The 144179-nt window shown below is 40.0% G+C and overlaps 7 protein-coding genes and 1 long non-coding RNA gene across 11 annotated transcripts; 6 read left to right on the forward strand and 2 right to left on the reverse strand.

The window, feature by feature from the left end:
- Positions 1-8330: 8330 nt before the first annotated feature.
- On the reverse strand, positions 8331-10419 carry LOC117423182 (protein FAM43A-like). The gene has a single exon (XM_034038671.3). It carries the CDS (start codon positions 10175-10177, stop codon positions 9137-9139), a length of 1041 nt encoding a protein of 346 aa, XP_033894562.3. The 5' UTR covers positions 10178-10419; the 3' UTR covers positions 8331-9136.
- A 4002-nt stretch (positions 10420-14421) lies between these two features.
- On the forward strand, positions 14422-22312 carry LOC117423012 (large subunit GTPase 1 homolog). Its single transcript, XM_034038343.3, has 14 exons — positions 14422-14981; positions 15322-15448; positions 15784-15904; positions 16272-16358; positions 16792-16878; positions 17084-17144; positions 17320-17496; positions 17864-18280; positions 18556-18657; positions 19266-19409; positions 19895-20018; positions 20538-20617; positions 21162-21329; positions 21711-22312. Exons 1-14 carry the CDS (start codon positions 14877-14879, stop codon positions 21885-21887), a joined length of 1977 nt encoding a protein of 658 aa, XP_033894234.3. The 5' UTR covers positions 14422-14876; the 3' UTR covers positions 21888-22312.
- A 171-nt stretch (positions 22313-22483) lies between these two features.
- Positions 22484-29890, forward strand: LOC131697989 (uncharacterized). The gene is made up of 5 exons (XR_009307598.1): positions 22484-23850; positions 23987-24078; positions 24373-24542; positions 25144-25230; positions 28096-29890. It is a non-coding gene; the product is annotated as an uncharacterized LOC131697989 (long non-coding RNA).
- A 1830-nt stretch (positions 29891-31720) lies between these two features.
- LOC117423401 (polyamine-transporting ATPase 13A3-like) lies at positions 31721-69512 on the forward strand. Of its 3 annotated transcripts, none has more exons than XM_034039097.3 (34): positions 31721-31930; positions 41439-41527; positions 46941-47036; positions 47607-47780; positions 48465-48635; positions 49588-49658; positions 50720-50803; positions 50952-51021; positions 51302-51436; positions 51857-51929; positions 53402-53533; positions 53698-53880; positions 54207-54364; positions 54456-54644; positions 54746-54807; positions 55671-55821; positions 55948-56064; positions 56835-56852; positions 57003-57156; positions 57522-57642; positions 57924-58048; positions 58194-58369; positions 58996-59124; positions 59335-59414; positions 59859-59901; positions 60350-60459; positions 61005-61101; positions 61257-61329; positions 62677-62854; positions 63067-63239; positions 63604-63692; positions 64293-64373; positions 65011-65103; positions 66449-69512. In XM_034039097.3, the coding sequence occupies exons 3-34, from the start codon at positions 46986-46988 to the stop codon at positions 66647-66649; spliced, it is 3762 nt and encodes a 1253-aa protein (XP_033894988.3). In that variant the 5' UTR covers positions 31721-31930; positions 41439-41527; positions 46941-46985; the 3' UTR covers positions 66650-69512. The 3 variants fall into 3 exon arrangements, with proteins under 3 accessions (XP_033894988.3, XP_033894989.3, XP_033894991.3); XM_034039098.3 differs by having other exon boundaries at positions 46944-47036; XM_034039100.3 differs by lacking the exon at positions 56835-56852.
- Positions 69513-74503: 4991 nt separating this feature from the next.
- On the forward strand, positions 74504-81255 carry LOC117423403 (leucine-rich repeat-containing protein 15). 2 transcript variants are annotated; one of them, XM_034039102.3, is made up of 2 exons: positions 74504-74726; positions 78841-81255. In XM_034039102.3, exon 2 carries the CDS (start codon positions 78846-78848, stop codon positions 80592-80594), a length of 1749 nt encoding a protein of 582 aa, XP_033894993.2. In that variant the 5' UTR covers positions 74504-74726; positions 78841-78845; the 3' UTR covers positions 80595-81255. The 2 variants fall into 2 exon arrangements, with proteins under 2 accessions (XP_033894993.2, XP_058846394.1); XM_058990411.1 differs by lacking the exon at positions 74504-74726 and adding an exon at positions 76267-76837.
- Positions 81256-82921: 1666 nt separating this feature from the next.
- Positions 82922-88966, forward strand: LOC117423402 (leucine-rich repeat-containing protein 15-like). The gene is made up of 2 exons (XM_058990410.1): positions 82922-83020; positions 84674-88966. The coding sequence occupies exon 2, from the start codon at positions 84682-84684 to the stop codon at positions 86533-86535; it is 1854 nt and encodes a 617-aa protein (XP_058846393.1). The 5' UTR covers positions 82922-83020; positions 84674-84681; the 3' UTR covers positions 86536-88966.
- A 1369-nt stretch (positions 88967-90335) lies between these two features.
- Positions 90336-94635, forward strand: LOC117423208 (leucine-rich repeat-containing protein 15-like). The gene is made up of 2 exons (XM_058990409.1): positions 90336-90432; positions 92057-94635. Exon 2 carries the CDS (start codon positions 92065-92067, stop codon positions 94519-94521), a length of 2457 nt encoding a protein of 818 aa, XP_058846392.1. The 5' UTR covers positions 90336-90432; positions 92057-92064; the 3' UTR covers positions 94522-94635.
- Positions 94636-134027: 39392 nt separating this feature from the next.
- Positions 134028-136026, reverse strand: LOC131697990 (transcription factor HES-1-like). The gene is made up of 4 exons (XM_058990413.1): positions 135573-136026; positions 135357-135452; positions 135021-135108; positions 134028-134604 (listed from the first exon to the last, which is right to left on the reverse strand). Exons 1-4 carry the CDS (start codon positions 135678-135680, stop codon positions 134099-134101), a joined length of 798 nt encoding a protein of 265 aa, XP_058846396.1. The 5' UTR covers positions 135681-136026; the 3' UTR covers positions 134028-134098.
- Positions 136027-144179: the final 8153 nt, after the last annotated feature.

The following is a 144179-nucleotide window of genomic DNA, read 5'->3' on the forward strand; positions in this document are numbered from 1 at the left end:
CAGCGACAGCTCTTTGAAACAACGCTATATATATATAGCAGAAAGAGCTTGGCTTGAGACAGATAGGGATCACTCATTACCTATTTTAAGTGCCTATATTTAGATATGATGCTGTTACACTCATTTAAACCCTGCAAAGTTGTAAAAACCTAGTTTGTAGAGAATGTTGAAGTAGAGCACTTTGATCGAGACAGAGGTTTGTCTTACTTACAGTCCCTTCTTCTTTGAACCTTGGCACAACTTGTGCAAGAGGTCCTTCCTTTCTCATAATGAATTAGCCCACCTGGTCTGCCTGTCTATGTCTTGCAATTTTACAGCCATTTTCAGAAACAAGCTGTGAGTGCCAGTGCTCCCATAAGTGTGCGTTTTCTATAGGATCTTGGTGCACATGAACTAAGTGAGCACTAACAAGGGCTGTTTCTGAGTATGTCTGTTAGATTGGGCTGTCTGTGAGTGCTCCCTTTGTTGCACACACTGAAATCAATGCAGATTAAAAAAAAATGCTTGCTCCAATGCCAGATTGAACCTGTACACGGTATAACTCTGTTGTCATCATTGCAGAGATACTGTGCATGTATTTCAGATCAGCGATTACATGATAGCTTAAGAATCCAACACAACCTGCTTTGCAACTAATCGTAACATGCATGGAGAATACTTGCAACACCATTCTGTTTATAAATCACTATCTGGAACTGTTTGGAAATCACACTTGAAATAGGATATATCCATCTGATCTTCCGGCCACATTGTCACATGACTTGAACAAAATGAGGAAGTCTGCTCAGTGCCCTGCCTGGCAGTTAGGATTCTTCAAGTAGAGTCACAGGCAGGTAAAAGACAGATACAGGAGCATAGTGGTAATATTCCATCCTGCATATATAGGAGGAGCAGTGCACAGAACCATGCAGTATAACATTATAAAATAGGAAGGGAAAGGTAAAAAAGAAACCCATTTAAATGGCTTTTCAAGCTGTTTTTAACAGGTTCCAGTGCAAGCACGACCATTGCTTCTTTTATAGCAACCCGACAGGGATATGGGTGCACACGCTTTGCTTCTTTAGGTGTACTTCTAGAAAGACATCATTTTCAGCCACTAAGCTATATCTAAACTGAGCCACTTATTCCACCTTTCAAGTTCAATTCCAAGTGGAACATCCACCTGCAATGTATCTCGATTCAGCCAATCAAATGCCGGTGTTTCGGTTAGAAGCTCACTTCTTAATCTAAATTCATTCTGATCAGGGGCGTGGCATTCCTTTTTTATGCATGCACTGCTTTATGTAAACTAATTATTTCACTAAGCCAGTCAGTCAGCTGTCTTCGGTGTTTAAAGCTCACTTTTCTAAATGTAGATTTATCTAAGGCGCTGCGTGCTTTCTCGCTGTGCTACGGGTTCTTTGACGCAATCCAGCTTACAATCATATAATAAGAAGCTAATAGCTCATCCCTGTTTTAAGATTTACGCTCTCTAAACAGCCACAGTTTATATTTAATAATGATTTAACAAGAACAGTATTGAATAGCAAAAGTAATAGTAAATTACTAAGTAAAGTGCTTAGAAACTAGGACAAGGTGTCAGAAGTACACAGCAAACAACCCCAAACATTTGGCAGTTGTATATATATATGGTGGTGCCCAAAATTACTCTCTTTAATGCAAGATGCTCTGGTTCATATTGAGATTCACAACAGCTGAATTTGAAATTAGGAAGCAAAATTTGTGTGAAAATGTTTTTTTTAGAGGGCTTTAGAGTCTAAAAAATAGATTATAACAATTTGTTTTGCCTGTCACTCAGTCAGCTTGTCACTGAGGCACTAATCCTGCCCTTTTAATTCAGGGGACTCCCTCACTCAATCAGCAATCTCTTAATCGAATATCAGACAGGTAATAATCGACAATACTCCATGCATTGAGAATGTGTTATTATTCAAAAGCAAGAAACAAAACCACGTAGACTCTTCACAAAGCTTCAAATATAATTGAAAACATGGTGCACATAGTAGCAGTTATAAAACATATATTTGAGATTCCTAGCCGATTGATAGAGTCACTGTTGCATCTCTGACGCCTTCCTTGCTGTTTTTAATGACACAGGAACCAGTGTCTGTGGCCATTGTTGTTAATTTATAGTGTATTCTGTAGAGGTACAATGCAAAAGTGTGCCAAGCACACGCGGTGCGCAGTTACAGTTCTGTGTCTGTATTAATGAGTCACACTTGTTGCACTGTTTATAAAGAGGACATTTCTGTAAGCTGTTTTTTTGTGTCCATGCTGCCTTATTGTGCCTTTATCTTTTTGTTAGTGTTTATCAGGAGGAGTTTCCAGTTACAGTATTAAAACTTCTGGTTCTGGTTTCTTCGCTTGATTCATTTTACCAGCAGTAATAATGTTATACTCACAAAAACTCTTGCCCATCTCTTTGTTAATTTAACTCCATATGGATTGGGTTCTGCCCTGGAAGGACAGACTCTAATCAAACAGAATTGCCTGACTGTAATTAAACAGGCTTCAGACTCACAATATATCATTATTATTATTATATTAGGACTCCTAATCAAGGCTTTCAAATCAAGTCTCCTGCCTACAGCATTATCACTGCTTCCTCGTTTCTTGTGCTCTAGAGTGTGCCATTCTTTTCCTTACTGATATTCTATCATGCTATAGAAGAAAGGACTGAACTGCAATCAGGTGAAGCTGTGATAATTATTTGTGCAGAGATTAGAACGACACTCTGAAGAGGCTATGGGCCGTATTTACAAAGTGTTTCCTCCATTCTTTAATGAACTCCTGTTTTTTGAAAGGAGAAAAAAAAATCATGTTAGTGTTACAAAATGAGATCCTAAACACTGCGGGAGTCCTTCAGAGGACCCGAAATCTATCACTTAGGGTTTAAGCTCTTTCAAAAAATAGGAATGAATTAATCTGCCCCTTCCCCTTGAGAAATCACAGCCTCTGGAAGTGTAGCAGTGGGAGTAACACACCATGGATGGCTTGTATCATCTCTAGAGGCACCTGCTGCATACTCAACACACTGCCCTACATTTATCATTCATAGCAACCTGCGGCGCAATATACATGCAGCATAGGGTTTGGAGGATGCCATCCCCTTCCACTGCAGGACTGCCACAGGAATGCCTTTAACACATTGGTTTGTTTCTTCATGGAATCCTGGATGTCCGCAGGCTTGAGAACGCCAAAAAAACATTCCGTAATCCCTAGTGACCTCATCGCCAGAAACTGGAATAATATGGAGTAATACACACTGCAAACTGCAATGAGAATACTTTATTTTGTATTTTTAAAGAACTACTTTCCCTAGCAATAGAATACAAAACCTGAACTGCATTACTGGTTAATATTACTGCCAAGGAAACAGCTCGTAGTCACGATGCTGTTCAATTTCCCATGCACTTGGGTAGAATAAGTGCCAAATAATATAACCCAGACCAACAGGATCTACAGATACTGTAGGTATTTAATGATGCCACTGTACTTATCAGTCTGGTGACTTTCCATTAGATTTTTTATTTTTTACATTGGAAACCCAAACCTAGCCACAGACAGGTCCCTCAATTTAATTTCTGCCTTGGGAGAATTCTTTAAGCTGTGCTTGCAGAGTTATGCAACTGTCTCTTCCGTTGAGAAAAACATCGACAGAGAGAGAGAGAAATGCACATTCCATATTTAACAAGGTAAGCATTACAAGGGCCAGTGCTCAGCTTTTGCTGTTACTGTATTCCTGTAGTAAGATGACAAAACGAAAAACCTTTTTAGCTAGTGCATGGAAAAGCACTACCCTGTGAAGCAGCCACGCTCCTGTTGCATAGCCGTTTCACCCATTCCAGGTTTTAATATGAGCTTGATCAGCCACACTGTGTATAGGTAACAAGCTCAGGTGTGTCTTATTAAACACATAGTGAAAGCAGGAATGGATCAAACTGCTATGCAGAGAGGCTGTGTGGTCCAGTGGTTAAAGAAAAGGGCTTGTAACCACGAGGTCCCCGGTTCAAATCCCACCTCAGCCACTCACTCATTGTGTGACCCTGAGCAAGTCACTTAACTTCCTTGTGCTCCGTCTTTCGGGTGAGACGTAGTTGTAAGTGACTCTGCAGCTGATGCATTGTTCACACACCCTAGTCTCTGTAAGTCGCCTTGGATAAAGGCGTCTGCTAAATAAACAAATAATTATAAATTAATTGAGTTCCTCTCAGCTAAAACGTTTCCTGAAGATTACCATGACACCTTACTTTACCGTAAGTGTCCCTTGCACAGAAAATCTTCCATTGACTAAATGTATAACATAGATACAAAGTTTTGCTAAGACTGCAGTCTAGTTGAACCGTTTGAACTGCTGGCCCCACCTGCTTCCATACTACACTATACCATATAGCAGGTGAGGCACAGTGGAAGCTTTGACTTGGGAGTTTAAATATTTCACAGCTAACCCGACCCATAAACTCCCTGAAAGCTGCTTCTAATCCGTTGTGACAGTCACCTGACGGAATCATCCACCGACGGTTCCAATTCTAAAAGATGGAATCTCATTAAAACTACCCTGAACACTAACTATCATATCCAGCTTCAATAACCAGCGCTGCAAATCCAATCGTTTTCAACACACAATTATAAACAAGCCTCCCTCCTCCTTGGTCTTCACCACACTACAGCACAACATGCATCATTTAAAAACACTGGATATCCTTTCCTAAAATAGGACCTTTTCAAATATTCATAAAAAAGTAAACGTGTCCCAGCGTATCAATGTCCTAACGAACGTGGAAACAAACTCCTCCTTTTCAAGATTCACCTGTGTGTCAGGGTTTCTTTTATCAGGGTTAATGATCTGATTGCTTAATAATTTAGCTGAAACTGTCTACCTTTCCACTGCACTGTGTGCACTGTACTGAGCTACATTTCTCCCTTTCGTTTAATTCCTTAAATTGGAATCTGTTATACTTAACACAGAACATAAGAACATAAGAAAGTTTACAAACGAGAGGAGGCCATTCAGCCCATCTTGCTCGTTTGGTTGTTAGTAGCTTATTGATCCCAGAATCTCATCAAACATCTTCTTGGGTGTCCTCGGCTCACCGCGCACCAACGACCCCTGTAGTCTGGCCGGGTGCCTGTGGGCTTGCCTGTAAGCTGCCCGAGAGCTGCGTTGTCCTCCGACTCTGTAGCTCTTGGGTGGCTGCATGGTGAGTCCGCAGTGTGAAAAAAAGCGGTTGGCTAACAGCACATGCTTCGGAGGACGGCGTGTGTACATTAATGTAGATTAGCTGTGGTACTCCACTGGTTACCTCGTTCAATTTTGAGGTTTCTCCTCTAATCAGTACTTTCTGTTTTCTACATGTTAACCAATCCGTAATCCATGTGCATGCATTTCCTTGAATCCCTACTGCGTTCAATTTGAGAATTAATCTTTTATGCGGGACTTTGTCAAAAGCTTTCTGGAAATCTAAATAAACCATGTCATATGCTTTGCTATTATCCATTGTTGATGTTGCATCCTCAAAAAAATCAAGCAGATTAGTTAGACACGATCTCCCTTTCCTAAAACCATGCTGACTGTCTCCTAGGATACTGTTACCATATAGATAATTTTCCATTTTGGATCTTATTGTAGTTTCTGTAAGTTTCCATATAATCGAAGTCAGGCTTATTGGTCTGTAGTTACCTGGTTCGGCTTTGTCTGCCTTTTTGTGGATAGTCTAGATTGCTTTCTTGCTATCAGCTATCCCATATTGAACCCTTTATAAAAGTTCACCATAGTAAGCACAGCAAAGTGCATTAAAGCATGGTAAGGCATAGGTAAGCTTTATAAAGAATAGCGAGTTATGGTAAAGCATATTAATAAACATGGCAATCCAGGGTAAACTATGGTAAATGCTGAGTATAACCAATGGAAAAGCATGAGGAAACTGCAAAATACCATGGTAAACTTTTATAAGGGTACACAATAAATAAATAATTAAATTGGGATGACTGCAGATATATTGAAAAAGACACCTGGCACTAAAGTTCAGTTGTACTCACACTGTAAAGCTACTGCAGCATTAACACTTGAGAATGACAAATTGAATGTTATTAAAAGTGTTTAATATGCAAGAAATGCGTGGCTCTGTCTGCAGCTACAGCGAAATACACTGATTTCTTTCTTTTTAAATTTGATGCATAGCAAAGGAAATCTTTTTCCCCCTCATATGCTTTCACAGTTTGCTTTGCATCTTTCTTGTCGCGGATCATTTTTGAAATGAAGGGTGAAACCAATGCTTTGTTGAAATGCAGGCTCCTTACTGATTGTGAAGACAATGATTCACTGAGTTGACAGCCAATAACTGTCCCTGCAACACAATTTTTTTTTTTACTGCTGTCAAATTATTTCTTTTGACAAATATGGAACAGTAACAGATTGCAATAGAAAATTCTACAAAACAAATGTATTGACATGTTTAAAATGGACATTTATGGAAAAAGGGCTTCAGTCATAAGAAAAAGATTTGCAGTTCTGGGACAGAGTTGTTTTTTTTGTGCTGGATGACTGAACAGAATATAATAATTCCAGGTTATGCTTTCTGCTGTGGTGTGTTATGGAGTTTCCATTAGATAACACTGTGGTCCTCGTTAGGTATCCTAGAGTACAGAACGTCCTTTCTGATTGAGTCGAGTTCTGCAGAAAGTGCTGTGCTGTCTGTATTAGGATGTGGGAGTTTCCACCCTGTGCCGGCCCCACACCACAGTGTTTTATTTAGTATTTAAATGTACTATCGAATTTAAAACTGGAATGTGCCATGATGCAGGACTTTATGAGCTAGCTGTCTGTTTCAATGCAGCATCAAATAAATAAAACACAATGACAATAGGAGGGCCGTCCAAGTGTAAACAGCCATGGGAATCTTCTCATGTGTGTTAATAACACAGCTGTCTTCCTCACTACTGTACAGGCATGCCTTTATTTTCATTCCACGCTTAATTTACAGTCCTGAACACAAACACCAGCAGGGGCTTGAAATGATGCAATTTGGGTTTCACATAAAACTGCACAAACTGGGGTTTCCCATGTAATGTCAGGACAGGGAAAACCATGGAAATGTCACAGCATTCAACGGCATTGCAAACACAGGTCACAGTCCTGGAGGGCGATTCCACTCCAGGTTTAACAGGTAAAATGATATAAGGAACCATTTGAGGTTTAATTGGTTCAATGAAACAATTTCGAACAGGGTTGGAACAAAGAGCAGGAGTGGCATTGCCCCCCAGGCCGTGATTGACCACCCCTGCACTAGACAATGGAGTTAATGTTGTTGGTAACCATGGCAACAGGGCTGTTTGGAACTGGTATGAACAACCGTTACACTATATTCACTTGAGGCTTTTTCAATAGAACCGACAAGTGTTCAATTAAGTAATTTGTTTAATTGAACCTATGCGTGTAATCAATGGTTTAGGGCAGTGCTTCTCAACCCTGGTCCTGGGAACCCACTTTCCTGCTGGTTTTTGCTCCAACTGAGCTCTCAATTACTTAATTGAACCCTTAATTTAACTATAATTTGCCTAATCAGAGATTTTTAATGATTTTAAACAGTTGGAGGTTCCAAGTTAAATATAAAATTATATATGGAACTTGAATTCTCCAACTTTTTGTAAGATAAACAATTAAAAAAAAAAGTCAAATTAAGCTAATTGTTAGTTCAGTTAAGGGTTCAATGAAGTAATTGAGAGCTCGGTTGGAACAAAAACCAGCAGGACAGTGGGTCCCCAGGACCAGGGTTGAGAAGCATTGGTTTAGGGAGCTAGTTGGAACAAGGTCCAGGCACGGGCTGGACTGAAAGAGCCTGGTATAATACAGGCATGCAGGACCAACCTATTTGTTTTGCTATTGCCAGTGTAAATGTTCTCAAAGTGTCAATGCAATTAATCATGTAAAAACGGGTTGCCAACTGTGCAATGCAGTGTTCTTCATTACAACTAATCAGTAACACGGTTTCAGGGGCCTGGGTCACTGGCAGTCATTGTTCTTGGAACGCCAAACAGAATATCTAATTTCAATGTTATTTTGAAATTGTCTGCCAAAACGTTTCCCCGCATTCCAGTAAGATGTATCCCTCCTCCGAAGAGAGACGTTTTAGTGACTATAAAGCAAGGCTGTAACACTGCCCAGTTAACTAAAAAATGCAGGTACAATTCACAATGAAACTAAATGCACTTTCCACTTAAAATGCTGCCTGTGAAGCCATCTGAAACTGATAAGTACCCCTGCGTTACACAATGCAATTTCCAGTTTATATACTTATGTATGTCTTACTCTTAATTACAAGCCACAGAAACAGGTTTCATGTATCTTTTATTTATTGGTATTTGTGAGCTCACAGTAAACATCTTTTTTTTTAAAAATAACATTTTTTATACACATTTACTATATACAACTGAATACTTTAAGGTATGTCTTTCCTTTTGCACAGCAAAGATATAACATGTATGCTTACAAGAACATTTATGGCGAGGGGTAATAGGACAATACTATTACCAAATTACAAAAATAAAACATTCAAACAAACTTCACAACAGTTATAATACTACTACTGCCAATAATAATAATAATAATAATAATAATATATAGAAAAACGGAATGTCTTGAATAAAGAAGCTAGTAATCGCGTTTTGTTGTGTGAATCATTTAGAAACATAGAACTGCACGTGACCCCGTCCCAAGGCAGGGTTATTTAAAGAATTTGGCATATCTCTAGGTAAACACTGTACCTTCACAAGTTCAACGCGTCTTTTCGTTCATTAAGAGGAGGATACGTGTGCGTGTGTGCGCGTTAATAAAAGTAGCTCTAAGTACTCCTCCATAAACACTTGCAGTCACCGGAAGGACACGCTTCTGTATTGCAGAAGTGTCGTACACGTCAGTTCTTTATTGTGAATGCTTCACAATATGGATTGCACATTATAAATACGACCCTTTAAAAAAAAAAAACACACAACACGAGGGGATAAAAAGCATGGTTGGAATGGGGCAGTTTTTTGTTAATATCAGCATGAAAAAAAACCACTTAAATGCAAATATTATAATAATAATAATAATAATAATAATAATAATAATAATAATAATAATAATAATAATAAATCATCATGCTATCTCTTGCTCTTTGACTTCCTCGAAGCCGTTGCAAAGTGAATTCGGATCCTGGTTACTGTCTATTGAAGATTCGCTCCCCGTGCTTTCCCCGGACAGTAACCGGGTGACTCTCAGGTCCGATTTCAGAGTCTGGACGTCATTACCAATGCACATTTCTCCCAGATCGCTGATTATCTGAGAAAGTTCTTGTTTACCATTGCCCAAGCAGTCGTCATCTGTGTCCAGAATGTCCTCGCACTCGAAATGTTTCGCTTTTTCCTCTTCCTCCTCCCCGAGAAGATCCTCGGTGATGGAGCCCAGTTTCGGTGCGCTCCGGCTCCGCTCCACTGGAGGTTTGTAATAACACTGTCCGTTTAAGAGCTTCCTGAGGGGGACCAGGGGGATTGTCTGCTCCCCTATCAGCTGCTGTTGCTGGTGCCGGGCATCGTCCCTGCGCTTAACCCTCTTAAACTCCGCCAGGGCTGTAGCCGAAGTCTGGTACAACAAAAGCGCCATGGCTTTAGCTTTCTCTGGTTTGGAGACGAGCACGGCGTGGCACCGCAGCATGACGGCTTTGTGCTTCATCTCGTGCCTGTAAATCCAGACGAAAATCCTGGGTAGCCTAGGGTCCGCAACGCAGTACGTTATCCGGTGCAACAGGTACAAGTGACCCGGTCTGCGCGCTTTGTCATCCACATGAACCATGCGGATCCCCTGGGAGCTGATGGTAAGTTTCATCTTGGTTCCGTTTTTGCCCATTTCGCTCTTGTTCCAGATCTTGCTCACTGCCACGTCCGTGCAGCCGTCTCCCTTGGACTGGATAGTGGTTGCGTTGCCCAGGTACAGCACCGTGTAAGTGGGGTCCTCGTTGGTGATACTCACTTTTTTCCTCTTGGATTTGAACATGCTTCCGACCCTGCTGAGAGCGCTCTCTGGGCAGGACTTTGCAAAGGACGTGAGTGCAGAGTAGTTGAGACTCGCCGCATAGCCCTTCGGCTTTGACTGCTTGTCGTCTTCGATTAGATCGAATTTATTTTTCTTCCACGGCAGCATTATACGTTGCTTGCAAATAAAGTGCTCTTGAAACCAACGCTACCACTACAATGTATTTGCGCCGGAAACTTAAAAGCATTCTCGCATTGACTCATTTATTTAGTTTTGCTGCTGCTGCTTTGATGAAATAATATTTTGCCACACAGTCGACAGCGATATTACTTCTTCTTTTTCTGGTTCAGGTCCGACCGACCTGCTCTGTGTAAATTGATGTTTGTGGTTGGCAAGATCAGCTGTAAATATACACTGGGTTGAACCATTAGCCTGATAAGGCAGGGGAGGCGGAGAAAACAGAGTGAAGCAGGAGAGTAAATGGCAAATTAAGCGCTCGACTCTTAAAGTGACAGTGTGCATACAGTTCCCTCCCGAATTGGTAATGGTATTAAATATCACCTCGGTATGTTTTCTAATGCAGAACAAAAAGTTATTTAATGTCGTTTAATTATATTATTTATTTATTTATTTATTTATTTTTGCAAATTAAAACGTTACATCTTTAGTATGCTTTTGTAAGTTGTTAAGCTAGCCTATTCAAGGGTTGAATGTTGTTTTATTTCGTTCAAAACAGCAATAGCTCAAAGAGAAATAGTGCAGCCCATTTAAAAACAGCCTAAAGAAGTGGCGTGTTTGATATTTAAATAAGACATTGCTTGTGTAAACATCAAATGCAGTGTTGTATTTATTTGATGCAATAATTAGTCAATTGGTGTAATAAACAGCAAGTCAGTCAGTCCATTAAAACGCGTTGTTTTCTTGTATGGGAGATAGTATGTCTGCACGTCTGCTTCTGCAACGTGTGCTTGTAATAATGACCAACATAAACTACAAAGATACAATTTGCAATGACACTGCCCCCACCCACACAAACAAAGTATATCATTTGAATTCGTCACAAGAAATTTAGTTATTTTTATTTATTCGAAAATGACGAAACAAAGATAGATCATTCCTGACGATACAGGACGCAGTAAATATGACGCAGTAAATAAAATCATTGCAAAGTAGCTCTTTGTAAAACAGTGTTACAATAAGATGCGCAAAATATGATCATTTTGACGCTATAGAGTCCGTTATTTTGTGTCCACTGCAGTATTAGTGTGTCCCGTCAAAAAAAAAAGTTAAAGTGTAATTAATTACTGCTGAAACGACACACATTGATTTGAACACGAGTATTCTTAAATCAAATGTAAATATGCAGCAGGATTTGGTTAGTGGATTTTACTTTTACATTTTGTTAAACACTGCCATCTGCAGGAGAGCTGGTGCAAAAGCAACTAGATTAAGGAGTTGCACTGTTCCTCTGTTCCTCCTCTCGTTCATAAATGTTCTTCTGTTCTAATGTCCGCTGTCAGATTTTATGATCCTTTGTTCCTAACAACCCCCGGTAGTTGTAGTGTAATTTCGAGCTACAGCAGGAGCTGGAAATGGACGAGACTGGTGGAGCACATCTTAATGCACACGTTTGCTTTCGTCTAGCATCTTAAAGGCGCTGTACATAGCAGTGATAAAACAGAGCATGTTACTGGCATCTGCATAACAGACCTACAGCAGCACCCCAACCAAATACCTACATGATAGATCTGATACCAGGTTACAGTATAGAGAAATGCTATCGAAGGGTTTAATTGGCTTCCCTTCATGTTGCGAAGCAGGGGAGTGCAAAGCTGGCCAGATCTTTGTGCCAACCGTGCTCTAAGTAGTTTAATTAAACCAATCAAACCTCCACCCAGGCCGATTTATACATTCCATTTGACCTGTTAAACCGGGGAGTGGAATGGGCCTCCAGGATCAGAATTGGACCCGCCTGTTCCAGGGCTCTGACGGAGCATGACAAGCTGAGAGATTGGCCGGCCATTTAAGGGGAATGGACCCCATGTCACGCTGAGCTTTGTAAGTCAACAATAAAATTGAAAAATAAAAATGTGAATAATTGAATAGCTCAGCCCCTTGAAGCCTGATAGGGGAGTTCTGCTGACACACTTGAAGCCACGCTGAAAGAAGAAAGATACAGTATTTCAGAAGGATCTCTTTCTTTTCTTATATCCTTGCGAAGGGCCACTGGGGGTCCCCTGGGGGTCCCCTGGAGCTGCAGTAGGGTAAGGTGCAGCTGACAGCTCTGACAGACAGCAGCGTGGAGTGTGAGAGCAGACAGACAGAGGTGGAGCTGCTTGGGGAGAGTGCTGTTAGGCTCGCTTATCAATACACAGCCAGGCAGGGCGCAGTAAACACTGCTGATGGGCTTCCCTGAGCTGGCTTGACAGACTATTTAACTGCTAATGATTTGAGCATTTCCATGATGTTCCCATTGGAAAGCACCAATTACAGGGCTGAGTGTACTGTAACAGAACCAGATTCTTGTTATAGACTGAGGTGTTTCGATGAATTATTATGCATCAGTCCATATCCGTGTGTCAGAATCCTGCAAGACTGGGGCAGCTGTTTCCTCAGCTCGCCCGGTACTGAGAGCTCTAGGTCGATTCGTACAGCTATGGCCAAAAGATTTGCATCACCCTATTGAATTAACAAATGCTGCTCACTGGAACAGCTGCAGATCGTGCTGATCGTGCTGAGCAGAGGTGTCTGCTGCACTGGTGTCACTGCTTGAAACACGAGGCAGGCCGGGGATATTGCATGCAAAAACACAACACAGAAGGATAAGACAATAGACCCGTGCTGGCAGTCTGCCCACAGTCAATTTATTCTATTATAATATTACATCTGTATTCTGCTTCAGCAATCCATGGCATAAAAATGAACACACACACACACAGTGCCCACGGTGCTAAATCATATTTGGGATTTCATCATGATGTGAACTGGGGGGTGAAACAGAGACCCAGCTGGAAACCCGAGGTGAAAGGCTGGTGTAGTCATCCATAGAAAAATAATATATATTTTTTAACAGAAACAGGGCGGTGTTCGACACATACCTCAGTGTGACACATAGCACCCCTAAAGGCAGGACCATGAACTGAAGTCATTGTATTTTATCTTGCTCTTAATTGTATTAATACTAGTACTGTGATTCTTGAAATATATTTTTTGTTTACGACTGTAAGTCGCCCTGGATAAGGGCATCTGCTAATAATAAATAAATAAATAAATAAATAAATAAATAAATAATAACTAGATGGTAACTTTACAAGTAAAGTTGTGGGGCTCGCTTTATCTGGGAAAGTGGTCAAAGGGGCTGATTTGTGTCAAAAGTCACATTGTTTACTAATTGTCTCATGCTTAGAATGTGCTAGAATTTGAAATGTCTCAAAGTTCTATGACAGTTAATTCAACAGTGGGAAGTAGCCTACTGAAAGAAGTTGATGCGGTTACTAAAACAGCTGGACCTCTTGATTGGTAGACGCTATTCCAGTTTTGATTTCACATTTGAATAGCTGAGAAGGAGAGGAAGATTTCATTGTTGGGGAAGTGGTCAAAACGGCAGTTATTTCTAAAAGTTCACAGAAAACGTAGTTGATGCGGTTACTGAAACAGGTGTACCTCTTGATTGGTAAAAGTTATTTCTGTTTTGATTTCAGATTTGAATAGCACTGAAGTAGAGGAAGATTCCATACAAACATGGCTCAAAGGGTGACTGCAAGAAATACTCGCCGCGGTGTAAAGACTTTAAGTATATTTACTGACGTGCACAGATGTGAGGAAAAGACTTCAAACGTGAAGTTACATTTTGCAAGGGACTGCAGCAGTGATAGGTTATAATAATAATAATAATAATAATAATAATAATAATAATAATAATAATAATAATCGTCTCTTACTTGCGCCACTGTCACCCAAAGGGGCGACACAAAATAATGTTGTATAAATTGTTTCTTTTGTTCAAGTTATTACCGTCATTATTATTAGCACAATAATATACAGACGACTGTCGCACAACCTTCCCTAACCCCTGGGCAAAATATAGAGCTTTGACATTTAGAGTTGAACAGCTATTGTCGGTTATTATTATTATTATTATTATTATTATTATTATTATTATTATTAATACATAGAAAACTGCTGTGTGCTTAGGACAATGTATACAGATATTTATGTATCTCACTTGTGATATTTTACCCATTAAACGCGTAAATAACCTATGCCTCTTTAACCATTTGTGTGATATCAGCTGTCACTAGTAGGCCTATTAGGGTAGAGCATTTTAATTATTCAAACTCGGAGATTATTTAACAGACTGTGAATTCGTTAGCAAGCAAGACAGTCATGCGTTTGAAATTACTTCTGATATTGTAAAGTTAACTATGTGTTTTCTACATTTCAATGGGAACTAATTTCCTTCACTACCGCTGCTCAGCACGGTACTCTAAATACAGAACACGATGTATACTATTACTCACGCAAGAGGAGGGGGCAGTTTATATGGAATCTCCAATTTAATGGTCATTGTAATGTGTTTTTTTATTGTGTTCCACGTAGCCATAATAAACAGAGTAATATAACACTGTTTAAACTGCACGTTTATTTGTGGTGGACATTTTGCTTTATAATTAAGTAGCTTAAATTCGTGTTTACCTTTGGTCTGATATTGGTATGTTCCATGTCTCTTCCTTCCTGTTTGTGGTCAACAGCACTGGCATGCTTTCCTGTGTTGTGGCTGGATATAGTTGAAGCGAGTTGCACTTTCTTTGTTAAAGTTTCTGGGGTTATGGGACCGGTGTTGAATTTTAAAATAAAGTAAACAAATATGGGAAAGAAGAAAAGCGGCGCCGGTGGAAGTACGGGCTTAGGCAGGGCCTTGATCAAAGAGAGACAGCTTGCAGGTCGGAGCCACAAGAAAACGGGGTCCTGGGTAGGTGGTTTCATAATATATATATATATATATATATATATATATATATATATATATATATATATATTCTTTTTTTAAATTTTTTATCATGACCGCTCTCTCATGGAAGCAGCAAGGTATGCTTGATACTGTAAAGCTACTAAATGATGCTACTGTATTACTGTGAATTCAACAAGTCTGCGGATGCGTCAGCTCTCGTTACATTCTAACATACTGACAGTGCCATTGATAACAGCCCGTAACACATATTTGTATCCCTTCAGTTTATTTAAGAATTGGGAAGACGTGTGCACTTTTATTTTGTGTTAACAATACAGCACCCCTGTGTTTCTCCTCACAGCTCCACACGTGTGAGCTGAACGACGGGTATGACTGGGGTCGGCTTAACCTGCAGTCTGTAACGGAACAGAATTCTCTGGATGAATTCCTGGCCACAGCTGAACTTGCAGGAACCGAGTTTGTTGCTGGTAAGAAACTTTGTGTATGTGTGTGCGTGCAGTCTAGGGTAAGGTTTCAGAGAAGCAGTGAGCACACATCTAAAGAGCTGTTTGTTTGTGGGGGAAACAATGTGAAATCTAAAAGGTGAAAACTGTAACTGCCTTGAATCTTGTCCAGATTGTTATCATTGACTCTGAACTTCCTAAAGACCTTTCAAAATTGCATTTGCACATTATCCAATAATAATAGTAAAAGAATTGTATACACGTTCTACAAATATTTACGATATGCAATTATGAGGGTTTACTGTTTGTGTAAAATTAATTGCGGTGGGAAACTCACTTAGTCCCGCTTTTGTATTTAGAGAAGCTCAATATCAAGTTTGTTCCTGCGGAGGCCAGAAGCGGCCTGCTGACAGCAGAGGAGAGCCAAAGAATCAAAGAGCTTCACGAGGAGAACAAGCATTTCCTCAGAATACCCCGCAGGTAACACATGACAAACAGGGGTGGCAGCAATTCCTTTTAATCCATTCCGTTTCCTTTTTAAAATCAATTAAAAACAAATTCCCAATCCCCATTCCCTTTAAATCAACTCCTAAGAAAGCGCTTTGCAGGAATTGGAATTTTAAAAAAGAAATTGACCCCAGTCCTGACTGGGTTGCATTAGATTGTGCCTCCCAGGGTTTGCTTTGCTCAAAGGGGATGGGGGGGATGGGATGGGATGGGGGGGGGGGGGGGGATGGGATGGGATGGGGGGGGGGGGGGGATGGGATGGGATGGGATGGGGGGGGGGGGGGGGAGGGGGAGGGGGAGCAGCTGTAATAATGTTTCTTTCTTTCTTTCTTCTCTTCAGACCGTATTGGGATGAGAACACAAGCGCTGAGGTGCTCCAGCACGCAGAGAGAGACAGCTTTCTGTTGTGGAGGCGACAGCTTGTACTGTGAGTACCTACACTGTATACGACCAGAGCCTGGGAATAGGTGAAAACAGGTACTCTTATTCTTCAGTTTGGAGTATGCAGATATTAAAAGCTGCTGCTGCTTCCTGGTACTTGATCACTCCAAAGGTCTAGCTACTGTGCAATCAGACCATATAGCCTACAGCAACAGGCATGGAAATACAACTCATATTGCATATTAGTTTCACCCGTTCAATCAGGAATGGATCAAGCTACTATGCAGTGGGAGTCTTATTTCCATACCTGAACAAAGGCACCAGTGCAGAACATTTTATTCAGTTGTATTTGAAATGTTTGCATGTCCTGGATTAAAAAAACAAGTGAAGATCCAGACAGTTCGACCCTGAATGCTTGAATGTAATTAAGCACTGCAGACGTAGACCACGTTACCTGATGATGTGTTTTCTTTGTTTAGACTGGAGGAGCAGCAGACACTGATTCTAACCCCTTTTGAAAGGAATCTGGATTTCTGGAGGCAGCTCTGGAGAGTAATTGAGAGAAGGTGAGGACGGCACAAGAAAGCTTTTCTCCTTGCGTTCTTCTCCACTATCTAGTAGTGAAAGGGCAGGAATGGGTGAAACTGCTGTGCAACAGGAGTCTTATTTCCATCCCTGATGTTATAGCAAGAAAAATGTCCCTGTGAATATCACAATATATGCTTATTTATTCCATTGAATTGTGAGCTTAATTTTCTTATTGTTTTACAGCGACGTAGTAGTTCAAATTCTCGATGCCCGAAACCCCCTGCTGTTCAGAAGTCTTGATTTGGTAAGTTGGCCAGACTGATTTGAGATTGTTCACAGTAATACAAGGCACCTCTGTATAGAATGGCAAAGGTTACTTAAGGAAGAAACAAAAGTTTTGTTTCATGCCTTTTGATGATAACACTTTAGAGTACCTAGGGTATCATTGAATTGAATTGTGATCCTTTGGCGCCTTCCAGGAATGTTACGTCAAAGAGGTGTCTGAAGAGAAGGAGAACATGCTGCTGCTTAACAAAGCGGACCTGCTGACCCGGGAGCAGCGGCGGGTGTGGGCGAGGCACTTCGAGAAGGAGGGAGTCCGCGCCGTCTTCTGGTCAGCGCTGGCTGAGGGCATAAGGCTGGATGCTGAAGAAAAGGTATGCTGCATTGCTGTTTAAATGAAACAACCCACTAAGGACTATTTATTTAACATACATTCATGAACACACACAGACATACAACTATTAGAGCCACCTGCTACCAGAGTTGTGTTTTTTGGTGGTGTTGCCACAGGAACTGATTTCATAAACAAACATCCTTTTTAATCTTTCTGTAATTGTACTTTTCCAGCCAGCGTTAATTAAACTATACTTTGTGACTGCTTATTAAAACTTCGATTTGGCTATACTAGGAGCATGAATCGACTCGTGAGGATCTTTTTTTTTTTTTTTTTTTTTAGCATATGAACGTAAATAGGAAATAGTCTTGAGGATTTTATTGCACTCTTACTTGTGATCTATTCAGGGAGAGGAGCTTGAAGGGATCACGGAAGAACAGAGTGATCGTGAAGGGGAAGAAGACGAAGATGGGGATTTTGAAAATCAAAGCAAGAGGAGCCGAGCGCGACTCAAGAAGGCTGAGCAGTCAGGGAGTGTGGCGGCAGGTCTGGAGGGTAGCCCAGCAGCCCCTGAGGAGGACGAGGACAGTGAAGCCTTTGAGGACTGTGTGGAGGAAGGGGACTGGCAAACCTGTTCTGAAGACCAGGACTCTGAGGACTCTGAGAGCACAGAGAACATGGAGGAGGCCTCCAGCACTGCCAGGCCCTATAAGAAAGCACTGCGAAACTCCAGCCGCCTGCTACAGAAAGAAGAGTTACTGGAGATCTTTAAAGCAGTACACACAGGGACCAGGGTCAAAGAGGGCCAGATTACTGTGGGCTTGGTGAGTGTTTACTGAAATGATCAAATATTTAGGGCTTGTGTTGAATTAGTTCTCTCCTGGCTGTCAATGGTGGCCCAACACCATTAAATCAGAGCTTTCCTCCAGCTCTGACTTTACGGCCCACTGGCATATGAAGAAATCATATTAAATATAAAAAAAAGTACTGGAAACAATAGCAGTGTATTCCCAATTACCTACTGCTACACTGTTGGACAACCATCTGAAACATGATGTGATCTGATTTTTACCATTTTTTATTCTGTTATTTTGTAAAGGTGGGGTATCCTAATGTAGGGAAGAGTTCCACAATCAACACTATTCTAAGGAACAAGAAGGTTTCAGTGTCTGCAACTCCAGGGCACACAAAGCACTTTCAGGTAATATCGTTTCTTGTGAAACCTTTCTAACAGTTTACACACTGTGCTTGCAGATAGAGTGAAAGAGTTACTTATGCTTTCTGTGATCTAGATTATCATCTTTTTGCAGAAGCAGCCCAATGACGCACCAGCTGTGTGAACTTTATTTAATAGTGCGTATTATGCATTTTTTGATTAACAAAAAAAAATACTGTGATGCCTCTAGCAGGTGTACCAAGGGAGTAAAAATATATTGAATAAATAATTCACAAGTTTGTGCAGCTTGTGTATTCTCCTCTTCCCACAAAGTAATCTGTGCTGGACTTGTGTAAATCCACAGATTCAGTATAGATTCAGCTATCAAATGGGAGCTAATTGCAGGCATCTTGGAACCAACTAGCAACCCCTAAAGAAGCAGTTATCAGGAGCTAAAGAGTCTGCAAATCACAGTATTCGCTCCTCATTACCCAAAGCGGTGTCTTCCAGTTTAGGGGTTTCTCAACACAGGGAAGCTCCTTGATACATTAGGTTCCTGTGATTGCCGTGCAGCCAGGATGCCAGACACCGTTATCAGAAGAAGCCTCACGAGCGAGTAACAGAACGACGTGGATTGTGTGTTTTGTGCTTAGACCCTGTACGTGGAGCCTGGTCTGTGTCTGTGCGACTGCCCTGGCCTGGTGATGCCCTCCTTTGTATCCACGAAAGCCGAGATGACCTGCTGCGGAATCCTGCCTATAGACCAGATGAGGGACCACGTGCCTCCCATTTCTTTGATATCCTATCCAAAGTTGTTGTTTTGAATTGACCATTCACAGTACAGTACAGTACAGTTTTCGGAGGTGGTTGTTACTTCTGGTTTTCCGATCTTTTGTGAACACAGGTATGCCAATAAGCACCATCCCTATCGCATGTAGACCAGTGACACTTAATTTTAATAAAGGGGTCTATTTAAATTTTGCTTTCCTTTAACTGTTTGTCCTTTTTGTATACAATACAAATACTATGTTTAGTTTCAATAGTGTTATTGCGGCTGTGTTTGGATCCTTGATATATATATTTTTTAATGGATTCAAAATACGGGGAAGAGTTTCAACAGCAGCCTGCTGTGGTGCGCTGTCAATGTTGTAATTGCAATATTACTTACTGGCCTTAATAAATCCCTTTCTCAAAGTTAAAATACCTCTGAGGCACGTTGAGGGTATGCAGAATTATTTTGACAACGTTAACTTTTTCTTCCGATGTTCCTTAACTGTACCACGTGTGCCAGCATATTCCACGACACGTGCTAGAGGCCACTTACGGGATTAACATCATCAGGCCACGAGAAGATGAGGATCCAGACCGCACGCCCACCGCCGAGGAGTTTCTCACAGCGTATGGGTGTACGTTTTTATTGTGCTTCTCGTTAGTTGGAAGGATTGCACGAGAATGCATTATGATATTGTCATATCACTTTTTACAGATTGTGTGAAATCCCCATAATTTGTTGGATTTTATAGAGATGTGAGAAGCTACAATCCCTTCTTATTGCTGGGCGAGGCAAGGAGTGGCTTCTCTGTTTAAAGTTGAACTTCTTAGGAGGTGCCTTGTGATTTGACTGGGCAAGATCACAAAACAGTGTCAGCCTCTTTAAAACTATGAGGAGGTTTTCCACACCAATGATGTCCAAGACGACCCTCGGGCAGAGTAAATCCACTCGGCTAATGTGCCGCTCAAATAAGAGCCAGGCTGGAATCTAACCTCCTTTGTGTGTATTGAGCCACCAGAGTGGCCCCTATGCGACCCACATGATTTGAATGTGTGTAGGATCTAATCGACAGTATTGAGAGAGATGCCAGAGAGAAAGAGAGAGCTCTATCCACAGCATTTACACTCCATTTCATATTGGTTGTTCCTTTTAGATATGAGGGGGTTCATGACTGCTCATGGGCAGCCTGACCAGCCCAGATCGGCCCGCTACATCCTGAAGGATTATGTTAACGTGAGTTACTTTAGTCTGTTTCGATGTTTTCTAGAATATCGTATCGGGTGCTGCTCAATACAAGCCAATATCCACCCTACCTTTTAAATATACAGAATAATATACAGAAATGACACATAGGCAGGGATAGAAATAAGGCTTGCATTGCATAGCGGCATGATTCATTCCTGGTTTCACTATGAATTGAACCAGACAGACCTGAGCTTGTTACCTGTACGCCGGGGCTGATAAAGCTTGTGATAAAATCTGGAATAGGTGAAACTGCTGTGCCATAGGAGTGTTCTTTCCATCCCAAGTATGGCTATATTTGGTACAAGCCATTTGATACAAACTATCTGGTGCAAATAAGTTTCTTATCAATTCAATATCGGAGGGTACTATATATCATACTTATGTTTTCGATAGAGAATGGGATAAGATGATCTTGAACAAGCCCCTCATGAAACAATGTTTTGACAATGCACATAAAACCTATCCATATCTATCTATTCAAAACATAATAAGTCTTTGTTATTGTTTTTTTTTTTTTTTCCCCAATTATTAGGGGAAGCTTTTATACTGTCATCCTCCACCCCACATAAAAGCCAGTGATTTTCAGCCCCAGCACGACAAGAAAATAAACGATGAAGAGGAGCAAGGTGCCACGAGGACTGGCAAGCCCCTGAAAGTGAAGAGAATCGAGAACACTGTGGATAAGAATTTCTTCCACCAGGCAAGTTTTTCTAACAATGTGGTGTTTTACTGCCAGATCTGCAGTGGTTTTCACAGTCTGTGTGCGTGCAGTAAATATCAAAATAACAATAAAAATGAAAATATGGGTAGATACTCCTCTGCCCTGTACTTTAGTGTTTTTTTTATTTATTTATATTTTATCACGAATTAACTATTAATGACAGGTGAAAATGAAGCTCTTCTCTTTATCCTGGTAAGCAAAACAGACAGTGATGATGAGAGAGTTTCCTGGTTATACTCTGCAATCTGCAATACAAACGTGTGTGTGTGTGTGTGTTGCTGCTTCTCTTGCATGCAGTGTTTGCAGCTGTCGAATCGTGGTCTGTAAAGGGATGCTAACCCCCTGCATTGCCTCTCGCAGGAGAATGTCCGTGCGCTGACCAAGGGCGTTCAGTCAGTCATGGGCTACAAACCGGGAAATATGCCAGCGGCACCTGGAGCCAGCGTGGAAAGCATGGCAGGAAAGCCTTGGAAAAAACACGGCAACAGGAACAAAAAAGAGAAAGTGCGCAGGCTCAACAAACACCTGGATGCCTGACCTTTCACAGCACCTGCGATGAGACTGCATCAGAAAGACAGCACGGGGAAGCGGTGCTCCAGTCTACTAATGACAGTGTTCATGACCTGCGCAATAACATGCGTTATTGAAGCAAATTATTCAGCCTGCAGCTGGTTATTTTAAAACTTGCTACTTTCAATTTGAAGTTAAAAAAACAAACACACATGAATCTATTTTCTATTTTTAAATCGTGGTGTTTTTACAGTGTGATGAATTTATTCTAGTGTTTGAACTTGCTGGTTCCTATACAATAACATTTGTGTGTCCTGTTGACATTACAGGTTAACTGTTAAATATGTGTAGGTCTTAACAGATTTAAAGAAAACAAAAAAAACAGTGAACATTCTGTATTAAGACAGGAAATAAACCAAAACTATTGAAATTGAACTTAACCATCAAAAGAAGTCTGGTGTCGACTGCTTGTGGCTTTTGACACATATTGTGTATTCCTGCTATACTCGCAGCACACACCCATAAGCAAATACTGTACAGCAATGCCCGGTGGCTGTTATTGAGTCACAATTACATTTTGAGATGTCACATTCTGTTTTCACAAGCGGAGGTGGGGTGGGGTGGGGTGGGGTGGGGTTTGCTAATGATTACAAATGTCTTGAGCCATTTCTCAGCATATTCAGATGACATCCATCATGAAAATATGTTACTTTAAAATAGAATTAATCTTTATCTAAATATATAAAGAGGGCGATGAATGAAACCTCTCGTGATTGTGAATTGTACCAACAACAACACTGGCACTGGCAAAGTATTTCACAGTGATACACACTTAATGATAACAATAATACTAATCATCATAATCATAATTCTGATCATAATAAAAAAGCTCTCTGTCAGTTGGTGGTTGTCACTCCCTTGCTCTGAAGAAAAGTTTGGTTTGCAACAATAAATGACAAGTGATGTCAGAGCCATGGGCAATGAGGCAGTAGCTGAAATACCTCCTCAAAAGAGCCTGATAAAAGCAATCAGAATGTCCTCATAACCAGGCCATGGTGCTATTACTGCTGGCCTCGATGTAAGAGTATGTCTCAGAATAGCATTTAGTTGTTTACCTATTTCCAATGTAGGACTGATTATTAGGCCTTGACACAATTTTTAAAAACCTACAGCGAATCTTCATGGCCAGTTTCTGCTGACATACATTTTGAACAAAGCATTGCTGCCCTTGCAAAGCTATTGTTCCAACTTGGAACTGGATGTGTCACCGAACATTCTGTATGTCAAAGAAATCTGAAGGAGTGGGATCACTGATGAGGGTCATTCTACTATACAGGGGGTCCTCCCATGCACAAAGCATTTCCGCAGATTGCGTTTGCCTGCCTTGTTTTTTGGTTTTATGAATGAAAGGCAATTTAATGAATTAGAAAACAGGTGTATATTTTCAATACAAACAATGAATTCACTCAAACTTACTAAGCAGCTTAGATAGTAACTTTTAAAAGTTTACTATTGTAAAAGCAAAGCAAAGTGTACTGTAATAAAGCATAGTGAAAGCATAGCAAAACATAGGTATGCATTGTAAAGAATAGTGAGGTATGGTAAAGCATATTAAAAAACACGGCAAACCAGGCTATACTAAGGTAAATGCATAGTATAGCCATGGGAAAAGCGTGAGAAAACTGCAAAAATTCTGTGCAAAAACACCTTGGTAAAATTTTATAAGGGGTAAGCTTGCATAAATCCTATCAGTATACACAGCATACAATTGAAACATTACAACTGAAGCACTCAAGAAGGAGTTTGCAGATTCATTTTGCAGAGCAGATTATTGGAATGAAGGCTGTTGCTTTGTTTCAGGCTGATATGTCTGCAGTGCCAGAAGAAGCCAGTCCACTCTAGCAGCTCTGCGTTCATCACCATCTACAGCTTTCTGGGGAACATGTGCAACACCCTGGGAGCCCTCTTAGCAAAACAGCTCACTGTACAGGTACAGTACCTGAGAAAGCTCTCATTCACTGTTCTATTATTTAATAAGTGGATCTCTACATGACCAGGGCTCGTGGTTTCTAGCCCTAACCTCCTCCATTATCCACTGATGTCTTTCCTCTTTGTTTCAATTCTAGGTCTACCAGAGCCTACTTGACCGCTGTAGACATTCTTTACTTCATCCTCATTTTCTTCCCTGTCTGTAAATGAGAGACTTCAACCAGTGGAGGTACAGTATGTGTGAATGGAAATAAACAATCAGCTACAGGGGCTAATTCAGGTGATCCAGGGTGAAATGGGAGCAGTGCCTTGATTTCCACTGGCAGTAGTCCCAGGTTCAAAGCACTTTCAGTTGGGACTAGGAGAGGAAGGAACAGGGGCTGGCTTGCTGTATGAATATGTTCCATCAACACAGAGTTGTGTATGTGATGCGATTCAAGTGCTCTGTATGGTCTCTGAGGTATAGGGGACAACCCTGAAAATGAATCTTACTGTGATTTGAATCGTTTCGTTTCACGTTCAGGAAGCAGGAAGAAACTCAAGAAGAGGAGGAGGAAGAGGAATGTGTTTGCCGTCACACTGCCCCTTGCTGTGGGATCAGGGTACTACATCTCAAAGAACACATTTCAAAGCAAGCCCTTTGAGAACGATTTTCACAGGACCGGGAGACGCCTGCTAACCACATTTCTGCAGGTAACTGAGTCACACTTCTTAGTATTATGACTTGTATTACTAATATTTAGTTTTCCAATTTTAAATACATAATAATCACTTCTCCGGTGTCAGATAAGAGCTAGGAACAAAAAATAAATTCAATAAACCTGCTTAACAGTGCCGAGCCTTGTGGACACAATTGCAGGTAAGAGCAGGATCTGACAGGCACATGGTTATTACAGTTCCACTAGGAAAGGAATCACAGTGGATGGCAGTGCCTCCTAATGGTCATTATGTAGAATTGCAGATGGCAATAGGAGGTTCAGAGACTCGCATACATTTGTTTCATTTTATAAACCTTCCTGCAGATTTGTATTGTCACAAACACCAAACACTGAATCTGAAGGAGCTAGGTTAAGCAGACAAGATTTCTCACTAATGCCTTCAAGGAACATGACTTTATTCCAAGGGTCTTAACAAACAACACGACACGACTGAGGCATTTGCTGCAGTGTTTTATCTGCTTCACTACAGTTCTTATCAGTTTTAACTTTGATATTTGTCTCTGCACAACATGATATCCCATTGCTTTATCAGACCTGTACTAGTTTAGGATCTCGTGTGTGGTTTCTCTTCTCAGGATAACACAGAAATCCTGGGCTATGCACTGGGCTTGGTGGGGTTCATCATCTGCTGGACGGCTAAGTTTTCTCACATCTCCAGAGCAGTGAGTAGCATCTGACTTGTATATGCTGTTGTTTGTTCTGCATGTGTGAAAACAACTTCTGATTGTTCTGTTTATTGCATATCCACACCTCTATGGGCAAAGCAATCTGTATGCAGATCAAATAATAGAAACCTATTATTGAATTTTTTTTTTTTTTAAATCATAGTTTACACTTACTCGGCCCATCTTAAAAGGGTTTTCTGTTGCTTTAACTTAAAATCCCGACTGCATTGACATTATATATATATAATGACTAGCGCCTAAATGTAAGGGGCTTTACAGTAGTTAAAAATGACATTTAAAATAATAATTGTGTTTTACAATTTAATACTAAATTAAAAATGTGGGCAAGATGTACTTCTTTTATAGTCCCACAGGTGGCAGTATTGTATAATACACAAACAGATAGATACAAATTACAGCTGAATTGGACCTTTTGCTGTATATCATGTTTACTGCTTTATGGGAATGTTTTTGGATTATAACTTAATAACTATTAACATGTTAACAAATGTGTTTCATTATTTGTTGACAGTTACTATAGTTGTTATTAAATGAGTCGATCATATCGGTGAAAAGGGTTTCAATTTGTTCAGGCATTTTAAAAGACAACAGCATATAGGAACCTAGTAATTATAAACAACCATCATCAAAATAAAATAAAAAAGAATATTTGGGCGTTTGTAAATCAGCTAAAGTAAAATAAAGCATGACCCAAAACCTTTTAATAATTGAATAATTTTATATTAGCAGAAGAGAATCCTAGCTTTTCTAGAACTGCCTCCCTCGTGAGATGGCATTCCTGTTTTAGACTTGTCCCTGTCCAGACAGGCCGAGTCACACTTTCTTGACACGTTGCCTTCTATCTCATAGTAGGACTAGTGCATGTAAAAGAAGAGCAGCACCCCTGAGCCTAAAGTCTCTCAGACCCTTGTTACAGGGGCCAGACTTGATCAAGTTTAATTCCAAAAAGAAATGCCCTCGTAATAAAATGAGCACTGAAATATTCGCTATCTTGGATCCTCTACTAAGTTTGCATAGCCCTGTCACATGGACCTCTGCCTGCAGTTGAATGAATGGCTTCAGGGTGCGCTGACCAGAGCAGACCCAGTTGTCTCCTGTTTCTCTAAGCTGTGAATGATGATATTCTCTGTTCTTTTCAATCGTGTTAGATCCTCTTTGTTTAGTTCTGTTGATTTGTTTTCTTATTCCACAGCAAAATTATTTGGAAGCCCTAAACAGAGAACACGTATGGAACCTTATAGTTTTACATTGCATGTGTTTTGTCTGGTACTGTAGCATGTAATGGGGTGCAGTGGGGGTGCACTGTATAGCCCCCCAGCTTATGAGTTGCAATTCCTTGGAGAAATGCACTTTGTATTTTATATAGAAACTGGAATGTATTATCAGAGATAGCGGCCAGGGTAAATGTTATATCTAGGATTGTGTGAACAGTGATCAACATCAATTATGCCAGTGGCTCAACATCAATGGTGGAGGAACAATCTGTCTGCAGTATTCAAATATATGCACCAAAAAAAGAAACAAATGCATTTGAAATGTTTGTCATTACCTACCTACCTACCTTCACTCCATCTGCACTCAGTGGTTCTTCACCTGAGCCGCATAGTGTACTGGAAAAGCCCCCTCCCCCCACTTCCGCTTACACAATCCAGTAACCCTGCTAGGTGAGTGCTATGAGATCCACAGTGAGCCATTCCGCTCCAGGCTTTCTGCCTCCTCCTGGTGTTGAACTGTACCCCAGCTAACACTGCTGTGAGTTACCCCTCCCCACCTCACAAGCACAGATTACATCAGTGTACAATGATGTGTCCCCAACTCCCTCTGCGAGCTTCTACTGGGAGCCAGTAGCTGGTGAGGATCTGGGATTACAAAGAAAGGGTTGGGCATGTATTAAATAGGCAGGGTCTGTGGGGGATTGAGCATTCTCTACTTCTATTTTGGGTATTGTGTTTAGAAATGACTAGCTAACGTTGGCATGTCTCACGAGTGGTTACATTAAGAGCTGGCCACACCTCACAGCAACAAAATACAAAAACTCATCCAAAACAAAACACTGCTTAGAAGTACACGTCTAACTCTCTGCTGTGCATTCTAATCTACACGTCTAACCCTCTGCTGTGCATTCTGATCTACACGTCTAACTCTTTGCTGTGCTTTCTGACCTACACGTCTAACTCTGCTGTGCATTCTGATCTACACGTCTAACTTTCTGCTGTGCATTCCATGCAAAGGATTTTGAGTTCTTTAAGTTTTGTGTTAAGTAACAACCATTCTCAATAATAATTTGTTGGAACATGTCAGATACACCAACCCATATGCTCAATATTCAGTTCTACAAATATCAATATATAGTTCAGTTATAGTTATTCAGTTGATCTAAATATTTCTGTATTAAACATTGCCATCTTTTAAATAAAACAGAGCCTTACTCCCCTGACACTTTTCAAGACAAAAAACTATTTTTTAAATAAACTTATTACAAAAGGGCTCTTTTTAAAGGCGCGTTATTAAGACTGTTTGGATCAATTGAATATACCCCCAATCTGAATTAGAATTTATGATGTAATGAGGGGATTTCTGAATGATTTCATTTGAAGAAAATCCTGTCTGATTGAGTCCCAAGGTTAAGTAAAGGTTACATATCTTGCTATAGAAACGAGAAACTTTGAAGACTGTGTGGTTGACTTGGAACACAGCAGGATATTTAACTCGTGGAATTTCAGCTTTCACTATTGTTAAATGAGGATTCCACTATAAAGCACTGTACAAGTTAAGATGTGTGAGTCTGTGATGTCCCGCATTCTAGCGAGCTGGTGTTTTCACCTTGTTTCTTTTTTGCAGTGGGACTTTGAAGACGTGACTGAAGATTGGAGCAAAGATAAGAGGCCACAGAACGTGGGTGTGTCCCAGGAGGTCTTCCCCATCCAGGACTGGACAAGCCTGCCCCTGGACAACTCTGTCATCCAAACAGAATCTGACTTCTGGTTCTGTCATGGAAATGTCGAAATGACGGAGGCGAGAGCTGCTGCCATCTTGGCTGACTATGAGAGGGAGAATCGAAGAAGTGGAAAATGAAGGGGAGGGGTGGAGGGGGGGTTCTAGTTTTATACATAAATAAGACATGCATCCCGAATGTGTCCTTCATGGAGAGAAGAGGACCAAGGTGTACAATTTTAGCTTTCAGCTTGTTAGCCAAATGACTGTGACAAGCCATTTAATAGAAGTGCTGGGACTCCCTAGCTGGCTCACGGATTTAAAGTGCTCTGGAATAGGATTTATTCCGGCAACCTGTTTCATTTAACAGGGACCTATCGTATTGGTGACTGGGAGGAACTGGTTTTGACTTTCAAGGCTTTTTTATTATTTTGTAAAAAAAAAAAAAAGGCTACAGTGGGTTTAAGTGTCAGTTGATGCACTTTAAAAAACATAGTTTTGATGCCTGGATGGTATGCAAAGAGAGACTGTAGGAATGGAATTAAGACTCCTATTGCATAGCAGTTTCACCCATTTCAGGTTTTAATATGTACTTGCTTAGCCGCAGTGTGTAGGTAACAAGCTCAGGTGTGTCTTATTAAACTCATAGTAAAACCAGGAATGGATCAGACTGCTATGCAGTGGGAGTCTTAGTTCCATCCCTGTACTGTAGCACCATATACTATAGCTGTGAAGTCATTTATCTGGGGACTTGTGTAGGATTGAATTACCTAGTATATGGCCTAGGCTTTATATTTCCTGCATCTATGACTGTGTTGTTTTTGGCTTTCCTTTTGTCACAGAAATAAAACCAAAATCTTTCATCTAACTAACGCTGGTGAATGGTCGAGTCCAGTGATTCCTCCTGAAAGACCATCATCAATAATCACAAATCATGTGAAGATGCAAAGGCATGTACCAGGGGGAATTGGAGCTTTCTCATTTGAGCCACAGCAAGCACTTTGATGAGCTGAAACAAACAAGACTTTCTATCTAAGGGTTCAGAGATTAGGGCCCACTTTTTTTTCTTTTCTTTTTTCCTTGCTCCATACTCAGCACTTTGTAAAAACATTGTGTCCTTATTTCCTTTGTTTTTATGCACCATACTAAATAATAAGTTCCCAATAGAACTGTCTTGATTGGGACCGGTTCCCTGACCTACTGTATCAGAGGGTCGTTAGTTTGCTTCCTTTGGACCAGCAGTCTGCTTTGTTATCAGCTCCCCGACAGAGAGCTTTCATCTCGTCATGTCAATCCTGAGTCTGATGAGAGCCGAGCCAGTCCCTCCATTACAGGGGCCCTCGCCCTCATCAATTAGTGCTGTTTAAAATCTCCCTAAAAACATTAAGAATAGAAAAGAAAAGCTATTTAGATCCATGGCTGGCCTTTGATCTCGTGGTGCCAATGAGATGTCGGAGCAATATTGAATATTCTAAGTGATGGGCAGTTAATGAACTTCCTTTCCTGTGATATATGGACAATGTGCAGATTAAAAGTACAATGTAGAGGAAATTCTTTTCCTCAATTGCATTTCCTAGAATGATTAATTTTTTTTTTTACATAAAACTATGGTAAATGCAAATTTTACAGTTTCTGCTGTCTCTCTGAAAAAAAAAGTTAATTCCAGTTACCAGTAAGTGCATAATTATCCTAAGCAAATTTACAAAATGAGGGCTGGCTCTTCTGCTCGTCCCGTTCTTAGTAGCTGGCTGATCTCAAATCTTTGTCAAGTTGTGTCTTAAAGGATCCCAATGATTTAGCATCAACAACATGGCTAGGTAACACATTACATACCCTCACCAGTCACTGGGGAAGGAAGCATCTCCTGCTTTCTGTCATAGGTCTGCCTTCACTTCATTTACAGCTCATTTACAGATGTATAATTGGGAGCAGTGCGTTTCACCTTGGCATTCTGTCGTGGGATTGAATGCAAGCTAGTTTACAAAAATCAAAAAAACTCTCAGAGCTCTCCACAGCTGTTGTGTAACAAGATGAACTACCACAGTGCAGAAACAGTTTTCACTTCTGATTTAACTAGAAATCTGTAGCGAGCCAAACACATACTAAACCATTTGGGCAAAGAGGAAGCTGGTGCCATTAACAATGCAGACGTTAGGTGCATTGTGATTGGCATTCACCGAGGGTTTACTCTCAGGGCGAGGCTTGCTCTGTCATTTTACCATTTGCCATGCTTTGTGTGTTGCAGCTTTCCTGCACGCCTTGTTAAACAGCTGTGCTTTGCTTCAACATATTATGCCATGTTTACACAGAGCGTTTCATGTTTGTGAGGAGCTGGTGAGAGACACTTGCAATGTGGTTTAGAGTGACAGTGTGCCTCTGGAAATGTGACTCATTCCATTTAATAACACAATCTGAAAATCTTACTGCTTTTTCAGCCCTGTGTGGGGATGTAAAAGCAGTTTCACATAAGTCTAATTTATCCCTTTCATTCTTTGAACTTATGCAAGTACACTAGACCATCCCTTTAGAGCAGATCATAAGCATGTAATGACTGAAGACAACAGCCTGTGGCAGTCTATCCCTAATCCTGAATAAATAACTTGTAATTAATAAATAGATTTATGGTCTTCTGAAGTTTCTTTGCAAGCTTGAGACAAAAAAAGTTATTAAACTTAATATGAAGATTGCATAGCATCCTAATTCTGCAGGTGTTACTGTATATATTATTGAAGTAGACGGCGACAGTGCTTTGTGTCACTCACAATGCTATTACTAGTACAGGCAAGGCTGACTGACAGCACCCAGAGACAGGTGCTATTTAAATACAGTACAGATCATTTAACACGGCAAATGGATTCATCCAAGTTGACTTTAAAACAGGTTTCAAGGTAAAATAAAAAATACAGCTACAACTATGAAGCTAGTGTACAAGGAGCATTGAATTGGAGGTACTACAATAATACCATTATTTATATTATAATGTTGTGTAACCATTTCACTGTGTATGGTGGTATGGTAAACTTACTTTATTTGTGTGATATAATATTTCACACAGAGCGCGACCTTATAGAATCAAAATAAAATGGACGACATAGCTTACACAAGGCGCGTTGAGACATGGTAGAAATTAATACAGACGCCATCAATACGTTTCCAGGTCCCTCCTCTCATCTGTGACAATTATACTGTAATTGCGTCACAACACTTTGCCGTTGATATCTTAGGAAGAATTGCATTACTTGTTTTGTCTTTACATAAATACTAACTCTGCCCAGGCACAGAATAATAATAATAATAATCAATATTCAATGACAAACATATGGTATCTCGGGAAATATAATCGCAGCACTAGTTTATTACAAAAAATATATGCATATATATATATATATATATATATATATATATATATATATATATATATATATATATATGCCTTGATTGATCGTATACTTAATTTAAAAAATAATCAACAGGGTTTCTTTACAACGGTAAAATAAATCAAAGCGGAAAAAAATAACCATGAGCACAATTTCTCAGGACTGTAGTTTGACTTCATTTCCTGTTGTACTGCTACTACTTCCTGCTGAGAGCAGCAACAAGGCTGTACAGGCAGCAGAGCCAGCGTTGAGCGACTTGTGTTTTGACACCTCATTCACACATTCCTTAAAGCAGCACGTTTCACACCGAATTACTCCTCAGCATGACTCTCGGGTGATAACTAAAGGGGTCCAGGTGGTTTTGGGTGAGTTGTGTATGTTTTGTTTGTGTGTTTAACGTCGTCTTTTCATGTGATCGGGCGAGTGCTGGTTGTAACAGCACCACAGCGCCTGCTCGTCTGCACTGAGTTGTGTCTCACTATTTGCGGTAGCGGTGTGTCACGTTGTACAAAGATAGGGGACATCAAACAGCGTTGTCTGTTGAGTCCACATTTCAGAAGTGTAAGACAAGGATAAGATTGATGTGTATGTCATTAAAAACCGGTATCTAAACTACCGGTTGTAGTAAATTTCTTATACAAAGGATTTTATGGCTCCCAATGTGAAATGTGTTTCAGTTTTTGTGTGTGGTTGCAAATATAATAATTATCTGTGAGGATCCGAGTAGTACTAGTGTTATTTAAACCATTCACAAATAGTCTGTTCGGATATTATTATTTACGCGCTAACTAAGCACGATGTGGTGGTGTCATGACGTTCGAAACACGGAAACGGCAAAAAAAAGGTATATTTTCAACCAAACAAAACAAAAAATACTGCCTTTCAAAAACCTTTAGATAGCTTTGTTACAAAGACAATATTTGTCTTAAGTGTTTATTTGATAAATCTCTATTTTTTTTTTACTATGTTAATATTCCGTTCGATGACACACACTTTATTGTAAGTGTGTCATGTCTGTCTTGTTCCCGGCAAAATAATTCACCCTGGCGCCATGCTAATAATAGTATTAATATGTAAATGTTATCATTCTGTACCAGTACTGTCTGTGAGAGTCGTGTGTGGTTCTCGTAGTCACTATCAGTAACAGAAACGCATGGTCCTATAGATGAGACACACACAAGGATTGGTTCTGTGTTTGTGATTCAGAATGTTCCTTTGTCTGTGAACAAGTGCAAACCCAATGTAGCTGTCAGTGTTTCAGCTTGTTTGATATTTTCAGAAAGTAGGTCAGTAAGCATTGCACCATGCTAGAGGTGCCAGAGAACACCACTGCCTTTTAATTGAAGCGGTGAGCCTACACTACCTACTGTAGCACTCCAGGTTGAGGTGGTAATTGGTCAAATTTGGAAATAGGTTCATATTTTCCAATCGCACACTGACCCCTGCAGTACATTACAAAGCAATGCCATTCACATTTTATAGACAATAATGCGAACAATTGTACTCCATGTTGAATATTCACTTCACAAAGACTGCATTTAGCAGTTAAGTACACAGAACATGGTCTTGTTTGTGGCTTAGGGGATCATATTCATGTGTGATAACATTTGTATTAAAACGAGGGTCCTGGGGGTCACAGGCTGGCTGCAGGTGTCACCCTGTGGTTTATGCAGTGCTGAAAAGGGTCACATGCAGGTCCCAGCTGCTGTGTTTATAAAGCATGGCATGCCTTGAAGTGCTGTGCTGTGCTGTGGGAGTCCTTGTTTTAATTCCTGTTAACCAATGACAGATTTGAAGCAGGTAGAGAAAATCAATAAAACCAGGTCAATCCGTTTCATTTGTATAATTTTGTATTGTTTATACTTAGATAATAATTATTTGCAATACTTTTGCCAAAGTACAAATTCGAAGGTGGGTCAAAATGTGACATTATCACGCTACTAGTGCAGTAAACACCCAAGTTGTGAACACACATTTTCCAGTTCATGCAGCTGTATAGGGGTGGACTAAAACCACCACAAATACGATATTTCTTTCAATTTCTCATGTATGCCATTTTAATTTTTTTTTTAAGTGAACCAGGAATACATTTTCCTGATGGCGCAAGAATGCGGGTCAATTCCTGTTTTTCAATTACCAATCCCAATTCCTTCTAATTGCTTTCATTTGAAGCCAATTTAATTGACTAAGAGTGACTTCCGTTTCAGTAATGTGTTGCCACTCTGAGAAACGCATTTTAACAGAATAGTGCTGATTGCAGTTTTTGATCAGTGATGTGTTGGAATTGGGAATTCATTTTTAAAAAGAGGTTGAAAGGGTTCTGCAGACTGCATTTGACATCGTACATGTATCTGCGATGCCAACTCTTGTATTCTGTTTTAATAGAAAGCAGTATAAAAATCCATATTGGACTATACGGAGCACAAGGAGGTTAAGTGACTTGCTCAGGGTCACACAATGAGTCAGTGGCTGAGGTGGGATTTGAACCGGGGACTTCCTGGTTACAAGCCCTTTTCTTTAACCACTGGACCACACAGCCTCCTAGCGCAATATTGTTAGTTTCTAACCCTGATTGGTACTGTTTTGTGTTTAAGTTTCTTAAAGGAATCGTGCTTTGTTGTTTAACTGCTCTGGTTAATAGGCAGGATACCAACTATAATCTGCGTTCCTGGGATTCTGCTAACCTGGTCGTTCCAAGGCTTGCCACATGTTTGGGTAAAATATCCTTTGCCTGTCGGCTTCCAAAAACGTGTAACTCTTTTTAACCATGATATAAAGTACATTTGATATTCTTTCTTTTAAAATGTTTTAAAAATGCTCTCTGTAAATTGTTTAGGGTTATGTAAATGTTTTGATCCTGATTAAGGATCTGTACATGTTTGGGTGAATGTCCTTTGCTTATGACTCCTATGTGATTAAGTCAGTACCACACATGATATTGTGTATGTTTGTTGACAGGACCCCCTTGTAAATGAGATCTAGGTCTCAATGGGTTAAATTCCTGTATAAATAAATACATAAAAAAAAAAAAAAATTCCATAGCTGATTCATGACGATCCATCCCATCTTGACCACATCCTGTCGCCTGATGTTGAACAACCAATCTGACTGTGCCTTCATTCTCAAAACTGTCTTAGCCCATTAGTAAACTGTTCACCTCATGATCTTGCCAGTGAGACTGTGTGGTTTATTACTCCCTTACATTCAGTGACAGTTTCCCATGTTCTGTTCATATTGTCCCGTGGTATTTTTTAATGTTTTATTTGATTGGTATTTCCTCAGGTCCTCACTAAAGTAGCACAAATGACTTGTGGTTTACACAATGTCTCTGAAAGACAACGTAACCTTTGAGTTTATTAACACAAGCAAACATTCAAAGATATCTTTATATTACTCTTAGTATTTCATCCTTTTAACCTGCCTTTTTATCAGTATTCTGTAATTATAGCTAAAGAGCTACACAGTAAAAAATAAAATAAAACATGCTTGCTGTATTAAGTACAAAGACGGACATTTCCCAAAAGTGTTTTTGATTTGCTGGCAGTGTAAACTCTCCTTTCGTTTTTACTCATTGTAGAGGACCATTTAATATGAACAATTATATTATTATTATTTATTTCTTAGCAGACGCCCTTATCCAGGGCGACTTACAATTGTTACAAGATATCACATTATACATTATTTCACATACAATTACCCATTTATACAGTTGGGTTTTTACTGGCGCAATCTAGGTAAAGTACCTTGCGCAAGGGTACAACAGCAGTGTCCCCTCACCAGGGATTGAACCCACGACCCGCCGGTCAAGAGTCCAGAGCCCTAACCACTACTCCACACTACTGCTCCACAATAACCCCTACAGTATCAGTCCAGGATATCAGCTTCTGTGTTTGGGTTACAGCAAGCAGGCCACTGAATGAACTCTCTGTCCAGTGAACACCGGGGGCGGGTTAGTCAGACGCACCAGTCAGTCTGGTGATAATCTCCCATCAGGCCTTTGTAATGGCAGATTGGCCTCTTTGTTTCTCTTCCTTTGCTAGGCAGCAGCATATGGTACCTGTCTTTTTGTATTGTCATTCTTGGTCTCATACTGTAGCATGGAGAGGGTAAAAATGGCTTTCACCTCCCTGCAACCCTGCCTTTTTTCACCTCTCACAGAAAAGTACAGTTTATTCTTGGATAGAAGTTTAAACTTCTGTCCAAGAATAAGAATTAAATAAATCATTATTAGGGCTTACCATTTAGTACATCTTGCTCTACCCTTTCATTAAATATTGAAAATTGCTGGACGAAATGTAGTTTTGGACACATAATGTATTTTTCACTGACATTTTTTAAAACATTTTCCGTTATTTTATATGGGGGGAAAAAATTGCATCCTCATATGAGGTCATCATGCATCTGTGTCTTCCATGTGTCCCCATATAAAGACTAGCGAGAGTGGTGGTGTTGTTGTTGTTGTTATTATTTTTTTAATCCGTCAGGTCGCCATGCATGTAAGGGTTGAATGGTAATAACTTGGGAATGCTCTTAAGCGTGGGGATCATAGTTGCTCAGTTTAACAGTGACAAGCAGTCAGATTATCTTACTATCTAAAATAAACATCCATAACGACAAAATGCAAAGCTGCATTCACGTGTCTGAGTTTATACTACTGTATAAGAGAGGTCAATTATTACCTTATTGAATTCCTTCAGGCAAGTACATAGATTGCATTTTTCTTAACCAACAGTGGGGAAATTACATGTTAAAACATAATTGACTAGCATTGTCATAATCTAGGAATGCAAGCCTTCGTTGATATAAATACTGTAATAAATGAACATTTCATGCCTGAAATGCGATAACGATCAAACATTGAGACTGAAGTCTTTTTTTCACATTTCAATACCAATAAAACTTGAGTGATCAGAGTTTCCTTTAGAGATCACGATGCTGGAGATTTCGAACTTGGATAATGTTACTGTAACACGAAAGCTCAAGATTTATTTATTTTTTCTTTCTTCAGTTTGTCAGACTGAGTCTAGCCAGAGCCAGGTGAAAGGAAAACTGCTCTGCTACGTAGGGAAGATACTGCGCTGTAGCTGTTGTGTCCTTGGATTGCTGAGTAGAGACATCTACATTACTTGGGATGACCCTCCCACTTCCCCAGTGCAAATTTCTCCAGTGAGACCCATCAGCAGAGATCAGATAAGCACAGCTCAGAAAGTGCTGACCTGAAGCTGCCCCCAGCGCTCGCACATCCACACCTCTGCAGCAGCTGTGCGTTGAGGCGGAAGTGTGATGCTGAGGGTAAGATGGGTTTAAGAGAGACTTCTAATGCTCAGTCAGGGGTGGACAATCATAGTCCTGGAGGGCTATTCCACTCCTTTGTTCCAACCCTGTTCTTTAATTGAACCAATTAAACCTCTGTCAAGACCCTGAAGTAGTTAATCATCACATTTTACCTGGAGTGGAATAGTCCTCCTGGACTGAATGGACACCCCTGATTGCAAGTGCTGTGAACAGTTGTGTACAGTATTGTACTTGTTGTTTCAGGAGTTCACAAAATGGGTCTGCAGGAATAGGAATAAGACTCCCATTGCATAACAGTTTGATCCATTCCTGGTTTTACTGTGAGTTTAATAAGACACCACTGAGCTTGTTACACTGTTGCTTATCAAGCTCGTAGTAAACCCTGGAATTGGTGAAACTGCTTTGCAATAGGCATCTTATTTCCATCCCTGGGTCTGTATGGTTTGTTTGTTTTTAAAAATACGAAGGTTTAAGATGTTTTTTATGCAGGTATACAGTGGCAGGCTTGGTACTGTGGAAGAATTAGGTTGCCATTTTTGTATGTTTTGAAATCAATACAGTATTTCCAGAATTGCAGATGGCTGCTTCCCCAAGGCAGGGAGGTGCTGTTTTAGTCTTTGTCTTGACATGCATTGATTGATTGCTCAAGAAATACGGAAGTTCACAACCTGATTTATTTATTTGTGTTATTATTATTATTATTATTATTATTATTAAACTTGCACTCCTTACTATAGCTTTTAGGTTATTTTCAGCATGCAAACAATGCAAATTCTTTGTTCCAGAAAGTTCACTGAATCTGTTGTGGAGAGCTGGATCAGGATATCTGAGGGTATCTCCGCTGCGTCTGTGCATGCCCATAACCCCACCCCCCACCCTCGCATGCGCTGGAGTCACGGCACTGTGCAGTAATTGTACACCACAACTTTTCAAAACAAAGCCAGCATGATGGGCTGCCAGCAGCTGTACAATTGGGGTTTTATCTTCTGCTTCGCACTAGTTTTTCCTGCCAAGAGCATTGACTATAAACGCTGTAGCCGTTTCCCATTGTGAGTACCACTGATGTAAATCAGTCGTTATACTGTACTGCTGCTCTCTGTAGAACAAATATTTTAACATCATCAAGAGTTTGAATTGAACCCCTTTCCTACCGGCCCCAAACCACTTGAGCTGTACCTACGGGTTAAAAACACAACTCTCCCTCTCTCTCTTCTTTGAGGCTGTGCCAGTGTTGTTTTGGTGCCTTGCTGTAAAATCTCCCGACACAGTGTGAGCCGTTTAACTGCCGCCAGGTAGTGTTTGCTCGTCAAGCCCCAGCGCCGCTCTGAACTAAGTGAAGCTATTCTGCTTATTTTACACACCTGACCGCTTACTAGGATGGGATCAAAAAAACATCTTTATCCAGTGCTCACAGTATGATGAAGTGCTGTTGAGTAAAAATAGCAACAGCTGTGAAATTCCCTCAGACTGCTTGAAGCAGCAAAACTAGACTGCTGCAGAAAAAAGGAAAGGGAAGAGATATTTGAAAACTGCAGGCATGAACTTGAACTGTAGGACGAGGGAAAGTAGAAATCGATCAAACTTTTTTGTGCTCTGTTTAATTTGCATGAACTTTTAATTTACCTTGGGCCTTCGTACAGATGGAATTCCTGCATAGCTTATCTGCTCTGGGGCAGCAGTGTGGAGTAGTGGTTAGGGCTCTGGACTCTTGACCAGAGGGTCGTGGGTTCAATCTCAGGTGGGGGACACTGCTGCTGTACCCTTGAGCAAGGTACTTTACCTAGATTGCTCCAGTAAAAAAAAAAAAACTGTATAAATGGGTAATTGTTTGTAAAAATAATGTGTAAAAAAATAATGTAATTGTATGTAAAATAATGTGATATCATGTAACAATTGTAAGTCGCCCTGGATAAGGGCGTCTGCTAAGAAATAAATAATAATAATAATAATAATAATAATCTGCTCACTAAGTCTGTTTACATGGTTCTTTCTTTTTACAGCTGTTGAATAAATCCTGGAAGAGATGTAGTAATATCTGAGCTCCTATAACATGGAATCAAGGTTCCTACATTTGTTTTTTGGTTTTTTTTACAGTCGCTTTTATTCCCAGTGCTGCAAAAACAAGCCACTGGGAATCCTTAATAGACACCCCTGAAAACAGAACAAAAGCATAAAATCACGACCTGCTTCCTTGCTCCCTCCGGCTTGTGTAAGACACTGCACAGATTATGCAATAGAAGTTGAGTGGTTGAAGTAATAACGTTTTCCTGCTGCGGATCTTTACAGCATGTCAGGTTGTGTGCTGTATTACTTAACGATGTACTGTTATGTAACGTGTTGATTAACCACACTGCTCTACTAATCCAGAAACGTGATCTGCCTGCAAGTCTCCATTTTCTTTTGTTTTGTTGTTGCTAATTTTACAGCCTTTCCCCTCCTGGGCTCCCACGCTGTTACTGCACTCTGCCATCTCCCAGAAATCATTCCCTTTCCAGGGAATAGCGTGTCGCATTATCAGATCAAGCCTTTTGACTCTTGACCCTTAAGTGAAATTCACATACAGTTACAAAGCTGTCGGTCATGGTGGTCGAGGTTGGAAGAAGTAGTTTGCAGTTCTTTAAGAAGTTTTAGATGGTGTTAGAATAAAGGATTACAGTATGCAGGATTATAACCTTCCTCGAGACAAACTCCCCAATTACTTTACTGGATTAGGCGTAACGCACAACTAAATCTGAAACTAATTCTGGCAGTGTCTGTGTGTATGTGTGAGAACAGAGCTGCTGTTGGCAGCGATACTGTAAGACAACCACTACTAAATTGTCATTACATGGGGTAAACAATAGTTGAAGCTGTTGGTGCTTGTTATTCTGAGTTCTCAGTTTTTCTTGATTTCATGAAAGTGCTTGCACTGTTTTCATTAAAAGAAAAAAAAAAATTTGCGAACTTTCTACAGTAACATCGTACTATAGTGTAAAGTTAGTACAGCAATCTCGCGGAGTTGGTGTGCTTTACTAAATGGGTATGAGCAGCTCTAGCATTTTATAAGCATTTTCTCACCCAATAATAAAAGGTTTCCCCCAGTCAATATACGTCTGTACTGAACTGTACTATACTGTAGGTCAGATCCCAGCCCGACAGAAAAAGCTGTTTGACTGAAAGCTAATTATTGAGTTCACCCGAGTCTCGCACCTGACTTGACTGTAAAATCGGATTGGAATCCTGTTTTGGTAACTGGGTAAAGGCCAAGCAAGTTGGCCTAAACCAGGTATCCGAACGCTGAGTTTTTTTACTTCCGTTTATTCTGCATTGGAATAGGTGTTGCAAGTTATGGATTAAAATTGAACCTCCATGAATTTTTCAATTCTTTTAAGTACTGTTAAACCTGATTTTTAGTTAGTGAGGTCATTATAGACAGTTTGTTATTGAGTATATAAAAAAAAAAGAGAATAATCCAACTGTGGCAGGGCGAAAGCCCTAAATGTAAAGTGGGGGTGTTGGGAATATAGCCAAAAAGCCTAGAGGAAAGCATATTGTGGAGTGGTCTCGTTTTATGCCCAGTACATTTTATAAGACAAGTTTGACCTAAAAGCTTTCAAGAGATCTGCAGGCTGCGGTTATTATATTGTCTGCTGAGTGTGTCGCTTAACAGGGAACAAAAGCCCTTATTATAATAGATTGAGATTAGGAAAGGAAGTGATAAAAAAGCGTATTGATCTTAAAGCATAGTGAGAACAAAATTCCTTTCCTCCTGAAGTTTCCACGAATTCATGCGAGCGCCATGATGTCATTCTCATTGTTAAGGGTTCAGGGCTTCACTTTGCACATGATGCTTTGGGTTCTTCTTTGACTTGACTCCCAATCTTGCAAGTCGCTTGGGTTCAAGTGATGTCCTTTTTTTTTATTTTTCTACATATTACTTATAAACCTAAATAGATCTCTTTATCAGTGTGTTTTAAAACTGCTTTTTGAAGGCCAATTTATGCATGCATGCAGCTTTTTGCATAGAAATGATCTAGCTCGTCGTGTGGCATGAGCACTTTGAGTCCAGAGCATACACGAAGTGCTACAACAAAACTGATTCAAGATCCGCTTCCACTCGTAGTTTGGTTATTTGCACCTTGTGAATTACTTTCTCGTGTGAAATTGCATTCATTAAATCTGTATAGGGTATGGATTAAAAAGGCATGAAACAGATTGCCTTAAATAAGAGTTCAGCCTGGATAGGTTTCACAGCTACATTGGCAATTACCGGCCATCCAAACTGTTTCCTGTAGGAAATAAATAATATTTCTATTCACTTCAGTGATATGATAAGGAAGACAATACACCTCCAAATAGACAACACAATAGAGCAGGGCAGTATATTAAGGCTATCGGAGACTGTAATAGACAGAGTACAAGTTACAATGTCTGGATCATTTGTTTTTCCATGAACATTGAAATGGGTGCAAGCACTAAAGTACATCTCTTTATTCCACAAGGATCCTTATGGCTGCTTAGGGAGACTTGGGGTGACTGGAGCCATAAGTGCAATTACAACTTTCAGAGGTCTCATCAGTTGTGTTTTTTTCTTTACAGGTGCCTCCCAGTTAAGACCAGTAAGCGAGGCAGCACTATTACAGGAGGGAAAAGGATTAACCTCGGGGCTTTAAGCCCTGGGCGTTAAGGTAAGAGCATTGTTTTGGTTGTTTTTGTGGGGAAGTTTCCCCCCACACAGATGAAACATAGACCTCTGCGATCATAATGTTCAGCTGATAGATTTTCTACAACATTATGTGTCTATCAAAACTGCTCATGCGCGTTCTGCATAGGGAATGAAAGTGTACAAAAGATGAGATTCATTGGATTATTTCGTTAGCTAAAACTAGGGCTTGAAGTTTTCAGGTTTATTTTTGATCACATGATGTCCCTTTTAAACGTATTGTGAGCCGATTCTGTTTCCTAATTAAACTCAGAAAAAGCTGTTAATTACATAACAATGCTTGTTTTTACCTTCCTAACTTGACTGAATCTGTTTCGCTTAATTTTTTATTTCAAACAGACGTGACAAATTACGTTAATCGCTGATCCTAATTGCATTTCATTCTTGCAGTCACCTAGTTTATCGCTGTGCTTTTGTTATTTTCACTCGTTTTAACAGAGTTGTCCTGACAGATTTTCTTTTCAGCATAAAATACTCAGTACAGAGTGTACACTGATAGCAAATCTTCTTGTTTTGTAGCAAAGAAAAAACCCAGTTTGTAATTAATAGTTTTCTCTTAGGATGCAGGGCCAGCTTAACCACTACCATTGTATTACTTGCACTAGGAATAATGTTATTTATCTTATCTCATGTCCTTGCAAATGACAATATATGGGTAAAACTAATCATCGTCTTCTGAGACGCAGCAATGTGTTTTCCCCAGTTCTCTCGAAGCAAGACATTTCCAAGTTGCTAGTCGTACAGTCTGGGCCTTGAGTTTTTGTGCTATCGAAAGAATATCACAGGTCCGTAGGGGTGGTAATCTTGAGCAAAGACTTGTACAATGTGAATCTAAATGGATTTTATATCTTAAAACTATGTGGCCTGATGGTTTAAATTAAGAATTCAGGTTGTCTTGTTTCCTGAGAGTACGCTTGCAAGCTGTATTGAGGTAGTATTGGCTGTGATGTATGTGGTTTCCCATTTTCCCTTTTGTTCAGAATTATTTCTAATGCTTCAAATATTGTCACATGTATGAAGTATTTGGTCTGATTTTCAGGTGCTTTTTAGAGTCTGTTTTCACCTGCTTATTATCTTTCTATTGGGACTTGCGTTCCTGTGCTATACGTTTGTTGGCCACATGTCTGTAAGGTGCAGTAACTTGAGGACTATATGCCTACAAAGATGAAACTGACCTTTCTGAGCATGAAGTCAAATCCCGGGGGCGAGGGTTTGCCAGGGTGAGAATAATCCTGTAACACCAGCTCTCTAAACGCACTGTGCACAGCCACTGGACCCTTGAGAGGAATAGGGTGTCCTGTTGAGCGGGCCTGCACAGCACATAACTCGTCTATCATCGCAAATTAAGGCTTATAAATCTTATATTTTCGGGTGGCATAGGGAAGCAAACGTGACATCGCTTTCCTATTTTTATCTTTTAGTTTTATAGGAATGTGAATCCCACCCTTTTTTATGGGACTTTCTGTTCTCTCTCTCTCTCTTTCTCTCTCTTTAATTGTAACAAAACAAAAAAAAATGCCCAGTGATTCGCCTCCTGCTGTAAAATGGTAGGAAGGGTTTGGTCCCAAGCATAATATCCTATAGAGTTTTTACCCTACAGATAAGATCAGGACCAATGGCATTGCACATGGAGCTCCACGGTCGCAGCGTACCCCCATTGAGCTGGGATTAGAATGGGCTGCACTGATACGGGGGGGGGGGGGGGGGCGGTCCAGGGGGCACATCCTCTCCCGCTGCAAGCGTCTAGCCAACGCTGCTCGATTGTTGAGAATCAGCAAGACCTGCCAAAAACAAAACTTCCACCTCATTGTAATCTTTTTTATTTTGTGATAAACCAGCTTTTCATAAAAAGGACCCTCCTTGGAGACCTTTAGCATTTGAGACACAATACATTGAACAGTTTAGACCTCCCATTGGGAGTGCAAGCTGCAGAGCTGTTACGAGTTTACTGTAAGTCTGTGTGGAAGTCTGAGAGCCTTGAGCACGGTAGATATTGATATTATTATTATTATTATTATTATTATTATTATTATTATTATTATTACTATTACTATTCTGTTTTTATCTAACTGCATGCAGATGCATCTCATTGCATCTATCCTTTTCAGGTTTTGTGAGTTTTGAATCTTGAATGGGTGTATGAGTGCAGGTATGTAACTTTCAGGAACAACGATTCGGGTCTGTCCTCTTGTGCATGTTTTTATAAAATGTATGTAATTTATATATCTTTTGCATCTGATAAATGTTTGGCATTTTTAAAGAAGGATACAAAGTACACCCAGTGGTTTCCACTTGAAAGTTATTTTCTGGTATAAGACTTTGTAAGATGAATTAATCACATCTGGCAGAACGGCTATACCAGCAGTGTTATGGGATATTGAAATGGAGATTTTGTTACTGGCCAAACAAAAAAGCTTTGCAATTACAAAATCAATTGTTTAGTTGCAACTATTACTTAGTTTGTGCATAACCTGTTTTTAAATTATTATTATTATTATTATTATTATTAAAATTATTATTATTTTTTTTAATATCTGAAAAAGCAAAAAGTCCTGGTCATGTTGCCATCCCGGTCTGTTGACGCATCAAACAACTTTTCATACTGGAGGTTGTTTATATTGTTAAGCCAAAAGCGGATCTTAAAAATCGGCCAATTATATTCTCACAATGACCTCTCTCTCAGGTGGAAGTTTACCAGCATAGACTCCACCGGAGCTGTTGGTCTTGTTCAAATCAAGATTCAGAAACGGATTTCCAGTTTTGCCTGTGCCAGGCCCCATTACTTGTTTTTGTCCTGCTTAAAGGACTTTGATCTCTCTGAAGTTTTACTTCAGGTCAACTTCATATCAGATCGCTTTGCATTTTTTATTTTTTTATTATTAGAGCTGCTGATAAACCATTTCAGATTGAATTCCAGAGTTTAAAAGCATTTTGTACAGGGCTGTTGAATACAAAGAGACACAGTTAAAGATAGACGTCATCCTGTTTTATTTCTATCAATGTAGATTAGGTATAACTCTGGGGATTTATATTAGAATGGAAAGTTTTGGATTGTGGGGAAAAAAACCCATCCGTTTATCCTGTTTCTGCACTGCGCTTTCGTTGAAGTTCCGCATCCAACTATTCCATGAGCATTTCACTTGAGTTCTGTAACTCTTTTTGCTTTTATAGATGTACTTTTGTAAGACACAAAACACATAGAAAACGCAACATAGAAAAGCTGTCAAAATCGGCACATTTATTTATGCGTTGTGATGCCTATTTTTCATTCCAGAATTTTTCATTGGAGAATGCCCCCTGGCACAGGGGATATAAACAATAATGCTGCTGGAAAAGAACACAGGTTGCAGAGTGTACTAGGAGGCAGGCTGAATGTTTCAGCCCCACGGCTGTGCAGTTCGATAGGACACTGTGTGCCATAGAGTTAGAATTGAGCAAATAAAACAAGCCGGGGCTGATTTTGTTTTTTGTGTGGTTTGTGGGATGTGGTTGTCAGAAAAATGAAGCACTGTTTAGTGGTGCAGTGATAGAAAATCTGAGTGGAACTGGAAAGAGTGTTATGGTGGCTCTGTATGTTTTAAATACTAAAATAAACATAATACATTGAGAAAGGCTGTAGGCACAATTGCCTTGACTTTAAACTATTTTTGATATAAATAGTTGCCCAACATGTGGAAGACAGTCAGAAGGTACAGTAATAGATAGGTCTTTCTTCAAAAGTCAAGTCCTATATAAACTGGTAGTTTGTATCCAGTATTTCGAAATTGGTTGCAGAGTCTAACATGGCTTCATAAGAGAAGTGAGCGCAAAGCTTTATCCCTGTGAACTGCAAGAAGATTTTGGACCCTGCAATAAATGAATGTCAAGAAAGTTCTATGTCAGACTCCTGTGGGAAGGAAAAAGAGACGTCTGCGAGTCAGTTTATCTATGCATCAAAATTAACCATTCCCGGCTCCGATACAAGCTTCTGTTTCAGCTTTAAAACACAGCAGCTTGAGAGACTGTTGTCTGCCTATGTGCGAAGCAATCAAAGAAAGAAGGAATCACATGGGAAGTGTGCGAAAACCCCAACTTGAATTTTGAAGATAAAGGAGCCCCACCTTGGGTTTGAAGATTTTTTGCAACGAAGTGAAAACTGAACTACAACGGAAGTTTTAATTTTGGTCTACGTCAAGGAACTGTTGAGTTATCATTACCTTTCCGTTGTGGAACTAGGGTAATTTAATTGTAATCACAACATATAGAAGTTGATCAAATAGTTATCTTAATTTGTGCTTTTAACGCGCGCATGAAAAACCTCAGAGTATGAACCTTGTTAAAAAGTAACTAAGCTGCTTAACTCATATTGTCATATGAAGTGCTTTTTGAAGGTTGTGTAATTGTTATTAAACAATTGTAGTCCAGCCGTAGCTGTGATTATGTTATTAGAAGAATTGTAATTGAACAAGGTTTTGTTTTGCATGCAAATGGTAAATGCTTGTGTTTAACTGGAGTTATACTGCCTGTGAGTGGTAGACGCAAGGACACTCTATAGTGGAGCTGAGGGAACTGTCTGCAGAGTGACGTCTTTATCTGCTAGCAGAGCCACGCAGCCTGTACTGAGATTGAGACAGAGGAGTTAATGTACTGTGTTAGAATGAAATGTTGAACCTATACTGGATGTTAGGAAAGCAATAGGATTCCACTTGTACTGCAGTTTAAATGCGTTATTGAGAAACGACATATATAGAAGCATATACATTCAAGGAATAGTAACATTAATATTATTATCTAATAAACTGCTATGATACCTTGTTGTGGTTGAGGGTGTTTTGTGTGGTCATTGTAATTCCTCGATCTTATACATGTCATTAAATAAAAGGATTTTGAAAATGAATATTCAGATTATTTAACAGATAACTAATAGATTTGTCATTATTTAGTCGGTGATTTAATATGGTAATGGTCATAAAGTATTCCTTGAGGTTAATTAAAGCACTGAAATCTGAACTATTGCAATTATTCAAATTAATGAGTTGTTTAAATTAATTATTAAACAAACTAACATTATTAGCCCCACAAGGCTTCTAGTTGAAACATTTGTCATTGGATTTCATTTATTTATTTTCCTTTAGTATCTATATTTAGCACTATTGAGTGTTTTACAGCTGTTTGAAATAATTTTAACCATTTGCTGCCCAGTGTCCGATATATCTGACATTGAGAAAATAGACACTAAGTAAGTATGGAGAACATACCCAGGGCACTAAAGGGTTAAAAGACATCCCCCCCCCCAATTGTCCCAAGAAGAAGATACGATACAAAACTTTTCATTTTCCTGTTGTGCAATTGAACTATGTGTTGTGTTTTTTTTTTTTTTTTTTTGCTTCTTGTTGTAGCAGGGCTCAGTTGCATCGAACGCAGTTTCTTGAATCCGCTGTAAAATGGAGAAGGAAGCCCTGAAGGTTGTGAACAGGGGGGAGGAGGATGAGATGGTGAGTCAGGATTTGCATCCTCTCTTCTCTCTTGCGTGTCTGCTCCAGATGTTTGTATTGGGAGGGGGGGGGGATGCAATGTGTCTTCCTCTGATGTGTGCCAGGCCTCCTACGCTGTAGACACTAACAATACTACACTTTCACTGCGCTCATCCCCATTTAAAAAAACATTTACTCCTGTGCGCAGATTACGCTTAAAAAATGATTTCTGATATGTTACAAAATCTTGGAATGTTATTGTATTGAAGAGTCAGTAATATTCTGATGAGGGTAATAGCAATGGGGTGTTTTCTTTTTTTTTAACTTTTAAAATTTGTTTGAGAATAGCATTTGTTTAAAAATGATGAATATTTTGTCTCCTGGCTGAGTTGTGTAAAAACCATGCTGGGTTTGTTATGTTACAGTTGTGCCTCAGTTTAACCCTGATTGCCCTTTGTTATTTTGTTAGCCACTCGGATGCCCAGCAGTCGGAGTCCTAACAGTGGTTGGTGGGATCGAGTGATGAACGTTTCTCTTATCCTGATTAATTCGCGCCTGCTTGTCTCTGTGTGCGTGTGTGTTTTCTTGCAGGACATGTTGGGGTACAGGCTGTGCCACTGGAAGCTGGCGATCGTCTGTGTGGGGGTGGTCCTGACGGGGGGCTTCCTGTTGCTTCTCCTCTACTGGATGCCTGAGTGGTGTGTGAAGGCCACCTGTACCAGAACCCCCATTCGAGAGGCAGAAGTGGTGCTGTTGAGATCTACGGTACGCGCTGTAGTGACTCTGCCCTGGCCATGCACGCTTTGCACAGAACGTCTTGAGTTCGGAAGATAGTTAAGATTCACATATGCAAAAGTTACCCTGTCATTCATTCCAAGATAACCGTTTTTGTTTGGTCTCCGTGGTTGTCATGGAGTTATGAGGTTTGGTATTTGTCACATTTTTCACGTGAGTATCCGATTTAAGGGGAACTGCTGTAGAAAGTGAAAGTGGCGTTTCCTCTCCCAGGTCCCAATGCATGTGTCTCAGTCAAAAACAGGCTTGGAACAGCCTAGGTCAGGTAGTGTCGGGTTTTATATCGTTGAGCACTGGAATGAGATGGGCAGTAAGCACTTCTACAATGGATAATTGGGCATCCCTTGTATTTAGTAGATCATTTGAAATTTAAAGAATGCAGAGCCTTTAATAGGGCATAATGGGCATACATTGTTGTTATGAATAAGAGCTTTATTCCTTGTTTCTATTTTGGCATGAAAAATACAACGTGATACGTCACCACGTGCTGCTGCAGCTGTTTAAATAAAAAAAGTAAATAACCTCTCTCTGTCATATATATTAAAATGTGAAATGCTCATTTATCAAAATGGATTTTGGCAATTTCAACCAGCCTGCTGATAAGTGGACGCGGCACAAACTCTCCATTTGCAAATATTTCTTTATTTTTTTTAGGATGAATTCAAGCGATGGTTTAGAGCAAAGGTTCGTGTTATGCTGGCTCCTGGGAAGAACCCTTTCGACTGTCCGGATTCCAGAATTGTAGCGAATGGCCACACGCCTCACCCCGCTGAGAACCAGACCGAGGACTGCGAGAGAAAGCATTCCGAATACCAGCCCGTGCAGGTAAAACACATCGCAGTTATTTTATATATGTAAGTGTGTGTGTGTGTGTGTGTGTGTGTGTGTGTGTGTGTGTGTGTGTTCTCTCTTGCTTTCTCTCGCGCTCGCTCTCTCTCTCTCTCTTGCTCGCTCTCTCTCTCGTTTGCTCTCTCGCTCTCGCTGTCTCTCTCTCTCAAGTTTAAATTCAAGTTTAAAAATACAAGACAAATCAAAGGTACTTTTTTGTTTATCAAAGGTTAAGGTCACATAATCCTCTCATAACCTTCAGGTGGTGACTTTTATTTTATTTTTATTATTAGTATTGTTTTTTATCTTATATAATCTCTTGAAGGCTTCTTCATGAAAACCTGCAGTTTGGTGTGCTTTGTTTTCTCTGAGCAACCCCCTCATCACAACAGCTTCCAAACGTCCTTATCTGAGAGAGAGAGTCACCCGAGAGCAAGGATTGCTTAACAGAACCGTACACACGCTGGCTCAATAAAACAACAGAGAGACACCATGGAACTGGCAACCAAGAAAATAAATAAAAAATACCTGAGCCGTTAACACAAACTTTAGGGCTGAGCTATTCATTTTGAGGTGGTGATGTCACATTTATATGCAGTCATTTCCATGCACTCCCTCAGGCAACCTTGTTATTTATATTCCAGATATTTAAGAGGTTTCTGATTTTAGGAGGGCGTTTCCTCTGGGTGTGGGGCTGCTAATTGACTGTAGGACAGAGGTTGTGAGTTGCATTCCGATAGATAAGACCTCTCTTGTGTGGTATAAATCAAGCCTTTGTGTGGTACGATACCCTGAACGTGTGTGTGTGTCTTATGTTTTTTATTTGTTTTAATATGCACTACATTGCATCTGAATCGCCCCCTTGTAGTTCTGTGCAAGGTGCTCTGTCATGCCTTTTGTGTTTACGGCAGCTTAACAGCATTTTAATTTGGAATGTTTTCATCCCCAGATCCGCTATTTCACCCTCCACAGCACGAAGTACTACTGGAATGATATGATCCAGAATTTTGAAGTATTAAAGTAAGACCAATTTTGCCTTCATTCCCCAATTGTTTTGTCTCATTTTACCCAAGCAGCCAGAATGTTCTTCACCCTTCTCCCCATCATTGACATTTAGCACCCCCCTGACTGCTTTCTAAAATCTAATCATGTGTATTGCTATACAAGATGTATATTAATTGAAGGCTGGTGCATGGGATTGAAAAGCATTTAGCTCATCTGAATACCCAGCAACCCACAGCGACATTTCTGATTTTTTTTTTTTTTTTTTTTTTAGCCCACACGGTATTTTTACAAATGTTATTCCCCTTATAGACAACAAAAGACTACAGCTCCAACACAGTACATTGTGGGCTAAGCCACAACACATTTATAGCGAGCCTCAGCGATTTTGTGGGACAGCAGCTGCACTTGTGTTTAGCCAGTCTCGATGAGGCTGCTGATAAAGATGCGTGTATGGTTTCCAGTGACTTATGATCTACATTTTCATGTAATCCAGTGTCTTCCCTGTTTAATATTCTGCTACAGCATGTGTCTTCTCTTACCATTCTCTGTTGTTGTTGATCAGTATTTATCAGACGCACTAACTGTTCTGTCAAATCTGTCCCTATTTCTACTAAAAGCTGAATTTCTGAAGTGAGATGGATTGAGAAATGACCACTAGGGGTGCACAGCTATCCCCTTGTATTTGGATTTTCACATTCACTAAAACGCAATGTTGCCCCAGAGGTGAAGAAATTACATTTTGCACTTCTAGAAGCAGAGTTTTTGACGTGTCAGGATAAGGATTTATTGGCTGGAATGGTTAGTAAGCATTTTAAATAAGGATCTTGGCAGTGATATCAATAGAGACCGGTAGAGAACACACACCACAGGATATTAAACAGGTAAGAAATTCAGTATATCTAAATATAGTGTTTTACAAAGACATGTTCAGGTCTCCTTATCTCTCTTCCTTCCTTCCTTCTCTCTCTCTCTCTCTCTCTCTCTCTCTTCCTTCTCTCGCTCTTGCTCGCTCTCTCTTTCGCTGTTCCTTCTCTTGCTCTCTCGCTCTCTTGCCCTCTCTCTCGCTCTCTCTCCAGGGGACTGGAGGATCTGGGAGTCAAGTGTTCTTCTGTTCATGATGATCACAGCAAAGGACTGACAGAAGATGAGCAGGATTACAGGTAGTGCAGTTTGTTAAGATCCTGCATGTTGGATATGAAGTGAGCGTCTATAGGTGCCGCTAAGACATTTTCAGACAAGGTTCTCCCAGGGCCGAACATGCTTTTACTGACTTTAAGCTTAATGAGTGTGTTGTTTTGTCTGTTGCAGGAGATTGTTTTTCGGAGAGAATGAAATTGCTGTGAAAGTGCCTTCGGTTTTTAAACTGCTAATTAAGGAGGTATGAGATGTCTTTCTGTTTTCAAACCAGCACAGTATACAGGATAGTAGTCTGTAAATAGTGTAAGAATGGGATATGCTGTATACAAATATTGTGCTTTTATGGTGCTTTTATAAGTCTTCAAAAAAAACTCCTAGTCCTATGTGTGCAAAGTCAAGTGGTGTGCTTGTTATCTTTGTATACATACAGTCCCTATAGAAAATAATCATAAAGTGAGTGCCATTAGCGCTCAACCACCGTTGTGTTTATTAATCTGCTTGGCTGTTCATCCCCTCTCTAGGTCCTGAACCCTTTCTACATCTTCCAGCTATTCAGTATTATTCTGTGGAGTGCTGATGAATATTACTACTACGCCCTGGCCATTGTCATCATGTCAGTCATATCGATATTCACCTCTTTGTACACCATCAAAAAGGTAAGAGCAGGAGGAGGCGGCCGCTGGCTGGCTGCACTGCAGTAGGAGCTTGTGTAAATCTGACATTAACCATGTCAGCCCTTTTTAATCCTGCCCATTCAAAGAAATATAAGTGTCGAATGATGCATGGTCTGCTGCCCGGGATGGAGACACGTCGGGCCTTCTAATAATCACACACTGTACCGTCGGAGGATCAGTGCGCTCTGTGTGAAACGCACCCCTTCACGGCTGACATCTCTCTGTATATGCATGTCCTTGACGTGTGCTTTGAGGCTGTGTATTCAAAGGAATTGCAACGGCAGTCAGGTTTCTGTTGTTGCTGTAGTTTTATGAAAGTTATACATTGTAGATTCCCAAACTAGACAGGACTCGTTATCTATAGAAAGAGACCTGTGAAATGAACACTTTGACTTTTTTCAGCAATACGTGATGCTGCATGACATGGTGGCGACCCACAGTATTGTCAGAGTCTCCGTGTGCAGAGCCAATGATGGTAGGTAAAAGCCCCGCAGTGTGTGTGAATGTGTGTTAAATAGATACAATAGCATATGAGCAGGCTTTAAGCGCATTACAAATCAGAAACACAAGCTGCATTCTGGAGGAGTGAAATGAAAAGTGTGTTCTGTTTGATAGGTTTTCTTGTTGTACTAATGGGATTAAAAAAAACACGATTGGATGCCGGCGCATTTTTAGCCGAATCATGAAAAGGTGTCTGTACAAAGCAGATTTTTTTGATCAGCTCTTTGAACAGCACTTGCAGTAACTAGGGAGAATGAGTATGCATGTATATTTAGGCTTCCGCATACAGAGTGACAATAAAGATTCAAAGGTGGACAAAAGGTGGCTTTAGCGGTGTCGTTTCATGAGAAAGAAACTATACCCATGGGGAAAAAAAATAATAAAACTTATAAAAAATAATAATAAATACAATAATATTAATACATTAACAACGTATCGTTTCATTTAAAACATTAAAGCAGTTATATGTATTTAATACCTATGAAAGGGGATTATTATTATTATTATTATTATTATTATTATTATTATTATTATTATTGTAATAATAATGTAATGCGTATGAGAATTATGAAACACATAAATACAAACACAGGCGACCTGCTGGTGATCGGTTGTACAGAGTCAAGTCGGATGTCTGTGAAAGCAGCAGTGCAGTATCCAGGACCTCTCTATCCAGGCACACAATTTTAAAACGGGCATTTTGCGTGATGCAGGGGGGACCTTGGCCTGACAGTTTTTCAGGAATTCTGTGCTGCATGAGAGGAATTTCAAAACAACAAACCCATTCCTCGCGGGTCGGCATTACTGTGCAGTTACAGCAGCTGCACCAGAAACTCTGTGCTGTTCTGTCAGGATCCGGATCTCTCTCTCTGTCTGTGTCAGATTCCCAGTAATCTGAATCCTTTCTTTCAGTTTCAGTAGGGCCTATTTGGCGCTCTGATTAGCTCAAATTCATACAGGAAGTCTTTACCAATAGATTCTAGCTCTTCAAAGCCACTTAGTTCCAGTGCTGTTGTGAGATTTGCCATCTTTTAAACCCGCCGGTCAAGCGCTGCAACCAGTGATGTCATGGGAAAACTGTCAGTATGGCAGAACACTTCAACATCTAAGTGCTGGTTGTCATAGAGTCATTTATTGTGTTATACGATAAGTCTTTTATTGTGTTATACGATAAGTACAAGGGTGTTTTGAGTGGGAAATGTTATCCCTTTCCTTCCCCTTTTAACCACAATGCAGATTCTGGTTCTGCATCAGTAATACTACAGCATACAGTTGATTTATATTACCTTGTGAAGCTTCTTTAGATGCACTAGACTCTTCCCTCTCAAGACTATGGATCACAGATATTTTAGGTCCTGGTGGACATAGACCAAATTATAAAACCTTCACGCTATTTTTCATATGCAAATGATATAGTAAACATTTTCTGTTCTTTTGCGTTTTCAGTGATCGAGGAGGCCATCTCCACTGAGCTGGTCCCTGGTGACGTCATGGTGATTCCAGCCAATGGGACCATCATGCCCTGTGACGCGGTTCTGGTGAGCGGCACTTGTATAGTCAACGAGAGCATGCTGACAGGTAAGTGGACCGGCCTCTTCCCACAACCTGTCCTGTGAATGGATTCGTACTTCCTTCCATACATTTGCTAACAAAGAAATATTGGATGTCCATGTGCGTACAGTACTAACATGTTTTGCAGTGTAATGAGAATCCACGTAGTGTAATAGCTGTTTGTTTTTCAGGTGAAAGTGTACCCGTCACAAAGACCAACCTGCCGAATCCCAGCAGAAGTGTGAAGGGAACAGAGGAGGACGAGCTCTACAGTTCAGAGCTGCACAAGCGGCACACGCTGTTCTGCGGGACCAACGTCATCCAGACGCGCTTTTATTCCGGAGAGCTTGTCAAAGCCGTGGTGGTCACAACCGGTAAGAGCTGCAGAAACGTGCACTGGTGGAAGAAGAAACAACGTAAGATCTGGAAACGGACTCTCCTTTCCGGCATTCCCCTGTGTACATAGTTTAACATGCCAGCATATGAAACAAAATGTGTGTTTAACAAAGTGTTAAACAAAATGTGCTTCACTAGGGCAACACCTGACTTTTCAGAGAATGCTTTATTGTTAAATACAGTGGATTTAAAAAACGAAATCATGCCCATTCAGACAATACATCTGTGATGAAACATCTCGTCTTTAAATAAATATATTTTTTAATTATTTGTATCTATTTTAAAATGTTTCTCTATTCTGTAGGCTTTAGCACTTCAAAAGGACGGCTGGTGCGATCCATCCTATACCCGAAACCGACTGATTTTAAACTGTACCGTGATGCGTACCTCTTTATGCTGTGCCTTGTTGCGGTGGCTGGGATTGGCTTTATCTACACGGTTGTCAACAGCATCATGAACAAGGTACGGTACAGTATCTCGGAGCAGTGTGCTGCAGTTCCTGGATATCAGCTACAGATATCAGATTAACTGTAGCCCCCCCTCCACCCCCCAGGTGCCAGTCCCCACCATCATCATCGAGTCCCTGGACATCATCACCATCACTGTGCCCCCCGCGCTGCCTGCTGCCATGACTGCGGGGATCGTCTACGCACAGCGCCGTCTCAAGCGCATCGGGATCTTCTGCATCAGCCCCCAGAGGATCAACATCTGCGGGCAGCTCAATCTTGTCTGCTTCGACAAGGTCAGGGAAAGGAGTGCTGTCTTTGTATCTATATGTCCCTTAATAACAGCAGTACAGTGGGCACCTGTAATCTATATCGTTTGCTTTCCTTGTTCAAACAGACTGGAACGCTTACCGAAGATGGTCTAGACCTGTGGGGCATCCAAAGGGTGGAAAATAGCAGGTAGAGACATTTTAAACAAGCATGGCTGTATTCAGAATTGCCATTTAGCACTGCTTAAAAAAAAAAAAAAAATGGAATGGCAAACCATATAAAAATAGCAACAGCTGTGAAATTCCCTCAGACTGCTTGAAGCAGCAAAACTAGACTGCTACTAAAAAAAAAAGAGGAAAGGGAAGAGATATTTGAAAACAGCGCGCATGAACTTGAACTGTAGGACAAGGAAAAGTAGAAATCGATCAAACTTTTTTGTGCTCTGTTTAATTTGCATGAACTTTTTACCTTGGGCCTTCGTACAGATGGAATTCCTGCATACCTTATCTGCTCTGGGGCAGCAGTGTGGAGTAGTGGTTAGGGCTCTGGACTCTTGACCGGAGGGTCGTGGGTTCAATCCCAGGTGGGGGACACTGCTGCTGTACCCTTGAGCAAGGTACTTTACCAAGGTCCTTTGCTCCAGTAAAAACCCAACTGTATAAATGGGTAAATGGTATGTAAAAATAATGTGATATCTTGTAACAATTGTAAATCGCCCTGGATAAGGGCGTCTGCTCAGAAATAAATAATAATAATAATAATAATAATAATACATATACAACCAGTGTAGCCTGTTGAACATACCTAAGCTAAGAAATATGCTGAACATCTGGCCAGTCCTTCCTTCTGAGTGAGGGGGGTTGGGGTAGGCAACATTTTGGGATTGAAGTTATTTGGAGTTATCTCTTTTACTGTTCATCATGAACTCTAGTGTATAAAGGGACACTCTGGGCTGTCTTGCTCTTTGGCACCGTATCCATTAACTGCTGCTCCACGCTAGCTGTCTGATCTCCTCTGCTGATTTCTAGTTTTGTTTTGTTTTTTTCCCCCAGTTTTCTTCTTTCAGAAACACATGCCTGTAAGGAAGACCTGGTAAAATCTCAGTTTGTGGCCTGCATGGCAACGTGTCACTCTCTCACCAAGATCGAAGGAAAGCTTTCGGGGGATCCGCTTGATCTCAAAATGTTTGAGGCGACTGGTTGGGTGAGCACATCTGCACTGTTTCTTTACACAGTACACCGCTGCTCCAGCCTCCTCTGTACTGCACAACCAATACTGTGAAGACACTGGAAGTGGGACTGAATCTTTTCTACTGTACTTTGTGTTCAGATTCTGGAAGAAGCAACAGAGGAGGAGACGGCCCTGCACAACCGCATAATGCCCACGGTGGTTAAACCACCCAAGCAGCTCCTTCCTGAAGCAGAGGCATCTGCCGATCAGGATATGGTACGTCCAGTACGCACCCGGCACCACTTCACCAGTACAGTACTCAATTGAGTATTTTAAGTATCGGTAGGCTACACTAGGTGATTGCTTGCTGGTTTAATTAACAGCTTCCTTAGTTACTATAGAAGTAACCCACCCCCACCCCTGGGTCCCCGAGTGGCTCATCCACACGCCCTCAGAATGTCTGTGCTGCGTGGGGACTCGCTGCGGTGAGGAGAAAAAAATAATAGAGCCAATAATATAATAATATTTTGACATTCCAAATTGGGGGGAAAATACATAAAAATAATAATTGGTCACTAAAATAAAAAGTAAAATAATAGCCTGACAGGTTTTACTTTTTCTTTTAATTGTAAGTCGTACCCTGCAAACGGCAGTTGTTGATGTCCTTCAGTAAAGTAATCTAGCCGTCCTTTCTTTGATGTTTCCTGGAGCACTGCCATGTCTACAGCCTCTGACGAAAAACTCTGCTGCCCCCCTGTGGTCAGAAGTTAGTCACCAGCTCAGGGAGGCTACATTGATGAATTAAAGGGTTCCAGTTATTACTAGGAGCAGTGGTAGTTGTAGAAGTTGTTTTTTGTATAATAGACGTTTAGTTCACAGGCATATAAAGTAATAAACATTGACTACCTAAATATACATTTCCATATTTTCAGTGTCCAGCATTCCACTATATCTATCTATCTATCTATCTATCTATCTATCTATCTATCTATCTATCTATGTAAAATATTAAATGGTGTTTTTTTTTTTTTTTAATATATATAAAGGAGCTGTGTAAGATTCTGGTGAGTTCAGTTTTTTTATTTGTGTGTGTGTGTACATATATATATATTATATATATATATATATAATATAAACTTTTTTTTTTTTGCTAACATGTCTTTCTATATTTGCTGGTAAGCTGGTGAATGAGATGCCCTTGTGTTCTCCCGCAGCCTTCCTACGAGATGGGGATTGTGCGTCAGTTCCCCTTCTCCTCGGCGCTCCAGAGGATGAGTGTGGTTACGCGGCTTCTCGGGGAGAAGTGCATGGATGCCTACCTGAAGGGGGCGCCAGAGGTAGTTGCTAGCCTTTGTAAACAGGAAACAGGTCAGCGTTTGTTTTTGTTATCTTCATTTACATATGCAACGCATGCTCCTCCCCCTTCTTCCTCAGAGAGATTATATTGTTTAGTTAGCAATACAGTTTTTTTTATTATTTGTAGTAAAGATTCCTGAATGTCAAAGCCTTACTTTTTCACCTGTATATATGTATTGCAAACTGCAATACATTTAAACAAAATGTTTGGGTTTTAACATTCAGTACATCTGCCTTTTAGCATGCATTATTGTTGTCTTGAATTGAAATTAGCAGTAAACAGCTGTTTAAATACAATCATTCGATTTTAGTAGGTGAATGTTAATATCAATAAATAGAGGGTGGTTGTTTTTTTGTTTTTTTTTTTAAACTTGTAGTGCCCCACAATTTCTCTGAGGTTTTGGAAGGGTACACCAAACAGGGATTCCGAGTCATTGCCGTGGCCCATCGGAAACTCGAGTCAAAACTCTCGTGGCACAAAGTGCAGAACGTCAGCAGGTACCCTTCAACACCGCTCCTGTAGGGTGAACGACCTCACTTCTCTAATCTGCAACCTCGAAAACATATTAGATTACAACTGTGTTTAAAAGCCCTAGTTTCTCCAACTCTTAATGGCTGTGTAGAATTCCCTTTGTCTCTTGATTTTCTCTCAAATATAAGCTTAAGACGGTTCCAGTAGTTGTTGGGAATGGGAATGGGGAAAATTCAGGCAGTTCAGACTGATCCCGTTTGCTGAGGTTCGGATTTAAAGAGGGTCCCTTTATTTCCTGCTCTTGCAGAGACACCATCGAGAGTAACATGCAGTTCCTTGGCCTGATCATTATGCAGAACAAACTGAAGGCGGAGACTCCTGGAGTTCTGGCAGACCTGCGAAGGGCCAGCATTCGCACTGTCATGGTCACAGGTGGGGGAGGAGGCATGCTTACCTTTTACACCTGAAGAAATAAAGAGTTTAATTCTGACACCTCACATTGCAGAATGAAGATTTTAGAAAACAAAACTGCAATGAGTTTCATTGTCTTACCCGGATTGCATATTTTGTTTCACAGGGGATAACATGTTGACAGCTATCTCAGTGGCTCGGGATTGTGGAATGATTCCTCCTCAAGACAGAATAATAATAGCAGATGCACTGCCCCCTAAAGACGGACAGACCGCTATGATTAATTGGCACTATGCTGATAACCCCCCCAAGCATGTCAGTGCCACAGGTTCAAACACAGAGGTAGGTGGCGTCTGTTGATGAACACACCAAAATTATTTTGTTTTTACATCCACGTAGGCAATGGTTGTAATTACCAGGAGTGTGTATAAATGCAGATACTGCTGCTTCCTACCTTTGTCTGCAGCTGAGCATCTAAACAAACCAGGCAGTCAACAAAGTGTGCTTTCTGATGAAGTAGAGTGCACAGGTGGTTAAACTATGGAAGAATGTAGTAAGCATATGCCCAGGAATAATACTTTAGTAGAAAGGTTAACATGGTTGTGGGGTCCAGTGGTTAAAGAAAAGGGCTTGTAACCAGGAGGTCCCCGGTTCAAATCCCACCTCAGCCACTGACTCATTGTGTGACCCTGAGCAAGTCACTTAACCTCCTTGTGCTCCGTCTTTCGGGTGAGACGTAGTTGTAAGTGACTTTGCAGCTGATGCATAGTTCACACACCCTAGTCTCTGTAAGTCGCCTTGGATAAAGTATATAATATATACAAGAGCAGCGACGTCCTGGGCTCTGTTGGGTTAAAGTACCACACCTCAACATTTAAACTGTCTCTGGCTGTTGTAACCGCTGCACAAAGGGAACGTGCCATTGCTCTGCTGTGTTGGCTGTAAAGCTCATCTCTGCTTGCTTTCAGGAAGTTCAGATCAGGCTGGAAGAGGAGAGCTCAGGGGCTGCATTGCACAGCATGGAGCACTATCACTTTGCAATGAGCGGGAAGTCCTTTGCTGTCATAGCAGAGCACTTCCAGGACCTGCTCCAGAAGGTGTGTGTGGATAATGGTGGTGGTTCATGTTTTAATGTCCAAATTACCACAACCTTTGTAACGTTTTTGGTGTTGGATAGTTTTAAGGTTGATTACAAAAATGCTATTGACATGGGCATATGTTAATAAACGAAACTAAACACTGCTTGTTTCTGCACATTTTACTGTCAAAAGGATTAATGACTCCTGGTTTTATTTCTCTCCCTATAGCTAGTACTGCATGGCACCGTGTTTGCTAGAATGGCTCCTGATCAGAAGACACAACTGGTGGAAGCATTACAGAGTGTAGAGTGAGTACAAAGACTGCATTAATTAGTTCTTTATGGTTTCCTATCCCTCGGTGAGGCGTGTGTTTGTCACACTGGAGAATTGGACTTGTATCTACAGAACCAGCTCTTATACTGTACATTCTTTAGCATGCTATTGGGGGGAACAGAATCTGGGGGTACAGTATGATGAGGTGCCCTCTCCTGTTTTTACAGACATATGTGTGTCACACATCCATGTTTACCTATATGTAGAGAACCGCTTATTACATTTGTTTGATGAAAGATGCCCCTTTAACAAAGCTTGAATTGGTTTGTACTAAAGAGTACCTTTGTCAGCATTCTGAGACTGTATCATACAAGTCTGGCTATCAAACTTCCACGTAAAAAGAAATGATTCTAGATACAGCTAGCAAATGTTGGCTAATCGGCTTTGCTGCTTTTAATATATTCCTCTTTGTTTTCCAGTTACTATGTTGGCATGTGTGGCGACGGTGCAAATGACTGTGGTGTAAGTAGGTTATTATTTTGTGTAGCATGAACAGTGATTTCCACTTGTGTGGAAGTGGGTGAAGCTAAGGCACTCGGAGGTCAAGTGGTTAAAACAAGCATTGCATTATATTTGCTGTGTCCCTTGTCTGTATCGCAGCGTCGTATTTAAAATAATTACACATCATGGGCATAAATCAACTGGCCAACACATTTCACATTTACCCTGCTAAAAGCAATTCCCTACTTCATTTACCCAAGAGGCCACGTTTCAGTTGTTTCAACTGTTCCCCTACTTGTCCCTCTTAATCTTGCTGATAATTTTCAACACCACAAGGAAGCTAATCTCACTTTCACATGTACACTTCTGACTCCTTGTCAAAGACAACAGCTGTAAAGACAGATGTGATGTGGGGACAGTGCTGTGGTGGGTGGGTGATGTTATTAAAACTGTACCCTTTATTGAACAGGCGTTAAAGAGAGCACACAGCGGCATCTCCCTATCCGAGCTCGAGGCCTCCGTGGCATCCCCGTTCACATCCCGAACTCCCAACATCTCCTGCGTGCCGAGCCTGATCAGGTAGTAAAGAAAACAGGTTCAGTAATGCAGTTCTCACAAGGCAGTCTGATACCGATGAGATACAAATACAGGGCAGCACTGTACACGTGTGCTTGGTCTGTGGTGCTCTTGGAAAGAACTGTTCACAGTTTATTCTTTTCTCCAGGATCCTCTGTTTTACATTTCACGTCAGGCTTCAGCTCTAAATATAATACAGTGCATGAACAAGCAAGTGGGGAAAAAAACGATCCACAAAATTACCAACTCCTTTTCAAAAGAGAATGTGTCTGTTACATTTGGAACTAGCAGCATTTAAACTTCAGTTGAAAAAAAAAAAAAGGTAGACAGTACTACAATGTGTTGACAGTTTTGTGCTGTCGGCAACCAGTAGGTGGCAGTGCTGGCAAACAGTAATGCATTAAAGGAGTGCTAAAATTAAAGTATAAAAAATGATCAAAGAACCAGGAGATGTTCAGCACAAGAAAGGAGTGTGTGTGATAATTGCTTAAATGACCATGTATTGTTAATGGGTTGCCCTTTTTCTTTGTCTGTGAATCCTGTTGCAGGGAAGGCCGTGCAGCATTAATTACCTCCTTCTGCGTGTTCAAGTTTATGGCTCTGTACAGCATCATCCAGTATGTCAGTGTCACCCTTCTTTACTCGGTGAGCACATGCGTTCGGTCTGCTGTTTCACAAAAATCCAAATAATTCTCAGTCAGAGTTTACATAATTATAGAACTGGTAATTATAAGTCAGCTTAGGCTAGCATTTGAATATATTTAAACCTGTTATAAAATGTTTGCTGGCTTTTCTTTTAGATCCTGAGCAATCTTGGGGATTTCCAGTTCCTCTTCATTGATATAGCCATCATCCTAGTCATTGTATTTACAAGTGAGTACAAAAGAAAACCCCTCATTTTTATCACCACATACATATTCATTGGTTCACTGGAATCTCCTTTAACCCTTTGCAGTCCATTTATTAAGTGCGTGTCAGGCACGTCAGGTCCAATTTATTTTCACACGCGCAGTTAATTTTAGACGCGCTGTTTAAAAGTATTTTTTTTCCACAGTCAAACGGGTTTAAAAGGCCCTGCATATCAATAAAGCACTCACTAGGCATCTCCAGCCCCGCCCCACCCTTTCGTTCGCTATCGCTTTCACATTTGCTAAGAAATAAATAATACTAATAATAATAGGTGTACATACCGATCAATCATCTCCTGATCACTCGTTTTATCACCAAACGCCTCAATAATGCGATCCAAGTCATTATTTTATTACTATAACATCTGAAAAAAGCTCTGCAAATGTCCGTGATATTCTCTGAGCACTGATGCAGTCACAGCCAGCTTGTTTCCTTATGGCCTCCATTATCAGATGCCAGGGGCAAGTATGACTAATCATGAGATACGCCCCTTTTATTTTATATATTTTTTTTTTTTCGGCTTGTCTCGGCTCCTGTCGCTCCCATTCAGCCATTGAATGGTTTTCTCGGCTTTTTCCGGAGAAAAAACGACTAGAAACCCGTTTTTTGCGTCTTTTTGGACCGGATAGGAATAATTGCAATGTCGGACCAGGTCCGCAAAGGGTTAATGTACAACAGGTGTTTTCTTCATGTTTTTGGAAATGTAAGACCATTTACTTTTAAAACTGAAAATAAAATCTACCATTGGTACACTGAAAAATCTCTGTGTGATATACTCTGAACATTTCTGGACTGTGGGTGCTAGAAAAAAATAAGTTTTAAAATAATCATTTATTGGTGGTGTTTAAACCAATAATGCAAGTGTTCTTCTATATTTCTTATATATAGCTGTGGCCAAAAGTTTTCCGTCATCTAGACCTTTTCACCAAAACATCATGTAATCAAAAGAACTACAAAATGATATAGCAAAAGTCTACCGGAAGCCATAATAGTAGCCCAGTATTTCATGTTAAATATCAAAATGTCACATTTTTTAATTTGTGTCAATTTTTTGTAAAGTATATGGAAAACTAGAAAGCTGTATGTAATTCAATATGTTAACCTAACATTGTTCAGCAGGTTTCATTCGACTTTATGAAGCAAAATGAGTTCATTCTATAGGGTGATGCAACACTTTAGCCACAGCTGTATTTTGCCTGCTCTCTCTCTTGCTGTTTTTGCTGCAGTCTGTTGAGATGGCTGGTTTCTGATCCCTTTATTTGCCTGCTATTAAACATGAACTGTTCTAACAATGTCTCTGTTTCAACGCAGTGAGTTTAAACCCTGCCTGGAAGGAGCTGGTCTCTGAGAGGCCTCCCTCTGGGCTCATTTCGGGGCCCCTGCTCTTTTCTGTCCTCATGCAAATCCTTGTGTGCCTGGGTTTCCAAACACTGGCCTTCCTGTGGGTCAAGCATCAGCCCTGGTACCACAAGTGGACACCAAGTTCAGAGTAAGTTCAGTTACAAGGTAAACACTTCAATGTTGTAAAATCTTCAGCAGTAGTGGGATTGATTTACACATCTGAAAGAAAGGGTTGTAATTATGTGCAGAGAGTGCTTTGGGGGTAAAGAAGGTAACTCCTAGAGTCTTTCACCGTGGAACAGAAACAACGGCAGACACCTAGCCATACCTTAACCTGGAGCCATTTCTCATCTATTGCAGTGCCTGCAGCCTGTCCAACTACTCACACCATCAGAACGAGACAAATCACGATGAACACAACATCAAGAACTATGAGAACACAACAGTCTTCTTCATCTCCTCATTCCAATACCTCATTGTAGCCATCGTGTTCTCCAAGGGGAAACCGTTCAGGCAGCCTAGCTACAAAAACTGTAAGTGTTTATTCACCATCCGCTGTACAAAGAAAACGCTGAGAGATGTGTGAGAGTGCATTCTTGTTTAGTAAGTTATTTGGATTTAAAATGCATTTAGAGTTCTCGAGTTCACCGCTAACCACAGGAAACTGATGGGGATTTAGCTGAAATATTTGTTTGACCTCATAACTTATGATTTAATGTTAGTGTTTAAAATGGATTAACCCTAGGTCACCATGCCAACTAAATTCTACAATTAGAGTGTGATGATATTAATAATACCATTTGCAGATGTTCTAGTAATGAAGCACTAAAATCAAAACCTTTGCAAAGGGGTAGTTTTCTCTCTTTTTTTAATCTTTTTTTTTTCTTTTCTTTGCAGTGCCATTTTTAATATCTTCATTTGCTCTCTATGCCTTCATTCTCTTCATCATGTTGTATCGTGTAGATGCCATTGATCAGTTTCTGGAGGTGAGTATGGTTGAACACAGAAACCCAGCCTTGGTACATGGTATTACTCATTTCAGCAGGTTCACAAAGAACCTGACCTGGACGGTATCAGAGAATGAAAGGGTATGTAAAGCTATGGTCAAATGTTGTAATCAAATAGAATTTTAGGATTGAGACATAATAAAATACTGTATGAACATAATTTGGTGTGAAAGGCGCTATAATAAATTATTATTATTTTTATTATTATTTATATCTTTTATTTAACATCATGTAGTCAAAGAAACTACAAAATGAAATCGCAAAATTGTACCGGAAGCCATAATAATAGTAGAGTATTTCATGTTGGATTTTGAAATGTCACATTTTTCAACTTTTGTCAATTTGTTTTTAAGTATATGGAAAACTACAAAGCAGTGTAATTCAATATGTTAACGTAACTTTTATTCAGCAGGTTTCATTCAAATTTATGATGCTAAATTAGTTAATTCTACAGGGTGATGCAGAACTTTTGACCATAGCTGTAAGCAAGCATGTAAATGTGCCAATATGACCTTGCCTAAGATGAAGCACTTGCTGTCCTTGTAATAACTGGAGTCCTTTTCTTTCACCCCTTTGTAGATTGTGTGTGTTCCATACCAGTGGAGATACACAATGCTCCTCATCATTGTAGTTAATGGTGTGGTATCTGTCTTGACAGAGGTAAGAAGATCCAACACACACAGGGCTACATACTGGCTGTTACTTTTCAGTAACCTTTCATTCTTTTTTCTGAAGTGGTCTTTTTTTTTTAATGAAGGAAATAATGGTCTGTAGTTGGGTAACTGCAGCAACACAGAAATCATTGTGGATAAAGAATTAATAATTTGAATTAAGGTTAGAAATGTAACATATAATGAAATAAGTCTTGTATTAAAATAGAAGTATAGTTATTTCTAGAACATATATATATGTATGTTCAGTGCCCAGATACTGCCCACAAGTTTAGATGGCCTCTCTTATAAGGCCTGCACGTTTTTTTTTTTTCTCTCTAAATGTTTTGCATTGTTAGTATTCTTTGTTAAATAATTTCACCAGATCAGAATGAAGTGGCTGGTTTCACAGAACCCAATTAGCACTTATATTGGCTACTTACTATTAAGAAAGGCAGTTTATGGTTAATGCTACCAGTAATCCGGATAGATACATATTTTATACATAAATTTGTTATGACCTTTTTAAATATATATTTTTAGAAATGATTTTTTTGGTAAATTCTGTAAGAAACAAAAAAAACCATGTGTTTTTTTTCGAATGGTAGTCCTTTAAATCCTTTCTTGCCCAATGCGATGTTTCATAGAACCTCATCCTTGACATCATCTTGCGGAAGTTTGTGTTCAGCCGAGACAAGCAGGGGAGCTGTGGCATCACCTCTGCCACACAGACACCACAGGTTGGGATCAGAAGCTTTCATTTACTGTCGCTTTGACTTTTCACTGCTTTAACCTTCAATAACAGCACACGTTAATATGTGCATGCAAAATCCTTAATCTACCTGCTTGTTGTGGGATGTCCCTTTTCGATTTGGAGTGTGGGGATTTGGGCACTAACAGTTTCACACTATTGCATGCACCTTAAGTCTTCTGTACAGCTGCATACGTTTTTTAATATCTCTGTGTAACCCTGCATATAAAGGGGTTGGTTATGTATGAGGGTGTAATGGAAAGCTGATTTTGCAACTGCAGTACCTACGAAAAAAAAAAAACTTGCTGCAAGAGTTGTATGTCCTTTTTTTGCCATTTCAGGTACATTCAACAGTAAGTATATGCCAAACTTATTTCTTTTTTTTTTTTTTCAGAAGCAGAAGGTTTGCTATTATATTCTTGGTTAAGAACCGTATTGGATCTAGATTGATACTTTTGAAGTATTTACTAATTGCACAATAAACATGATTACAAGCAATCGGACAGAATCATTTTGTATATTTTCGTTGGCTGGCAGCCCAATAATTGGCCGAGACTATTTCAGCACTCCAAGAGCAAAGCGATTTTAACTGCAGTTAGACAGCCCCGTTTAGGATGTCAGGGCTGGCAGAAAGGGTTCTGTCCAGCTAGCTGTCACAGTGGGAGTTTCCGAATTAGTGTTCAGTGCACAGGATGTGACAGGCAAGTAAGAAAAAAACATGTATGGCTATAGATTAATTACAGGTACAGCTACTGCAGGTAGGCTAATGAATTCATAAATGTCAGTTGTACAAAAACATGCAAACAGTGTAGACATCTTTTACCTTCCTTGGTAAAGATTGCAGTGTAAACTGCAGATTGAACCAGCAGGAGGCAGGCAACCCACTTTGATATTATGACAAGATGAGAGGCTTGCCGGCTGGTTTCATGGTGCGGATGGAAACATGGCATAACATGCACAGAAGTGCGTAATGGATCAAAGAGAAAACTGATCTTATTCATAGGTGGCATGACATAGGAGGCTGTGTGGTCCAGTGGTTAAAGAAAAGGGCTTGTAACCAGGAGGTCCTAGGTTCAAATCCCGACTCACTCACTGTGTGACCCCGAGCAAGTCACTTAACCTCCTGTGCTCTGTCTTTCGGGTGAGACATTGTTGAAAGTGACTCTGCAGCTGATGCGTAGTTCACACACCCTAGTCTCTGTAAGTCACCTTGGATAAATGTGTCTGCTAAATAAACTAATAATAATAATTATGCATTACGATCCATACATTTTAATTTGTGTATAACTGTACAGTCCAGTGCATTTATTAGTGTTTTTTTCTGTCTTCCTCAGGAGGGTGTTGACCGGTGGGGGGAAAGGTTCTTGTCTTTTTTATGCTGCCAAAGGAGAAGGGCACCCAAGGCCAAGTACATGAATCTAGCGCAGGAGCTGCTGGTGGACCCAGACTGGCCACCTAAACCCAAAACAACGACTGAAGCAAGGAAAGCCCCTAGCCCCGAAAACGTCTCTTACCAAATCATCTCTGCAACATAGCACCGGCCTGCTGCTCAGAAAGAGAAGTGACCAAAGACCTGTTGGTCAGAATTCAAAGTGGGAGTTGACCAGGACATTCCCACCCCCTCTTAGTGTAAGACACGGAAGGAAAGCTCCCCACCCTACAGCTATGGACAAACATTTTGCATCATATACGTTTTGCATATATATATATGATATCGCAGAAGTCTACCGGAAGTCGTAATAGTAGTACAGTATTTAATGTTAGATTTTGAAATGTCATATTTTAATTTGTCAGTTTTTTGTTAAGTACTGTACGTGGTAAACTTCAAAGCCATGTGTAATTAAATACGTTAACGTAACGTTATTCATTAGATTTCATTAGATCTTTATGAAGCAAAATGCTATAGGCTGATGCAAACCTTTTGGCCGTAGCTGTAGTTTGAAATGACTAGAAAGATAGATATTGTGTGGGCTTTTCCTCTTCCCTTCCCTCGGGTCCATAAAAGCATTTTTATTCATATGTTTACACAGAAGGCCTGGGGTTTTTCATCCATTACTTCTCAATAAAAGGCTTGGGGTTGACCAGGGATGTTATTTATAATTTGAAAGACTTCATTTAAAAGTATTGCTTTTTATAAGGTTCAGTTCAAATCATGATTAACTCCATGTAAAACAAATGTTAACAGATTTAACTTTTAGATAACGGAACTACTGCGAGAGAATGCTTTATATAGACTCTGGAAATGCTGTACATGTTTGTTTGAAATCAAGAAGTTCAGTTGTCATGCAAGTGCTAAGACTATGGTGATGAGAAGGTGTCTGTATGATAGAGGGATTTCTTCCTATGGAAGAACTTTGAAGCTTGGTAATCCCAATATGTATTCTTTCAAACTCACACTCTTTAGAGCTGTGTTTTTTAATGTGGGTTTCCACAGCAGAAGACCATTATGAACACATCTGGAGGGCAACGGACTCCTAATTGCAAGACCATACTGTATGAAAGTTTAGCAAAGTCACTGTTTTGTTACACATGACATATTATTTGTATTTATTTTTTTTTTAATAGTAAATTCAGAAGTAAGGGCTGTTGCTGTCGGAGCTGTATACAGTGCAAGATAAGAGAAGAGGGTGCAGAGTAATGTATAGTGAACCACAAGACACAAAGAGCAGCAGCACACAGCTTACAGAGGAAATGACAAGAGTTGGAATTATTTACCAACATTCTTTAGCTCTATTTAATTTTATTTCAGAAACATTGTATTAAAATGGTGCATGACATCACTCATTACTTAAAAAGCAGCGACCTATATACCCATCAGATACCTGGTCTAGAAATGACCTGCAATATGTAACTACATTTTCCAGTGAGAGATAAAAAAAAAAAATTGTACATACAGCAAGAGCTATACTGTATAGAGTGTAAATGAAGATCCCAGATAACTGCTGTAGTATACAGTAACTGTAGTTTACAGATCCATTGCTATTTAAAGTAAGTGGTGGTCATCCTGTTTGAGAGCTTTGCATTCCTGTTTTGTCATTTTTTGTACCTAGTGTGAACACTGTCACTTAAGCACAAAATGGACAAAAGCTATAATGCTTTGCATCTTTTTTTTTTTTGTGTGTGTGTGTGTGTAGTTAATGCACCTTTCTTTTATTAGTGTTTCATATAAGCCTAAAACTGCTTGTTTCTGCAGCTTAAAACTAAATTATTATGGCCAGTGTTTTCTTGACTGCCAATTCAATACATATATCTTTTGTTCCATGAGTAATAAAAACAAGCCTAGCAGAATGCATTTCTTAACACTTCTGATTCTGCTGTTTTTTAACAATGTTACTGAATAAATGAAATCAATATATGGCTTGGTTCTTGAAACGGGGTCACGCTGTTGTTTTTATCTTAGTCATGACTTTGAAATAAATAGATGCTTCTCTTTTCTATGGAAAATCTAGCTGGTATGGCTTTGTATGTTCCAATCAAATCTTTATCAATTACTAGTTTTTTTTAAAAATTCAATGATGTAATGGCTTCTGTAGGATATCTAGTTTTTCAGTCTGGAACACTCAATTGTGTCAACCCTTTTTGTTTTTACAACAAGTTTAATCTATTTCCAGTTTTACAGTAAAGCACTAGTTCCTGTTCGAGTGGTATTGCATCACATGCTGATTTGTAGTGAAGGCATGCCTTTGGAAATGACTTGTATTGGGAAAATAACAGTATTCTGAAAGGTTTTAATTGTTATATCATTATTACAGGCTCAGAATGACCACAGACACGGCAGTCTTGTGATTTAAATATCTTATTGAGTTTTTGCTGAAGTGCTGCACTGTGCATTTTTAAAATGAATGATAAAAAAACAGAAGAAACTAACAAAGCCACAGACCATCAGTAATTTTTAATCAGTTCCCCCCCAAAGGCACACAGTAATGTGTGTTTCAAGGTGATTTGTCTGGGTATTAACATTTCATTTACTGTTGCTCTTCATTCGTGCTGCGTAGTAATGCAAACCATTTCAATTGGAACACTTAACAGACAGGTATTTGTAATAGCTGATGCTGTAAAGCCATGGTCTCTCTTGCAGCTGCATTGCCAACTCTGTACGACATTGAGATCATGGTAATGTGATTTTAAACTAATTCCCCGAGTTGCTGTGCATTAGTGATTTGTTGCAAACATATTGAAAGTTGCTAGGAAATAACATTTTTTGTGTGTTTTTTTTTTTTATTGTTGGGTTCATGTCTTATCGAAAGAAGCCTAACTAAAAAGGGTGTACCGTTAAGTTCTGCTGTTTTTATTTCAAATTAATTAATTTTTCATTTATTTTTACTGTACACATAACTGAAAGGCCATAATGACCTCACATGTTTTAAAAACTATATATATATATATATATATATATATATATATATATATATATATATATATATATATATATATATATATATATATATATATTATATATATATATATATATATATATATATATATATATATATATATAATATATATGTCTTTAAATATCAAGTTATTTGGGTATAACACATTCTGGAGAAACAAATATGGTAATGCACCCCCCTTTTGCTTGTTTGACTTTCAGATTAATTTAAGTGCAGTGGTTCATCCACACAGTATCAATATAGTCACTGCTTGGACACAGTGGGTTCCAGTAGAGATTTAACAGTGAGTAGGGGCTGCAATGTTGCTGTATCTTTAAAAACTATTGGAGGACTTTTTTTTTTTTTTTTTTTCTTCTTTCAAAAAGAGAAAATAAATACTAAATGGTAAGCTTGTAACTGATCAGAACAATAGAAACAATGTGATTTCTCATTAATAAAAGGGCAGGTTTTTTTTTTTCTTCATGAAAACAAGTTTTCATTATTCCAGTTCCAATGACAAATAATTAAAAGAAACACATTTTTATATATATATATATATATATATATATATATATATATATATATATATATATATATATATATATATATATATATCAATCACTGGGTTATCTGACCGGGTTTGAATTTGTTTGAAATACTGTTGGCAGCAAAGGTCACTTAAAGGAAACCAGACTGGCATTGAATAACACATGTGTTTGCTGAATGTCCTGAAGTTTACTGCAGGTACAGTATGCCAGTGAGGTTCCTAGACAGGCATTGTGTCCTCAGGTACCAGACATGTACAGTATTTGGCTTTTGAAACGAATGATAATCCCTCAGGGAGACTTTGTTGCCATGTTAGTACATTTTTTAAGCTCCCTTGTGTCAGTAAACATGCCGAATGCAGCTGATGAGTTGATTAAAACTCATTACTCTGCATGTTAAAGCATTCAGCTTTGTTGTTTCTTTTTTTCGCCCACAAATATGTAAATGTGTCACAAATTATTTTAACGTTTTTGCAAAAAAACAAACAAAAAAATGTACAGAACTCGATTTTTTTTCTACTTGTAATTTATATTATTTATTTAGTTAGATTTGTTTTTCCTCTTTCCAAGATTGCATTTCTGATTTTTAAAAGCTTGGTGTTTTTACCAGTGTTTTATTTCTTTCCTAAATAAAATGTATTATTTGAAAACAGTTGACCTTAATGTTATTTTATTAATTCACTGGAAAAAATAATGTTTTCTGAATTCAAGCAAATATAGTATATTCTATTCTACATGATCCACAATGGCCCATATAAATCCTGAGAATTAGATATGCACATTTCGGAAAGGAAAGAAAATGGCAAACATTTTTTTATACAATTGCTATAATGTTAATTACAACATTTACTAAACAACCACTTATTTTTTGTTTTATTTCAAAACCTACAGCATTCTATACATTAAATGGCTATATTGGAGAATACATCAGACAAATTACCAGTAAGATAACATTACTCATTATTTGAATATTGTATAGTGTGCGGTTGTCATGCAAGAAGCTCTAAAGAACAAAAACATGACATTTGAGGGATTGTAAGTTTGGTTTAGAAATTGTTGTTTGCTTGGTCTCGATTTCATTCAGTACTACGTATTACAGCACTGTCCTTCTGTGCTGAGGCATTTTCAATGCCCAAACGCTTCACTGGAACAATGCCCATGAGTTAGATATGTAAAGACAAAAACACAACAGAAGAGACGGCTAGAGTTCTCTAACTCATCCAGCCATGACATTCACATCCGGTGCCTTTGCTGCAATGAGTCTCCGAACTCCAGAAGACCATGTGCAATCATCCAATTGTTTCAGCATTTATTGAGCATCTCCCAGGAATGAATCGCATTCCACACGCTCATTTAGAACAGAACGAGTCGAGGGCAATAGAAGAAATACTGGCTGTGCTCCAGAGGGGACACAACAGACCAATAAGTTAAACCTGGCTACAGCAGAGCAAGGGAAAAGGTATCAAAAGCCAATCCGAACCATGCAGTACCTAATAGCAAGGTGCACTGCAACCATGCAAGTACCCTTGCAAAATAAATATAGCACTATGGATTTCTGACAGACAATACAAACAAACAAAAAACAGTATTTAACCCTCACTGTGGGAAAACGTACCTTTGTAAACTGCCTAAAAACTGACTCACACATTCTGGACTACAGAGTCTCTCCATTACTTTAAACAATCATCTCACTGCATTACCAAGGGGCTCCGTTTGCTGTCTGAGAACACTTACCAGGCTGTCTCTGCACTCCAATAAATCGACAATCCTAACCTTCTAAATTGCTCTGAGCTCTTTTTTGCAACCGACAGACCACAGTCCACCCCATTTACGATACCATTTGAAGAACTTGACAAGACCACACCAGTGAGTACTGACTGGAACCCTCCTCACTCAACAGCAGTGAGTGCTGACTGGAACCCCCCTCACTCAAAAGCAGTGAGTGCTGACTGGAACCCTCCTCACTCAACAGCAGTGAGTGCTGACTGGAACCCTCCTCACTCAACAGCAGTGAGTGCTGACTGGAACCCCCCTCACTCAACAGCAGTGAGTGCTGACTGGAAGTTGGATTTATTTGTTATACAAAATGTGTTGATTAACGCAGAGTCTATATTTTCTTGTAAGGCCTGTTGTTCTTGTGAGAATCATCAGTGAAGCTGAAAGTAAGCCAAACAGCACAGACATTGAATTTTGTAAAAAAAAAAAAAAAAAATAGAGAAAGCTTCTCTTGATTAAGGGGTCTTCTGAGCTCTATAAATGTTATATGTTTTTAGACTGATTCAGCCAAAAGAAATCCTGTAATGTTTGGAAGCCCTAGATGGAAAGAACATAAAAATATTATTAGGAACATTCTTTTAGAGGTGACTGCTTAGAATAACATCTACAACATTCAACACTATTGCTACATTGGCCTACATCCTGCATTTCTTCACAACAGGACAAAAACAAAATGTACCATCGTTATCAGCATTATCCCTTACGGTCCAAACTTCCCTTTTTCTTGTAGTCACCTAACTACAGTATAAAAATAGATAGGAACACACTGGCCCTTCAGCAGCAATAACAATCAATAACGATCAGTTCCACTCCTGTGGCTGTTTCCACACATCTAGACAGGGACTTATCCCTTAGTCACTCTGTTATTAAACCTGCTGTATTTTTCTGTTCAACACAGTCACAAACAGTGGCGATTCCCTTGTCAGTGACTAAGAATTACTACTCCAGAAAACAAACCATGGTTTCCTTTACCGTTAGCCAAGCTCATCAGTTGTTCACATAAATAAAATACGCCATTTTATCATTAAATCTGTAATGAAATATAGTAGATTTGCCCAGCCAAACCAGTTGGGAGCAGATGCTGTTCCGAGTGTTGTAATCTGTAGAATCCTTTTAAACGTTTGAAACACCCCCGTGCTCTCAATAGAGTGCGCAAACAAGTTGGAGAGCCCGCGTGCGGCCACATGGATGCTTTAGACGCCTGGGTTTGAAGAAGTCACCAGGATGTGAAGACTGCAGCTGGAAGGGCACAAAAGAGAAAGAACAGGAACTGTACATGAAATAAGATCACTGTGATATCATACCCATACCAAGTTGGTCTTTATTTCAGGCTATATTATATAGCCTAATATAATAATAATACCAAAGCACACACACATTTTTATTTCATTTTTGAAATTAGCTAAATTATATTATACTCTGCTCACTGCTCACTTTAAAACCAAGGAAAACATGAAGCTTTATTACTGGTACTATGCAAAACCTTCAGCTTCTTATTAAGGCCGTTTCATGCAATTTCATTTTGTTTGTCATCAGCAGGGAAACACAAGAACTCAACGGTCACCAAGAGTATGTTGAAATTGAGTACAATTCTTTCCCAATCGTCTTTATTCTTACATTGCCTCTGAGCGGCATGTTTTCTGACACCGCACTGGTGAAGCGTGTCAGTATTATCAGTAGGGTGAAACGGTCTGTGTTCCTGAATGTAGATAGGTCCCTGTGACGCTAACAAAGTTTTGTCTTGCCCGGTACTAAATTAAGATGTCATGTCTTAATACTATTACAATTTAAAAAAAAAAAAAGTTATAAACACTTCACACAGAATTAGGACATTGAAAGTTCCTCTCAAGCATGCATTTCATTTTGATAGTGTGGTTCGGAGTATACAGTACTGACCCATGTGGAACCAACAAATACTTTACAGAAAGGTTGGGTGTATTGTCCTTGTCAGTGCTTAACCAGAAACCTATTTCAGGGTAAAATGCCATACCCAGTTATTCTGCATTGGTAGGGACTATTTAGGGATACCAAAATATGTAAGGAAGAGGTCTGAGTGAGAAAAATGGGAAATAAAAGAACCACCCCAGCCACTCTGTAAGTCAGTCCATACTGTAGTTCGGCTCAGTCTACCAGGGTCTGGATTGGCGTGAGTGGACTGTATTCCATCACTACAATCATTCATCTTATCAGGGCTCCAAAAGGAGATTCCACAGGATGCACAGCAATGTGGTGCCTCCTCCCATGTACAAGTCACTAGGGTCCTGACCACTAATATCCAAACCTGCTATCTGTGAGTCCCATGGCTGGTTTTGGCCAGAGCCCCACGTGCATCACTCTGATAACGCAGCAGGCTCTGTGGACATTGGCAAACTTGCAGCTAAAGATGAGAATGTCACCGTGTATTGCAGAAACACGGATTTAGTGAGAACGGACTAGTGGGTGGTGGGATGTTCATTTACTTCATTCAAAATAAAAACACACATGCAATGTGTGTGAAAACAAGTATCTGATTAATTGCCAGACCTTAAACATCCCCATGCTCACAATAAACACGGCTGAGTCTCTTAACTAGTACAAGACCTTGCTTTCATCTGCAGTTGATACACTCCCCTCTCAACTTAGCGAAGAGGAGACTTAACATAAAGAGGGTGGGGTTTAAAACAGTCTCATAAAATTCCCAAGCAGTTAAACGACTAAATAAAGAAATGCTTTCAAATTGTGCATTCCAGTAAGGGATAGATCTCATTATAGCTGTGACATACACATATCCTTGCTGAGTCATCAAGAAGCATTAAAAAGCAGAGAGGGGAGAGACATTGCTGTGGCACTGGACTCTCACTGCTGCTGAAGTAATCATAGTCTTCTTTTAACCTGTGTGAGGGTCTCTACTTTTGACCAGCGCTTTCCCTGAAAGAAAGGTACGTTTTTATGGGTTTCACAGGAAATAAATGTATGTTTCACAGAAAACATGAACTTTAAACTTTAGTTTCAAAGGTAATGTTACCCTAAATGAGACAAATTGAAGAGGTTTTTTTTTTTATTTTTTGCTATTGAACTTCTGCTTTGATAGTTACTTACTGAAAATAGTTTTGCTCAGTTTAAAATGCAAAAACTTCTCTCTAAATAATTAAGGAGAATATAAAGCAATTGTTACAACAGTTAAGTAAAAGAGTTTAAAGACCAAATTTTATCTTTTTTTTTTGTATGCTTGGTAAAGGCCAGCCTTTATTAATCGAAATAATATATCAATTCCACATTTTACCAGTACAAATGATGAAAATGTAAGTTATTTTTATAGTTTTTGTGACACAATCTTAAATATATTGAACATGTCTTCGTGTATAAGCTGTTCTATTAGTTGTTTATTGATTTTTTTGTTTTGTTTTGTTAATAATCCGATTAATGTCTAAATCATTGTTTAAATCATCCTGAAAAAGTACATGCTTTTTATGTATGTAATTCAAACATATGAGGGGGATGGATTTTCAAACGTATACTAAATCCATGAACAGGAAACAAAAGCTGTCAGTAGTAGAACAGAAAACATTTAGACAGCATAACATTCATAGGACCTGGATTTGTGTGCCAGGTGGCAAGGTCAGTCAGGTTATATGATTTTCAAATGAAGTATTTGTGTACAGAGCATGGGACACAATTGATTGTAGAACTAGAAGACACTAAGTCAAGTAGTTTGGACTATGCCTGTAGGGTCAGCCTGTCTGATTGCTTGCTGTGGTTTCACAGTATGTCTGTCGTCTTATAGCTATTTGCTGGTATGAATTTTATTTTATTTTTTTAATTTAAAATGTGTGTATCCTTTCTATTAACCACTGTACAAAGGAGTACTGCACATAAAATGAAGAGAAGTCAAATATGGGGACATGCTGGTGTTGGCTGTACAATACTGGAAGCCATAGTTTGATTTCGCGTCTAGCAAACCCAGCTTGAGTCTGGTAATTTTCCTTTCAGTAATGGGCCAGCGATTGAACTAATTGGTAAACATTCCCTGTGCATTACAACATACACATCTGTCACCAATAGGGAGTGGGTTATTTTTTTTTTATAAAAATAGGAAGCTGTCTGATTTTTCTTTTTTGAGAGTTATCCCAAAACAGCTACAACTTTCCCATGTCTTTTTAATTATTTACACGCTTCCCTGTGAACAGAGCCCAGTGATTTATTATCTTGGCGAGACATCTTTAATGAGGTCACCTTGCATCATTAGCAGAACAGCTGCAGCCAGCGTTAGTCACTCTCCCCTCATGCAGGGTTACTTCAGAGTGAGTTCAGTCTGCCGTGCATCCGCGGAAGTGGCTCTCCTGCTCTACACAATTACAGATGTTGGGGAAAGAACCAGGGAGCACAAAGGAGCAGTTAATCAGAGGGCCTCGACAGCCTCCTTGTTTGGGGTCATGCTCACCATCTCAGTTAGTTAGGGTTACCATATGGCTCCAGATTAACCGGACGCTTTGAGACAGACCGGGATTTCAAAATTCCCCCTAAATTGAAAGTAATTCACGTATAAATGAGCTCCACCTTTGCTGAGATTAATCCTGCTGTGGTGGAATTGCTTGGGCGCAGCAAACAATTCACACTGATCAGCTGCTTCTGATCAGATCTTAATGAACGAATATCTAATTTATCGATAGAGCAACGAGATGATGATGCGATTGTATTTGCAGAATAATATGGGCGATTGAATTTTAACAAACAGAAAAAAATAGCGACTGGCTGCAATTCATTCTTAGTATAATACAATTATTTGACGCGCATGGGGGTATTTAAGCACCATTCTTAATTGTAGCTAAGGATGGTTCATTTACACCTTCATTTATTTCAATTTAGGGGCAAGTTTGAAATCCTGTTCTGTCTCACAGCGTCCGGTTAATCTGGAGCCAGATATGGTAACCCTAAATTAGTCTTTGTTGAATGAAGCAGTGCTGAAGACGCCAGTGGAAGCATGCATGGTGGTTACAGGGAGAGGAGGATATTACTAAGATTATTTTCCAGTCAAAGTCTTTATGAAAAGGTAAAAGATGTAGTATATTTTGATTTTAGTTTGTTTGTTTGTTCAGTAGGGGTTGTTTTTTTGTTTTTGCATTTACACTAGTACAGTCACATATACCCTTTTATACAAAGTAAAACTTGTTAATCCTCGGTCCGTGTACATTCCGGCCAATCGTATTTGCATTCTAAATCGGAAATCGGAAAACCAGAAAACGACTCGTTTTTCTATTTCGGTTTTTCATAAAAACAAAAATCGACCTGTTTTTAATTTTCCAATTTCTGAGTTTAAAATACCAAAACCGATTCAGACTTGTTTTCCCATTATTCGAAATGGAATAATCTAATACAAAAATAAATAACAGACTGCAGGGACGGAAAATGAAATCAATCTACAAGAGTCGGTGACAAAGAAGGTAGTCTTTAGACAATACTTCGCAGGAAATATGTTAATGCTTCTGTAACAGGTACACACTTAAACAATGATAGATATACTAACGTATCGGAAGAGGGACAGACTTATTCAACCAAGCGTGCCAGCCCCCTTTAGTGATCCTATGGCAAACTCTGTAAAATGCTGACATGTCCTCTCCCTGCGGTTTGCAGCTCTTACAAAAGAAGGAACTGCGATACAGTGCGAAACTGTAAACAGAATTCACCCCCACCCTTCACCATATTCTGTTACAAAAGAACCCCCCACTGCAGCATGAAAACACTCCACAACATTTAATATGTTAAAAATTATGTAGCTCCTTCAAGACCTTTAAAAAAAAGGTCAGACACGGCCAACTCTCTGTGTCCCGCTGTTATGACGATGCAATAATTTCGGGCCTGTGCTTATTGTCGTGGAAGTGTTCTCTCTGTTTACCAGCATTATTTATTAATTAATTTAGCGGTTGTTACAAAGTACTGTATTACAATACAGCCGTAGGTCTACATTAAGATAATATAATAATCATCCTTGTATCACTCAGGTACAGTGTATTATAATAATACTAAAAATAATAAGCCTTCACATAAGGGGGAAAAAAATCCAGGTACGGTTCTTAATATTTATATCCGGCTTTATAAATTAACTTTATAAACTTAACTGGGTTATATTATCATAGCACATTTGTCCAGGACGCTCACGTATGTTTAGAGCTCCCCTTTCATGGGTACCCAATTTGTTTCATTTGGGGGGTGCATCTCCATAGATAGAGATATCAATGTATTGATGCAGAAAACATCATTATTATTTATTTCTTAGCAGACGCCCTTATCCAGGGCAACTTACAATTGTTACAAGATATCACATTATTTTTACATATAATTACCCATTTATACAGTTGGGTTTTTACTGGAGCAATCGAGGTAAAGTACCTTGCTTAAGGATACAACAGCAGTGTCCCCCACCTGGGATTGAACCCACGACCCTCCGGTCAAGAGTCCAGAGCCCTAACCACTACTCTACACTGCTGTCATAACGAGACACATTCGATACGAGTAGAGCACGCATCAGTACTTTTTTTTTTTTTTTTTAATGGTTATTTATTTTTGTATTAGATTATTCCATTTCGAATACTGCGTTACAAAAAGCAATATGAAAAATGGAAAACAAGTCTGAGGTTTTGTATTTTAAACTCAGAAATTGGAAAATGAGAAACGGGTCGATTTTTGTTTTTATGAAAAACCGAAATAGAAAAAACAAGTAGTTTTCTGGTTTTCTGATTTCCGATTTAGAATGCAAAAACGATTAGCCGGAATGTACACGGCCCATCCTCCAATACTTCAATCATTTCTCACATGACACATTTTAAAGGCAAAGACAGTAAATTCATTCTAAATGCAGTGTGCCAATGCCTGCATTTAGAAAGATCACTTAAGTGTAGTGCTCAATTAAGTGATGTTTCAAATAATGGGGGTAAGGCTTTTTTTTCTTGCAAACTAGTACAATTACTGGCCATTCCTGTCTTAGCCAGTACCAGGGATACTGACAAGGCTTCACGTTTCAGCCTAACACTAAATCCTCTTATTGTGTATTTTTAGGCTCCATGGAGGTGGCATGCTACATATATTTATTCATCGGTCTTCAAGCTGCATTTTCTGTTCTTGGCTGCCCAGATGGATGTAAGTGCTCAAATCAGCGTGTCACATGTGAAGGAAAGGCAGTGACGCGGATCCCGTCACCACTGCCCTTCGATACACTTCGACTTGATCTAATCGGCACCCAAATCCCATCTCTGGAAGCGAGCACGTTCCAGGATCCTCCTCCAGCACTTACTGCACTTAATGTAAATGGAAATGAATTCTCTCACATCTCACCCGGTGCATTCGACAGTCTAACTAACCTTCAGTATCTTATTTTAAGTTCAAATCAACTGCAAGAGATACCTGCTGGGCTGTTAAATAAGCTTGTGAATCTCGAGAGACTTTTGCTTTCCCACAATAAACTTCAAAAAATCGACTCTGGCCTATTTGCTACACTCTCCAAACTGAGAGACCTCCAACTCCAAGAAAATGAACTTAGTGCCATACCAGAAGGAGCTTTCCACCAGCTGGTCAGTCTCCAAACGCTCCACCTTGGCAGGAACAACATTACCCACCTTCCAGCCAACATTTTCAAAACATTGACCAAGCTTCAAACCCTAAAACTTCTAGATACCCAACTGAGGCAAATTCCAGCCGGAAGCTTTGATAACTTAAACCTGGTAGAACTTTATTTACAAGATAACCATATAGAACACCTGCACCGGGGTCTGTTTTCCAAGCAGCTGAACTTGAAGAAACTGTACCTGTCTAACAATCAAATATCCGTGCTGCCTGAAGGAATCTTCCTTAATTTGCCTAATCTCACCAAATTTACCCTTTTCGAAAACCAATTGACAGATCTCCCCAGTGGTGTATTTGGTCCCATGCCCCAACTCAGGGATCTTTGGCTATATGACAACAAATTAGTTCGTATTTCAGACAACGTGTTTAGCAACTTAACCAGTTTGGAACTACTGATCTTGAGCAGAAACCACATCAGCAGCATCTCCAAAGATGCATTCAGCGGCTTGACCAAACTTACTGAAGTGTCTCTGCACACTAACAAGCTGACCAGCTTGGATGAAGGCACTTTCCAAGGCATGGACAAGCTCCAGAACATCTCTCTCCAAAACAATCACCTGCGGTCACTGCCGCAAAACCTGTTCAGAAACCTTTCTAAATTAATGCAAGTCCAGCTTCAAAATAATTCCCTTGAGAGCCTTCCACAGGAGCTGCTGGACTCCTTTGAGCCACTGGCTAAAGTGAATCTCTGCGATAACCCGTGGAAGTGTGATGAGAATATTGTTCCTCTCAGAAACTGGATGATATCGCACCAGTCCAAGGTGCTCAATATCAGCCGAGTTACATGCTATAGCCCTGATTCCCTGAGAGGTATTCCTATTACAAGCTTAACAGATGACCAGTTGAAGACAAGCCAGGAAGAACAGACCACTAACACAGAAGGGACTACAATGCAAGATACCACCAGAGACACGAGTCGCAGTGTGACATCCACCTCGTTCCACCCACAGACAACCAGTTCCTCTCCCACTTCGTTGAAAACCACACCCACCACCTCAAACAAAGGTGAAGACACAGTGGATGAACATGGGCAGAATAAGGGCCTCAAGAAAGAGGTTCTGATCACAATTATTGTGCTGGTCTGTACCGTTGTCATCTCTGCTGTGATTATCTGCATAGCATGCCGGAGTAACAAAAGACGCTCTGATGCCAAATTAACACAGGTGACCAAAAGGAATGCAGTCATTTAATATATATATATATATATATATATATATATATATATATATATATATATATATATATATACCATGTAGATACCCCACTGAGTTGGCATGTGTATACATATATATAGAGAGATAGATAGATATATAGATACTGTGCAGATATCACATTGAGGCATGTATGACTAACTATTGAAGGTTTTCCAAAGCTTACCTGTAGTGGGCCAGTGGGTGAAACTGTTTTATCTTGTATACTGTCTCTCTGAAAACAACTGCATCTTCACCATCTCAAGTCATGCTTGTAGTGTTTAGAGCAAAAGTATTATATATTAATCGGGAACGACTTGAAACCTTTGTGCTGTACAGATTTCCAAAGATGAGTACTTAATAATATCAGAGGGTATAATTACCAAGGGTATAAGAGAAACATGCTTGGTATCTAACAAAATTAATGCTTTATCTACTAACAGCCAAAAGAAAATCAATGTATTTTATATCATAATTTTTGTATCTTGTTCTACAATACCATGGTTGTTTATATTTTGCTAGCTTTAAAAAAAACAAAAAAACCCTATTTTTTACTGAAAAGAAAATTCAAGTATATGTTGCATGCAGAAGGCCAATGTAATCTGAAAATAAATGCTTTTTTTGTATATTACTGTTCAGTATATTAAAATAAATGATGCTATTTGTGTGTGTACCGTTCTGTATAGATATAGATATGTCCATTTAAAGTGGTTACAACAGAAAGTAGAAAGTAAATGACCTAATCAATAACACATTCCTAATGCTTGAATTTGCACTTTTGTGCCACTGACTTTTATCAGCGCTGTAGATCAGTTCGGCTCCCAGAACGCATTTTTCTAGTGAGGTATTTCTACAGTGCAACTTGACTCTATGAGAATGCTTCTCTTGTTTTTGGTAACACTCATTGTCACTGGCTGTATGGGGGTGCATCAAGCTTGTGAATTTTGAAAAGGGAAGTAACTTCCAATGTTTATGGATTCATATGTTCTAGAAGAGAAACATACAATTTCATAATGAAAAAAAAGTAGTTATCTGAATATTTAGAGTTAAAAAATACACAGTCTGGAATCCAGAACATCAGCCTACATGTGCAGTGCGTTACTCCCAATAAGAAAAAGGAAGCAGAGGTCAAGTCTTAAAATGTAATCCATCCAATACGCTCAAGAGTAGATACCACACTTAAAGGAAATTCACAAAAGGATAATTAAAGAATCATTCAGAATTATAAATAAAATATATTTAATGAACCATATTATAACCCCTTTGAATGAACTCACTCACACGTATATTGTGTAATGCTACAGGAATTATATTGCAGCAGCTGTCCCTTGTCTTAAAGTACCACCCTTATTTCTTGAATGCTACATTACTCATTTTGATTTTGACAGTCCATGTCCAGAGCACAATGTTGTTCTACAAACTTCATGGAACTGTGAGGTAAGCCTGAAGAGCTCTACAGTATTTTACTCCCATTAATGAAGTGGCAAGCATATACAACACAACAACAACTTAATAACTCTGAAGTACTTTGACTCACACACCAGAACAATAGCACTGAAAAACACATGTCATTTGAGCTCCCTCTAGTGGAACAGAGTGCACAGACAGCTCACTGCCTTCGAATCAATCTCTTGCTGCAGCGGCGTTCAAGACTTTAAAAATCTCCATTCAGACGGCTAATGTAGAATAAAACATTTTATAACAAACAGGTTTTTATTTGCAGAAAATACAATTCCATGGTATATGTCAAAATGTCTGTGAATCTAAAATTGTCTTAAAAGTTTTTGTCTTCAAGTAACTAGGGAAAGCTGTTTATCTTCAGAATACAGAACAGACACAAATAAAAATGTTATATATCTCCAAGCATTGCATCATTGTCCCAGAAAGTGTCACTGTGTAATGTAACGTGATAGCATGCTTAAGACATTCTTTAGCGATATTGAGAATGTCAATCTGGGGCAATATGGAGGCTGTCTATCTAACTATCTGTCTGTCACACTTACTCTCTGTGACAGACCTGTTAACCAAAATGTAAAGAGGAGCACTGTAATCAAACCATAGATAATGAAGACTGCTGTGCGGTGCCACTTCGAAGGTACTGTACAGACACAAAGCAATACAACTGATGTGGGTGCTTCAATTAAACAATAATAGGTTTGTTGTGTTTGTTTCTTTAAATAAAACAGAAACCTTAACCTTTCCCAAAGTTCAGCATTTCTTCTTGTCAGCAGGAAAGAGTTGCAATCTTAGTACAATGGTTCCGGAACACTATTCTCTGAGTGTTTACTGGAAGAACCCTGTGCCCTGCTCCACACCCACTGTAATCCACTCTACACTACATATTGGTCCTTTGTGTCTTCAGAAGCCCTGGCTTTCTCACACCGATAATCACTATTGTTGACCTTGGAATACAGAATTTGAACCAGGTAAGTGTTTTATTTCATTTATTTTTCTTTTTGCAAACAAATATTTTAAAATAACAACCATTTAGAGGAATACTTTTTTTGGGGGAGAATAAAATCACTAAGATTTCCATTACACGAGAGTAGATGTTAAAACTTCATGCTGATTTGAACTCGGCTCTCGCCAAGATAAGCACCAACTAAGACGTAGCTTTACAGTAAACTAATGTGATCCATATGCGTCTCCATCCATTTACGTTTCCTTCCATATGATGATGTAGATATCCTTCTGTCTGGTGTTAATGGCTGAAGTGTAATGCTGGCTCCAGGGATCAGCTTATTTTGCCTCCCTGGCGCATCAGCACACACAACGGCTGCGATGCTGGCTCCGGGGATCAACCAAAGTGCGGCCTCCCCAGCGCATCAGCATGACAACCGTCTGGATTGAGCTAAGTAGGGTACATCTCTGGGGTTTTCAAGTGGGCACCTTCCATCCTCAGTGTTTCGTCGACTAGCCCACGACACCTCAAGAGGGCTCGACGGTGATTCTGGCGTCCCAGCATCACCCCCCTCCGTCCCCCACTCAACTCAGCCCAGCTTACTTACCTGTCCCCAGCCAGAATCTTTCCGTCTCAACCACAGCCAGTTGCTGCTCCTCTCTGCTGCTTCAGATAAGTTCTTCACTGTGCGACGCAACTCTTGGCCACTGAATCCGACGTCTCTGAGAAACCGGGTTGTAGAGTGTGCCACAAATCCTCGACAACCCACTTCCACTGGGTAAACCCGAACTCTCCATCCTCGCTGTTCCGCTTCAGTGGCATTAAACAAAACATTCAACGTTGAATCAACATGACGTAATGGCATTTTGGTTGATGCTGGATGTATTTTGACCATTTTCAGATCAAATTAAGCTCAGCTAACAGTAACATTTCCTTAACTAAAACCAACTTGAAATTATCTTTATGTCAAGCTGTATAAACATCCTATTTGATGTTTTAAAGTTCTGTGTTCAGCAAATTGTAAGTCATTTCCTTTTTTGCTGGTTTCTTGTAATTTCGTGTTAAGGAAGTTTGACTTCATGTCAATCTCTACCTCAGTACATACAGTTTCTATCAAGAGGGCTTCATTGTGAATAGTACAAGCAGTGTTATTATTATTATTATTTATTTCTTAGCAGACGCCCTTATCCAGGGCGACTTACAATTGTTACAAGATATCACATTATTTCACATTATACAGATATCACATTATTTATTTATTTTTACATACAATTACCCATTTATACAGTTGGGTTTTTACTGGAGCAATGTAGGTAAAGTACCTTGCTCAAGGGTACAACAGCAGTATCCCCCACTGGGGATTGAACCCACAACCATCTGGTCAAGAGTCCAGAGCCCTAACCACTACTCCACACTGCTGCACTGTGTTGAAAAGAAGCGGCTGTGATGTCACATTGATGTCACAGAACAACGTTCTGAGCAGGTTCATTGACCAACCTTAATATTCTAATACTACCCTCTGCACAATATACTGTACAATACACTACAAATGCATTCCATAGGCACTAATATATATATATATATATATATATATATATATATATATATATAGGAGGTATACACACACACATTTTAAAAATGTAATAATTTACATAAGATCATTTTTTTCTTTTCACAGGGATCAGAATGCCTTCCATATTCCTAGTCCCCATTTGTCTTCTGTCCATACTGTGTGGATTTCAGTACCAGCCTAATAAGACTGAGAAACATCAGGACCTCTATTCCAATGCGGATACATTAGAAATCCCAGCTAGTCTAAAGACTGGTGTGAAAGAAGTGATTTTTCTGGGAACTGGTATTTCAGAGATCAAAAATGGGGCCTTTAAAAACAACTCCCAGCTAGAGAAGATCAGCTTTCTTAACAATCCTATTGTTTCAATAGAAACAAATGCATTTGAAGGTTTAGACAGCATTACAGATATTGAAGTTTTAGGCAGTAAACTGCAGTTACTACCTGTTGGTGTTTTCGACCACGTTAAAACCCTGGAAACTCTCATATTAAAGAACAACAAAATCAACACAATACAGAAAGGCTTATTCAATGGACTTACACATTTGAAAACGCTTGAACTGCACATGAATGCAATCGATTCACTTCCTGAAGAAATATTTGATCAGCTTGAAAATCTTGAAACTCTTCACCTGGCCAAAAACCATATAACCTCTGTTTCAAAAGATATTTTCAGTAAACTTCATAACCTTAAAAAGCTTCGACTTTACGAGAACAAGCTCAGAGCTGTTCCTGATGGCATCTTTGATAACCTGCCCAATTTGACTGAGATTGCACTGCAACACAACAAGATCAAGACGTTGCCTCCTGGTTTATTTTCACAAAATACAAATGTAGAGAAGCTATACATGGAAAATAACTCTATTTCACAGTTACCGTTAGGGATTTTCTTTGGTCTTCCTAAAATCAAATATCTAAAGATTGATAATAACCAACTAACAAAACTGCCTGATGTTCTTTTTGGAGCAATGCCCAAACTGACTGATCTTAAGCTTTCCAGCAACGCTCTCATGACTCTCCCAGATGGGATCTCCAGCAATCTCACCTCTCTAAAGAAACTGGTTCTGTCTAACAATCACATTACTCAATTGACAAGCTACATTTTTGAGGGGCTGCAAAAGCTGACGGACCTAGATTTACAAAATAATAATCTGAAGTCCTTGGACAGCCAGACATTTGTCCTTTTGCCCAAAATCAAAAAAATATCACTAAATGGTAATCCGTGGAATTGTGACTGCAATTTGATCAATCTCGTCAACTGGATAAAAGCAAATCCGACAAAGGTCAAGTCATCTGCATCTGGGACTTGTGAAAGTCCTGAAAATCTGAACGGCAAAGTCTTAAATTCCTTAACAGAAGACCAGCTCATTTGTCCAACTACTCCTGTTGTCATCACCACATCAGCACATACCACCACAATAGCCTTCACAACTACAGTAAGTACTACAGTTCCTGCCACTACCAAGATCGAGACTACATCACAACCAACAACAGAGGAAGACACAACCACCACCTTGACTACCAATGAAGCCATACCCACCACTACAGTGATGCCAACCACACTGGCAACTACAACCGAGCAGCTCACATCCACAGAGCCAACAACAATATTTACAACCTCCACAGAGCTTGAAACCACAGTTCAGACCACCACAGTTCCTGCCACTACCAAGATCGAGACTACATCACAACCAACAACAGAGCTTGAAACCTCCTCTTTCCACCCACAGACAACCAGTTCCTCTCCCACTTCGTTGACAACCACACCCACCACCTCAAACAAAGGTGAAGACACAGAGGATGAACATAGGCAGAGCAAGGGCCTCAAGAAAGAGGTTCTGATCACAATCATTGTGCTGGTCTGTACCGTTGTCATCTCTCCTGTGATTATCTGCCTAGCATGCCGGAGTAACAAAAAACGCTCTGGTGCCAGATTAACACAGGTGACCAAAAGGAATGCAGTCATTTAATAGAGAGAGAGAGAGAGAGAGAGAGAGAGAGAGAGAGAGAGAGAGAGAGAGAGAGAGAGAGAGAGAGAGATAGATACTGTGCAGATATCACATTGAGGCATGTATGACTAACTACTGAAGGTTTTCCAAAGCTTATCTGTATGCAGTCATTTAATATATATATATATATATATATATATATATATATATATATATATATATATATATATATATATATATAGTACTGTGCAAAAGTTTTAGGCAGGTGTGAAAAAATGCTGTAAAGTAAGAATGCTTTCAAAAATAGACATGTTAATAGTTTATATTTATCAATTAACAAAATGCAAAGTGAGTGAACAGAAGAAAAATCTACATCAAATCAATATTTGGTGTGTCAATCTGGGGCAATATGGAGGCTGTCTATCTAACTATCTGCCTGTCACACTTACTCTCTGTGACAGACCTGTTAACCAAAATGTAAAGAGGAGCACTGTAATCAAACCATAGATAATGAAGACTGCTGTGCGGTGCCACTTCGAAGGTACTGTACAGACACAAAGCAATACAACTGATGGGGGTGCTTCAATTAAACAATAATAGGTTTGTTGTGTTTGTTTTTTTAAATAAAACAGAAACCTTAACCTTTCCCAAAGTTCAGCATTTCTTCTTGTCAGCAAGAAAGAGTTTCAATCTTAGTACAATGGTTCCGGAACTCTATTCTCGGAGTGTTTACTGGAAGAACCCTGTGCCCTGCTCCACACCCACTGTAATCCACTCTACACTACATATTGTCATCACCACATCAGCACATACCACCACGATAGCCTTCACAACTACAGTAAGTACTACAGTTCCTGCCACTACCAAGATCGAGACTACATCACAACCAACAACAGAGGAAGACACAACCACCATCTTGACTACCAATGAAGCCACACCCACCACTACAGTGATGCCAACCACACTGGCAACTACAACCGAGCAGCTCACATCCACAGAGCCAACAACATTATTTACAACATCCACAGAGCTTGAAACCACGGTTCAAACCACCACGGAGATGTCAACCCCAATGAGTACCACCGCTGCACAAACCACAGCCCTGCCAACAACTACAGGGGCCTGGACAACCAACGCCCTAACAACCTCCACCCTGCCCAAACTACAGAGCAAACAACTACCATTGTAAAAACGGCATCACCAACCACAACTACAGAGCAAACAACTACCATTGTAACAACGGCATCACCAACCACAACTACAGAGGACACTGCTGCAATTTCAACCTGGTCACCTGACGCTATTCCAAGCCAGTGCTCCCTTACTGAAGTAGATGGGACTAGTGTTATAAACTGTGTGATCTCTAAATGTCCTGTGATTAAGGCTGAAGCACAGATATTTGATGATGACAATAAGAATGGATTCAATCACAGACTCTTTTGTGACTTGTCTCAATCCTCTCAGTGTGCCAAGGCTACTTTGACCATTATTATTAACTAAACCTTGAGGTCAACTTGAAATAAAATAACAGCTTGTATGCCTATATTGTTAATAGTGTAGAAACTGTAGTTCACAGTTTAATTAAATTGTTATTGTATTTACTGAGCATGTATGCTTTTATGTCCGCATACTTGTATCTGAAGTTATAATTATTTTGTGCATTCTATCAAATCAATCAAATTTATTTAGTGTAGCGCCTTTCATGCCAAGGCATCCCACAAAGTGCTTCACATTACAAATAAATATACTATACAATAATATAATATAATATACAATAAAATCTTCAAAAACATCCAAAAACAAATGGTGGGTGGGGGGAATAAAATAAATACATATAGACAAAACTCTAAAATAGGCCATCCCAATCTACAAAAAGGCCTCTGCGTAAAGATATGTTTTAAGCTTTGATTTAAATGCATTTATTCAGTCAGCATTACGGATTTCAATTGGAAGATTGTTCCATAATACAGGTGCATAATGACTAAAGGCTCTTCCACCACAAGAGCTACGTTTTATCATTGTAGTCAAAGGAAGCCCAGCATCAGCAGATCTCAACTGGCGTCCAGGGACATAACGTAAAAGCATATCATTAATGTAAGCAGGGCCATTTCCAGAGACAGACTTAAATGTCATTAATAACATTTTAAAAATAACGCTGTACTTCACCGGAAGCCAATGCATGCGGGCAAGAACAGGTGTAATATGTTCAAATTTCTACGTCAGATTCTGCAAGATACAAACAGACTTGAGATTTATTCCGCAAATGATAATACGCAGACTTCACTACAGTTGAAATGTGATGAAAACTAAGAGTAGAATCAAATAAGACTCCAAGACTTTTCACAGCTTGCGAAGAGCTGATGGGGGGTTTGCCAAAGGTCATTGGTTGTGGGATTTTATTTAATGCTGTTTTAGAGTCAATTAAAATAAATTCAGTTTTATTTGCATTTAACTGCATTTTTTTTTTTTTTTTATTCTAAGTTTATTAGTTTCAGATTCAGGTCACACACTCAGCCTGGGATTACATTTTATTCTGATCTTGTTATACTTACTTTCACTTTATAGAAGTACCTAACAAAAACAGTAAGTCTATGTTACGCTAAAATGCCATAAAACTGGGTGCTCAGACTTTTTCTTTATAATCTTATCTATAACAAATGCTTATAACTATATTATGTTTTACTTTATGTACAAGTGTGATCTTCTAAAAATAAAAACAAACTAACAAAAATATTTGGAAATAATTAAAACAGTTTTCTGTTTTTTTTTTTTTTTTATCTAATGTGATGCAAATAATAAAATTAAACCTTTTTTTTATTTTACAAAACTAGGATGGGTCTCTTGTCACACAAGAAACTTGGTCATGTTATGTTTCCAATTAGCAAGGGAGGTCAAATGTCTGCAATTTCATTTTTTATATATATATATATATATTTCCAAAAGTATAATTTATATAAATATGGATTTTTTTTTTTTTTTTTTTTTTTAAGAATATAAACTTCACCAGACAGAACAAAAATAAGCCACACAGCACAGGAAGCCAGAATAAAAACAATTCAATAACAGGACAGTCAAAGCGAGAGTTGCCTTATGCTCTCTGATAACCTCTTTAAGCATGCTGTGCGCACATCTTCCACTTACTGGACACTGGAGCCATTACTCACAACTGATTGTTCCATTTCTTGTTTCTTTTTTAATCAAGTTACAGTATCTGATAGATCCTCTGCAGGCCATGGGACTGCAAATGTGTTCATGTCACCCAAGAGTTTTCATATAAAAAAAAAAAACAAGACTGAAGAGTCTGCAACATTGCATGCAATAGGCTGTGTTAAACAGAGGACTTCAGCTAATAGCAAGGGTTCAAAATGTGTACTCTTTTTTTAAGTTTGATTGACTAGAATTGGGTGTAGGTTCAAAGTGGTGCTGCATTTTTTTTGATTGAGTCATGCTTAGTGTAGCCAGTGTAATCAGCTTGTCAGAGTGGTGTGGAGTGGGTAACTGTAAAGGTACAAGATCAGACAGCTATACGAACTGTAATGTCCCCAGCCTCACACTGTATCACTATGTTGTGAACTACCTCCATTCCTCTATGTATCCCTATGGACAAGGAACAAGAACTTATTTATACAAGCCCAGCAACCCTTCAAATGCAAAACTAATTCTATATTCCTCTGTAAAAATAAATACATTCTTTCATGCTTTAAATGAAAATATGTACGTGAAGCGGGTGTTACATCTTTTTCCTTATCTGTGAGTGCAGACTGACTTATCAGAACCTTGCACCCCTAGATTGCAAGACGAAGCTGTGTTAAAGGGACGGGCTGCTTAAGCAGATGACAGTTCTAATTGACTATCCGTTTACAAGTGATCACCTTTAAAAAGGTCCTGCTATCGTCGACTTTTCAGAATTTCAACCAGGCAAGTGTGGTTTTTTTTAATTTTATTTTGTAAACATGTATTTTAAAATAACAACCATTAGAGGAATACATTTTTTTGGGAGAGGAAAAACACTTATATTAAGTAAAAAAATCAATTTTCATAGGAAATGAAAACCTATGTAAGAAAAAAAAAAGAATTTGAATCAACATGACGAAATGGCAATTTGGTTGATGCTGGATGTATTTTGACCATTTTCAGATCAAATTAAGCTCAGCTAACAATAACAATTCCTTAACTAAAACCAACTTGAAATTATCTTTATGTCAAGCTGTATAAACATCCTATTTGATGTGTTAAAGTTCTGTGTTCAGCAAATTGTAAGTCATTTTCTTTTCTTTTTTGCTGGTTTCTTGTAATTTCGTGTTAAGGAAGTTTGACTTCATATCAATCTCTACCTGAGTATATACAGTTTCTATCAAGAGGGCTTCATTGTGAATAGTACAAGCAGTGTTGAAAAGAAGCGGCTGTGATGTCACATTGATGTCACAGAACAACGTTCTGAGCAGGTTCATTGACCAACCTTAATATTCTAATACTACCCTCTGCACAATATACTGTACAATACACTACAAATGCATTCCAGAGGCACTATAGGAGGTATAACTGCAATGTGCAAACTGGAAAAAAAATGTTGTTGCCTTTTTTTTTGTTTTTTTGCATATAAGTCTTGAAAAATAAATATGGACTGGAGAGGAGGGCTATAGTGGAAAATTATTGACCCGAAGGAAGACTATTGTAACTGACAGGGACTATAATGCCCAAAGCCACAGACTGAGGGCATTGCTCCCTGGAGGTAACAATAATTAACAATTAATTTTCCATTATGAGCTGAGCATGCAGTACATACTTAATATACAAGTCAGTCAAAATAATAAAAGAGGCAAGGTTGGATTTTAAATATGACTTTATATACTGTAAAGCCATAAATATTTGCAAGCCTTTTATTATGTGTTTTTCACGTATGAAAAAAAAAACTGACAGACAGAAACTATTGCCCGGTGGTGTAAGGATGTGAAGGCAATAGTTAAATATATTTTCGCTCCTGTGATGAGGTTTTAACCAGTCACAGGCCAGAACTCCCAAGCACTGACTCATATATAGATCCTGTCTGTTACTGAGCAGCTAACTTTTATTTTATTCATTTCAATTGCACGTTATTACAATGCCTTAACAGCAAGTATCAAAGTATAGAAACATTTTACTGAATTGTTGAAGTTTAATGATTCCTAAAGTTCTGTAATGTGTCAAAGTTGTGCTGAATTGTATTGATGATTTTCAGAGTTTGGTGTATGGTATGTTTAATTACAGTATTTCATTACCTAAACTGTAGGTGTTAAAGTTTCACTGAATTGCATTGATTTCATGATTTGTAAAGCTTTGTAATTGTGTATGCTTAATGTGATAGAATAGGTTACTAGCTATATATCATCAGTAGGTACTTGTGTATGTTAACTTTATTCCATACATTATTAAAAGTGGAGTAATTGTTATTAATACCTGTTCGATTATCCATACAAATCAATTATGCAAACTGGTGTCTATATACACACACACATTTTAGAAATGTAATAATTTACATAAGATCATTCTTTTCTTTTCACAGGGATCAGAATGCCTTCCATATTCCTAGTCCCCATTTGTCTTCTGTCCATACTGTGTGGATTTCAGTGCCAGCCTAATAAGACTGAGAAACATCAGGACCTCTATTCCAATGCGGATACATTAGAAATCCCAGCTAGTCTAAAGACTGGTGTGAAAGAAGTGATTTTTGTTGGAACTGGTATTTCAGAGATCAAAAATGGGGCCTTTAAAAACAACTCCCAGCTAGAGAAGATCAGCTTTCTTAACAATCCTATTGTTTCAATAGAAACAAATGCATTTGAAGGTTTAGACAGCATTACAGATATTGAAGTTTTAGGCAGTAAATTGCAGTTACTACCTGTTGGTGTTTTCGACCACGTTAAAACCCTGGAAACTCTCATATTAAAGAACAACAAAATCAACACAATACAGAAAGGCTTATTCAATGGACTTACACATTTGAAAACGCTTGAACTGCACATGAATGCAATCGATTCACTTCCTGAAGAAATATTTGATCAGCTTGAAAATCTTGAAACTCTTCACCTGGCCAAAAACCATATAACCTGTGTTTCAAAAGATATTTTCAATAAACTTCATAACCTTAAAAAGCTCCGACTTTACGAGAACGACCTCAGAGCTGTTCCTGATGGCATCTTTGATAACCTGCCCAATTTGACTGAGATTGCACTGCAACACAACAAGATCAAGACGTTGCCTCCTGGTTTATTTTCACAAAATACAAATGTAGAGAAGCTGTACATGGAAAATAACTCCATTTCACAGTTACCGTTAGGGATTTTCTTTGGTCTTCCTAAAATCAAATATCTAAAGATTGATAATAACCAACTAACAAAACTGCCTGATGTTCTTTTTGGAGCAATGCCCAAACTGACTGATCTTAAGCTTTCCAGCAACGCTCTCATGACTCTCCCAGATGGGATCTTCAGCAATCTCACCTCTCTAAAGAAACTGGCTCTGTCTAACAATCACATTACTCAATTGACAAGCTCCGTTTTTGAGGGGCTGCAAAAGCTGACGGACCTAGATTTACAAAATAATAATCTGAAGTCCTTGGACAGCCAGACATTTGTCCTTTTGCCCAAACTCAAAAAATTATCACTAAATGGTAATCCGTGGAATTGTGACTGCAATTTGATCAATCTCGTCAACTGGATAAAAGCAAATCCGACAAAGGTCAAGTCATCTGCATCTGGGACTTGTGAAAGTCCTGAAAATCTGAAAGGCAAAGCCTTAAATTCCTTAACAGAAGACCAACTCATTTGTCCAACTACTCCTGTTGTCATCACCACATCAGCACCTACCACCACGATAGCCTTCACAACTACAGTAAGTACTACAGTTCCTGCCACTACCAAGATCGAGACTACATCACAACCAACAACAGAGGAAGACACAACCACCATCTTGACTACCAATGAAGCCACACCCACTACCACAATGATGCCAACCACACTGGCAACTACAACCGAGCAGCTCACATCCACAGAGCCAACAACATTATTTACAACCTCCACAGAGCTTGAAACCACAGTTCAGACCACCACGGAGATGTCAACCCCAATGAGTACCACCGATGCAGAAACCACAGCCCTGCCAACAACTACAGGGGCCTGGACAACCACAGCCCTAACAACCTCCACCCTGCCAGAAACTACAGAGCAAACAACTACCATTGTAACAACGGCATCACCAACCACAACTACAGAGCAAACAACTACCATTGTAACAACGGCATCACCAACCACAACTACAGAGCAAACAACTACCATTGTAACAACTACACCACCACCACCAACCTCAACTACAGTGGCCTGGACAACCACAGCCCTAACAACCTCCACCATGCCAGAAACTACAGAGCAAACAACTACCATTGTAACAACGGCATCACCAACCACAACTACAGAGCAAACAACTACCATTTCAACAACGACATTACAACCAACACCGCCACCACCACCACCAATCACAACTACAGTGGCATGGACAACCAGTACCCAGCTTGAAACCACAGAACTAACGACTACCATTTTAACAACAAGACCAACACCACCTCCGAAGACTACTCTAACATGGACAACTACCCAGCCAGAAACTACAGAGCTAACAACTCCAATTTATACAACACCAACTACTACAATATCCTGGACCTCCACTGATCCTGAAACCACAACATATTTAACTGAAACAACAAGTATTGCCCAGTCAACCCAGACCATACAGCTCCCAATAACATCTGATTCACAATACAGTTTGGATACTTGGGCAGACATATCCTACTGCAAGATGATGCTGATATCATATACAGCAATGGTGGTGGTGGAAATCTGCTGCACCTTGGTCCTGGCAAAATTTGTATACACACTTTACCAGTCCCTTCAGTTCAGAGGGAAAATGTATGCAAATGTCAATCTCACACATTTTTCATACAGGAAAGAGCTGATACTGCAACCCAAGAACTAGAGACAAATAAAAAATGTTATTAGCTTTGTAGCTATTCAACAAAATTATATAAAATGTCTTAACAGTAGACACGTTAAAGCATGTGTAAATAAAGATCCTGAAATTTACTTTAAATGTGAGCTTCTGGAAAATCGATTTTTGATTGTCAGGGATCAGTGAACATGATATAATCACAGTAAAAGCTGACAGCCATTCACTGCACAGAAACACAATATCTGAATGATTTCCATTTTGACGGATCAGACAGAAGCTGGATCTGCAAGAGAGGAAATTTGTGACTTTCACAAGAGAAGTTAATTTTGCACATACACATGTGTGCCTATAGGATATCAGCAAAGAGCAGGACTATGCATGTGTTTATTATAGCATTTTCTGTGCAGTGAACTCCCAGAAGATGCCATGACAACCCAGCCACTATGGATGTATATTCTAAATATATTAAATAAAGGAGTTCTGGAAGCATTAATATAAAAGTGTGCAGACTAAAACGTTTTTTTATAAGATTATGGTCAATAAAATCTCCATATTAGTGTGTGCATATTTATTTTCTTTATGGCATACTTTGGGATAAAAGGCCCAACTTAATGAAGGGAAATGTTAATGTCCAAACAAAACCAGCAACAAGTTAGAAGGTTCATTTAAGGATTCAATCTCAAGTTGTTTGCTAGAGGTTTTGTGACTACATAATGGCTTATTTATTTCTGATACTGAACCAGGACAACATGCACTTTCCATGAATGTTAAAAGTTAGTAAGTAAACACTTGTCCTCCTGGCTGTCATTCAGAGCACCCTACAGGGGAACCAGCCACACAGATGAAGCGACACATCCTTGAATAGCCATTTATTGAGGTGGGGTTTTCAAACAGGTCAGGGTGTGGCAAACAGCAGGACCAATCCCATCTCTCTCAGATCTTGTAATGTGGGTTCACAGGTCTTGTTTATTCTGATAGAAGATGTGATGCAGGTTGTAAAGTGTCTGGATGGAGCTGCTCTGACATGGAAGCTGTGTCCTTGACTAGGCCTTATTGTTGTCAAGCAATTAAACAGACAATGTCACATCCCAAATAAAAATACATTATTTTATTTTATACACACACAGATCGTTCCCTCGTTATTTCAGTTAAATCTTTGGTTCATATTTAAAGTATGGGGTCAACATTTCTAGTGAAAGGAAAATAAATACAATCATGTAGCTACTGTAAAAACTACCAAGAAACATCTAGTAATGTAACTTGTAGTAATTCAATTAAACTCCCTTTTATTCCTCTGAGAAAATGTGCCTTTGTGTTTGCACATGCCCCTGTGATCCTGACTTGCACCTTCTGTCCCTTATCTCTACCTGTCACTCTGTGGCTCCGTCTGTCACTTTGAGATTGACTGATTAATTGTATAATTGCATTGGCTATATACATAACAAAGTGAATGCGTGCACACCATTAAAATAGGGGTTGTTCTAATGGAATAGCTGTTACCTTTTTTTATATAAATGCAGAAAGTTTGAAACAAACTGCTGAGAACAAAGAGCTTTAAACCAGGTCCTGGACCAATGTTCAGTATGGGACATGGCAAAATACAGAGCGTGTTGAAATTCAATGAGAGGGAAGAGCACAGTGGGCTTTGAAATTGTGATTTGTAACACTAGGTTACAGCTAGGTTTTAAGAAGAGGATGATAGGGAGGTTTTGGATTTATACATACAGTACATGTTTTAAAAGTGCAAATGTACACAAGCCATGCAATTAAAATAATATATACAGAAGATGTCATTTGGACCAGCTTACTACAATGAAGGAAGTTTAGGCTAATATTTGGATGCTCAGCTTCTTTTTAAAACTTTGCAACTGTAGCTGCACCCCCGTTCCCATGCTTGTTATCTAAGTGGCTATCAAGAGGTTGGAGGTTGAACCGATAACGCAAACAACCCATGTTACTGCCATATGGGGTTGAATTAGCTGCTCAAGATTCCCAGCCCGATAAGCCTTTCCCTGCTCACGTCCCAGGCTGGTCAGAGTACACTGCTTGCCTTGGGGGGGGATTCTGTTAGCAAACTACTTACAGCTTCAATTACTCCTTCATTAAGCTCTGATTGTTCACAGGTGTTTGGCACAAAACTCAATTAATTATCCAATAGGAAAAGGGTTCAAACAGCCTGTCGCAAACAGAATGGTTCCATTGTGCACGTCGATAGCTTTTTAGACTAGCACGGTCAGACAAGGGGCTGGAGAGAAGGGTGTTCTATCGGTCAGCTGCTGAGACACACTGAGCCAGCCTAGTCTGTGCTACAGTATGTGCACAGTATAAGAAAGCCTACATTCAATGCACCTGCTCAGTTTACTTTGTTTTTATTGCACTCTTCACATCTTTAAGTGTCCTTTGTATTACACAAAACCTTACATTAGGGTTTGAATTGTAGGAGAGCACCTGTATCTCTTTTCAGTTTGACTTGCCTATTCAATGCATTAATGACTGTAGAATTAATCAAACTAATGGTCGCATGTTACAGTTTTACAAGCTGCATTGAGCATTCAGAAAAACTGGGTTCATTTTGGATAAAAAAGAGGGTGATATTTTAAAGACACTAGTATGCTCAATCTGAATATAACAATGTAATAAGCATGAACACATCCATAGGTACCTTATATTTCTTTCTTTATACAGCATAATTAAAGGTTTTGCAGAAACAACTGTACAGTAAGCATTACGTATTCAAAAAAGTTTGCGAATCAGGGACTATGAAACCCTCTGAATGCAAAGCTGTCACAGGAAATACAAGAGTACTTTATAAGGTCCATTTCCCCCACTAACCACTAGATGACGCCAATGTCCAATGTTTGCCTGCTTTTTTACACACACACACACACACACACACACACACACACACACACACACACACACACACACAAATTTATACTAAAAAAAGTATTATAACACCAGCTAATGTAACGGCTTTAATGGATTTTTAAATGATATAGCTGTTTAAATTTGCTTTATAATTAAAAATCAGTTTTAAAAATTCAACTTTGCTTATTTTTATTGAGCTTACAACAATAGGGAGGAGTAACATGGCTTAAACCACCCTTTTTTTTTTTTTAATTGGAACTGCATTAGTTTTGTTCATTTCAGATCAGTAGTTTGCTAGTCATGTCCTGTGAAAAATGTTCCCCCCGATTTACTTTAATACATTAAAATGAACAATATAACTTGCAAGATAATTTTTTTTTTCTCAAACTGAGTAAACAACACAACACAAAATCAAATCGAGTACTTGATGCATTTCGTAATACAAAATCATCTAAAAATGCAGCAAAACACGCCTTGTTGTGGCGAAATGTATACAAATAATAATAATAATCCGGGACCAATTATCATAGCGTAATCTATGCAAATTAGTCCGGCGGGACCATTTTCCATGGGGGACCATTTTTCGCGTGACAACGTTAATGAACTACTAGTAATTTATAGTTGTTTTATTTTTAAGTTATTTTACTGCCCTCTCCAAACAATTATTTATACCGCTGAACCGTATCTTAACTTACATGTTTTATTTTTTAACCCCTACTTGTGACAGATTCTAAATACCATAAGAACTTACCGGAGCTATTGACTCCGTTAAAAAATAATAATAATAATAATAATAATAATAATAATAATAATAATAATAATAATAATAATAATAATAATAATAATACAGTTTGGCAGTAAACCACAAATAAACGGTCACAAGAGATTGTCTGACGTGGCTGTTTACACAAGGTACTTTAGGCATACATGCTAGAGGCTGGTAACAACAGTTACTGTTAATAGTGTGTGTAATCAACTGAATCAACAGGTGTGTACATCCCACTGGAGAATATGCGGTCTCTCTACAAAGAATGGGATAACAGTATGTTATTTTCCAAAGTTAACAAAACTGGATGAAGACACCTGAAAATTTAGCTCATAAAACCAGTGAAGCCAGTCCCAGACACAAACCTTGTGCTGTACAATGCTGGCTCACAATCCTTAAACACATGTTCTTACAAGTTTTATACTCTTCATTACAGTTTCTCTAACTCTTAGTTTAAGGATTCTTTTGGTAGGATCAATAATGCACCAATAAAAGGTGCCTTATTGCATGTTTCAAAGCTTAACCTGGATTTTTAAATGGATAAATAATATTGAATTCTCTTAAGCCAGTGTGGGGTTTTTTGACACTGCGGCCTTTGCTGCCAGCGATTAGATCTGTCCTTTAAACAGTCCAACTCCCATTTGAGTAAAAAGCCAGCTGTTAACAGGCCTAAAGAGGTGTCTTAAATGGGGAACCAGAGCCACGGAAGCATCGCATTTGTCAGGAAAGAAAAGCGGTGGGGGTGGATTTTTTTGCTCCTGCTCACTTTTGTGCCGGACTTCACGCCCAATTACAAGCGCACACGCTAAACTGGACAAAGCACATTCAGTGGGCTGTATGGGGCCCGATGCATTTGAAAGCACACTAATGCTTTGTCAATACGGCCCATTGTGTGAGGAGAGGGACAGTGACGATGAGGCAGTAGAGCTGCATAACGCAACAGCGATCCGCTGGGAAATAGGAAAGGTATGGGTTACCCCATGTTAGACATTATACATTGACCTCCAAATATTGGCCTTTCAGTACTGATTTCAGACATCACCCAGTGCTTTTAATATATCTTTTTATTGACTTTATTATGCTCCCTAATGTGGGTTGCTGACTCCTCCACTGCTACACCTTGCCAGAATACAAACCAACTTACAGAAAAGGAATTGAATGTTGTGTCAAGGCAATATCTGGCAATATATAGTTAAATGTAGTTCTTCACAGTGACGGTAACTATAGTTTTACTGGCCTATTTAAATGTCAGTCGACTGCAGTTTAACACCACTAGAAATTAACTATTATGCCCCCAATTAACAATCAAATATAAATAATGCAGTGATGTCCGTGAACTGCAGGCTGTTATAAACTGTTAAATTTAACCAATTAACCCTCCAGCCAGCGCTCCGAGGGTTTTATTGCAAGCATGAATATAAATATGGTTTGAAATGCATAAAAACTGATCGAGACTGCGTTGAAAGTTTCAGAAATATCAAACTTCACTGATTTTGTTCATTAAGTGAAGTTTTAAAAAACAAGTTAAATCTTTGTGAACATGACCCATGGTTGCTTACACAAGTGGTTCAGTCGCTTGTTTCCTTAATTAGTTGAGTGGTTTAACGGCACACACAGGTTTAATGAGCAGCAGGATGCTTTTTTATGGTAAAACTGCGACCAGGGCACCAGGGCTGCCTCAGTCTCAGTTAATGCAGCATCTACACTGTTACAATGTTATTATGCATATGTACTTAATGTGTCTTTTGTCTTGCAGGATATATCCACAACCCTAACTCTGAACCTCACCCTAACCCTAACCCCCCTAACCTTAACCCTAGCTCTAACCCTAACCCTGCATTGTAATTATGTGTAAGTGCACATGTATTTACAAAGTAATTACTATGTAAATACACAGTAATTAGAGACACTTCATGTAAAGTGTTACCCAAGTTATTAATCTCGGAACTTGATTGGTTTGGACCAATTGTTTTTTCTTCTGTACCCAGCACACTTAGGGAAGCACACTCTTGACCAAAGGCCCCCTCCCTCTAACCCTCCTCCTTCGGGGTTGAAAAGTCTTTGATGGTAAACAGACAGGCCGCAGTCGGCAACCATCACAGTCCACTGGGTGGTGCAGTCAAGAGACGTCTTAAGAGAAAAGCACAAAGAAATACAAAAATGAAAAGGAGGTCATTTGGTGTCCAGCGCTCTTGATTCATTTAGTGAGAGGATAAGCAGAGTGCCATGGCATGCAGATAGTAACACCATGAATACATTGCAAAGAGCTTGAGTGTGTGTAATCAAGTTGAGAATCATCCAAATCATCCAGCTATGGGTTCGGAATAAATGGTTCTACTACTATAAAAGAAAAATAAGAACAAAATGACTTTTAGCAGAACTTCTCTTTAAAGGTTTGCTGCAGTGTGCTGTATAAATGCTATCTGCAGAGGAAGATAAAAGAGAGCCTACCAACACATTAACAAACGTTGCTCATTTTGTTTGATATAAAACCCGATCATTTGCTAATCATACTCCTGTCACATGTTGACCCATTTCAATTATATGATTGACCTGGAGTAGGAATCTGAGGCTTTAAATAGCTTATAAATAGGTTACAAAATATTAACTAACCATTTAAAAAAGATGCACAGCATTTGTTAACATGTTAGTAAGCTAGTAATCAACAGTTAAAATAAAGCATGCCTTTTATTTACTAAAACAGCCAAAAGTTTTGATTTGTTGAGTTTACTTACTAGGAACCAGGCAAGCTTTGGTGGTCTTAATGGCTTTTATATGTTCCCATGTGTTCTCATAAGTGCTGACGAAGCTCATTTTGGAACTTCTGTTGTCAGCTGATACAGTATAATGCAGTAACATCAAGTAAGCTGCCAACATGTAAAAGAAGCATAGGAAGTATTGCATCAGTTTATTACAACCTATTATACCAGGGAGAGCTCAGCTAAGATGCACTTCCACACAGTAGCCTCTAGCTGATTTGTAAGCTGAAGCTCAGGAGCTAAATTGAATAGTTGGGGGGGTCACTCTGACTTTGGGGGTCAGCTGGGATCCGATTTTAGGGTCTCCTGGCTCTCAGTCCTCTGCTGTAGCCCAGCTGTTAGACCACAAGTGTCAGACAGTGGGTCAGATATTAATGAATTACCAGATCAAATGTGTCGTCTTCTCCTGAGGAGAGGTTAAGGATCACAGCCTCCCTCGGTGCTGGCTCTCCGCCACCGTGTCATCCATCCCCAGGCCTAATCGAGTTATCATATCAACAAATCTCTCGCTGACACTCTCCAAGAAAGAGGGGAATTGCCGGACAAATTTGTAGCAGCAGGATGTTGGCGCTTTCCTGCGAGGCAGGATAAAAAGCACCTGTAACCCCGGCTCAAGCTCTCCTCTCCCCCACGCTGAGAGTTCAGTCGCAGTGAGCACCATGCTGCTCTCAGGGAGGAATTAGCCTGGGAACGAGGCGAGGCGATGATTGGAGGGAGAGGAGGGGGGTCTGTTATTTACAATGTAAGACACAATAGGCAGAGAACACAATGCTGCTGCCTCTGTACAGAGCATCCAGTGTTTAGAAACCTAGAACTGACAGCGGGTCAGAGCCACGTTACAGCAATCCATGGTAAAGGCCTCATCAGCAAATGGTATTCACTAATGAAATCATTAGCTTCCAGGAGTTTACTGCGTAACTCTTTGCACAAAGAGGTCACAGATATACTACCTGTATATGATTGTTGTCTAAATAAATAATTAGCTGCACTGTGCCATCTGTGACACTAAGTCTTTGTTTTTTGCCTCTTGTGGAGCTGTACACTAGTTGCCATGTCATCATATTTATTTTATCTCTCCATCAGATCCCCTTTAATGGAATTGCATTACAGCATGACACTGCACCATCTGTCATCTTATTGTATATTTTCATTTATAATATCTAAGATTTACTACACACTCGCTCTTAAAACATAGTTTTCGCTTTATAAAAATACAATTAGTAAAATGGATTATGTCTTTCAGTACATGCACAGTACATTTCCAGATTCAGAATTACCGTTGGATTAATATAGTGCACCCAGTAGCAGCCCCCTGTCCAGGCTGTAGTCTTCCAGTTTTCCAATCCTGGCTAGCAGAGCAGGAATATGCAAGATCCTGGTTTCTGGTGATATGAAACCTGACAATGTTACATAACTGGCAACATAGACCTTGGTAAAAACACATTGTGATCCATACACAGGGGTATGACATCATCATTTAAAAACAATGTAACCAGCACATCTCCAAAAGAACTAAAGCATTGATCCATACACAGGGGTATGACATCATCATTTAAAAACAATGTAACCAGCACATCTCCAAAAGAACTAAAGCAAGCTAATAAATCATCCCCTGCTTCTGATGTGAGATGTGTTTTTTAATGGTACATGTGTGCATGCATTATGATTGCAAGTGGTGTAAAGCCTGCCTGCATGTTATGATGTTGCACAATCACATCCTGCCCTGAAACACCTGGCACACGATCCATGCTGGCGCCTCTTCTTTCTTTGGGACTGGCAATTAGATTTACTAATAAGACTGGATTTATCCCATCTACACACTCCTGGTTCTTAGTAGCTGATTGATCCCAAAACATTTTTAAAGTCAAATCTCGAAGGAGCCCAATGATTTAGCATTTACAGCGTGGGTTGGTATCCCATTATTAAAATAGTGTCTTCTTCCCTCTGTGTCCACTTAAGTTTGTGTTGACTTCATTTCCAACAGTGTCCTCTGGTCCTGGTTTCAGTTGAATCTCTTTTTCACGCCTGCAGTATGGTTGTGGTTCTGATCCAGTCGAGGTCTATTGTCCACAGTTTCATACATCATGCTGCTAACTATCAGTATGTGTATGCATGCATGTATGGAAAGTTATCTTCACTTATATGCTGAAAATGTACGGAAAACTCTTTGGCAGCTGGGGCTGACATCCACCTAGTCCTTGGTTATCATAACATAATGCTTCAGTGGGCTGCATTGATTAAACTTGCTCATCACAGGTATGAACATAAGGAATCCAGCCAAAGACAAACAAAGCCAGCAGAAAAAAAAAAAACCATCAAGGGTAGAAAAAAACGGAAAAAGAGAAAGCCCACCAAAATATAAATAAATAAATAAATAAATAAATAAATAAATAAATCAACAGCAATTCAAGACAGCTCAATACAAGCTAAGGAGGCTTTTACAACAGAGCGGTCCGTTTTCAGCCCCCCAAGTCAAGGACTTCTTTATTCACGTTGATTGGTTTCCTTTAAAAGATTTCTGTAAGAGAGCGCTGGTAGGAGGCACAAAGGCTCTGGTAAGGAGCCTCTCGGCTGGCAGCTGACCTCTCACCTCTGCGGGAGAGCACACAGGGCAGACGGTCGCCACAATGAGGGCCTGAACACTGACCCAGCCAGCCATCGCTACCTGCTGCTCCCCACAAAGAGACCAAATCTGGGGCCTGGCCCGGAGAATAAAAAGGAGGCATCTACTGCTCTCTTTAACTAAACAACCCGTGCCAAACTCCCTGCCTCATGAAAAACGGGGGGAGGAGGGAGGGGGTGAAGAACTAGCAAGAAGAATAGCTTTTAGAATCCATCTTAACACACGCTGGAGAAATAATGTCAACATCTGTGTCTCTTTCTGGAAAAAAGGTTAGCAGGAATGAATAAAACAGGCCGCTGAGAGCCATTCTCTGGGAGGTTATTAAAAGGCTACAGTTTTCGTAGTTTATTAAAGGGATTTTGATGAGGGTGCCCTTTCCCTTTTCAAGCGCTGTTGAACCGTGCTCTAATGTTCATCATCGGCTTTGTTAGACTCAAGAGCCGGGGGGGAAATAGGGTACAAGTGTTACTTTATTCTTTGGTTCTTTTTGCTACAAAAAAAAAAAATACAAAATAGCAATAAAGATCTACTCAAGCACAGGCGGGATCTCACACTAACTTAAGAAGAGATTATTGTAATAATCGTCATATAGAATATGATCATAATCATAAAAGGCTTTTGCAAGAAGGGGTTTGTTTAACAACAGTCGTCTTTATGTGGAATTACACTTGTCAAAGAAAAAGAAAAGATCATAGGATTTAAATATCCACACTCTGCCGACAAGGACACAAAAGAAAGATGTGCATGAGAGACCTGCATGTAGATTTCTTTCACGCCAAGATTTATTTATTTATTTTTCCATGAGGAGACTGGATGCCGTACAAGAACTAAGGCTGGTTTAAGATTTCCACGTCAATTTCAAAGAAATCATTGCGATCCATAAAAGCATGCGTTCCATAAATTGGTTGCACATTGCATTGTGAGCTTGTGGCAAGCCAGGTGCCAGCAATTATGAAAACATGTTTCTCATAATGGCTCTTGTGTCTGTGCTACCCTGCATGTACAGTATATAGAGAGGAATATGTTGATAGAAGGATGACAGTTCATGCAAACCAGGATATACTGTAAATAAGTTTTATAAGAATAAACAGCAGTCCCATAATAACACAAATAACAGATCAGAACAGGACTAGCATCGGTCATCCATGTCTTAGTCTTTCTCTTCTGCGGCATCAAAATGGACACGGATTGGTGTTGCAGACCAGTCCAAAAAGCAAAAAAGGAGGACAGTCTCTTTTGTGCCAGGCTGAGACAAGTAGCTTAACTGCTCCTTTTCATTATTGTGCTGCTGGCTTTATGTGCCAGTCAACCAGGGTCTAATGCTCACTCCCAGTGCTTTACTAGAGTCAAGCACTCTGAGAAAAGAGTGCAGGAGAACTCTTTAAGTGAATAAAAATGAAATCAGGAACGGGTGACTAGAGGCGAATGTTGAGTTTGATTGTGATTTTATTTTTTCAATAAGATCCTCTTCTGTATTATTACCCCTGTGTTCCTTTTCCTGCACTTCTGTTGGGGTAACAAGGGCTTTAAGCTCTTTATTGGGGAATGACATTTACTGAGGGAAGATCAATAACTTTTTTAGTCATCCTATTTTTGAACTATTTCTTACTACCAAAACACCCTTTATCTTTGTACAGTAAATCGTTACAGGCTTTTGACTGAGAGAAGTTTAGTAAATCTGTGTCTTTCAGACAAGCTCCACATGTGAAGCAGCATCTCACAGAAAGCTGAAGATGCTTCCTGTGCTTCAAAGAAAGAGCGGCCTGGGTAATGGAGTGTTTTGTGGGTTACCAGGGAAACGAGGCCTTGTCGACTGACAGGTCCTGGAGAAGGGGTTCTCTCATTGTCTGCACTAATGAGCTATTTGCAATGGGATTCATTCAGTCACTCTCAAAGAACAGAAACAAAACTCATAGGAGTTACAGTAATTCCAGTTTATAGTAGCTCATTCTGAAAGCTGCATTGTCTGAGGTTTCAAGAATAGCTGGCAATTTGGTCTTCTTTATGAGTGCAGCACTGGGGGATATGTAAACAGAGCAGCCTTTTGCTTGTCTATTTAGAGAACAAAAACCTGGCCTGTGCTGGGACAAGTAAAGCCTGTCTTTAATTAAAAAGTGTTGTAAGATCTTCAACGTGCACAAAGCAAACAGGATGTTAAGCCAGGTGATGTAGGTGATGAAACAGTGCGGCAGCCCAACACAGTTTGATTCAAACATCATTACAGCCTTTTCTCAGAGACTGACAACAGAAACGCCTAAAGTCCTGCATTCAACTATATATCAAAATATTACCAAGACTTATTTTTACCACCTTGATAAAATTGCACATTTTAGCTTTGTCTTTTGGTTATCGGATGTAAAGAAACATTGGTCCCTGCTGGTGCATTTTACAAATCCTGCCTCTAGAGGATCTCCTCCTGTAAGTGTGTTTTTTTGGAGATCGGCAGTGGGGTATTGCTGGGGGGGCCCAGGAAGGAGATCTACATGAGAGGCGACAATGAGAGAGAGGGAGCCTGCTGGGAGTAATTAAGTTATTAAGCAGGAGGCCTGGGGAGCGCAGGGGATGCCCGCTCTGTGGGGTCCTAATCTCCCATTTGGTCAAACTTGTTAGCAGCTCATTAGCACCGAATGTGCGTGTGTGTATGTGTGTGTGTGTGTGTGTGTGTGTGTGTGTGTGTGTGTGTGTGTGTGTGTGTGTGTGTGTGTGTGTGTGTGTGCGTGTGCATGCTCACAGTATAGCAGTGTGGAGTAGTGGTTAGGGCTCTGGACTCTTGACCGGAGGGTCGTGGGTTCAATCCCAGGTGGGAGACACTGCTGCTGTACCCTTGAGCAAGGTACTTTACCTAGATTGCTCCAGTAATAACCCAACTGTATAAATGGGTAATTGTATGTAATAATGTGATATCTAGTAACAATTGTAAGTCGCCCTGGATAAGGGTGTCTGCTAAGAAATGAATAATAATAATAATAATAATAATAATAATATAAAGGAGTGGTGTGAGCAGAAGCGTGTGCATGTTTACAGTACAAAGGCTTTGCCACATGTGCAACATTACAACTAGAACATGTTACTGAAACATATTATGCAAGCTGTACATTTACATGAACTGAAGTTACCTGCACAGGGAGATGTGTATGTACTGGGTATTATGAGGTTCTTACTTAAAGTCCATATCATTAAGCAGCCAAGTGACCCATCACCAAGCCTGTCCTATCACTTTGGAAGGTGAAAGAAAGAAAGAAAGAAAGAAAGAAAGAAAGAAAGAAAGAAAGAATGCAATGAGGAACAGATAAAAGTATTGTGCATGCATTGAAACTCTTTACACATCCTATGCCAGATAGATAAAGAAGTAATTAACGCAATTAACACCAATTAGAATAAGTGTTGGTTTGATCAGCACCAATACCCACCTTCAACCTGACAACCTCCAGCTAACAGTTTGAAAGTGTTGGCACCTGCAAAGCACAGGGCTGTCTCATGCTCCACGCTTACCTGTGCGTGAAACCCGCTTTCTAGGAAAGGTGTGCTGAGTGATGGCTTCGGCAGATTCCTTCAGAGATCTTCGGGGCAGGCAAGCTTCTGGCAGCCTGTCTCTTGTCTGCAGCCTCTTAGCGCTGGCGTGTTCAATATCTCCGGGGGAGGGGGAGGTGGAGAGTGTTAACAGCAATGATAAAGGGGGCCCTGTGGACAGACACTGCCTCCGGAGCAGAGGTGCAGATTGAGGGCACATCACCCTGCCAGTGAGCTTGTGTGTGGGTGTCATTTTATATAGACTGAACATGCTTTGTGATCTTCTAGGGTACCCTTCATTGGGTCCCCCAGAAGTAGACAGAATGTTTCCTTTGAAAGTCCTCACCATGCAGAGAAGTGACACCAGCATTACAGCTAACAGCACATTACAGCAGGAGACATGCATGACCCAGCCCTGCTTCTTCTGAGATCACACAAGATCACAATTCACATGCTTTTAGCAGGCTACTAGCACAATAGTACTACAACATGCTGAGAACAGGTTATCCTCTGAAAGGATTCGAATCTGTGACCTTGTATCCTAAACCTGTGAGACTGCAGCTTCCACCTGATGATCACCCACTTAAGTTTAATGCACCAAAGTTGAGACTTGTCCTAATAGAACCGAGGCAGGAGTCAGCAGCTCTGAGCAAGTCCAGCAGGAATGGCTCATGTCTTTTGTTAAGACTACCTGCCTTTGAAAAGCTGTCACTTAGTAAACGAGGGATCAGAGGTGGTTCAGCTGCGAGCAGCTTTCTGCAGAGGGAGAGGTAGTGGGAAGGCAGCCCGTTATTACTGCCTGTCATCGGATTGGCTTTGTTTTGCTGTCTGCGGCTGAAATTTGAGGAGAGCTTTCGAATGACTAGAAAGGGCTAATATTTCTTCCGAAATAAAGGCAGCCCTTTCATTGGCAAAACCTTATTAATTATCTGGGGCTAATTAACTAAGATATGCACGCTTAATTGCTTCTGAATAGTTATTTCTGGGAGCTTTTTTTTCTACTCAGTCTATTTAGCTGATCCTTTATTGCATTTAATTTTCTTAGCGTTAGCCCTTTATGTTCTGTTTTAAACTATTTGAACGTGTGTGTACAACATCGGCTGTGATTGCACTCTCTTTTACAAAGGATATAAGTTGGATTCTCTGCTTACTTTATAGCCAGTTTACCGAACACACAAATACAAGTCCTATCAACCCTGGGGGCAGGGCCGTCTCAAGCCGATGCTGAGATATTATTCATGAAAAGGTTAACTGACCAGTGTTTGAATAAGCACACTATTTGTCACTATTACTGTCCCCCCACAATATTACTTTAGCCCTTTGTTATAGTTGCTACCAGTAAAACACATCTTTTATTTCTAAATTCTGCACCTTGCAGCCTTGTTTAATATCAGAAGATTCGATGGATTTTAACCCAGGAAGGAATGTACACTGTGGATGTCTTTAAAGGTGGATTTTGTAGCTCTTTCCCCCTTCACTTTCAAGCAGAATCCGATTCTACAGCCCATTCAAAGCCAGCGGAGCACACATCCACACTAATTTGTTGCGTCCCGGCTATGAGTGTTTCAGAATGAGTATGTAATACAGCACATTACGTATGGCTTTCTTCCATTTATTTTCCTTTTTCAAAGAACTTGCTTCTGGCATTTTTACATAAACCTTCTATTGCTTTCCAGACCCCATACCCTCCCCTTCTTTTTCCAGATTTGTCATAGCTGAATCATCATTAAGACATTGCTAGAGGTTATGATTTCATGCACAGCGGTGGCTTCAGTACCACTGCAAAACCATTGTCCTACCATTGCCAGCCAGGGGTACTTTCACCAGCCAGCACTACTCTGTGGCCAATAATGTCAGCACTCATTTGTACTGGTGATAAATAGCCCAGATGCCAGCTCCTTACAGCTTTAGATCAATCAGATCAGTGTTTACAGCCATACATTTATAGTAATAAAGGCAATGCCCACAATGTTAGCGTGTTTAAACCATCATCTCATTCTCTTGAACATGTATGACCAGCTGAAAACCAACGCAGCTACTGATTTAAAACAAATATAGAAAATAAAAAAAGATTTGTGTGAGGTATGATTCGCTTAGTTTGAGTGTAGTAACTATCGAGTAGTTTTTTTAGGAATGTTTTTTTCAGATACTTATATAAACAGCTGCAATATTTTCCAATCTAAAAAAAAAAATATTATTTATAAAGAAGTAGTCACAGAAATTAAAGTATTTTACATTCTAAACCTTTTTTGTCTCTTGGTTGGGTTGGGTAGCTATTTCTGGCATAGTAGTTGTGTTGAGCATGCGCAGTGTGCAAAGGTAGCAAAAGAGCATGTTCCTGAAGGAAACAAAAAATGGCAGGTGGCAAGAAAGGGCAGAACACCGACACAACTAACTTCCAGGAAGAAGAAAACATACAAATAATTATTTTATTTTACAACTACTCGAGGGCGCTTTGGTGGTGGTGGTGGTGGTGGTGGGAGGCTGCTGACACGGCCCTTTTAATAAAAGCCAGACAGCCGAATAGCTTTATACCTTCCAGCGCTTGCTTGTCACATGCAACAGGGATTGAGTATGGCAGGCAGCTGTGGGGGGACCACTGTCTTGTTAAACACCTCATCTTGATCTAAAACTGCGTGCTGGAAACTCGCTGTTGGCTGGACTGCGAGAGCGGCCCATATAAGTTGCAAGCAATCCAGAGATCAAAACGAGGTGGCTCAGGTTACTCCATGCAGACAGCCTGCAGTCACTCCTCGCTCACTTGACAGGCTGGCAGCTCAGCCGAGCCACACTGCAACAGTGTCATCTCAAAAGTATACGAATACGGGTCTAGAGACACAGACAGCCCTGAAAATATTAGGCCTGTTCATTATAAAGAATAATTCAGTTCATTTAGAAGCTCCTAAACACAGCAGTTTCTCTTTTGCAAAAACTATTTATATTACACAGGGTCAAAATTCTATATTCTACATACAAAAGGCTGATTTTCTACAGAGGTTAAAAATGAGACAGATTCACAGAGCAGAGCAGAGCAGAACAGCTGTGGACCCCCCCTCCCCTGGTTTCAGTCAGCAGTGAACTTGCCACAGGCTGTATGATAAATACATTTCCAGTTACAGGCTGGAGGAGAAGTCACAGGGCACTCAGGTTACACAAGGCAGACATGGTTAGATCACCTCCCAGACTCCCCACACGTGTCCTTTAATCCAGACCAGCGCGCCTGATAAACGAGGCAATAACTTAGTCATTTACAGGCAGGGCTATCCGCAGCCGAGGTAAGAACTGCTGCTGCCACACTTTGATGGGACACCTGCAGAGTAACAGTATCTTTATAGTTGAAAAACGTAACCCTATCTGACGTGTGAGCAAGGCGTTATGCTGGCCAGGGAAACTGAGACCCACAGACCTGTCAAGACAGAGTTAGAGTGGGTGGTATTAGTCACAGAGTGGTACTGGCGGGATGTATACATTATACTGCATGTTAACTGCATATACAGTCATGATCCATACATGGTGTTGGCTGACGTGTGCCTTTGTGTTTGCTAAGCTAATGCATTGTTTGCAATAGTGTCCCCATAGTTAATCTAAAGAGAGTTACTTTATTCCAGCTCAGGCAGCTTCAAAACTGCTTTCTCCTGGGGAGAGAAGAGTGAAGGGGGAGAGTGTGACTGCGGTGGCCGGGGGAGTGTAACCTGTCCTGGGGTGGGGGTCCCATTATTGCCTCCAAGATAATACCCTGCAGGCTCCAGGACAGGCGATCAGGGCTTCTGTCAATATTGTTTTTTGAGATGGTTTTGGAGAAACCTGTCTGTAGTCTGTAGGGGGTTAATGAAAATACCCATTGAGTACACAAGTCCTTAAATTTGTGGAAATTGTTTATACTTAAATGTTGAACATCTATACATTTATAAAAGGTGTGTGAAATTCTCATCCTGTAAAGGTTTGTAGGGCCGTTGGGGCAGAGCAAGGTAAGTCTCCTAGGTCAGCATAACACTTGCTAATTCCTGAATTCCTTCAATATCTGTATATGTATATAGCAAACAATCATTGAGTGATGTACTTCTTGATATTTACCATACTGTAGAACAGTTATTTTACATTGTCTTTCACATGAAAATGAACCTTTTAAAAAGGATATTAAACACATTGTGATTTTATTTGTCATGCTTACAAGATGTTTAACAATGCAATGCAGAGTGTGTGGATTGAACCGAAACGCAACGAAGTTTAAGGACAAGAAAGTGTCTCTGTAAAAGGACTGGGTAAATGAAAACAAAAGAAAAACAAACAACTAACTGACAGAGTCAGGAGAAAATGTTGTGATAGTAAATAGATACGCGCTGTAGACAATGGCGTTTTGTAGCGCTGAAACTCAATATAATTGAAAGATGGAGCTTGTTTCATACAGGTTACAAAATGAACAAAACGTGGCGTGGGAGGGCTAGACTCAACCACGGAGCCCCAGCGAGTCCGGGCAGCTCAGTCCTATCAGCTTTACCTGAATGGCATTCCTCTGAAAACCCTTCTGAAGCGCAGCTGAGCTCCTGGGTTCACTGCTCAGAACAGGGGCTGAGGCTACACTGAAGGGCTAATTCAAACCAATCACGGAGCATGAAGATTAACAATACACCAGCGGGATTAGCCCTTGTAGATAGCTGGAAATTAAAAGGCAATCCCACATCTGTTTAGCATGTAAAAGTGCAGTCCGAGATTGGCCATGCACCAGAAACATGGTAACAGTCAAGTGAGCAAAATTACAATATATATATATATATATATATATATATATATATATATATATATATATTGTTATAATTAAGAGGGTCTAACTCTAACTCTATCCAAACCCTAAACCCTAATCAGTAATCAAAAGAATGTAGTTTTACATTGGCCTGTCTTTCTGGACCGGGTAAAAAGTATGGCCCATCTGCTGCACCTCTGTTGATTAGTCAATGGTAGGGTTAGGGTTAGGGTTAGAGTTAGGGTTAGAGTTAGGGTTAGAGTTAGAACCTCTTATAAATCATTTTGTTGTGTTTGTATACAGCACCAGGAAAATATAGTAAAGCATAGTACAAAACATAATTAAGCACAGATTTCTGATTCTGCTTTTCAGCATTCAACATCCATCACAGGATCTCCAGCAATTAAAAACACACACAAAAACAGATATTGCAGCTTCTGCACGCAGCACCAAAAGAGCCAGCGGGAGCCACCTGTGCTGTTTGCTCTGTCAGGACGTGTGGAATTCAAGATGAAAGGCTGCATACTGTGAAGGATGGGACTCCTCGGTTGAGCTGCTGTACGTGGCAGCCTATCCTAGATTCCCCAGCTCAGTGTCGGTGAAGGGTCAAGGTCTGGCCTCACTGATGCTAATCCATCTTCAGCATGTGTCACTGAATCTGAGGTAAGCGATCCGCAGCATTTATCACAGGGATGATTAATCTCCCGCACATCGCACAGGAACGAAGTAACTTTTTCCAGTGGCTAGCCTGAACCTGTATGGGAAAAGGTCCCTCTGCAAACATCTCTTAATGGAACCTTTCATTCCTTCCAAGATCTCTTTGCCGTGGCTATGCTGTCAGTTGCTTATGCTGCCAATTGATGTAATTCAGACATATACTTTAAAATCCCTCAATGCATGTCTTTATCACACCACCCATATGCAATTTATGGACTGGGCAAAGAAATTAGATGCTCCTTTAATAGCACTGATATCTACTGTACCGTGTTGGATTTTACCTGCACTAGAGCCTGCTTTGATGAATTAGAAAAGGTGTATTATATAGGAATTTGTCAAATGTTTGTAACTATATCTGTTTCAAAAGTCTAAAGACTAATAACATTGTGGCTGAGCTTTGCTACAGTATTCAATGATAAAAGGTTGATATTGCAAGCTTGTGAGGGAAATCCCCTAATTAGGGATGAGGTTCAGGCTATAGGCTGTGTATCTCCTAACCAAGAACTGGCTGAGCCAATGAGCAACTCCACCTGTGCAGCTGGCCATAATTCTCACAGCTGCTAACGTGTCGTCATCACACACTTCGCTTTCAGAAGTCGGGTGGTGTTTCATTTATTTTTCCCTTCGCTCTCACCACCTTCCCTCCCTTTCTGCGATAAATACAGGCAGAGAAAACCATCATTCACACCCTTCTCCCCCTCCTTTCCCTGCAGCGGCCCGGAGGAAAGTGACAGCGTTTCTCAGGGTGTTCTGCACATGCCTTTGCTAAGAGTTTCCACACTCTGGGCTGTCTCGGCCCTCTTGACCTGTGTGCAACACCCCCTCACATCCCTGGGCTGCGGTTTGGACAGCTGCAGCCAAGCTGGCTTCTCTTGTCCTGGGGAAAACATCCGCCACACATGGAGAGCTGGCGCGCTGCCTCCCCCAGCCTTGTGGACACATGTCCCTTGCTCATGGCTCACCACCCTAATCCCCTGCAACATGGTTCTAATTTAAACCTTTCCTCAATCAGGATGTGTAATATAAACAGGCCAGGGGTAACTCCATGTCTTCTCCATGTGTTACAGCTGGGATTGGCCAGGGCGCTGCGTGCCAAATACTCCATACGAGACTGAATCAATTTTGGAACATGCTTCCTATGGGGACAGGGGCTGCATATAGTCACAACATTTAAGGATACTATTGGGCTTGTAGACAGGAACAGAAAGTCAGAGAGACAGAAAAGGATTGGGAAATGCATCTACTGTTGAAAAAAAAAATAAAGCTCCCCAAAGCTGTCAAAACCAAAGTCTGAAGCAGATTTTGAAACAGAACAAACGTACAGTCATTTTCTGAATTGAAAAACAAAACCTCTTCCAGTTGTTTTGTTTGAGTAGGCGGGTGAAAGGGGTTCTCAGATCCATGTGGTTGACCGATGGAAAATTAAAACACAAATTGCATTGATCGGCATTATCTCTAACAATCCACACCTCTCCCCAAGTTCAGAATACATTCGAACATCAAAGCAGGTATGCAGAGCTTCGGAGATGGAAACATTTACTGTTTAATTCTGCGCTTAATGAGAACACTGCTCTCAGCACACATCTGGGCATGGTCCCATCAAGTGCCATCAAGATTAAAGACTCATTTTTATAGATCAGCTTTTTTAAACTAATCAAGATATAAAGTTTCTGTTAACTATTTTTATCTGCTAACTTTGTATTGTATTTGTTATTCTTATGTATTTATTTTTTAATTGTCCTATCTAGATATTTGCTTGCTATTTATTGTTGTTATTAATATCATTGTGTTTTGTTCATTGTGTGATTATACTGTTCTGTCTTGTTTCTTGATCAGGATGCATACTGCCTGTAAAGCGCTTTGAGATACCATGGTATGAAAGGTTCTATATAAAATAAAATAAATACATAAAAGACATTTTTAAAAATCAGATACAGTGAACTAGAGGTTGCACAGTAATTAGTATCTGCTTATTCTATGCAAATTACTTTTTTTTTACCATGCTTAAACTTACATCACAGTGATTTACCATGCTTAATATTACATCACAGTAATTTACCATGCTTAATCTTACATCACAGTGCTGTTTTGTATACAGCACTTCGAAATGCTTTTACAGCGGTTATCTGCAGCAGTTCACTTTTTTTTGTTTTTCTTCCAGTGAATGTAAATAAAGTGTTACTTCTCCGAGCGATGAAGGCTCAACAGTCCCTGGAGCTCAACGCTTTCCAGACTCCTTACGCCTCCCGGCTGCAGGAGCTGTGAAACTGAGCTTTCTCACTTCAGAGGAAGCGGCTTTCAAGTGAACCGATCTCAGGGGCTACCCATGCCTAAAGGTCAGTGTCAGCTTGTGGTTTAAATGCCTCCGCACAGCTGCAGCAGAAGGCTGTTATATAATCCAGACTCATCCTCAGAGCAAGGTTTTTGTTTCTCGTTTCTCTGCATGTCTTTTAATAGAAACGCAAAGTGGCGTTTCAAATAAGGCTTTGTAGATGCATTGTTTAAGAAGAAGCACGGTACTGCCTGTATCGTGACAGCCTTTACTTGCGAACGTGGATTTTCAATACACATCATTTAAAAGATGCGCTTTCTGACCTGCTGTAAGTGAAAGTTAACTGGTGGATATTTAGGAGGTACCACGAGACTATGCCATAGTCTGGTGAGATTTAGCATAGTGAAGCTTTTAAGTCATTTAGTAATGCGTCTTCGTAATTTAAGACTTTCTGTGAAAGAATTGTGATTGTGAGAGCTTGCTGTTTGAGAATGTGCGCCGTGTCGCTGACAAGTGGATACTTTAATTAATTCATGTTTCCAAACAATAATGATACTTTGCTTTTTCATTTCGCGCCTCCGTTTGAACATTGCTGAAAGTTTGGGCACTTTGTCTGTTCACCATCTCCTCCTTGCCGCCTCAAGCACCTGTAAACCCCACGTCCGCCCCCCTGCTGGAAGCGATGAGACTGGAGCAGCTGCAGGACCCCCGCCCTGCCCCTGCTGCTGCCTGGAAGTGCCTGGTCCCCAGTCAGCAAGGGCATACCTACTGTGGGAAACCTCCAGGTCCTGCCCTGCACCACCCCAGGGGGTGACAGCAACCCTCTCCATCACCGAGAAAGATGACTTGAGATCTGCGAACACTATGTATTCACATCGAGGGTCTGAACCCCCTGGAGAGAAGGGGTGGCACAGCCGAGATCTGCCAGCACCACTTGTAGACCTGACTGGAAGCTCTTTCACTGAGCCCAAAGCTTTCTTTCAGGAGACAGACAGCACATGCAAACACTCATAGTAAACATAACCCTTGTCTGAAAGTGCAGTAACTTAGGGACTTATAGCTGCAGATCGATTGTGGTTAAACTGCAATTTAACTGCTTATTTTAGCACTATCTACACTTTTTATGAAGTTTTAGGTTAAAAATATTGCAATAGTGATCTGCAATCATACGATGACGGTTTAATTTAATCAAAAAAGAAAATGTTGCTTGACTCGTTCTGTCAATATTGTCAATGTATGTCTACTAACTACCCATTCCTATGGAAACAGGGACTGATTCTTGTGACATCTTGTTTACAAGGGCATCCCGACAGCTGTCACATAGCAGCACATAGAGGTACGATTCACATTAGTATGAAATCAGAATTGTGTGTTCTGTGAGAAATATGGCATTTTGTATTCCATTTTCCTAGAACACGGTTCCAGGATGCTGTCAGAAGTGGACCGCTTGTGATGAATGAGTCTTTAATCTCAGCTGCGAATACCTGCCAGAGAAGAAGACAAAAATGAATTGTGGGGCCAGGGCAGAACTAACTTAATTCTTGTCGTCCGCCCCTTTGCAAGGTATGGGAAAAATAGCATCAAACTAACTTTCGGAGCAGAAAGAATGGGGGGAGAATGGAAAGAAAGGATCCGGGGTCTCAAAGGGAAAGGAACTCGCTCAATGGAAGGGGGCCGGCCGATGAATAAACCATGCAGTCTGCAGTGCTGATAGTTCCCTCAATGCTTTTCTAAAGTTTGAATTTTGGATGCCTCGACACAATGAATTTGTCCATTGTGCTGGGGGAGGGTCCGGACTGTTAGAAGGCAAAGTGAGGAGGCTCTTGTTGCAGATGGAACCTGCTCTATCCCTGAATAGCCCCTTCCCCCCCTGTCATTCATGACAGTGAATGGGAATGGCAAACCCAGGCGCGTCGGATGATCCAGTAACTAGACTGTGCTGGGTCAATGTGCCGGTATTGTTCCAGTGGGGACCATTAAACCTCCTCCTTGCAAACAGGAGCAGCCCCCTTCCTTTATGCGCGGGCTATGAGGGTAGAAAGGAGGACAATGGGGAGAATTGTTCAAACACAGAGGGGGCCTGCCTTTGTTTTGTGCCTTTTTTAACCTTGTCAAAGTCCACATCTTGGAGGGGTGGCACCCGTGTGCTTTTAGTGGGTTTTGGGCCATACTGCCTCACTCAGTTGTTTGGTAATGCCGAAATGTGAACTTAATTGACTGTACTCCTGAAAAAAGGAGGACAGAGATGGATGGCCCATTTGTTTTTTTCAACATTTATGGTACCGCCACTCGCCCAAACTTAAATAAAAGACAACAAAGTTACAAACATGTAAAAAAGGGCAGCCAGCTTATACCAAACTTTAAAAATGAAATAGAACAAAGATATATAATTAAGATATTTCCTATCGATGGAGCATGGTGTAATTTATGCAGGAAGCCTCTCTGACTGGCTTCCATCCTTTCTTCCTTCTATACTGACAACAAGAGGGAGAATACAGTATAAAAACAGCCTGACCTGTTTATTTCTGCAGGCATTTTCATTTTGGAGCCTGATTTTTGGTAAATGAAAGACTTGTGTCATTATCTACAATTAATCAGAACAGATTACACATGTATGCTGTTTATTAACATATATCCATTGATAAAGACTTCTTGATATTTACAGTCAATTACAGGTACACGTACAAATACACTGACCTATAAAAAAGCCAGACAGTGTTTTGAATACATATCTATAGATAGATAGATAGATAGATAGATAGATAGATAGATAGATAGATAGATAGATTATTCTGCTCATGAAGCTGCTGGATTAACTGCAGGGGGCTGGCACCATAATCTCTTCTGCGTGCCGCTGTGCCCTTCAGTGGCCATGCATGCTTTGCTATACTTCCTTATTTGTTTACGACTGTAAGTCGCCCTGGATAAGGGCGTCTGCTAAGAAATAAATAATAATAATAATAATAATTTGCATTCCTCAAGCCTGGCCTGGGAGTGATGAGAGATGAGAGAGCAATTCAGTCTCAGTGCCCATTCATTTATCATTCATTCATTATCTGACTGCCATCAAAGGTGCCTTGTGCCAATTGTGCTGAACTGGGTGTGGGTTTGTGTGTAATCACATTTAAGTATGTATTTATTTTTGGAGACACTGTGTGTGTAACAGGCAGTGTTGTGTGATTCTGTCCTGTCCCGTCGGTGAGATGAGATAAAAGCTCTAAAACTACATATGCAGACAAGCCCAGCTCTTTTGCATTGTGGTTAAGATGTGTCCTAGTTTCCAGATTTCACATTGCTCTTCCTGATATCCTAACAAAACGAGATGCCACAGCCCTACCCAGCCGCCCCCGGAGCGTGACCCATGCCGGCTATTTGTCCGCTGCCAGGGGGGAAGATATTAACCAGATGTGTCATCTTCTCCTGAGGAGAGGTTAAGGATCACAGCCTCCCTCGGTGCTGGCTCTCTGCCACCGTGTCATCCATCCCCAGGCCTAATCAAGTTATCATATCAACAAATCTCTCGCTGACACTCCCCAAGAAAGAGGGGAATTGCCGGACAAATTTGTAGCAGCAGGATGTTGGAGCTTTCCTGCGAGGCAGGATAAAAAGCACCTGTAACCCCGGCTCAAGCTCTCCTCTCCCTCACGCTGAGAGTTCAGTCGCAGTGAGCACCATGCTGCTTCAGTTATTTGATTACCTCTCTGCTAAGTAGGTAGCTCTATTCTCGTAACTGAGAGCGCTGCTAGACTCCCAGCAGGCTATATCCACCATTGTGGTAATCTGGAAAAAAAAAAGAAGTTCATTTGTACAAAATAAATAATATGCCTGTCTGCTTGGCTTTGGATAAATGGTTCACCCTTCCAGTCAAGATTGTTCATCAGGAAATTTGACTTGACTGCAAAACTGTATCTCGCTGGCCTGGGTCCAGATTTAAACAAATATAGCACTCATGTAGTCATGTTATTTTGTGGCACAATAGTGGTGCGACAGTGTATCTATACTTTTTAACATATTATTGAAACTGCCTGTGTTCCAGTGATTAGGCTGTAAGAAATATCTAAACTCCTAAAAACAAGCTGAATAATACTTTTTTTGCATGTCATCTTCAGTATCCAAACTTCTTAATATTAAGCGGGCATGTGTTGCAATGAAGTTCGATATGTCTGTACTAAAATACTTACCAGCAGCACAGTTCATTTAATAGAAAGCACTGTTCTAGATGATACTCCAGCACAGATGGCAGAGTTCTTTCAGACAAATTACCAACGTATGTCAAGAAATGTCTTTATACCTTTTGCAACCCCCCCCACCCCCCCCTTCACAAACAAAGAGAAAAAAGGGAGCATAAAAAGCTTGTATTCAGAAAATAAATGTGATTTTTGGAAATCACATTTATCTGTCACTCAGTGACAAAAGCTCAGGTTTGGAGCTTCTCAGCTTGATTCTGACCTCTCACATCTGCGGGAGAAAACACAGGCCAGACAGCCCTCCACAATGGGGGGGCTGGGCGGAGAGCTGACCCTGAGTGCCAATGCTACCTGCTGCTAGGCACAAAGAAATCAAGTCCCAGGGCTCGCCTGGAAGAAAGGGCCTCAGATAATAAGTAGGCAGTTTCATCTTCAGAAAGGACCACTTTGTCTGCCAATGAATAAGATTTATGCTCATGAACTTTTCTTTCTTTTTCAGTTTTGTTTTTTCTTTTTGGAAAAAAGCTTTTGAGTGGGTTTCTTTTTTTTGCTTCTGAATCTGAGAGATGCTCTTTCAGCATCACTAACTGATTACAGCCCTTCAATGGAGAAGAGTGCTCCTTCTCTATTAGATTATGCTGCCCTCAGCAGTTATCTGAGAGCAGTCAAGTGTCTGGGAATGCCAAAAAGTCGCCTCGCCTTGGAAACCAGAAGAAAAGTTAACACCAGGATTTTCATTTCACCCCATTAACAGCCTGCGTTTCTTCTCCAAATTTCAATCGTCTCTCAAGTTGCTAACAAACGGGGAACATTTTAATCCCCTAAAACCCCAGCGAGACAAAATCCCAACTGCTTGAGATGCAGTACCAGTGGATGTTTAGTCTGCCAGCACTTCTAAACGTTTGTGCTTCATAACACAGCACACCGCTTGTATAATATTTGATCATCTACGTATAACAGGTGATTGATTGCCCATTGCATACAAAGGGCCCAATTCAGAAAGAGATGTGGAAGTGGAAAAACATAAAATATTTTAATAAATGATTATAGATGAAAACATTTGAAATAAGTTTGTATTTTAACAAAGCTCAGTTTTTTCTGTCTTTCTTTCCCACGAGTTTTGTATTCAAACAGTTTTCCTACCTTGTGTCTTGGTATTTTGTGGCAATAGTGGTAGCGGTAATGCAGTCAGCGTTTGATCACACCTGTTGTATATGACCTATTCCTTCATCTCCAGTGTATAAAACAAATGATCAATTAAGACAGGGGGCTTGAAAAGTTAAGTTTTAATTTGAATCTGTTACAGAATGCTTTGCTAAAATAAATACACTGGCAATGAATCCTAGGCCTTGCAATGGCAGCTTCATCACCACTAACATTAAAAACGTAATGTTATTATCTCATTATCGCTGTATTCCTAATTGCACTAATTGTCGTCTTTCTGTCCTGGTGTTAGCACATTTAATTTAACAATTATCCTCAGATTAATTAGCATGCGAATATGAATTATAGGGCCTATGTAGCGCGGAACAATACAAATTGGAAGTTGGGAACATGAGTAATTTAAATTATGCAGTGCCGCTGTCACTTATCGCCAATTTCTTGCCCATAAGTTTTTAATTCTCTTGTACTGCACTCCATGAGCGATCAAAGGTACTGGAATCCATGTTTCCCCTCTTCTATGTTGTGTTGTAATCCTATTTGCACCGCTATCGCTTCCCACAAAGGATGCTGCTCTGTTGGAGCTCCTGGGTACAACACTAGATGGAATGCACTTCCCATTAAGTTATGATTAGAATTTCCATGTAGCGCAGTTATGCCGATTCCTTTGTCAATAGCTGAATTCGGATTGCATTGTCTGCGGAGCAGGAGGAAGCAAAGGGGTGACATATAGAAGCACTACAATGAATTACTCAACTGGAGAAGCAGAAAGCTATCTATTTCTTTTTTTCAGTACAGGCCAGTACGGTATTGAAAGTGCTGAGGTTGCAATGCCCATTGAAGGCAAACGCTAAGGTTCACTGACCTCTCAGTACAGCAGGTGTCCTTTTTCTGTAGAGCTTAATTAAAGATGAGGCCAGTCCATATAGAAGGTCTAGCACATCACATACGAATGGCTAGCATCAGCACACCTCTTCTGCAATTGAACTGTTTTAAGGGCTGTACTCCGGTGCTTTTATGAGAAAAATGGTCTTTGGTTTCAAGGACTTCTCAGAGTTCATTTATAAAGCAATCCCATTACAGTGTCACTTTTTTTTATACCCACACACACACAAAAGGAGTCAGAGAACTGCCACCCCTGGTGAGAACAATTTTTATAAGTGGGTATTATGTACAGACTTGGGTTCTAGGCATGCTAAACAGAGGCGGCCTGTTTTAAATATGAAAGGACACCAAACCCTATTAAAGTGGTTTGGCAGCCGACCTGCTAGAAGATAATTGTGCACGCCCGACGCTCAAACCGCAACCGATTCACTGGGGCTCAAACACTCACTCACGTCAACTCTCTCTTCCACACCTCTCACTCGTCAGTGCGCAGACCTGCTTTGTTTGTTCTCTTGATCCTGAAGGGGATGCTTGCTACGCAGGTGGTCTCGGGACTCAGAAAGCCGTATCGCAATAAAATCTACAAGGACGGTTTCTTTTGCAGAAAATTTTCTAGCTCAGCACCATAAATAAACAGGGCAGAGAAAAGGTAGAAAGGGAGATAAAAAAAAAGGGTTTAAGAAAACACATGATAACACATGAAACCAGCTCTCCAGCTTTGCTCAAGGTTTCAGGCATCATTAACACTCAAGTGTTTCTGTCTCCTCCTGCTCCGCCTTCTCATCCTCTTGTGGTTCTTTAAGAGGCCCTGTCGCAGGTGCTGGCTGATGGAGCTTAACTGAGAACTTGAAGGGCAAACTGAGGCTGCTGATTTAAATTGTGATCTTGTCCGGTCTTCCTAAACAGAGAAATGTCGATTTTTTACGAAAGGGTAGAGACAGCAAAGTGTGCGAAACACAAACAGTCTCCTGCTCTTGTTTGTCATTCTCTGGGTCACGCTTGGCTAGTTGAAGGAAGCCACGCCCGAGGTTAACGAAGAGCTTTTGTCCTCACTTTGCTGCATGCCCAAACACAGCTTCCGCTTCTATGAAAGGAGCTTGTTTATTCTTATAAGGACCAGACTCCACCATAAACAAGAACCTTCTGGGTGTAGCAGCAGTGTGGAGTAGTGGTTAGGGCTCAGGGCTCTGGACTCTTGACCGGAGGGTTGTGGGTTCAATCCCCAGTGGGGGACACTGCTGCTTTACCCTTGAGCAAGGTACTTTACCTCGATTGCTCCAGTAAAAACCCAACTGTATAAATGGGTAATTGTATGTAAAAATAATGTAATATCTGTATAATGTGAAATAATGTATAATGTGATATCTTGTAACAATTGTAAGTCGCCCTGGATAAGGGCGTCTGCTAAGAAATAAATAATAATAATAATAATAATTTATTAACTCTCTGCAATAAAGACGAGGCTGGATGCTTGGATAAACAGTTGTAATAGTTGTGATGTGTGTGGTTGTTCAGTTGCCTGTTTTGTTTACAATGATCCCATTTCTGTGGATGAGAACGAGCGTATGTCTACTCCTTTCCTCAGCGAGTAGCAATGCACAAAAATGAAATTGAGTTCCGCTGTCTAGACGACTGTCCTTGTTTCCAGAGAAGACCTGTCTCCATGCTGGCTGTGTGGAAGTGACATTACTGGAGAGGCATCTATCCAGGGCGCCAGGGTCAATACTATTACAGACCTCCAGGAATCATCCAGGGATCTCTTAATGCCCTCAAAGCAGACAGACAGCATCTTGGTTTCATGTCTCATCTGAAGAAGGATGTCTCTTATGGCGAATTAAACCCGTTCAGCGGGAGGGTAATGCTGATAAACTAACCCTAGGATTGTATATGAATCTGAATCCTTGATGTGGGGACCCACACTGTTACTCGGTGATCCAGCTGCTCACTGTACATGTTCATGCCTAGCCCCTCCAGAACCTCTTCTTTAATGCATAGCATGTAAGTGCAAACCCTGTAGGGACAGGAATGTATTTCAATGTTAGTTATTTGTGAGTCTCTCCAGTGTATACAGTATACAAAGACAATCTAGAGTGCTGGATGCATCGTTTATTACAAATAAAGCCTTTAACGAAAAAGTAAAAAAAACTAATGTCTAAATCCTTTCTACTGTAACCAGCTTACCAAATGTAGCATTACCGTTTTTATTGGAAGAGGCAGCAGCCTTTACGAGAATCCTGAAAGGGGGCCCTTGCAATGTCTAGCCTTGTCTTGCAGCCTCAGTTAAAAAGGTAAAGTTTTTTTAAAAATCGACATGCCAGGGCTTTTACTGGGTTGTGCTGCTAACCAGATGGAAACGGGGCAGACCCCTTGGGACTCGCTGTTGGGTGGAAGCTGGTTGAAATAGAGAGACCAATCCATTAAAAATGTTTGTAAGTTCTACTGCAGGGTGGCATAGAATTGCAAACTGGGGCTGATGATTGTTAGAAATTGCAAAGCGATGTTTTTCAACATGCATCAGCATAGCCCTCAAGTTTCTCTTTCCACTGCTTTCCTGTCACTGTTTTATGATCACACAGGGATCTTCCTCATTGGTATTGTGACACAGCTGACAGTCTGTGAACTCCCCCTGGTCCACCGGATCACTGCACTTCTCAGTTATCTGAATGCGTGTGCATGTGTGGACGCTGGACTACACCTTTGGCACCAGACCTGCTTAAGGGGTTGATGTAGCTTTTGGTTTATATATCAGATCAGTTTAACACTCGGTTTAAAGTGGATGCTTGCTGATGTAACTGGGGCTTGACATCTGGAAAACATAGTGGGGTCACTAGATAATATGGTATCTAGTGTCACAGCACAAAAACATGAGAAATTAGCAAAACCTGAGCAACTCAAGGCTACAAGTGCTGACTCGTTCATTGCAAACAAGGGAAGAATTTGCACATTTTCATGGCTAAATACAAGAGCATTCAGACTGCCTAAGATTTTTTATTTTTTTTATTTTTAAGTGCTATTTTTATGCTGAGCTCTATATGAATGGCAAAGCGTTTAGCTTTTGGGAATAAATGCCTGTATTGGTTGACTTTGTTATTCATTCGAAAGCGACGCGGAGTTGCATTGATGCAAATGTACACGATGAATGGGGAAATAAGTAAATCATTACGGTGGATCTCTATCTTGTGCTGTTAAGAATGCTGAAGGTCGTGTTTACAGAGGTTCGAATGTTTTAAAAGTATCAGGTCACAGGGACGTCTTCTCCACCCCCTGCTTGTTTCACAGGAATAATAAATAATAATAAAAAGAAGAATGCTTGTATCCTACTTCCTGACTCAATGGAGCCAGGCCTGCTTTAACCCAGTAGGGGAATACAATGAAAGAGTTTCACTGCAGCCTTTATTTCAGCCGGGGGAGGTTTCCAGTCCCCAGGCTTTGCTGTTTGTTTAGTTCCACTTGTGAAGCCCCAGGCACCACAGGCAGTCCATAGTGCTGACCCCCTTCTCCACTCCTCCACTCCTCCACCTCTACCCCTTCCCTCGCCTTGTGTTCCTATACTTCTCACTTTGTGTTTCTCTCTCTCTCTCTCTTTCTCTAGCTCTCTCTTCCTTTCTCCTGTTACTGTATAAAATGCTGTGTATACATCACATCCAATATTTAGCTGTCAACACTGCTGCTCTTAGAACTTCAGGGGTACGAATCCCCTGTTAATACACTCAGGCATGAAGGAAGTTTTCAAACATTATGGTGTTGGGTTTCAATTTTTAAAATAAAAAGTACCAGCTTTGTCTTTTTTGGATGGTAGCTGCAAAGTTCCTAAAAACTGTTTATCAGCTAGGTCACATTGAGTCTGCTGGTGAGGAGTTCTCATTGTCATTAGTATATTGGCTTGGACACAGCAAGACCCATGGAAAAATACAATCACCACTTGATCTCATTGCCATTTTTTAGCCATCCCATAGCCACATTACAAATGCTGTCATAGGTGTGCTGAAAGCATGCTGCATTACACAATAACTGCAGTCTTACTGCTTGCATGCACTATTATTAATAGAGCATGCCTGTTTTCATAATGATGTACAATTATTTTTCACAATGCTTCAGCTTATATCGTCACATCTTGCAAAGAACTGGGACACTCGATTGAGGGAAGTACATATTTATTTGTTCAAGTGAAATTCAGCTTTTTTTCTGGCATGGCTGCTCTGTCAGGTTGAGTGTAGGCTTGCTGGAGCTAGATCACACGGCCTCCTGCTACAATGCAAAGGCACTTCAATATATCTATACAGCCAATCACCAGTGTCGTTGGGGATTTTTCTCTTAAAGGGAGCGGGTGTTAAAAAAAGATAACAAAACAGCCAGGCTGGTGAGAATCTTTCAACTGAAACCACGAGGAAGTTGTGGGTGTGCCAACAACTACGTGTCCCAGCAGTGTGACTCCTGATAAAACAGCTCCATTTCTAGGTGCTTGTTTAACAGTGCAATGACAGTTTTGAAAAACTGAGATATCTTAGCTTTCGGGTTATGAAAACCAGTAGGTGTGAGTTTGTTTCACACTCGAGGATATCCTCCTAAGATGTGTATTTTTAAGGTCACATCTGATAGCTCAGATCAGCATTAAACTATATCTTTCTGGATTTGCTAATGCACCCTAGTTAGCATGAGCAAATATAGAAAGAGAAAGGGGATTTTTAACATGTGCTGCAGAAGTATTTTTTAATACAAAAATGTGTCAATTCCACCCCCAGTGGCTGGCTGTTTAACTGACCCAGGGTATCCATGCCTAGCTCCTATTTATTTATGATGTATTTCTTTAGTTATTCTCTTATAGAAGCTCTGTTTGTTATCATAAAGAAAAAATGAAATGCAAGACCTTAATAATTACAGGTCAACAGCATTGTGAACCCTTGCATGCATGAAATATTGAAAATACCTGAAAAAAAGTATGTTGGACACATAATAAATATATTTTTCATTGGAAAAAAAGATCTTGTTTTCCCCCATTGTTTTTTATGGTTACGACACTGCAGTCCACCTATGTAACTGGACCAGTTGTTCTCTAGATGTAGGTACAGCTCTGAAATGACATACAGAAAGTCTGACAGGCATATACCCCAAGATTAGGATACACTTGTGCTTGTGCTCGGGGCAGCAGTGTGGAGTAGTGGTTAGGGCTCTGGACTCTTGACTGGAGGGTCGTGGGTTCAATCCCAGGAGGTCACTGCTGCTGTAACCTTGAGCACTTTACCTAGATTGCTCCAGTAAAACCCAAACTGTATAAATGCATAATTGTATGTAAAAGAAATAATGTACAACAAATAATAATATAATTGTATGTAAAAATAATGTGATATCTTGTAACAATTGTAAGTCGCCCTGGATAAGGGCATCTGCTAAGAAATAATAATACAAAAGTTCTAGACGGATGCAGTCCTGCGCAGGAGGTAATAAGGGGGTGTGTCTGCACTGGCACTCTGCCACAAGGGAGGAAGGCCCCAGGACAAGCTGCTCTGGGATCTCGAGAGTTGCATCTTGGGCCAAGGCACAAAACAAAGGAAAGGTTTCATTCACCTTGTAGATATGAATCTATGTTTTTTTTTAATCTTCTAAAAGTTTTAGGTTTCAGTTATGCCACACAGGGGTCTGTGGTCTTTCAAAAAAACGTTATAAAGCTGTTACACCTGGGGGCTGATGCCTCCAGGCAGTAAGTGTTTTTGTTTTGTTTTGTTTTGTTTTGTTTTATGTCTGGCGGCTTGGCTTTAATAGACCTGTTCAGGCCTATCAATTCTGAGAGGTATAAAATAACTGGCAAGAAACTGCTCAGAACAATAGCTGAGCTGCTCCTTCCAGCAGCAAATCCCGTCTCACTCACTCACTGACTCACCGTGTGACCCTGAGCAAGTCACTTCACCTCCTTGTGCTCCGTCTTTCGGGTGAGACGTTGCTGTAAGTGACTGCAACTGATGCATAGTTCACACACCCTAGTCTCTGTAAGTCACCTTGGATAAAGACGTCTGCTAAATAATAATAATAATAATAATAATAATAACTCGTTAGCCTCATGACAGGTGTCTGTAATTAAAATGTAATAACATATGGTGAAGCATATGATTTATATTCTGCACTAATACCTAACCACACACACACAACTGTTATGTATTCATGAATAAGCACATATTTTTTAATTTTCTAATTATGTTTTTTGTAATCATCTGTTATGTTGCTTCTAAATTGAGTGATTTTTTTTTTTTTCTCTCTCTCTGAATCTGTCTTTACCGGCTCTGAGCTGCTTAGTGCTTCTCTGGAGAATCCTAAGTGCCCTGACCGAAGCGACTTCCTCATTCCATTAAAATCATTTAATTTAAATAGACCTTTCAACTCTACCAGCGCCACCTACTCTCTGACTATATATACATCTAGAGCAGGTGGTGCTGGGAAGGTCACACTGTTACATGATCTGAATAAGGTGAGGAAGGCTGGTCAGTCCTTGGGTTCCCAAAACAAACTCAAAGTTCAAAACTAAGTAAGGCAGAACAATTATTTATGTATTGGAGCAACATAACCTAGAAGCACCCAAAATGACTGCACACACTTAGATTAGCAAGGGGAATGTAAAAAAGAAACAATTAAAATGATACTGGCTCCTCTTCAAGCAATGCACCGTTATCTCCTGTGGCCAGCCGTGCCGCAGCCGCGCTCACACCAAGCGGTTCCATTGGCAATGAGCCTTGCCAAAAACCAAAAGCCAGAGAATAAAATGTGTTCTTTTTAGTTTAGTTGTGTAACTTTAACGGCGCGATGTTCCTTTTAGAAAAATAAAAAAGTGAAATCTTTGTATCTGGTCCACTGTGTCAGTTATCCCTCCAAAGATCCCTGTATTTGAACCAACCAATTGCCTAACCCTCCAGAGACGTATCGGCATTTAGGATAGCGGTTAATGGCTGTTTGCTGTGTGTTTTATTACCGCGGAAGCTGGCGGCATTCCTCCCGCTTTTGCGTTGACAATGCAGTACAAAGATAGTATAGTAATCCAGCGAAGGAAACCCAGCAGCAGTTAAACTGCAGGACTGCGTCTCTTTGTGCTTAGTTATCTGTGTACTGTCGGGGCTATACCGGAACTCCAGGACTCTTATCTTTATTACGTTGGTGTAGAAAATGTCCGTTACTGGAAACGGCTACACTGCTTTTGGTCAATGAATCCACAGCCAAGTAAAATAGCGGTAACTATGACCTGTGGCTCATTTTGATGAAATAAAGTTCGCATAAAAATATAAAGGCAATTTAACCCCTTCACGGAATTTTTATGTGTGCTTACTTACTTACTTACTTACTTACTTACTTACTTACTTAGGCATCTTCCATGCTCCATGAAACGACCTGATTTTTGACAGTTCCAAGTTTCACGTTGATTAAATGTGTAGTGTACAATAAAGTACAAAGCGGGTTACTATTTCTTCTTATTTTACTTCGCAAAGTGTTGATTGTTAGAAATAGCGTGTGCATTCTTACATACACGTCAAGCAGTAACGCAAGTGCTTCTTCTTTAAGGTAGTCTAATTAAGAAATTTAATACAATTAAATAAATTAAATAAACACTTTGGAACGATTTGACTCAAATGTGAGGAAATAAACTAGTATTACATGAAGAACCACTCTTCTTAAAAGCTGCAATTATTATTATTATTATTATTATTATTATTATTATTATTATTATTATTATTGAGACTACGACTGCTACGACTAATAATAATAGTGACCATTAAAAGAACACCAATGGTTATTATAGCCAATGCATGACATTAATAAATTACAACATCCCTTAATCTAGTTTAACGAGTATCAGAAGCGTGCACTTGAGTAGCGTCCAGCTCGACAGGTTCACCTGAAGACATTTTGTGTAACTGCAGGGTGCAGCTCCGGTCCTGGAGGGCAATCCTACTCCGGGTTTAATTGGCATGATTAAATCATTATTTACCACCTGCCTAGCTTTAATTGGTTTGACTATGGGATGCAAGGACATGGTTGGATTACAAATCCGGACTGGATATCACTTAAATTCCATGATAATAATGGGTTGCTATAGGACAGAATTATTGTAAATAAGCGTGTGTAGTGGCGCACTAGGACCCGGCGTTCACGCCCGCCCTTGCGCTGCCCGGCCCTGTCCGTCAGCATTTCCATGCAGGCAGCAGGAGTTGATGCGTGTGTCAGAAAGGCGCTCTCCCACATTCCCCGGGTGGCTGGCTGCGTGCCGGCTGCGGAGGGGTTCGCTTCTTTCTCACGACCTCTCAGGTTCCTGCTCTCATCTGGGAGCTATTCATTTCCTGCCAGAAAACAGCCTTCTCTTGCAACTTTAGCGAAAATAAAATCCACCTTGGTCACAGAGCCAGCCCAGGGCTTGGTACACAGAGATCCCAGTTTAAATCATAAAGATCGTGCTTGTCTGGGTTGCAATCAAAGGCAGCGAGAGAGAGAGAGAGAGAGAGAGAGAGAGAGAGAGAGAGAGAGAGAGAGAGAGAGAGAGAGAGAGAGAGAGAGAGAGAGAGAGAGAGAGAGAGAGAGAGAGAGAGAGAGAGAGAGAGAGAGAGAGAGAGAGAGAGAGAGAGAGAGAGAGAGAGAGAGAGAGAGAGAGAGAGAGAGAGAGAGAGAGAGAGAGAGAGAGAGAGAGAGAGAGAGCCATATGGTAGCACTTAAGAGCCAAGGAAGAAGCAAGGAGAGGTTTGTTTGGGAGGAGTGTGGGAAAAGTTAATCGAAATGAATGACAGCTAACCCCTAGCCGGGTTATTATTATAAGAGTGCACGTTAGCCACGTCTGTGTAATACCACCAGTAACATGAGACCAGAACAAAGCGGTTTACAGGCTGCTGGTTAAAAAAAAACTGTACAAACTGACCGCAGCTGTTATTCTAAGAAGGGAAGCTGGGTGTGCTGCTCTGAAGCGCTCCACACTGAGCGCTGGGGAGGGGAGGGGAGAGGCGCAAATACAGGGCGCGCATTCCTCTGCACTGAATTTAGCGTCCTGCAGTAAAGGTTCATTACGGATTTACTTTTGGAGTGTGTGTCTAATTCGATTCAATAATGAAGGACGTGAAGTGCCAATGTATATGCTAGTTTATCTGTAGTGCAATTGCTTTCGTTACTGTGTTATGGTTAATGTGTTTGTTTTTAAGCAATAGCTTTTTTTTCTAGAATGCATTTATTCACTATGGATCCCTCGAGGGTGTGCAGGGTGTGGGAACATCAGACAGGGGTTCAACGCTCCACGGCCAGTAGCGTGGTTGATAACAATCGAGTTTTTGAAACCCTAGTCAGAGACTGGTCATATTGGTACCCTGGATCTTTGTATGGAGTTGGTCACGTGTTTACTGTTTGTAACTGCAATTCAATGAAGATGGTCGTGTCTTCTATACAGCCTACGGTGAACTGGTATCTGGTAGTCAGCGTGGAAATCATACGATTAACAGTTTGGAAAGTGATAGGAGTTTAACGTTCGATAACCGCTTTGTGTGCCGAAGCCACGTAATCAAAGTGACCCCTGTGCAAATGCACGTGCAGTTAAATAGCTGTCTCTGTTGCAGTGTAATAATATACTGATCGCCAGTTGCAGTGATAGAGACATGATCGCACATACAGCAGAATTGCAGCTACAATGCACGACTGCAGCCGAACAGTCGTCCCCTGTTGGTAGCACCAATCTACTGCAGTGTATTGAATCCAGAATATTTACTTCTCCTGCTTGTTGTCCTGTCTGCACAGGGATCCATATGGTGATCAATTGAGTTTTTCCAAGTTACCCCTAGGTAGCAGTTGCATCAGTAATATACTCTTTGATTTCTACTGAACCACCGATAAGAATACTGTTTATGAAATGCATGAAACGGACAGGAATGCCTGCTTGCTATTCATGTTTATAGTATTAAATCTATCTGCTGGACTGTGGCCTCTCTGGTGTAGAAAGGTCCCCGGTAACGAGGTGTTGTTCCATTGTGATTGTGTTCAGTGGTGTACAGATGCTTGGAAACGCTGCGCAGGTGTTTGAAGAGGTAAATACCAAGATATAATACCTCTTCGAACATCAGAAACGTCACTGTTAGTTATAGTGTGAGTCATGTTTTCAGAACGACAGGAAAATGTCTGCTTTGCATAATTCCAAAACTGATTCAGTGGAATTCCATTTATAACAATTATTCCATTGATAATTTATTTATAACAATGAATTGTTTTGTGAAAAACCTTGCACAATGTCTATACTGTATAATACTATGGGGCACTTATTTTAAGCGCTTGATCTAGGTTTTAACTCCACATTAATGTTACAAAATACAATTTAAAAAAAAAACAACACAAAGATCTTGAATTACTTTCGGTTATACTTTATATTATTATTTTATAATAATAATAATAATAATAATAATAATAATAATAATAATGTTTCATTTTTCTATCAATACTGCTGACAGGTTTTCTGAGAAACGCTGGTTAACCTAATCAAGCATTTCATAGATTTACGAAATTATCAAGTATGAAAGGAAGTTGATGAGTATAATTTCTGGAAACATAGTCCTTTTTCTATATCACCCCTGTCCTCCCACTCACCCACAGTTTTGTTTTTGCCTTTACCACAAGATGAGATCATGTCTATTCCCAAGGAATACAGATAACGCGAATCGACAAAGTGAATCATACCGCATCCCTGAAAACTGCACCCCACCCTCAACCCCATCGACGCCTCGGTCAGCGCTGCGCTCCAACCGCGCTTCTGTGGCATCAGCATCATCTCTCACAGATTCCGTGTGTAAAATGTGGCATTTTTACTAGGTGGCGCCAGTGGTCCAATTCATCGCTTGTCCCTGCAAAAAATCAATTGAAGCAGGGTTGATTATGTTTTTATAGGTATAGTTTATATATATATATATATATATATATATATATATATATATATATATATATATATATATATATATATAACATAATCAACCCTGTGTGTATGTATGTATGTATGTATGTATGTATGTATGTATGTATTGAAATGAATGTACAGACATTTGAAAAATAAAGATGATGAGGATGATGATGAGGATGATGCTGATGATGATGGTAAAGATGATGATTTTAACATCTTTAACGTTGATTTCAGCAGGAGTTTGCTTCCCCTGTCTCGTTCATGCTGTATTTATATAGTTGCGTGCTCTTAATGCCTCTGCTGGTTTTGCAGGTGTGGAACCGAGGCAGGGGGTGGCAAAGCGATTAAAGGACAGCCTATCTGAATAACATCGGTGTCTGGGATGGGATTAGGAACAATGGTCCCCCGAGTACACCGTTTCCAATAATCGATCTTTCTATCAATCGGACTATTTTCATCTGTTCGTTGAATTATTTATTTTAAAAGTGGCTTTATTTATTTATTTGGCTGGTTGTTATCAGCGCATCTGCAAATCTTTCAACGATCTAAGGGTTTAGGAAAACGTGCGTGACTCATATTTGTATTTTTAATAAGAAGGGTTAGGTTATTCCTGTTGGATAATTGAATCGTATTTGTATTTTTAATAAGAAGGGTTAGGGTATTCCTGTTGGATAATTGAATCGTATTTGTATTTTTAATGAGAAGGGTTAGGGTATTCATGTTGTAGTTAAATTTATTTTTTCTTTTCTTTTTTCTTGGTCCGGATGGGTTTCAGTCCTGATTTTCTTTCCTTTCTTTTCTTTACTTAGCCTGTCTGGTCACGCATGCATTCATGCGCCTTGGTGTTTTGTGTGTGTGTGTTTTTTTTCAAACACCTGGATTTGGTCAGACACCTGGGCTATCCAGGACACAATCCAACAAGTCCTCGTGGAGGGATTTAGCTGATATTCTCCAGTAGAAATGTGGAACTGTTTAAATCTGCCCCGCTTTGAGTCAGGACTTGTTCTGTATGGGGTTGAGCGAGGCGGAAACCTGATACGACCGCTGGTGGACTGCGTTTTATCAGCGCTCTCATCTCTGATGCGGTGTACGGGTTTTCTACACCGCTTGGAGTCATATATCCGAATAACAGGCGGCATTTTTGAAAAGAAAAATGGTACAGTAATATCTCTTCACTTGTGTGAGGTTATAACTGGGTGCTTTCGGTCAAACACATTTTCATTTTTGCACGTGTTTTCTTTCTTTTTTGAGGGGATGGCAGATGACTGGGCTAATTATGCTACATGTTTTGCAGCTTCAGTTTTGAAACGGCCCGTATCTCATCTGTTTTAATAACCTGGTTGGGCTAACGTTTCTTGATTACCAGAATGTTTTCTATTATTTATTTTTGAAACTGCAGCATTCGTATTTATTGTTTTAATAACGTTATTTTAAAATGCGTAATGGGTGAAGGAGAAACGGGGCAAGTACACTGCATTAGTATAATGACATCTAAACGTAAGTGGACTTGCTTTTCGTTAGCAATCTTGGGTGTTTAATTAAAAAGAAAAAGTGTGTTAATTGTGCATGTGAGAGAACTTTAACAATTGCTATTGTCCAGCATTGTAAAAAAATAAACATTACAATGCAAGTGAAAACGTTAACAGCATATATTGTACATTTTTTGTAACACCGTTAGGGGACCAGTCCAGCCTACTCTACGATGTGCGAATTACTTATATGTTGAGCAACTTTTTGCAGCTATTTTGAACCACTTAATTCAGCTCAGAGTTTTAACGCTTGAGATTAAAACCTATATGGGTGTTTGTCACCAGAATGGATTTTAACATATAATGGTCTCCCCCAGAAACATGCATAAAAAAGCATCGCCACACCAGGTATGCACATATTTCATTTATTATTATTCTATTTTAATCTTCCAACAGGAAGAAAACGTTTAAGAGCATTCAACATATATCTTTGGCATCGCATAATAGAAAACAGGATACCGCGAATATAAAAAATGCAGTTCAGAAAACTGACTTTACAATACAAAACTCATTTCAATATGAACCTTTTTTTTCAAATATATACAAATATAGTGCATCATCTTCACCTTTAATACATTTTAATACAAAAAAATATAAACTAACAAAATCAGTTAAATGTTTGTCTTTTTTTTTTTTTTTTTTTTTATCTGATACAGTCATTGAAACGCTTTGATCTTCTCTCCTTGTTTTTACCAGGGCCTCCAAACCGAATCAGCGGTGACCGGCGCGCCTGGAGAGACTGCAGCGGGCACTGGTGTGGTAACGCTATTGGCATAAACTGGGATCACGGGTCCGCTTGGTGCAAATGCTGCATTTGGGATCAGGAAGGCAAACTGTCCGTCTGTGGCTGGAACAAGCTGGAAGCCGCTATACATTTTAGTGGCGTCTGTGGGTGCGCTGAGCGCCGAGCCAGCTTTGCAGGGCATCCCGTTGAGGGGCAAGACGTTGGTCTGTGGGGACGCGCCGGGGATTTGGCCGAAGGATGGATGTGGGTGCCCGGCGGGGATCTGCGGCTGTGTCGGATAGTTCATGGCGTTGATCTGAGACATGCAGCTGGCTAGGTGCCCCAGGAGCCGGGTCCTGACCTCTGTGTTAACTCCTTCACAGGTGGAGAGGAACCGTGTCACCTCGTTCATGCACTCGCTGAACCCAGCTCTGTACTTGCCCAGGACCGTGGGATCTGTGTTTAAAGAAGCTATAAAAAAAGAGAGGAAAATTTAAAAGATATTTAAAATGTAAAATATACACATGCACACACATTGGTCAACAAGCGAAAACAGTGGCATATTGTATTCCAAAAATCATATTTTTGTATATTTATTAAATAAATAAATAAATAAATACAAATTTATAAAATAGTCTCTGTTTTCTATCACTGCGTTGAGCGGTGTGTTGAGAAATTTAGCCAAAACGCCCTTTCGTTTTTCCTTTTTTCCCCCCCTCTCTCCCGGAACAAGCACAAGTTGTGTCTATAAATAATCTCAGACCGTGGGAAAGGCTCAGCGAGCCAAGTCAGAACTGCTGCTGGATACCAGCTAAACCGCAGAGGAAGTCTGGAAGAAATCAGCAATAAAATATTCAGGGAATAAGAGAAACAAAAGGAGGGCTTACCAGTCATCTGTGCTCTCTGCAGGTTTCTGAGGTGTTTCACTGTCATTTCAAGGATGTCAGCCTTCTCCAGCTTGGAATGCCTGGAACTCTATGAAACATACCAATATGAGATATGTTACAGCTTGACAGTGTGGATGTATGTATGTATGTATGTATGTATGTATGTATGTATGTATGTATGTATGTATGTATGTATGTATGTATGTATGTACATTGCATCGCATAACAAATGTATAGTTACTTTCCAAACCGGTGCTAATGTATATATTTGGCTTATGCAATTATACAACGTTTTGCAAATACAATAAGGTTGCTGTAGATTGAATAAACACTTACATCTTTTTTAAGCGCGTCCAAGATGAGCGTTTTCAATTGCCCAAGGCTTTCGTTGATTCTCGCTCTCCGTCTTTTCTCCATAATTGGTTTGGAGGACTAAAACAAGAAAAGAAACAGGCAGCCGTAAGTACATGCATGTTTTTGAGAGCTTGTAAAATGATGGATCTTGAACAAGCAAGCGCGGAGGTAGGCTGAGACTGAGAGAGTGATAGTTACCTTTCTGTGCTCCGAGGCTGTCTTGGGCTTATCCGGGGTCGTGTTCATGCTGGCCGGGGTGGCAGCCACGGGAGAACAGGACGTTTTCTCCATCATATCGGCTGGCATTTTATGTTGGCAATATCCCACAAAATGTGCAACAACTGCAGCAGCACTTCTGGGCGTTCTCCCAAGGTTCTTGACAGAGTCGTGTTTGTGCTGTCCGAACCGCTGTCCAGTTACTTTAAATCCGCAGTTTATTTAAACAAGGAGTCGAATATCCTTCTCGTACGTTTGTAAAATAAATAAAATAAAAACCAAGCTGTATTTTTAAGGGCTTTATCACTGGGCAATGCCTTTTCTTATAGTGTTCATAAAGTAAGGGTACTAGCGTGCAATGGCTTTGCTTTCGCTCTGAGTTTATCAACGTTGTAAGCGACTAGCAACACCACTTGCGGCTCTTATTTATATCTGAGACTGCACGCGAACGGCTCGTGTGAAACTTCCCAAACTTTCTTTCCCACAGTAACTTCCCACCAATCAGCGAGAGGGACACGCGGCCCAAGGGGAGGACGGCTCGTGGACAGCGCCCTCCCATTGGCTGCACGGCGTACGGACTGGCGGCCAATGACGCGCGGCAGGGCTTAGGGCACCACCGGGGCTCCACCGTCAATCATCCGCTTTACAAATTAACACTTTCGTTCGTGGAGCGCAGCAAAGCTATTGGCCACTTAAGAGTGCTGAGTGCAATTTCTAGGCAAACAACAGAGCTCAGATTTGTAAAATGATTTATTACAGAGGTCCATACTGAACTGGGTTGGTAATTAAAGGTATTCAAACAGGACTCTCTTACATCGTGAATACATACTACATATTTCTGATTTGGGTCTAGACGAGTATCATACGACTGCAAAGTTATACTATTGCGAGGACTATAGAGACGACATGGTTAACAGGCATTGCCCCTTGGTGAATTGGGGATAGTGTAATAAATAAATAAATACAAAATAACTATGAGATTGAACATATGTCATTTGTGTTCTAACTAAATGTATTGTATTTTAATCATACTTCCTCCTAAATCAATACATTAGCCTATGTTTGCCTATTACTGATATCTTTATCACAGTGTACTAGTCTTTACCTTAAGAAGTGGGGTCGTTCTTAATGTTTTTGGTGATACCCTCCTCCTAATATGAATACTAATAGAGGCTCCCCTGTATTGCGTGTTTTATTTGCATGTTATACTGCTTGCCCTGTATTATTGGCTGCTGTATTATTTGCCGCTGTCTTGCATTGCAATCAATGCATAGCTATCTCTTTAAAAACACGCCGCACTGCTCCCGGCTCAGCACAAGCCTGGCAGTTTGTCTTCTGTCGGCATGCAATCGCTCTTGTGAATGTGGAGCACGTGCCAGGATGTTTTATTGCCGCTGTGGTTCAGGTTTGGCTGCTGGACTGGGGTTTATATTAGAAGGAAGGGAAATAGCAGCTGCCGTGTTAAAGCCTGGGAAAACCACACCCCCTTCGAGATGGATCGGGGTTATTGGTATGGGAGCCAGGACGAAGGATTTGTGCGTTGATAAGAATCTCCCTGGCAGAGGCCAGGCGCTGTGCAGTACCCGCTTCAAGCGCAACGGTGGCGCTCGATAGCCATTTTAAAGTAAACGTTGTTAAAGGTGATAAGAAACATACTTCAAACATACCGGTACATGACTTATTGTGCATCGGAACGTGTATCACAGAGCATGCATTTTATTCCAAGTTCACTTGTAACAATTCAGTCTTCAATACACCTGTTTGGTGGTTATTATTATTATTATTATTATTATTATTATTATTATTATTATTATTATTATTATTTATCGTCAATATGAAAAATGCATTTTTTTTGCAAACTTCCCATAGCGACTGTTGTGGGTTGCACCAGCCCAGCTTTGAAGGTGTACGCTGCACAACACATCCCGTGTGCGGCGATTGTAATACGAGCTTCTAACAGTACATCTAACAGAGTAAAATGTATCCAGCATAATATTTACAGTAAATTAATGACAAAACAGTAATCATTTAAAATCACAATGACCTGTATTTTTATTTCATATTAATACCAATACAACCAGCGTGCATAAAAAACAAACAAATCATGCTATAATCTCGATGACCTCATGTAAGGAATTGCGGTGTATATATATATATATATATATATATATATATATATATATATATATATATATATATATATATATATATATATATATATATATATATATATATATATATATATATATATATATATATATGCAGCTCAATGCGATACCCTGAGCCCATCTGGACCCGTTTATTTAGTGGTGTTTGCTCTGTAACCCAGCGCTTCTGTCAGAGCGCTCTAATGTAAACAGTTATCCAGCTGCTGCTTACCTCGCGACACGTGGCGCGCAAGCGACCGGGAGAAGGCGCTCCTTCAGCCGGCATGCAGCCTACAGCCGCGGGGAACTCCACTCACTTCTGCGCTGAGATCCTACCTGCGATAAGGTACGATAGACATACAGAGCATACCAACTGCCCCGCGTCCCCCCTCCAGCGATCTTCCTACAACGGCGTTTAAGTGCTTTCAATGTTTCTGTTTAAGATAACAATCTCTCTGTATGTGCATCCTATTTGAGGTCTTTCTTTCTTTCTTTCTTTCTTTCTTTCTTTCTTTCTTTCTTTCTTTCAGCACATAGCCTATTTTAAATATATTTTTAGAATGTTCTAAAGTATAAATGTGTATAAGTCAGTTCCATGAAATATGTGTTAAATGGGATTTTCTTTTCTTTTTACTTCGAGGTTTATTAGCACATATGTACTCAATGTATTACAAGGTATTATAAAGGCACCAGTCTGTACCTGGCAGTGTAGCTTTAACGTTGCTTTGTGAGTTTGAACTCTATATCAAATAATTAAATAAATAAAGTGGAAAGATGTTTTGCCTCAGGTCTCGTCGCTTCCCTTTCTCCGCTTGACTAACTTTCTCACACTCGAGTTCTCATAAGATGCCGAGTAGCAAACTCGAGCCTGAGTCATTCAGCCAGAAGGCTCAAATAAAAAAAAAATCCTTTCAAAGAACTACTTTTTTTTAAATACACAAAAGGGTTTTTTTCTGCACTTGCTCCTTATCTGCACCTGGATGAGATAAATCCCACACGTATCACCTGATCTAAACTTATTATTAAGCAAGACCGTGAGAAAAATAAACCTACCCAGGAGAAAAAAACAAGAATCACATGACTGCAACTGACCGACCAGAGAGATAGTGTGAGTGTGTGTGTATGTGTGTGTGTGTGCCTGTGTGTGAGTGTGTGTGTGCGTGCGTGCGTGCGCGTGGTGCGTGTGTGTGTTCTAAAGTTTTTTTTTTACACAGAGAATTGTGAGGGTCTGGAACCAACTCCCCAGTAATGTTGTTGAAGCTGACACCCTGGGATCCTTCAAGAAGCTGCTTGATGAGATTCTGGGATCAATAAGCTACTAACAACCAAACGAGCAAGATGGGCTGAATGGCCTCCTCTCGTTTGTAAACTTTCTTATGTTCTTATGTTCTTATGTTCTAAAGTAAACTAAAAAAAGGTTTATATCAGAACAATTTACAAGCATGATTTACTGATGGTAAAAATTGTATGTATTATTACCTAATCCAATTTAGTTTATGAAAAAATTTTAAAAATAATAGAAGCCCAATTAGACACAGTACAAGCCACTGTAATGATAACAGTTTTATAGTGACTATTGTGCATTTTGGTACCAGCCAGTAAGGGTAAGAGGGCAGCCTCTGTCCATGGGGATGTGAACATCTGCCTTATGCAAATTCTGGGCCTCTCACTACCAGAAAACCTTCTACACAGGTCTGCACAGGACCAAGAACTAGCCTGCCCACAAGCTCATTCAGACCTGCACTGGTCCAACAGGGTCTCGTTTATAGAGTTGAACTGGGGAACAGGGTCTCGTTTATAGAGTTAAACTGGGGAACAGGGTCTCGTTTATAGAGTTAAACTGGGGAACAGGGTCTCGTTTATAGTGTTAAACTGGGGAACAGGGTCTCGTTTATAGAGTTAAACTGGGGAACAGGGTCTCGTTTATAGTGTTAAACTGGGGAACAGGGTCTCGTTTATAGTGTTAAACTGGGGAACAGGGTCTCGTTTATAGAGTTAAACTGGGGAACAGGGTCTCGTTTATAGTGTTAAACTGGGGAACAGGGTCTCGTTTATAATGTTAAACTGGGGAACAGGGTCTCGTTTATAGTGTTAAACTGGGGAATAGGGAAGGGGGTTGGATACCAGTGTGCCACCATCAAATCCAATGGCGTACACTGTACTGAGATGGGATGTGGGACCTCGTGGAAAACCTGAGAAAAAACACGTAACAATGTCCTCCTAAAACAGAAAGCTATGCGCTATGCGCGCCCGTCCCCAGTGAGTGATTAAAGAAACACACCAAGCATGCATTCTTTCACTTGTTGGGTTTGTGTGGTGGTAACATGCCGTAACCAGCGTTTCATTGCTGCCTGCTCTTCACAGTAAATCTCGTTAGCATTTCTTCCCCTCAGGGTGGGGAATATTGAACTCGTCTGGATAATAACTTGGACGCCGTGTTGAATCCCAGCGCGGCCGCCCGCACAGCCCTCACATTCCATCAGTCCGTTGGAATGCCATGCCGGGCAGCTGGCTCTTAATTGCTGCTATCACATTAGCCTGCTGCCACCCAGCTCTGTCCTGGCCTCTTTCTCAGGCTCCTATCTTTATTGAACAAGGACCTCCAAACTGCAATAATGCAATTACCCAGCCGATTGCAGGGATAAAGTACATGGGAAAGTGGGAGATAAGGTCACACACAATCTGGTGTTGACCTCATATAAAGGCATTGAGTCACTTTTTAATCTCTAACAGATTTCTGCATGGATTTATTGGTGATTTTTAACGGTAAACAACACACAGACAAAAACAGTACTGTATTTGCATGGAAGTGAAGAACAGCTTGCTGGCTGGGGTTGTGTGGTTCAGGTGGACTGTTTACAGGGCAGGATTTGTTCATGGCTATTGCAGCGTTTCATTTTGTATCCGTACCTTGAAACACACATACCATCTTCAGTACCGTCATATAAACACAAACTGAAGTTTAGGGTTATGTTTTAAACTATTTTATTGTTATTACTATTAAAAATGATTTTGTATGAACCCAGAGAGAGTAGACTAACTGGACAAAAAAACAAAACAAAACAAAAAAAAACAGAGAATGGCCTTAACAACCCAGCTGGAGTATCTATCCAAGAACTGCAACATCACTTCAGGAAAATCAGCTGACATTCCTCCAAGCTGTACTCTGCTGTTTTTCTAAATACACCTTTGTATCAGTGTTACAAAGTAGCATCGGAGAGGAGGAGCGCTTAGCAGCAGCAGCAGGCGCTCGCGGGCTCGAACGCTGGATGCAAGTCGAGAGCACAGCGGGTCAGCCAGGCAGTCTGTCTGGAGGATAGGTTGGAGGGAAATATATACACAGATATAAAAAAAATAAAGTTTCTGTGCAACAGGGATTTAAACAAGGCATTTCGGCTGGTCAAAACACCCACAACTGACTGAGAGCTGATAAGAACCAGTGCATGGGAAAGAAGCGAAAGAAGTGATGGGCGGCTTTTAAAGGAAACATGTTTCACTGAAGTGAAAAACACATTTTCCATTTACTGCAATGAATGATTGCATTGAGGACACAGTAATGTTTTAACGCAGTACAACGCACTGCATAACCATAATGGGTATTAATGCAAAGGTTACAATGTCCAAAATAGTGCAGCCAGTATCAATGCAAGGCAGCCTTTGAAAGGTACAGTATGGAATCCCAGCATGTCCAGCAGAGAGGGCCTTGCTGATTTTGCCAAATTAAGCGAATTTAACTTTCAGGCACATGGACCCTGCAGCTGTTTACTCTGTGGGTTCAATACTTTGATAGGAGTTTCATGTTTATCTCTCGCAGTGCAATGCCAGGAATGGCTATCTTTAATTGATACCAGTGGACTATCAGTTACCTGAGAGCAGAGGATCATGCTGATTAAAATACAGTTACAGCAGTCGAAAGGTAATCAAACACATTGTAATGTGTAACCCAAGGGAAAACAGTGTCAAAAATATGTGAAACTAGCTGAAGAACCCGTCATTGCCCAGGGAATATTTCAATATTTTAATATTTCATGCATGACAAATTGGGGAACATAGCATTATGGTTTCCTATAAGTTACCGATCTTGGGTGTCGCACAATGCGCTCGGACCCCTTTACCTTTTTTTAACTTTATTTTTTTTTGCCATTTAAATTTTTTTAAAAATGTTTGTTCTTTTTATTTATTTATTTATTTATTTATTTATTTATTTATTTATTTATTGGTTTTGTGGGTTTCTTTAATTTGAAATACATGGCTACTGTAGTGATCCAGCAATGGGGTTACTAAATAAAGAACCCTGGGGGTCAGATTTTTGGATTCAAACATAGCCCTCGACCTTCCCCTGGATGAAAGAGGAGGCCGTGCAAAGTTTGGTTGCACTGGCTCCTGCGGGGTCCGAATGCATAAAGGAACAGACAGACAAACTTTCTTCTTTATATATTAAGATTAACACCAAATAAGTCAGCGTGTTTATTGTGGGTTAGGGTTGAATGTGCATATTTTTTCTAAAACATATAAATGTCCTCAGAAATGACCATTAGACCTCCCCAAAACAACCAACCCACAGCTGTAAAAAAAAAAACCCAAAAAAACCAGTTCAAATGGTTTATACTGCTACAGTAGGATGTCAAATAGGTGTTTTTAAGAAGCTACACATAAACATATCATTTTACTTATTGTATTAGGGAGGAATAAACATCAAAGCAACCACGACTCTCCATTACAGATTGTCTTGAAGCAACTTGACCCCCAGCAGCAGCCTCTAAGTATTTGTTGCTGATTCCCCACATCTGGATGCATTTGTGCCCCAGTGTGGTCTATGGGGGAGAGGAAGAGACTTGAGGATGTCCAAGGTAAGCATTCTATTACTGCCCTGCCACAAAACTCCCCTTGTGAATGACAGCTGCATGACAGCATTCATCTAAAGCCCTCTCCCTGGACTGCATGGCTGAGCTGTCACGAGTTCATGGGTTATCAGAAGTCATCATAACAGGTTTCTACACGTGGCTTTGTCGATTGCAGACGCAGGTAAACAGGTCGAATAGCCCCTGTTACAAGCAGATACCGTGCAGTAGGTGTTGTACAGATCATCCTACTCTGTGCCAAATGCTACAACATATTTCACGTCTCAATCGAACACTTTTCCTCCCTGTGTTTCCTGCTGGACTTTCACAGCTGTGTTATTTTTCGCCAGCAGTTTTTCTTAAATTCCTTTTTACACACGTCAGAGCTGACTGCTAGTGGACTGTGGGAGACCCCACCCGTTTCTCTTGATGGAATTCACTGACGCAGAGCAATGACTTCTTCCCCCTTGAATAAAAAACAAGTAATTGTGAGCAGAGTTCTGATTCTTTTGTCAAACATGGTAGAGTAGAGTTGCGTGTACTTTTCAGGAGCAGGCATATAATTAGAGGAGGGCTCTGGGTTTTACTTTGCTACAGCTCTGCACCCAGCTAAGGTCCAGACAGGCACACTCCCCCCACCTAAAGGGACTGGGATTCTGAGTATTGAAGCAGCGGTCTGGCACTGAAATGATGGGCACCAGGATTCCAGAACTGCCATCTCAAGTTATAAAGGACCTTGTGCTTTATCTGACTCTGATAATGTTGCTGCAATAAATAATATGAGCACCGTTTATTTGTCTCCAATAAGGGTCCCATCATCAAGATAACATTGAAAACAGTACAATGCAACAGTTACACTGCAGAACGCAACCCTGACTGCCCTTCAAATAGTCCACTGAGAGCCACTTCAGTATTGCATGGGTACTGTAGTTTAATGTGTTACATTATGCATCACAGTCTATTTCGCATCCATTATCCAGGATGTGTGGAACAATATCTGGTGACAGGGCAAACAAACCTGCTTACATGCTCAAACATGCACTGCAGGCAGAGTTGCTTATTGACAGCCAGCCTGATAGCGGTGCTGGAGATAAAGAGGCATTTTACATATAGTACAGGATTCTGCAGTCCAGCTCCACCAGGACAGACTCAATCTGTTTGCCATCCTATTAACAGAGAGAACAAACAGAGCAATGCTGTAAAAAGGGTTCATTTAAAATGACCCGATTTATTTGAGTTTAGAAGATCAATGTGGATTAAGATAGATGCAGGTGGTCAGTGAGGTCCCTGGACCTTTTCATTTATTTTTAAAATATTCATATATCCTAAATAATATTGAAAACCGATGCAGTGTTCTGCCTCTTGGGCCCCTGTAATGCAGTCCACACATTTAAACTGCCATTGATGAAGGAAAAAAAGAGGTTTGAAGAGGTCTTAAACAGTGAAGGTGGTGTTGTTTTAACAAACTATTGATAAAAGTACTGGGTTTTTAGACTGCCTTTGTAACTCACTCATGTTCCTTCCTGAATAGCTACCATTACAAAAAAAGGGAAAGATAATGTAGGTCAGGCTTTCAGACAAAGAAACATTTCTGTCTGGTT

This window comes from Acipenser ruthenus, chromosome 17 (genome assembly GCF_902713425.1).
Source record: "Acipenser ruthenus chromosome 17, fAciRut3.2 maternal haplotype, whole genome shotgun sequence".
Classification (NCBI taxonomy): Eukaryota; Metazoa; Chordata; class Actinopteri; order Acipenseriformes; family Acipenseridae; genus Acipenser; species Acipenser ruthenus.

Excerpts from the sequence above, each read along its gene's own strand:
- LOC131697990 (XM_058990413.1), bottom strand. The coding sequence starts at position 135,680 with ATGCCAGCCGATATGATGGAGAAAACGTCCTGTTCTCCCGTGGCTGCC. Across the intron at positions 135,453-135,572 it reads CAGCCTCGGAGCACAGAAAG|TCCTCCAAACCAATTATGGA; the intron begins GTAACTATCACT and ends TTCTTGTTTTAG. Across the intron at positions 135,109-135,356 it reads TGGACGCGCTTAAAAAAGAT|AGTTCCAGGCATTCCAAGCT; the intron begins GTAAGTGTTTAT and ends TATGTTTCATAG.
- LOC117423402 (XM_058990410.1), top strand. The coding sequence starts at position 84,682 with ATGCCTTCCATATTCCTAGTCCCCATTTGTCTTCTGTCCATACTGTGT.
- LOC117423208 (XM_058990409.1), top strand. The coding sequence starts at position 92,065 with ATGCCTTCCATATTCCTAGTCCCCATTTGTCTTCTGTCCATACTGTGT.
- LOC117423012 (XM_034038343.3), top strand. The coding sequence starts at position 14,877 with ATGGGAAAGAAGAAAAGCGGCGCCGGTGGAAGTACGGGCTTAGGCAGG. Across the intron at positions 19,410-19,894 it reads ACGTGCCTCCCATTTCTTTG|GTGTGCCAGCATATTCCACG; the intron begins ATATCCTATCCA and ends TAACTGTACCAC. Across the intron at positions 20,019-20,537 it reads GTTTCTCACAGCGTATGGGT|ATATGAGGGGGTTCATGACT; the intron begins GTACGTTTTTAT and ends TGTTCCTTTTAG.
- LOC117423403 (XM_034039102.3), top strand. The coding sequence starts at position 78,846 with ATGGAGGTGGCATGCTACATATATTTATTCATCGGTCTTCAAGCTGCA.
- LOC117423401 (XM_034039097.3), top strand. The coding sequence starts at position 46,986 with ATGGAGAAGGAAGCCCTGAAGGTTGTGAACAGGGGGGAGGAGGATGAG. Across the intron at positions 47,781-48,464 it reads TGGTGCTGTTGAGATCTACG|GATGAATTCAAGCGATGGTT; the intron begins GTACGCGCTGTA and ends TATTTTTTTTAG. Across the intron at positions 63,240-63,603 it reads GCAGCCTAGCTACAAAAACT|TGCCATTTTTAATATCTTCA; the intron begins GTAAGTGTTTAT and ends TTTTCTTTGCAG.
- LOC117423182 (XM_034038671.3), bottom strand. The coding sequence starts at position 10,177 with ATGCTGCCGTGGAAGAAAAATAAATTCGATCTAATCGAAGACGACAAG.